Source organism: Canis lupus, chromosome 22, assembly GCF_048164855.1.
Source record: "Canis lupus baileyi chromosome 22, mCanLup2.hap1, whole genome shotgun sequence".
Taxonomy (NCBI): domain Eukaryota; kingdom Metazoa; phylum Chordata; class Mammalia; order Carnivora; family Canidae; genus Canis; species Canis lupus.
Window position 1 is genome coordinate 29217966 of NC_132859.1, and position 116532 is coordinate 29334497.

Genomic DNA, 116532 nt, shown 5'->3' on the forward strand with positions numbered 1-116532 from the left:
CAAAAAGTGTACAAATTATTACATGCAAACTGAACTCTCAAACAGGTAATTTAAAATATCTATGTTAAAAAAATAAATAAATAAAAATAAAATATCTATGTTTAGGGGTATCTGGGTGGCTCAGTCAGTTAAGTGTGCGACTCTTGATTTTGGCTCAGGTCATGATCTCAGGGTCCTGGGATTCAGCACACACATACACCCCACCATCACTGCCATGCTCAGCAAGGAGTATGCTTGAGATTCTCTCTCTCCCTCTTCCTTTTCCCCTTCCCCTGCTCCCCCATGAGCCCTCTCTTTCTCTCAAATAAACATTTTAAAATAAAGTATCCATGATTTAATATGTTAAGGGCTATGAAGAATAGACAACATGCAAGAACAGCTGGATAATATAAACAGAGAGATGAAAAAAAAAGAATCAAAAGGAAATGATAGAAATCAAAAACACTGAAACAGAAATGAAGACTGCCTTGGATGGTCTCATCAGTAGATTTGACATGACTGAGAAAAGAATCAGTTTGAAGCTTGAAGATAGGTCAATTGAAATTTCCCAAACTAAAAGGCAAAGAGGAAAGAAAAAGAACAAAACATCCAAGAGCTGAAGGACAATTTTATTTTCAAAAGGCCTAATATGTGTGTAAGTTGAATACAGAAAGAAAAGAGAGAGAAAGGGAGGGAGGAAGAACATCAATATAAGCTCATTTTTAGTTTAATGTAGATATAGATGTTTACACATAGAAACATTTGTAAATATATGTATATACACAGGATACTATACACATCTGTATTCACTTGCTGTATTAGCTGAGAACGCGTGGAAGCACTAGCACACTTAGTGCTCAGAACTTGGTTTCCAATGCCATTCTCTCCTAAAAGGGCTGGTTAGGATTCTTTGGAGTAATGGCTAATTCTACAACTAGAGCAGAAAATACACAAAAAGAGCCTAGAGCATTTCTGTAGTGCCAGAAAGTTAAAAAGCACTAAAACACAAACAAAACCACTGGAAAAATTTGAGCAACCAAAAAATTTGAGCAACCACATAAAGCAATGTTGAGTTATAACTCAACGTATAAAATAAATATCTATGCTATAAATAAACATAAATGGGGAGGAGTAGACAAATCTCCTACACAGAGGTATCGAAAATAAATTGCATTGCTACTCTGCTGTTAAAAAGATGGAACATAACTTCTCACTTCTTAAGTGTGGGCTGTGCACAGTGACTTCCTCCCATAAAGTATAGTACAGAAAAGGGGGTAAAGAGTAACTTGATAGCAGAAAAACTTGACAAGCTTTACCTCAGCTAGCTGGTCGATGTTAACATCAATAGTGATAAATGATGGTGATAGTGTGTTCCTTAGATATGATGTGATGAGAAGAGTACTTTACCTCTATGGTCTTCCCCCAAAACACAAAACCACAGTCTAATCACGAGAAAAAAAAATCAAACAATCTCAATTGAAGAGCATTCTACAAAATACTTGACCAGCAATCCTCAAAACTGCAGAGATTATCAGAAACAAGTAATGTCTGGGGAATCTGTCGGAGCCAAGAGGAACCTAAGGAGACATCACAACTAAATGTAATGTGGTATCCTGGATGAGATCCTGGACAGAAAGGGACATCAGGTAAAAGCTAAGGAAATCTGAATAAAACATGGACTTCAGTTAATAATAGTTTATCAGTATTGGTTCATTAATCATAACCAGTGCAGCGTTCACAGTAGAGGAAACTGGTGTTTCATAAATTTTCTATAAACCTAAAACTTAAAATTAAAAGTTTGTTTTTAAAATTAAAGTGAATGCTACCAAAAGAGAATGAACATGTGCACACATCAGCAGAGAATGGAAGGAATGTAAATAGTAAAACGTCCACATAAACCTGGGGGGTGAATTTTTGAGAATTGATCTACCTAAAACATAGTCACAGAATTGCCTGAAGACTTAGATTTGTCAACCCAAGTACTTTCCCTAACCCTCAGCACTGTATCAACTAGAAACCTTAAAAATGCGGAGTCCCAGGCTGCAACCGGTCGTGGGGGGACCTACCGAATAAGAACCTGCATTTTTTTTTTGTAAGAACCTGCATTTTAACAAGATCTACAGATGATTTATATGCACATTAAACTTTAAAAGGCACTAGCTTAGTGGCTATCAAATATAAGTGGCCTATCCTCACCTCCCCCAGGAAAATTCTGCTACTAGGAAATCTCAAGAATTCAGTTTTTCTAATAAACACATTTGCTTACAAAAGTTGATGAACATGCCAAGGACACTAATTCTAAAAATGTTTCTAATAGGACAAACTATAGCCTGAATCCCTGGACAAAGAAATTCTTAATCTTACTCTAAATTCTGTCCTCATTAACCATCCCTCTAACAACTCCGAAAGTTGAGATGGGGAGTGCCTTTTTAAAAGACAAAGTTTGTATTGATTAAGGTATTGATTGATATACATGAGCTCACTCCAAAAGAGAAAGAAAAAGGCTTTTTCCTCTACCCGAGTAAAGGTGTATTCACCTCGATCTACAGAGTGGAAAATCAGCCTGAGTAATTACACGTGGAATAAGGACTATAAGCTCCAGATTACTCTCAGGAAACATTTCTGAGTCTAAATGCACTTTTTAATTAGCTCTTCCAATAGCATCATGCTAATTGGCTAATTTGGAAATGATATGAGACCCTGTGTGCTTTAAAGAAAATCTGTTTGTTGATATATTTATTTGCACCTGAGACTGTCTTATTGCTGGCAGGACAGATATTATTAAAACAGAATCACCTGCTTATTTTAACCAGATTTTTTTTAACGAACACACATGAATTGGATTATCCCTAGGGTTTCAGGAGGAAGTATTAGCATTTTGAGTGATGGGAAATTGCCACTTAGCTGGGAAATAAATGAGCTTTAAATAGATCCCATTATTTTTTACAAGGTTATTATTGTAAATGTTTCATAATAGAAGAAATGCCCTTCAAGTCTATCCTCATTGTTGGTTTATGATTGGGGTGTTAACCTCTAACTAGCCTGGCTCTTCACATCAAGCCACAGTGAGTTTTCATAGTTTTACTATATAAAATAAAACTACCTTTTATTGGTCCACATAATACTTCCAACAAGTTTCTCTATTTGCTAGCTATGTTGTGAAGAAAATGTACTAAGTTTATTTGTCTGGGCTGGAACAGTGGCTTTTTAAAATTGTTATGGGTTTAATATATTTTACCATTAACAAGACTATCTTGAACACTATAGAAACATGGATTTAGGTGAGGATATGGTGATATATTTGGATATTTATTTTTATCATACTTGAATATTTCACACCGCCTTACTTGTGTCACCGAGAGAGGACACTTTATAATCCAAATGAGCCTCCCCTGTAGCTAACTATTTAAAATGTTCCTTTCCAGTCTAATTACTGCAACAAAATAACAAAAGAAACCACATGGATCACCCTGAATTTTGGAAAATGCAGTCTTCCCCCTCCAGTTTAACATTCTCCCTTTTACTCAGAGTATTACTGAACCTCTGCAGCTATTGCACTGAGCTAAAGCTCTTCACTAAGTTTGGAAATGCTAGGGTGCCCCCTACCGTTGAAAGTGAGGAAGCACATTTCTTTGCAGCTCCATTCAGAGAATGGGATTTTTTGGGATTTGGGGAAAAGGATATTTAACCAAAGTTCAGATAAGGAATGGTTAGTCACATTGTGGGTGGGAGGGAAGGAAGGAAGGAAGGAAGGAAGGAAGGAAGGAAGGAAGGAAGGAAGGAAGGAAGGAAGGAAGGAAGGAAGGAAGGAAGGAAGGAAGGAAGGAAGGAAGGGAGGGAGGGAGGGAGGGAGGGAGGGAGGGAGGGAGGGAGGGAGGAAATAGGGACATAGGAAACCCACCTAAGGATAATTTTTTTCAATATTTGTCAATTAATTTTTTGTTTGATTTAAGTTAGTTAACACATTGAATTATTAATTTCAGGGTAGAATTTAATGATTCATTAGTTGCATATAACACCCAGTGCTCATTACATCCTGTGCTCTCCTTAATGTCCATCACCCAGTTACCCCATCCCCCTACTCTCCCCTCCTGGGAGAAGAGAGCGGTTTGTTTCCTATGATTAAGAGTCTTTGATAGTTTGTCTCCTTCTCTGTATTTATACTATTTTACTTTTCCTTCCTTTCCTTTTTTAAATTTTTTTCTATTTTTTTAATTTTTGAGGAACCGCCATACTGTTTTCTATAGTGGCTACACCAATTTGCATTCCCACCAACAGTGCACCCAAAAAGGTTCCTTTTTCTCCACATCCCCATCAACACTTGTTTGTGTGTGTGTGTGTGTTTTTTTTAATTTCAGCCATGTTCACTTGTGTATGATATCTCATTGTGGTTTTATTTGCATTTCCCTGATGATAGTGATGTTGACTATCTTTTCATGTGTCCGTGGACCATTAATGTCTTTAGGAAAATGTCTATTCAGGTCCTCCGCTCATGTTTTAATTGGATTAATTTTTATTGTATTTTTAAATTTATTAATTTTTTGATGTTAGGTTGTATAAGATCTTTATATATTTTGGATATTAGCCTATCTGATATATCATTTGCAAATATCTTCTCTCATTCAATAGGTTGCCTTTTTTGTTTTTATTGATGGTTTCCTTTGCTGTGCAAAAGCTTTTTACTTTGGTGTAATCCCAATAGTTTAATTTTCCTTTTGTTTCCCTTGCCAAAGGAGACATATCTAGAAAAAAACCTATGGCTAAAAACAAAGAAACTACTGCCTATGTTCTCTTCTTGGAATTACGTGGTTTCAGGAGTCATATTTAGGTCTTTGATCCATTTTGAGTTTGTTTTTGTGTATGATATAAGAAAGTGGTCCAGTTTCATTCTTTTCCACTATAGCTTTTCAGTGTTTTCAATATGATTTGTATTCTTCCCACTGTATATTGTTGCCTCCTTTGTCATAGAGTAACTGGCCATGAAAACATGGGTTTATTTCTGGACTCTTTATTCTTTTCTATTATCTATGTGTCCATTTTTATACCAATACCATAGTGTTTTGATTACGACAGCTTTGTTGTAAATCTTGAAATCTGGGATTGTGATACCTCCAGCTTCGTCCTTTTTTTTCCAGATTACTTTGGCTATCCAGGGTCTTTTCTGTTTCCTTGTACATTTTAGGATTATTTGTTCTAGTTCTGTGAAAAATGTTGGTATTTTGATAGGGACTGCTTTAAATATGTAGATTGGACTGGGTAGTACAGACGTTTTAACAATACTTATTCTTCAAATCTATGAGCAAAGAATATCTTTCCATTTGTCACTTCTTAAATTTCTTTCAGCAATCTTTTATAGTTTTCAAAGTACAGATATTTCACCTCTTTGGTTAAGTTTATTTTTTTTTAATTTTTTTGTTTTTATTTATTTATGATAGTCACAGAGAGAGAGAGAGAGGCAGAGACATAGGCAGAGGGAGAACCAGGCTCCATGCACCGGGAGCCCGACATGGGATTCGATCCCGGGTCTCCAGGATCACGCCCTGGGCCAAAGGCAGGCGCTAAACCGCTGCGCCACCCAGGGATCCCTTTGGTTAAGTTTATTCCTGGGTATTTTATTATTTTTGGTATAAGCAGGACTGTTTTCTTAAATTCTCTTTCCACTAATTCATTATTAGTGTATACAAGTGCAACAGATTTCTGTATAATTTTCTATCCTGTGACTTCATTGAATTCGTTTATCAGTTCTAGTAGTTTTTTGGTGGACTCTTCAGGGTTTTCTATATATAATATTATGTCCATCTGCAAATAGTGAAAGTTCTACTTCTTCCTCACCAATTTAGATATCTTTTATTTTATTTTCTTATCAGATTGCTATGGCTAGGACTTCTAGTACTATATTGAATAAAAATGGTTTGAGTGGATATCCTTGTCTTGTTCCTGATCTTAGAGGAAAAGTTCTCAATTTTTCACTAATAAGTATGATATTAGCTCTGGGTTTTTTATATATGGCCTTTATTACATTGATGTATACCTAACCTATTCTGTTGAGAGTTTTTATCATGAATTGATGTTGTACTTTGTCAAATGCTTTTTCTACATCTATTGAGATGATTTATATATTTCTCCTAGCTTGTCCAATTTGTTGACATATAATTTTTTATAATATTCTCTTATAATCCTCCGTATTTCTCTGGTGTCATTTGTTATTTCTCCTCTTTCTTTTCTGTTTTATTTGAGTCCTCTCTCCTCTATTTTGGTAAGTCGGGGTGAAAGTTAATCAATTTTATTGATCTTTTCAAAGAACTAGCTCCTGACTTCATTGACTTTTCTATGATTTAGTCTCCATTTCATTATTTCTGCTCTAATCTTTATTTCCTTCCCTCTACTAGCTTTAGGTTTTATTTGTTCTTTTTCTAGCTCCTTTCGGTGTAGGATTAGGTTGTCTATTTGAGATTTTTCTTGCTGCTTAAGATAGGCCTATCTTGCTATATACTTCCCTCTTAGAACTGCTTTTGCTGCATCCCAAAGATTTTGGAGTGTTGTGTTTTCATTTTCATTTGTCTCCATATATTTTTTTATTTCCTCTTTGATTTCTTGGTTGACTCATTCATTGTTCAGAAGCATGCTATTTAGCCTCTATGTATTTGTGTTCTTTCCAGGTTTTTTATTGTGATCAATTTCTGTTTTCATACCATTGTGTTTGGAAAAGATGTATGACACAATTTTAACATTTTTGCATTTGTTGAGATTTGTTTTGTGGCCTAACATGTGATCTATTCTAGAGAATGTTTCATATGCATTTGAAAAGCCTATGTATTCTGTTCTTTTGGGATGGAATGTTCTGTATATATATCTGTTAGGTCCATCTGGCCCAGTGTGTCATTCAAAGCCAATATTTCCTTGTTGACTTTCTGTCTGGATTATCTGTCCATTGATGTAAGTGAGGTATTAAAGAGCCCTACTATTACTGTATTATTATCAATTTCTTCCTTTGTGTCTGCTAATAGTTGCCTATGTACTTAGGTACTCCCATGTTGGGTATATACATTTTTACGATTGTTATATCCTTTCCTTGAATTGTTCCCTTTGTCATTATACAGTGTCCTCCTTTGTTTCTTCCTACAGGCTTTGGGTTTTTATTGTTGCTTTAAATTTTTATTTAAATTTCAGTTAGTTTACAGTGTGATTAGTTTCAGGTGTACAATTTAGTGATTCAGCACTTACAACATCCAGTGCTCATCACAAATGCACTCCTCAATCTTCATCACCCATTTAACCCATCCCTTTATCCACCTCCCCTCTGGGTAACCATCAGTTTGTTCTCTGTAGTTAAGAGTCTATTTCTTGGTTTGCCTCTCTTTTTTCCCTATGATCACTTGTTTTGCTTCTTAAACTCCATGTATGAGTGAAATCATATGGTTTTGCCTTTTTCTGACCTATTTCACCAAGCATAATACTCACTAGCTCCATCCATGTCACTGAAAATGAAAAGATTTCACTTTTTGTGGTTGAGTAATATTCCATCCATATATATATATTATATATATAACTTTTTCTTTATCCCATTCATCAGTAAGTGGACATATTGGCTCTTTCCATAATATATCTATTGTTGATAATGCTGCTATAAACATTGGGGTGCATGTATCCCTTCAAATTAGTATTTTTGTATTCTTTGGATAAATACCTAGTAGTACAATAGCTGAATTGTAGGGTAGTTCTATTTTTAACTTTTTGAGGAACCTTCTTACTGTTTGCCAGAGTGGCTGCACCAGTTTGCATTCCCACCAACAGTCTAAAAGGAACCCCTTTCTCCACATTCTCGCCAACACCTGTTTTCTTTAAATTTTCTGCCCCTTATTCTCTCTCTTCTCTTCTGATATCCTTATAATGTGAATGTTATTACATTTGATGGTGTTGCTGAGTTCCCTTGACCTATTCTCATTTTTTGTTATTACTTTTTCTTTTTGCTATTCAGTTTGATTGATTTCCATTATCCTGTCTTCCAGCTTGCTGGTCCATTCTCTACCTTCTCTAATCTGCTATGGATTCCCTCTAGTGTATTTTTAATTTCAGTTGTCGAGTTCTTCATCTCTGATTGATTCTTTTTTATATTTTCTCTTTGTCGAAGGTCTAAGATCCTCCACTCTTTTCTCAAGTCCGGTATCTCTATGACCATTGCTTTAAATCCTTTATGGGGTATATTGTTTATCTCCATCTCACTGAGTTTTTTTATTATGGCTTTCTTCTGTTCTTTCATTTGGGACATTTTCCTGTGTCTCATTTTGTCTAATTTTCTGTGTTTTTATATATTAGTAAAGTCAGTTATGTCCTCTGATCTTGAAAATAGTGGCTTTATGAGGAAGATGTCCTATGGTGCTCTGTAACACAGAAATGTTCCTGTTCACCAGAACCAGGTGCTTCAGGAGTGTGTCCTATATGGTTTGTATGTGCCCTACCATTTGGTTGAGCCACATTTGCCTTCAGTCCATCCAGCTTCAATAACCCGCTTTGACTGTTGGGGGCGAGATTCAGTCCCTGTGCTGTTAAGGGGCCAATGTGGGGCTGCCATGGGCTTATAGTTGGATGGTGTCAGCAGTCAAACCCAGATGTATTCCTTCAGCCTGTTTGCTGGGGCTATGGTCACAAAGAACTGCAGGACACTCATTTGGTTGTTCCCAGAGCAGCTTTCATTGGTGGACAGGGCATACAGATAAACCAGATGCCTGGCCCAAGTCCATCTTGGGCTGCAGTAGCACCAACCTGCAGCATGCTATTCCTGCCTGTCCTCTGAGAAGCCTTTGTTGGTGGGCAGTGTCAGCAGTCAGACTATATGCCTGCTCCCAGTCCATCTGCCTGGGCAGCAGTGAACCCAAACTGGAGCACAATGTCCCTGTGCTACCCCCTGAGATGTTTTTATAGATGCCTGAGGTTACAGTTAGATCATATGCCTGCCCCTAGACCATCTACCAGGGCTGCAGACATACTGATCAGCAGAGCACTCTCTCTGCACTTATAGTTGTAAGGTTCTCTCTGCACTGCTGTGGTTAGAGTTGAACTGGTGTGTATGGTTATCTTCCCCTTTCCCCAGGGCAGGAGTCACTTTGCAGTAGTGATGTGCTGGGGCTGCTTGCAGGATGAGATATGGCAGGAGACACTCTGGGGGGACTCCTGATAAGTAGGGCAGGTTGGATGGGGGTAGATCCACAGGAGAACACAGGGGTGCACAGTGTTACCAAGGTAGCTAGTGTTTGAGTTGGTTCTCACAGATATCCAACTATATAGGCTGGGGACTAGGAAGAAAAATAGCACTCACTAGCCATTTTCTTCTTGGAGAGGTCTCCTAAAGATCCCTGCCCCTCTAGCACAGATTCTGAGACTAGTATATAAGTTCTCCTCAAAACAATAACAACAACACAACAACAAAACACTCTTTACCTATACTCCAGGTATTCTTCAAACTGCTGCTTCTATTCTTATCTCATTGGGGTGAAGAGGTGTTTGTTTTGCCATCTCTTAAGAATGAGGACTGTTTCTTACTGCCCTCTGGCTCTCCCAGAGGCAAGCCTGATTTTTTTTAAGATTTTATTTATTTATTCACGAGATACACACAGAGAGAGGCAGAGACATAGGCAGAGGGAGAAGCAGGCTCCTCACAGGTAGCCTGATGCAGGACTGGATCCCTGATCCCAGGATCACGCCCTGAGCCAAAGGCAGATGCTCAACCACTGAGCCACCCGGGTGCCCCAAGCCTGCTGATTTTTAAAACACCTGGAGGCAAGACCCACTGGTTTTCAAAGCCAAATATTATGGGGATTAGTCTTCCCAGTGAAGGTCTCCCATGTCTGGGTTGCCTGTTGTACCTGCTGAGGGGTTGGCTTCTATCTCTTCTCTGTGCTTATTGTGCCCCTCATATTTGTGGTTAGTCTCCCAGGGAGTTTGGTTCCCAACTGTCTCTGCCCCTCCTACCCTGTTCAATATGGCCTCCTCTCTATGATTAACTGTGGAAGGTTTGTTCTGCCGCTCTTTGGGTCATTTTCTGAGTTGGTTGTACTGATGTGATTGTTACTAGGTGTTTCTGTGGGACTGAGATAAGGTAAGCCTGGGATCCTCCTACTCTGCCATCTTTCCAGAAGTCTTTAAAGGCTGCTTCTTGGGGCACCAGGGTGGCTTAGTTGGTTAAGTGTCCTACTCTTCATTTCAGCTCAGGTTATGATCTCAGGGTTGGGAAATGGAGTCTCACATTGTACTCTAACCATGAAGCCTGCTTAAGATTGTCTCTCTCTCTCTCTCTCTCTCCCTCTGCCCCTCCTCATGTGCAATCAATCAATCAATCAATAAGGGCTGCTGCTTTAGTGACAATACTGTGTAGAGAGTAAGCAGAGGAAATGTTAGCCTTCACAAAAGATTAACTGGAAAGTTTCTAACTACTCAGACATTAGGAAAAACAGCCTTTATAAAGCTACAAGAGGATCTTAGTGATAACACAAGCCATGGAGGTGTTCTCAGCCAGACATCTGGCAAGTTAACCCCAGCCAACAGGCCTATATAATAGGCAGAGGTGTCTCAGGGTACAGCCTGCTGCATCCTAACTACATTTCAGTTACAACACTAGGTGAACTTGTGAGTTGCTGTGGCCTCGGCTGATAACATTGCCAAGACCCAGTAAAAAAGCAAGGCAATCCTTGGCAAGGATTCAGTTCTAGAAAAGAGAGTCTTTCCATGTACATAAACCCTTTTGGACATTAGGTAATGAAACTTTTAATCTGTAAGTCAATTCAGATGCCTTTATGCCACAGAGCTTGATAGTGAGGCCCTAGCTTTTTTTTTTTTTTTTAAGTAGGCTCCACACACAATGCAAAGCCCAACCCAGGGCTTGAACTCATGACCCTGAAATCAGGACCTGAACTGAGATCAAGAGCCAGACACTTAGGTGCCTGGGTGGCTCTCAGTTGGTTAAGCATCTGCCTTCAACTCAGGTCATCAAGCTTCAGCCTGCATCGGGCTCCCTGCTCAATGGGAGTCTGCTTGTCCCTCTCCCCCATCCCCTCACCCCACCTGTGCTTGCTCTCTCTCTCTCCCTCTCTCTCTCTCTCTCAAATAAGTAAATAAAATCTTTAAAAAAAAAAAAATAGGCACTTCACTGACTGAGCAACCCAGGTACTTTATGAGGCTCTAGCTTTTAAATAAGGCTTACCCAGATAGGCATTGATAGGTCCATCACTCCAAAGTTATCTTGTATTCAAAGCAGGGAGCAAATTATCAATCAGCTTAACTTGGTTTCATGAGGCTCGAGGATCACTCCCACTACATGCCCCACTTTGACTCTGATTATTTAATTCAAGGGAAAAATAAATCTTCACAGAAAGTGGGTTTCTGAATCATAAGCAACTCCAACCCAAGAAGCAATGGAAACAGCCTTGGGCACAAGATTGCAGGAGCCCACTCTACAAGAGAATATTGACAATAGGCTGTGTTGTAGCACCAACATCACCTCTAGTCCCTAGAGGCTTGGATTACATCAAGAGTCATGAAGCTTAAAGAAAGAAGAATTATTTCAGATTAGTAGAAACTAAAGAGACATGACAACTAAATGCAGCATGTGATTATTGATTGGATCCAAGCTAGACCAAGAAAAAAAAAATTTCACTGTAAAAAAACATTAGCATTATAAAGAATATTGGGAGAAATTTGAATAAGTTCTGTATATTACATAATAATGCCATAGCAATGATAATTTCCTGATTTTGAAAATTATACTATAGCTGGGTAGTAGAATACCTTTATTTTCAGGAAATACATACTGAAGTATTTAGAAGTACAGTGTACATGTGCAGATGGGTGAGTAGGTGGATGGATGGATGAACAGAGTTGAAAATAGAGCTGGACAGTAGTTAAAGCAGGTAAAAGACAGGTTTTCTTTGGGAACTATCCCAACAGGAGAGACCTCAGTAGAGACCTGGGCTCAATACTGAATACAACAAGGAAAAGTGGAGATTTACAGCCAAGAAACAGGTTGGGGGAGGTCAATGCAGAGAAAATTATGGAGAACACATCAAGGGTGGGAGTAATTTTTGCTAAACTGACTTAAGAATTTTTGCTCAAGGCAAGCCAATGTTTTATGCATCAAAGATGGGGGATGAGGAATTTGATCAGATATCAAGGGTGGGAAGATTCCCTCTAGACTTAGCAGGATTCTTACTAAAACTGAGCAATGCAGGCTCAATAAGGACAGACACAGAAGGATGGATAGATAGATAAAGATAGATGTGTTTGTAAGTATTTAATAACTGGCTCTTCATAGGAGAAAAATCCATGTTTGATAGCATTTGTTTGTTTCCTTAGTGTAAATAAATACTCCCACTGTAGCTGGTTCCACACTATCAATGTGGAGTCACTGGATGCAGCAGTGGAAAGAAATGCTCATGATTGACTTAAGTGAACCATTAACATCAGATTCTAGCCCACAACTGTATAATGTTTTTGAACTATATTTTGCAAATCTTCTGTAAGTCTGAAATTACTTCAAAAGAAAAAGTTAAAATTTTTAACAAATATAAATTAGCTATATAACAAATGAACTATAAAATTACTTTTTCTAGAGATTGGGTAAAGCATTTCTTAAACTTCAGGTCTCTCTCTCTCTTTTAAAAGTAATGGTAGACTACATTATAACCACAATATCTAAGTTAAACAGTAATTTTTCAGACTAATAGACAACGAACAACAAAATTCAAGGTCTATCAGAGAAACATTGATAGAATACATGTTATTAATCATTCAATTCATCAAGTAGTGGCTTCACCCCATGCTAGTATTTCTGATGCAGTAGAAAGAACACACTCTGTTGAGGTCACACCCTCCTACCATCCCTACCTCCTCCAGGCCAGGGCATCAGAGGGCCAAGGCATAAGGGAGGGAATGATTCAGCACATTTGCTGCAAATCTCTAAAGCTACATGTAATGGTGGGTCAGCTATGTACTCTTCAGGTATTTAAAGGATAATGTGTTGGGGTGCCTGGGTTGAGCATCTGTCTTTGCCTCAGGGCATGATCCTGGGTTTGGGGATCCAGTCCTGCATCAGGCTCCCTGTGAGAAGCTTGCTTCTCCTTCTGCCTATGTCTCTGCCTCTCTCTCTCTCTGTGTGTGTCTCTCATGAATAAATAAATAAATCTTTTAAAAAAATAAAAGATAATATGCTTTTTTGGCCATAGGAAATATATTTTTTAAGTTTTATTTAAATTCCAGTTGGTTAACATACAGTGCATTCCTTAATGTCAGGTGTACAATTTAGTGATTCAACACTTCCATACAATACCTGGTGCTTACCACCACAAGTGCACTTCTTAATCCCCATCCCCTATTTAACCCATTCCCCCACTACCCATTTATCCTCTGGTAACCATCAGTTTGTTCTCAAAAGTTAAGTGTCTGTTTCTTGGTTTGCCTCTCTTTTTCTCCCTATGCTTGTTTTGTTTCTTAAATTCTACATATGAGTAAAATTCTATGGTATTTGTCTTTCACTGACTTATTTCACTTAGCATACTACTTTCTAGCTCTGTCACATTGTTGCAAATGGGAAGATTTTACTCTTTCCTAAAATGGCTGAGTGATATCCCATTGTATATATACACCACTTCTTTTTTATCCATTCATCAGTCGATGAACACTTGGGCTATTTCCATAGTTTAACTATTGTTGATAAATGGCCAGAAGGTATTAAACCTAATGGCTGTTACATCATTATTGGAACTCTAGCTTTTGTTCTCTAAATCCTGTTCCCTGTGTTTGTTTTCCTCAGATGCGAACAGAGACCAAAGCCTCGCTAAACTTATGTTCTGCTATTGTGACACCTAAAGATGAAAATAACAAAAGGTTGAAGGCAAAATATTGTCAACCTGATATCACAAACTAGACTTGAATTTCAGTCAACCGACTAAAAGGCATAGACTTCCTAAGCATAATAAACATTACAAACATCTCCTAGGTAAAACGTTAACTCTAAGTGCTTGTCAAGTTCTTTGGTGTTTTACAGAAAACAATAAAATAAACCTTAAAATCCCAAATCAAATTTATTAGCAACACATAAGCATAGGAGTCCTACTACAGCAGTTGCTGAATTCTAACATAAGATCTAAAACCAGAATGGACTAAACATTTTTCATGAACACATATTTAGTAATTCTTTTGTTTAAATGAATGAACTCCAAAATATCACATGCTTGTTTTACACTTGATTCTGTCTGCATGTTGTAGCTCATCCAGAACATTTCTGATGGTTTCAACACAAACTTCTCCTCTGTGGTGTTTTTTTGATGCAAGATTCCATACATTTTCAAATTCTTCATCAGAAAGCTTAACACCAATGTTACATAATATCTCTGCAATCTAGGGGGGAAAATATTGAAAATCAGACAAAAATTTGTGTTTTTAAATTTGTATTTTAAAAATATCTTTGGGGTGCCTCAGTGGCTCAGTTCGTTAAGCATCTGCCTTTGGCTCAGGTCACAATCCAGGGTCCCTGGGACTGAGTATAATCAAATACACTTGAAATTCAGAAGAGCAGAGCTTCCAGCAACTGTGGTTGTACAGCAAAAACACTTCAGTGCCCCAGTGCAGAGTTGTGATTCTCCTCCAACCAGTGGCTGGTGAAGGCTGTCCCCACAGAGTGAATTCTGAAAGTGGCCCGAATCAGTCTTGAGCATCCAAGACCTGCTCCTCCATTTCCTTTCCCATTCCTCAAGAGGCATCCCTCCCCTAGTTCTCCATTCCATCACAATACACTGATTAGTTAATATCATCCAGAAACCCATCCATTCTCACATTAGCATTATTTCTCCAACCACTCATTTGGGTTCTTTCTTTTTTTTTTTTCTAGATGTGTAAAATAAAAGATGACTTTCCTCCTTAAAAGAACTTTAGCCATCATGCAACAAGCAGGCAATTTTTGTTTCTTTTGGCAACTCTGCACTTCTATTTCATAAGGCCTTTAGAGTAATTAAGAGAAGTGAAACAATCTGGGGGCGTCCCTTCTCTGATCCCCTGGGGTGGACCCTGAGTTCCTTCTTTGGGAGCAGCCAGCAGGGCATCTCCTCTGAGTTTCTTCTCCCTTCCTCTGTCCCCTACTTCAGTGGGAATTAATTGTTGGAATGAATTTATCATCATTAATTTATCATCATTACCATTAGTAGTTGGTAAGTTATCAAGTCATCACCCCTTCATCTGAGGTCCCAAAAGGTATCATATGTAGGTATCATATGTCTATTTACATCTGCTCATATCATTCCTAGTTCTGGATATGAAAGTTCTGAAGAAGCAGTTGCACCCTAGATTATACTCTGCTTTCTAGAGTGCAGATTAAGACAGACTGACCAAGCTTGCTATTAATCCTTGGCCCTTAGAATCCTAGTGGCTATTTGGACCTAGCTAGTTGCTCCTGTTTATAACCCACCTAGGAAGAAAACCACCTAGAATATGAGGACCATGTTTTCTAACAAACAAACAAAAACAAGATACATGGGCTGACAAATGGTATGGCAACAGGACAGAATATTTTAAATAAGTGCTCTCACCGATAATCTAAACCATAAAATAGTAGCAGTACCTAAGAAGGGTAGCAGAGTGGCCCTTCTCGTACTTACTCTTTGGTTTTGAAGCTACAAAACCATGAGATACTTACACAAGGAAGGGATTGGTCCCTTTTGCTTTTTCTCAACTAAGAATAGTGTTGAGTACCTTAGGGAAATATTTTTCTTTTTATACATAGGTCATAGTGGATATATGATGTGAATATAATGTTTCCTGTCATAGAAGAACATCTGCTCGAAGAATAGTACCAAAACATCACAATCAAACTGAACGTTATCCTCGAGAATCCTATTTGGGGATCTTGATGACTTCTATAATATCAAAGCTCAAGTTTTAAACAGTCTAAATAGTTGTTGATAAATAGACATTTTCATCTTTGTGTGTTTATGTGAAGTTGACATTTCTTTCAAGTCTTTTTTGAATAATATGCTGTACCTCTTTTTTTGATCTGGTCTTGAAGAAGTCTCTTTCAAACACTCCTTTCTGGCCAAAGACAGTAGGATGTAGTAGTGAATAGGCATTGCCCTCTTCACCATAATTAGTTCTATCACTGATGCGACGAATTCGGGGGGCAGGAATATCAGACCGAATGGTTGGAACACCATAGATGGGATAACCTAGGAACCGATGAGAAAGGAAAACAGACATTCTAAAACTGAGCTCTACAATACAGCAGCCACTAGCCACACATGACAATTGAGTACATAACTTGAAATGGGGCTAGTCCAAACTGAGATGTGATATAAGTATAAAATACATGCTAAATTTCAAAGGTTTAGTACCCAAAAAAAGTGGAATATCTTATCATTTTATATTGATTAATTGTTGAAAAATATTTGGGAGATCTATATATTATATATAAAGCATATATACTATTAAAATTAGTTTCACTTTTTTTCTTAATGTGTCTACTAAAAATTTTTGAATACATATAACTCCAGTTCTATTTCTATTGGATAGCACTATTCTAAAGGAAGTAGCAAGATCTCATTAAACCAGAATATACAGCATGTCTGTAAAATCTAGTTAAGAAAAATACATGCATCCTTAGTCATGTCCTTAGTCTAAGGAAGTGATCTTGACCAACATAAAATAGTCTCTTGGGATTGTAAATTAAAGCCCCATGTTGGATGTAGAGATTACTTAAAAATAAAAAATCTTAAGAGAGCTATTACATTTGTAATTAATTAAATTAAGATAAAATCACTGGAATAAGATGGGCCACTAATCCAATGTGACTGGAGTCCTTATAAAACAGGCCATTTGGACACAGACTCTCACATAGGAGGAAGCCATGTGAATGTGAAGGCAGAAATCAGGGTGATGCAGCAAGAGCAAAGGGACACCAAGGATTGCCAGCAACACACCAGAATCTAGGAGAGGGGCCTGGAAGAGATCCTCTCTCACAGTCCCAGAAAGAACCAACCCTGCCAATACCTTGGCCTCAGACTTTCAGCCTCCAGAACCGTAAGACGATAAATTTCTTTTGTTTAAGCCATCCAATGTGTTACACTTGTTATGGCAGCCCTAGCAAACTAACAGATGGAGAATGAAGATATACAGAATAGTTTTGCAAAAGCTCTTCAAATATTTGAAGGCAAATCTGTTTGTAGCTAAGAATCACATGGCTTATGCGTCTTCTAACACTGTGTAACGTTCAATGTTACATTGTGTAACATTCAAGGTTCTAATCATCATAAATCAATTTCATTAATATTGAGGGAATCCTTTGACTTGCGTCATCACTAACAATAGTTCAGTTCAGCCTACATTTATTGAGACCCTTAGATGCTTCAAATACAGAACTGAATGAAAGTCCTAGCTTGGAGAAACAACTAAATGAAGACAGAAGCTGGGGACAATAAAAGGACAAAGGACACTTCTTTGCTGACCCTTTTAAAACTCAGCAAATAATGTGACATACTCACAAGTAGAAGGAATAGCTCCTACAACCGCACTGATCTCAGAAGAAGTTGTCTTATAGTAATTAGAAACTTTATCACTTGGCCTCAGAAGCGTCCGGAGAGTCTTTTCTGAGCTCCCTGGTTCTTTTAAGACTATATCTTCTGGTTTTATTAGGAGAGTTGGTTCAGATTCTTCCACATTAGCCTCAGTACGGTTTGTACAATCTGGTTTTCTACCTTTAAGCAAAAAGGGAGCGGGAAGGGTAGGAAGTATAGGAAAGAATCACTACTTTGTGCTTGCTGTTCTGCAACGAAATCAGTTTTCCTGGTTAGTCTCTCTCCTTGCTGGTATAGACTGAGACTGGGCTGGTGAAAGCCCTCCACCGATGCCAGCACCCCACTGTGGAAGAGCAAAGGCAAGCCAATGTCATGTACCAGGAAATCTGAACATGGCCTGTTCTCGCCACTCTATCCACTTTAGAATAAAGCTTTTAAATCTGAGAAACCAATGAAAATTGGTTTTTTTCCCTTAAAAAAAAATTAGAGTTTATTTTTACATTTAACTTAAACTACAGGATTACCAGTTATTTCCAAAGTTGTGCCCCAAAGAGGGACAGGAGAAAACACATTTGGAGTTGTAAATTCCACACATACCTGATGGTGGTGCATGGCAGGAACCGATTATATAAATGACTCTCTTCATATCAGTGTATAAAAGAAAGCCCTGAGGTAAAACTCAAATTTCAAGACTATGCTTTTGAAGATTTGCTTTGCTGAGTCATTCTGAAATTTAGGAGTAAATTCCTGTCACCTTGTCCACACCGCTGGTGGCTACACAGCTAGCACTAGAGGGCGCTGTGGCCTTTCAGTCTCTGGAAGAACTCTCAGGGCTCCAAGCAAGGGTTGCAAAGGCAGACGGTGCCCCAGTATCAGGTTGGGGTGGGAACCGTAACAAACTAGAAAAGACATGCCTATCTAAAGCCTGCAGCCCCTATTCAGCTCCTGCCAATCACCGTCCTGAACACATTCAGGCCTTGTGTTCCAAAACCTCTAATCCCCTCGCTGTGCCCCTCAAAAAAGCAGAAATACAGACAAGTATGAGAAACAGTTTCTCAAAGAACTGTTTTAAAGCCACTGCCTTAGAATACTTCACCCTTTCCTCTAGAAGTCAACAGTAAGTAGAATTGGATATAAGAAAATTCCTGGCAAAACATTCCTGAGCCCTTTCTGACTGAACCACTGGCCAGTATCTCAGAAGATGGAAAACCTCAAGGACTTCATTGAAGGTAGCTGATGAAATCAGAACCTCAAAACCAGGAACAATTTGAAAAACTATCCGGTTTAAAAACAGGCTTCTGCTTTCCCCCACTACTTCATGAATTGTGCCAAGAAGAAAAAAACTATCACCTCTTTGTATTTTCTGAAAGGACTAGGGTAGAATTGTTTTCTAAAATATCTTCTTTAGGTAAAGAAGAGCCTCCTGCTTTCCTAGCAGCTAGAATAGAAAGGCCATCTCAGAAACTTATTAAGGGCTCACATCATCAATAAGGCCCCAAATCTGGTTTGGCCTTGCAGAAAAGGCATGACAGAATAAAAGTAAAAACAGTAATAATTTAACTTTTTGGAGGAAGAATATTCCAGAGGAGATAGAAGTGTAAACAACCTTTTTAAAAAGTAAATCCTCTCTAATAATCAAAATTTGAACATTAAAGTGAACAAAGTATCATGGTAACAACTAAATTACAAGAATGTTTGAAATGTTTGAAATAATACTCAATGGTAGCAAAGTTAGAGTATAACCTCACAGATTTGGCTGATAAAATTGCAAATTGGTACAATCATTTAGAAAAACAAAATGAAAATATAGTTAACTTCTGTGACAATAATAACATTCATAGGAAATGAAATATAATTAGAAAAAAAAGATTTTTGAGAGATGATAATCACTGTAGCATTACCGATATTACTTTTAAAATATCTGGAAATAACCTAAATTTCAAAGAGTGAGGAAATGGCTTAGTAACTCATCATACATCAACATGAGGGAACTGAAAATGAAATTTATAAAAAAGTTTACCATAAAGCTATTTCTTAATTCCATAGAAGTTTGAAAGCTAAATTTTAAAAAGCCAAATAAAAATGATACATTCACTGTGATTTTACATATACATAATTATGCATATTAGTGATGCAAGAAGTCAATGTGGAAACATGAAAGCATTTGAATAAAGGTAAAAATTGTTTTTCTTTCTCTTACAAAATGGAAAAGAATAAATTTTATGTCAAATTCTGTTTTACTATTGACTTTTCCTGGAGAAAGGGAGCTAATTACTCTAAGACAATGGTTTTCAAACAACCTTCTGAGGAACTTTCATATTTTGGACTTTAGTGTAAACTATTTTGCTTTTAATTTTTTTTCTTTTGAATGGACAATACATGGTTCCAAATTCAAAAGACATAAACACATAGATTAAAATGTGAGTCTTATTGCCACCCTGTCCCTTAGCTACCGGTTCCCCTTAAATGTCATCAAATTCTTTCCTGTCCCTCCACAGATATTCTATGCATAAACAAGCAAATAACATATATATGTGCATATTTTTAAATATATAATATTAAGGTTGACAAGTCAAGCTCCTAGAAAACTGAAAATTAAAAAGTCCATTTAAGAATTCAGCAAACCTTCAAAAATTAAATACCTTTAATTATGACCCTCTCTTCATACTCTTTAAGAGGCATTTTATCCTTCCAGTTAAGAAAATTTGCAAATTCTAGGTAGTTAATCAGCCCATCATTATCCACATCACAGTAGTCAAATAGCTGGTCCAGGAGCTTCTCATCTAAGTGCAAGCTGACCTGTTCACAAGCCTCCCGAAGCTCGGCTTTATCTATCACCCCATCTCCATTCTGTTAGACACAAAGTAGGAAAAGATGAAATGAGCATTGTCTTTAAGAGCAGAGTATGCAATATCTATTATTTCATTTAAGAAAAAGAAAGAGATCTATCATATAAATTCAAAGAATTTGTCTTATTTTTTATATAAGAGTAGTCAAATATTAAGCAAAATCTTCATTGTGCCAACTTGATATGTGCACAGTAATTTGAATCCTGGTTGGAGTGGGGTGTGGCTCAGGATTTTTTTTCATTCTACTTTAATATTTTTTTTCTTTAAATCATGCTGTTTACACTGTGGTAGGGCAGATATAACCATGATTTATGCATGACATTTAACCAACATTGTGTACTTTTGACAGCATTCTACAATTTCCCATGCTTTCAAAGTTTTTAACACCTCTGGTGTTCCAACTGAGCATTAAATGATCCTCCACTCCATTGTCTGGTAATGAGGAGAAATTGGGGAAGTAGTTGCAGGCCAAATACAGGGAGGCAGATTCAAAGACTGTTGCCTGCTTGTTAACACTCCTATGGGCAAGAGGGTCATGCTACTAATCTGGCCCTGTTGTAACAATTAACACTAAAATTCGTCCTGGTAGGCAGAGCAGAGGATGTTCCACCTTCTTCCAGACAACAGTTAAAGACAGGAGCATCTACACTGTGTGAGAAAGGAGGGAAATTTATGAAGGCTTTGGGCAGGAACTGCCCATTTGGGAGATAAAGGAGTTGTCTACAGCCGTACTACCCTGAATGCTCCCAATCTCTGTGATCTTGGAAACTAAGCAGGATGGGGCCTGGTTAGTACTTGGATGGGAGATAAAGGGACAGAACGCATAATGCTTGTTAAGGAAAAATGGCAAGAGCTGAGATGTCTTACCCCTAAGCCCCTCCTGGAGTCTATCAAACCATAAACCCATTTGGAGATGAAAGTAAAAGATTTGAATATTTTTGCAGTGGGTCCTGGCTGCTATTAAGGGAGCTTTGGCCCTCTCAGAGAAATTCCCCTGAGACAAACTCCCAAGAGAAAAGATAAATGATTCATGGACTAGTATTCAGGTCTCATGCTCCGGATGAGAAGGTGCAATGCTGATGAAGGTGATCCCTGGAGAATGAGGAACTGACCAAATGAACCCTAGATAAATTCCTGCAGACAGATCCATAGGCCTGACACTTATGTTGAGATAGAATAAAAATTTAAAACGTATTATCTTGACAAGGGGGTTGCAAATGCCCTGGACTAAAGTAGACTCCTTTATAAAAATCTCTGCTACAAGCCCCAGTCAACCAAAAATGCAAATTCCATCGCCCTTGATGAAAAGCCACCTAGGATATGGCAGTTGAATCAAGAGGTCCTCAAAACTGAAATAGATGACACCAAGAATGATGACTTCATTGCCCAATATACAGATTTGTGTGGGCTGAAAACATTGGTGGTTTGTTTCATTGTGCTGCAAAACTCAAAACTCAAAGTAAATGTTTCTTACTCTCCAGGTACTAAGTCACACCATCTGCACCCTGGATCATCCCTTCCTCCATGCTCCAACCTCAGCTGCCATAAGGAGAAAGATAACTAGATGTGGAACTAAGGTCTCCCTGTCCCCAAGGGAGATCAAATGCTACATTCATTTGTTCAAGTATACTGTAGAACTTCAGAGGGGCAAAGTCTCAAACTTGTATGGCTTCTTTGCCAAAGTCATCATCCTACTCAGTCTCTAGGGGGAGGAGATGTCTGGATTCAGATAGTGGGGTGTGAACAGGGTTTGTTCAAAGTGAAGAAGGAAAGCCAGCAATATATTATTATATAATAATATATATTATATATTATTATATAATAATATATATTATATATTATTATTATTATTTCTGTAGCTTTCATGGCTGAATGTATAACTGGTACTGACACTTGACATGCTCGTATTACTCATGAGCCACATGTAGACGATGCCAGTACCCACAACCCTAATGACCCCTTTGAGGTTCAAGTCTCTGTGACTAATGATTTTGACACTCAGAACCTCTGGGTTGGGTTTACTAACTTGAAACCCAGTGGTCTTCACTGGGCTGCTGTGGCTTTTAATGACAGTTATGATAAAAAATGCACATAGTCAATCTACTCAGTGGGCAGAACTCAAGGCTAGTTTCATGGCTCTGCCCAATACTCCCCTTGATGAACCTGTTATATTTTTACTGATTCTTGGACTGTTATCAATGGCCTGCCTGTTTGGTTGAAAAGCCACTAGATGATTAAAGACACTTTTCTGTGTCTGAGAACTATGGTAACAAATAGATGTTGATTGAACCATGTGGGTAAGCCACATAGATGCCAATGATAAGGGTCCATTCTTTGCCCATTCTCAGACTGATATCAAGCTTCTGAATGTGCCTGAATCAATCCATATTGCCACCACCGCTGCCTGGACCTACTGTTGTACCAGACATGGGGACACCCCAATCACTACAAGGTAAAGCACCTCTATATTTCTAAGGCAGAGGTTACCACTCCTGACAAAAGTTGGCCAATTTGAGAGGTAAGGGAGGACACATCACAGAGGACACATTGCCTCTATGCTCCTGGCATACTGACTACATGGAACCTTCATCCCCTTTCAAGCTATTGGTGGTGCCTCATACAGTTGAAACATTTTCAAGCTATGGGATTGATATTCTAGTTCAATCAGCCAGTTCCAAGCACAGAATTATGGCCCATGAAATGAATATGAGTCATGTGTTTTGCTTTCTGGACCATTTTCTGCATGGCGATGGTGTGTCTTATAGCAAAAGTGTTATTCAATAATGAGCTGTTAGTCAAGGTATTCAATGAACCTTTCCTACACCAAGCATCCACAGCCATCTGGTAAGACTGAGCTTTGGAATAACCTTCTCAAAAATTGTCTATCTTCCTCACCAGCTTCTAGCTTACACGAGTTTTATAACTGAATGCAGCTATCCCCAAAGAGGAATAATCTCATCTCAGCTAATTCCTGGATAATGATGAGAATAAAAGGAATTGGAATAATATAGACCTATTTTGAAAATTTGGGATGTTGCTGTGACCACTTCTGGACATGATGAGTCTTTTTATTTCACCTCTAGACTTTAAATTTCCTAAGTGGAAAGTCTACACATTATCTGGAATAATGTTTAATGTACAGTGAGTGTTCAATAAATAGAAGAATTAATCCTCTAAGCCAAGAAGATTCATTTATGAATCATGGTTTATTTGTTCTGTTTTGTGTTTTTCATTAAGGTAAATCTGGGCATGCAATAATAGAAGATTCAGATAATCAAAAATTATCCTACAGCTGTACTAGAAGACCCACATCTTATTACCCTCTCAGATAAAAAAGCTCCTCAAGGACAGTGAGCACTGCATTGTGGTATTAAAAGTTAACTATTTAAAAGGTATATCAACATTAAATAATTCTCAGTAATTTCCTCCCTGCTTAATTTAATTTTATCATAAGGAATGTGCCTGGTGGTTCACTAAGATAATCAACAGCTATTAAGATGATCATCTTGCCTATAATTACATTTAAAATGAAGAATTTTTGAAAAGCAGAGCACTCTGTATTGTGGTAGTTTCTCTCTTATTCATATTACTGCTATCTAAATTTACACTGCTATCATCTTTGTAAGATACTTGTATTTGACTAAAGTTTAAAATGTACTTATTTTAGCTTACATATTTTAATTCTGAAGATTCATTTTTAAATTACCTGTAAATAGCAATTGGTCTCTATTAAAAACCAGAGAAACAGTTGAATACTTACATTTTCTTTAAACACAACTTTGTGAGAAATGCAGTGGGTGACTGATTGGTGTTTGTCCCTACATAATTGGTACAAACTTAAATGAGATATTTAACCCACTTTTTATTCATCAGTACAACACAGGCACACAGGCCTCTAATCTAAAAACAAATAAAATGAATGGTTTAAACTGAATAAGCCAATGAGTAATCAAGATTTTTTTAAGATAAAAATCTGAAGCATAACTTTTCTAAAAATTGTGCTCAACATTGGAAGGAAGATACAAATATTATCTTTTCTCTTTGAGATAAAATTATTCTGCTTTTTTTCCTTCTCATATCAAGATTATGATGTACTACATCACCACAGGTTTATTTATGAGCTTTTATGGTTTCAATTAAACTCATTCTAAAATAGTTTGAGGCTGCCTAAAAAAATAAGTACTGTTAAACAGAGCCCAAAGAGTGAGGAAATCAGGGCAGAGAGAAAATAAAGATGAAATAAAATAAGAAGAGGGCAGCCCAGGTGGCTCAGACGTTTAGCACTGCCTTCAGCCCGGGGTGTGATCCTGGGGACCCAGGATTGAGTCCCATGTCTGGCTCCCTGCATGGAGACTGCTTCTCCCTCTGTCTGTGTCTTTGCCTCTCTCTGTGTTTCTCACGAATAAATAAATAAAATCTTAAAATAAATAAATAAAATAAGAAGAAATGTGGAACAAAAGAACACACAAAATGTATGCTGTAAGATCATGTTCACAAACTAGATGCATTTTGTTAAATTGGCTTTGAGCTTCCTGATGGCCAAGTCAAAAAGGTATTCACAATCAGTACAAAATTCATGCTCTTCATGAGGTAAAATCAAACCAGATACATAAATGAAGCACAATCATCTTTAGAAAGACTAGGTTTCTTTATAAAGAGGATGCATGTGACAAAAATAAATAACAGCCTCATGGGCATACCAACAAAATTGTGTGATTTTTCACAAAAGGTTTGTACAATAGAGCATCTTAGTGTAAGCTAAAGGCAGTGCAGCTTGGTGAAAGCAGTCCTGTGATGGCCTAAAATCACGTGAAGTAATTATCTAGCCCCAGACTGATCTGACTTTATGAAAGGACACAATTTAGAGTAGCTTGAAAATGGAATAATCTTACACTCTCAAAACTGAAACTCCCCATTGGGAGCCTGCTTCTCCTTCTGCCTATGTCTCTGCATCTCTCTGTATGTCTCTCATGAATAAATAAATTTTTAAAAGCTTAAAAAAGAGAGAGAGAGAGAGAAAACTGAAACCATACCTTGCTCCCCCGGGTAGAGGCATTCTAAGCTTGACTTGGACCTAGATTGACAGCACTATGTGTACATACTCAGCTTTAGGTATGATAGGTATGATGGCCTAGACCCAGGAATCTTCCCTGGGGATCTATGATGCCCCTTCCTACCCCACTCCTTCCTTCCACCACACTACAGTTTAATCTGCCACAGTGGTTCTCAAGTTTTATCAGAATTACCTGCAGAGCTTGTTATAACAACTTGCTAGGCCCCAACCTGGAGTTCACACTTCAGTAGCAGGCCTTAGATTGCACATTTCTAACAGGTTCCCAAGTAACCTTGGTAGTGGTAAAAGGATCACACTTTGGCAAACACTGATCTACTCCAGGGGTCGGCAAACTTCTACTGTCAGGGGCCAAAATGTAAGTATTTTAGATTTTGCAGGTCATTCAGTCTCTTGACACACTATTCTGCATTTGTAGTGCAAAAGTGGCCATAGAAAATACTTAAAAACTATTTACAAAAACAGATGGTGGGCTGGATTTGACCCACGGTCCATCATCTGCTGACCCCTGATCTACAGCAACCCACCAGGATCTATAAGTCCGTGCATAGTCCAAAAACCTCCATCAAATACTGGCCTTATCATAATGCCTGAAGGCTGCCAGCAAAGTGTCAAAGTTTTGGTAGTTAACTTTCTTCAAGTGATGTCGCACTGCTGCAATCAGGGCTCTCTGTCTATCCTTGCCTTGAAGATATTCACTTGGAAGTCTGTTATGGATGAGATCACCAGCTCCTATTAAAGAGTGAAGGAAAGGGGTAAAGTCTTTTATCTGAATTTAAAGTCTGTTAATATTTTTCCTATCCTAAAAAAGAGAGATCTACCAAAGTCTGTGAACAACAACAACAAAAAACCTCATGCCTAACTCTGAAACTATTATGTAGCATGACAGAAAAAGTATTTAAAAAGTACATAAAGTAATTGATAAAAACTTAATATTGCTGTTTTATGTGACTTCTCTGTTCAATAAAAAAGTTCTGACAAAATGAATTTTAGGGGGCAAGTATAAGCCCTACTTGGCTGTCTTTCCTAAGATGATAGTCCTTGCCTCTCTGCTTCTTTGTAGACATTTGTCTACAATACTGAGGATCTGAAAGCTAGGGCAGAGTCTATGTGGGGACCACTTTACATGCCTTGAAGTTGACTAAACCTCTGGGATCCCTTGTAAAAATTGAATTCAAATACCCTACTCTCTCCAAATATGACTTTTCAGTCTGCATATCAAGTTCCCATTTCTCTCAGCCACCTGCACAGGAAACCAAGCCTCATCCACAATTCCACTAATTGAGTCCTAATCCACAACCCCCTCAGTTATCTAGAAGTAATAAACTCTCCAATTTCCCTGCTATATGCCCCCAGACCTGGCCCTTGCTTCCATTTATCCTTCATGACTTAAAGGAACTTCCCCAGACAATGACACAAAGAAAGTACAACATACACACTGCCTATAAGCCCCATTTCTTATAAGCCCCATTTCTTGCCACTCCCTTTTGGAAAACATTCCTTGGATGTTAATGGTGACAGAGATTAGACTAGAGTTGCCCATGTTGCATCACCAGATGTGATGGCTTGGTGGATAAAGAAGAAATCTTTTACCTCAGTTCATTTTCTCCTGGCCTACACCCCTCCCTTCTTGCTTTCTTGGGGCAGGATCATGTTGGCTGTTGGCTATAATAAGCTAGATGGAATAATTTAAATCACTACATTTCTTGTAGTTCACAGCAACTAATATTTATAAGTACTTTGAAAAGGCCCTATTTTAGGCTCTGTCAAGGGTCTCTCTTGATAGGTATTCATTGCACCTCTAAGATTCTTTCTTATTACAAAAACAGGAGCTAAACTGACATATTCTGATGAAAGTCATGTTTTTAAGGGTAGATATGGGTCAGAACCCCACAACAAATGCTGGTTGTAGGAACTGGGCAAGTGCCTGAGGCCAAAGTCATCTGAAATGGAATCAGCTACCATCAGATTATCCTAAAGTGGTCAAAGCAGAAGTAAGGCTCTGTAAGAGGAAATCAAGAGAGTGAGAGTGATTTTTGACAAATGAGTATGGCTTCCTCTCCTCTTCCACATTCCTGCCCCTGATACAAATACTGTGGGTGGGTATTGTGTATAAGAGAGATCCTCCTTCTTCCACAAAATAGCTTTTGTTGAGTTTTTATCTTCAAAGGTCTTCCCTCTCTATTACTATCCAAAAATAACCATTTGAATGATTGGGTTTTTTTTCAACTACAAGTGTTTTCCCACCATAATCCCACTAGGTGTAACTCCTGTTGAGTAAGATGTATGCTGATATCTTCTGGCTTGCCCTGAAAAAATATTTATGAAGCTTATGTGAAATCACTTATAATTACACAAGAGTCATCTCTATAGAGTTGAAATCAGGAGCACAAGTACTGGCCCTGAGAGACCCATGACCTAGCTACCACACCATGGCTGTCAGAAAAATCCAGTAAGTGCTTTAATTGTACTCTCCCTGCACCAACTCTCATGATGCAGCACTGTCCACCAGTCTTGGATTTTCCTTTACCTTACCTATGCTCTGGTACATTCTAGGGGCTGCCCACAGCCCTTTGCACTCTTCCTAGAGGTGTCTTAACATAACCAATAACTCTAGGCCTTCAGGATGAGACATTCTTTGTACTGCTGCCTTTATTTCCATAAGTAAGTATAAAGGAGAAATCCAGGCCCAGTAAAGAAATCAATTTCTTCTTAGAAGCAGAAGCTTTCTGAGAACAAGTGCTATTAGTTGACCCCAATAATGGTCACAAAAGGTGAAAACCTAGAGCTAATCTGTGTCCATCCATAAACTCCAGGAAAAGTTCAAAGAGTCTCCTTTCACAGTTAAACTGAAGATATCAGTTACACTATGCAGCACCAATGCTGGTACAGATACTTACATATTTTTAAAGTTATTAATGTCGGTTTTCTTCCTTTTCATCTTGTAACAATATCTCATTCAATTTGTAGGGATAACTTCGATCAACTATTAGGAAATTTGTCAATGTTGTCAAATTGTCAAAATGATAAACTATGTGTTGGATTCACCAATTCGTGCTATAAATATTTGTGAAAAATGTACTGTTTGCTAGACCCCAAGGATCCAACAGACAGCAAGACAGAGCACCCATCATCATGAAGCCTGCCCTCAAGTAAGCAGAATTTACCATGATTATCTATTTATTTTTCAGGGCAATTGATGGATTCCCTAAATCATCTCTTAATCACTCTAACTGATAGGAAGAGCCTCTGTGATGGATAGGCATACGTTAAACATTTAACAGTTCATCTAAAAACAGAACCAACATATAATCTCCTAATTAATGCAATTAATGTTGTCCTAAAATACTGTTTCATAAGCTCAATAAATATATATTTTATTTGTCAATGAATGGGATTTAGCTAAAACATTTTCAGTAGCAGTTCTTAAACTTTAGTGTACATAAGAGCGTACTGGATCAGAATATCTGGGCACAGGCCCCAGGAACCTGCATATTTAATAAATTCCCTATGTGATTTTAGTGCAGGTAGACTACAGATTATATTTTGAAAACCACTCACAGCCCAATCCTGATAAGCTTTAGCATAGTCTTCCCTTTGGACATCTACTGTATAGGTTGCTTAGAAATAAAGAGAAAATTCTGAAAAGTTTCTTCTGCTACTTTATGGATTAATTGATTGATTGGCTGGTGGAAAGAGAACGGTTCTTAATTATGTAATTAAAGAGTACAGTGGTGCCTCAACTTGAATGTGCTTACAGTTAATGTGGGAATATCGTAAAATGCAGTTTCAGTTTTAGTAGGTCTGGTGTGGAGCATGAGATTTTGCATTGCTAAGAGATTTGCAAGGGACACCAACCCTGCCAGTCTGCAGGCTACATTCTGAGTAACAAGGACCCAGTACAATGCTTGAATTCATTAAAAAAGCTGCCTCAAATTACCTTGGCTTATTTAATACAGGCCATATTTATTTTCTAAATAAAGTTCTGAGCCTTGACTATACTTAAGGTATTCATTCACAAAGGCTTTAAACTGTGCCTATTTCAAAAAAAAAAAAAAGAAAAACCTTTTTTTTCTTTCTTGTGCTACAAATTGTTCATTAATGTTAATGTAACATTGTAAGCCTTTAAAATTAGAAGCTTTGAAGGAAGGAGATGGTGCATTTAACCACATAACTTTGTGAGCATGTTGTTTGTTTTTTAAGGAGAAAGTTTGTATATTTACCATACTCTTCAGCATGGAGACAAGCTCCAAATGTGTGGTCTGGGGGAATATTCATTGTTTCTGCAATGCTATCAAAGAAAACAAATCCTTTAGTTAAAACACTCACCGCATGGCATCTCTGGAATTTAAAATATGCTTGTCATATGTTTTTAGTTGCCTATATTTCTCCTATAACCAAACAGTTCCCCCACCAATCTTCTAATCTTTCACTTGCATAGGCAATGGATAAACTCTTCCCCTGGCTTTCAGTAGCCCAGATTTAAAAAGAAAATTAAGAACCTAACTCAAAGCAGAATATGGAAGTACAGATAGGCAGACAGAGACAGGAAGAGAGTGAAAAAATGTAACATGATAAATTAAGTTTCTAATATCCCAGAAATAAAGCTTTACACAAAATTTCCCCTCCCTTGTCTCTAAACGGCCTCTTCATCTCAGAGGACTCAGCACTTTCCTGGAACCTCAAGCAGTAGGGCAGCTAAGAGAGTTCCCTCATTCACACAAAAGGATGACTTTCTTACTTAATGGATAGAACCTAATAGAAAACAAACGAACAGAAAGAAAGAGAAAGAAAGAAAGAAAGAAAGAAAGAAAGAAAGAAAGAAAGAAAGAAAGAAAGAAAGAAAAGAAAAGAAAACAAACCAACATTTACAAGAGTGCTTTTTAAATTCCATCCAAAGATACTATCAATTCAAAGTTAATTATTAACTTACGGATCTAAAACTCTTCCAAGTTCTTGTTGAAACTTTTCTTTGAAATCATCAACTCTCTTGGATACAAACTTAGCTCCTCTTTTCCTATAAAATTAGAAAACTGTCAAGCTTCTCTATTACTTAAGTATCTTGGCTGCCAAATACACATACAATGAGGAATACTACACACAGTATCTTTTTTTTTTTTGAGAGACAGAGCGAATACCAGAAGGGAGGGAAGGAGAAGAGAGAGAGAGAGCAGGTTCCATGCCCAGCATAGAGTCTGACACAGGGCTTGATCTTAAGACCCTGAGATCATGATGTAAGCTGAAATCAAGAGTTGAACACTTAACCAACTGAGTCACCCAGGCACCCCTTGAAATACCAAGTATCATTTGGGCCATTAAAGCATACACACAATTTCAAAAAAGTTATATGCTAAAAAAAAAGCTGTATATATTCATTCTTCTATCATTTATATTCTATTATAAACTATATAAAGATGTGTTTATAATAGAATATAAAATTTTATCTAAAGAATAAAACAAAGAAGATTTAAAACTTTTTCAGTAAACAAAATCAAGGTGTTAACATCATTATCATAAACGTGACTCCTACAATTTCTAAAAGAAAATTACACACCAATAAATAAATAACCAAAGGGTATAAACAAATAATTCACATCTAGTAAGCAAATATATGGAGAAATTCTGATACTCTCCAGTAATAAATTTATAATAAACAACAACAAAGTGACTTTTGGAATATAGTGCATAAGCAAATAGAGACAGAAAGAGAGAATACCTAACATTGGCACAAAGTATGTTAAAACACTTAGTAGATTGCTAGTACAAATTGCTATAATCCTTTTGCAAATAATTTGGTAACATGATTCAAAAAGCATAAAAGTGGTCATTCCCATTTATCTGTGTCTGGGAACCAATCTTAAGAAGATAATAACACAATAATTTTAAATGTAGGATATATATATAACTATCCTACATTTTAAATTATTATATATATAAATGTTTTATATATATATAAATGTTTGTAGCCTCACTGGCTACAAAGGATGGCTACAAAGGAAAAAAAGAAGATAAATGTTTGATCATGGAGCGTGATTAAATTATGTCACATTAACAAGAATACGTTCTGCATGCATTTTAAGTGTTGGCTATTAAGAATACACTGCAATATAAAATTATTTTATGTTAAGTGAAAAAGCAGGATATAAAACAGGATTGCACTCTGATTAAAACTATGCAAACATTTACATAGGAATATACACTAGAAAGAAATACATTAAAAAGATAATAATGGTTGAATTTTGGTGACAGGATTATGGGGGATTTTAGTTTGCCAATTTTCTGGAACATAATTTCATTACTTCTATCACTGTGATTAAATGAACAAGATTTCTTCTGAGAACTGTAAAATTACAACACTACTATTTAATAACTAAAATTAATAAACTATTGTTTTGTTAGGACTAAAAACAATGAGCATTTAATTCTTAAACTCCATTTGCTTTTAAATCTATTTCCTGTGATATAGAAATACTGAGCTGAATAAATTTCTGGAGAAGAGTGACACTCTGTGGAGAAACAAAAGATGAAATATAAAGTAATCCATCTCTTCTGTCTTCATTTGCTTTACATTTGTTCAAAAAGGGGGAAAAGAATAATACAAGTAGAGTCAAAATAAGTCAATGGCAGTATCAGGGCCATAATTTGAACAAATAAAGTTGACATTCTAGAAATAGTTCCAAAGAACATAATTAGGAACATGTCCGGGATGAAGGTGGTAAGGATTATGAATCACAGAGCCTACTCCTTTTACCCTAAAAATGCCTGGATTATGTTTCTGGGAGAACTAGGAAGTATCTATAAGCAGTCATATATGTCGAAATATCCATAACTGCATCACTGCAGGCTCACAGCATTTATTAAACAACTCAAAATAAAGGCCTTCATGTGAATTTTTTCATTCAGACACACACACTCACCTATTATATGAAGATTCTAACTGATTCTTCAGACAAAAGGTCATAAACAAAATATAGATAGAGTTAGCTTTACAGAGTTTCCTTAAAAGTCGAACATAAACCAAGTTCACATTAAAATATAAAATTGAGACACCTTAAAGTATAAACATGCTTAACTCCAAAATTATCATAGAAATCACACTGAAGAATGAAACAATGAGTTCTCTTTTTTTTTTAGATTTTATTTATTTATTTATTTATTTGAGAGACGGGTGTGGGGGCAGAAGGAGAGGGAGAGAAAGAGTCTCAAGCAGGCTTCACACTGAACATGGTGCTCAAACCCATTTCACGGTTTGATCCCATGACCCTGAGATCATGAGCTGATCCTACAACCCAGAGATTATGACCTGAGCTAAAACCAAGAGTTGGACACTGAATTCATTGAACCACTGAGGTGCCCCAGTGAGTTCTTTTTAAAATCCAACAAACGAAAATAATGAAGAATCTCTCCATTGCTTTAGCAATAATTTTTGAAATATAAGAAGTATGATCAAATAAAGCATTGTTCTATAAACAATGTTTCCTTGGGGGTATTAACAAGTTGGACAAAAACAAACCCTGAATATTACCTGCTTTTACAAATTCAGCATATTTTTTAATTGAGATATAATTGGCATATAACATTTTGCTAGTGTTGGGTCTACTCAGTGCATTTTTCTATGACCATCTCACCAAATAATTGATAAATATGTCTTTGTCAACCTAAAGTTTCCCCTCTTAGGATGTTCTTAAGGAACACATTGTTGTTAATGTGTTTATTTTAGATATTTCATAAATTGTATCATATTTCTGAGCTTTCAAAAATGGATAAACCATATTTTGTTATCTCCCTTTATTAACTTCTATATTATATTTAATTATATATATATCTATAATCCTTATATATTTAAATCATTTCTTCATGTTTTCCTTTATATGTGGTTTAATTGCTTTAATATTAATCAGTTATCAAATATTGATATATGGACTCTTCTGTACTCCAAAGGAAACTATCTCATATGAGTTTAGTATAATATTACAAAAACTTATTTGCTGTTTGTATTTTATCATTATATTTTTTAATAATTCAAGTATCAGAAACTCATATAATAAAAAAGTAGAAGAGGAATGGAAATCAATATTTCAGGCCTGTGATCATAGAATCCACAGCCTGTATACCTGATATAGGTTAGGGGCAGCCTCTGAAGCCACAGTGCCTGGGTTTTATTCCTACCCCTAGTACTTCTTAACTGCATAATATTGGGTAAATGATTTAACTTCTGGGTACCTCAGTTTCTTCATCTGTAAAATGGAAAGGATAAAAATTATAGGGCAGCCCGGGTGGCTCAGCGGTTTAGCGTTGCCTTCACCCAGGCCGTGATCCTGCAGACCTGAGATCAAGTCCCATGTCGGGCTCCCTGCATGGAGCCTGCTTCTCCCTCTGCCTGTGTTTCTGCCTCTCTCTCTCTCCCCTCTGTTTCTCATGAATAAATAAAATATTTAAAAAAAAATTATAATGCACCTACCTCATGGAGTTATTGGTAGGAATAATTTAATAATATATAAAGTACTTAGCACTTTGCCTCTGTAACAGGGAGCTTCTATCATAGGGACCATACAGGAGAATGAGCAAGGCAGGTTGGGTATCTGTGGGATTGAAACCTTATGTGCACGCATGGAGACTGAGATGGCCAGTGTCTCCTGTAAAGAGGGCCCTCTGCCCTCTGCAAAACAAATCTACTCCTAGCAATGATGTATACAAGTGCAGACACAATGTATTAGGTGCCTGTGGTTGTTTGCAACAAATTCTCACACACTGGTGACTTTAAACAACAAAAACATTCTCCCACAGTTCTGGAGGCCTGATGTCAGAAGTCAAAGTGTCAGCAAGACTGTATTCTCTCCAAAGGCCCTAGGGGAAAATCTATTCATTGCCTCTTCCAACATTTGGAGGCTATTGGCATTCTTTGGCTTTTCTTGGCTTGAGGCCAAATCACCCCAATCTCCTCTGAGTTCATATCACCTCTTTTCTATGTGTCTTCTCTTCTGTCTCAAATTTCCCTCTGTTTTCCCTTACGACACTTATCATTGGATTTAGGGCCCATGCACATAATCCAAAATGACATCTTCATTTTAAGATTGTTAACTTAATTACACTTACAAAGACCCTTTTCTCACATAAGTTAACATTCATAGGTTCTAGAAATTACAACAAGGACATATCTTTTTAGGGGCCACCATTCAAGCCACTATATCAGTATTTCCAATCTTCTGATTTTTTAAGCATAGTAGGAAATATGAATTTTTATTGCTAATCTCCCAATGCTTAAGTGTTGGCTTATGTATAAAGTATAACACAGAAAATAAAAATTAAGGAGCTTTATTTTAATTTCTAGGCAAGTAGTCATATATAGAATTAAGGCATAAAAAGGTCACAGTTTGCAAAAGTTAAGCCAAATACTCAGGTGCCCAAATAACTCTTTAAAAAACTGAATAATAAATCACAGTTCAGTTATGCATGATAAGATTGTCTTACAGAGATCTGAAAGCCCATAGCTTCAGAAACATGAATAAGACTGGGTGGGTTATGCCCTGACTTTTGGTTTCAGCTCAGGTGGTGATCTCGGGGTCGTGATCTTTGAGTTGTGAAATCTAGCTCCACATCAAGCCCTGTGTGGAGCCCCATGTAGGGTTCTGTGCTCAGCGCAGTCTGCTTGGGTATTTTTCTATTAATTTTATATTTGAACCACATCAATGTATTACACCTCTTCAAAAAATGTATTAAACCAACCACTCTTCTTTAAGTTCACGTGCCATATATCTAATATCTGTTTCAGGACCCAATATAATTAAACTTACATTTGTAGGTCATGGAGCCAATATAAAGTTTTTGCCATGGCTCTTCCATCATTAAAATGTGGTGTTGGGACACCATACAAGTTAAACCTATGGAAACTTGATGGGTTATACTTTCGGTTCTTTGCTTCTCCTGTGAAAAAAAGAGGAAGCAACACAAATAACCTTATCTTGTCAGAAGCACATTATGCTCTCATTGACAATGAAAATGAGAGTGGAACTGAATGGAATTGTAACGGTGCCAGAATTGCACAGATTTGGCTACAGAGGACATTCTCCCATGTGAGCTGGGAGACTGGTGGGAAAAGAGTTCTTGTATTAATATTTAGTAAGTAAGTAGGGAAATGGTGTAGGAGAAAGACAAAATGATGAAAAATGCAGGCTCCATTAATGCTACAGAAATCCGGAAGATTAGGGGAAATACTGCAATGCTTTGGGAACCCAGCTGTCCTTCCCACTGTGCTAAGATTTGAGAGACTGGTATTTTGTACTTGCTCTCACTGAGATTTGGTGAGATCATCAGAACATTGCAACCTTCCCATCTCATTATAATCATTTATCTCATCTTAGAAACTGAAGCCTGAAAACCCAAAGGGAGGTCTTTATATTTAAGATCTAATACTGTACTTTTTTCAAGTTATGATGTGGTGTTAGTTTTCTATTTCTAGATAAGAAAAGTAAGACTAAAACTAGAAATCAACTAAAAGGTTAAGAAATGAGATTCAGCCTTACTAGTAACCCAAACAATGTAAATAAAAACAATACTGTGAAATCATAATTTGTCTCTAAGTAAAAATAAAGATTGGCAAAGCTCACTATTAAGGAGAATATGGAGAAATTGAAATTCTAATATACTGTGGGTGTGAGGGCAAATTGGGGCAGCTATTCAGGTGGATGATTTTTGGCTCTACGAGTAAATATTTGGGACATCTGGGTGGCTCAGCCATTGAGTGCATCTGCTTTTGGCTCAGGGTGTGATCCTGGAGTCCCAGGTTCGAGTCCCACATTGCGTTCCCTGCATGGAACCTGCTTCTCCTTCTGCCTGTGTCTCTCATGAATAAATAAATAAATAAAATATTAATAATAATAGTAAATAATTTGAATGCTCATAAATCTAGGAATGTATCCTTAAAAATATATCACATTCACAAAGATATATAGGCAATATATTTTGTAATATTGAAAAATACAATTTAGATACTGACATGAAAAGACAACTAAGTTATTTCATTAGTGGGGAAAAAAGCAAATAGAAAAAAGCATTTACAGTGGGGAACAAAACACACGTATATACTCATATATGAAAACACAGAGGGAAAACATCTATGAAAGTATCATCTGTGAAAGACAGGGAATTATGGGAGATTTTCTTTATATTTTATAAAATAAATATGTATTACTTGAGTAATGACTAAAATTAAGTATATTTAAAAGATGTTATAGATACATATTTACTGTTACTGAATGGTGCCCTTGACATATCATTTTATTTTATTTTTTTTGACATATCACTTTAAATAAAAAACATTTAATGTATATAGCAGTTACCCCTAAAGCATGGAGAATGTTATTCCATTTAACTAAAGATATATGACTTAGTGCATGCAGGTTAGAAAGATGTTCACTATATCAACTATAGTTACCTCTGGCTAATGGGATTTCAACATTATATTTACTTTTCTTCAGTTTTTTGAGATATTTATATATATATATGTATGTATGTGTATATTTGTTTCAATATTTATTTAAGTAACCTCTACCCCCAATGTAGGGCTCAAACTTACGACTCCAAAGTCAAGAGTCACATGCTCTTCCAACTGAACCAGCCAAGCACCCCCAAAGATTTTATTTTTTTTACCCACATTGGGTGTAGAAACTACTTAAACTTACATCCCTGAGATCAAGGGTTGCATGCTCTACCAACTGAGCCAGTCAGACACTCCTCATTTTACTGAGATATTTAAATTCTCTATAATTATTACATATTTTTATAAAAAAATAAAGCTACTTTCATTATGAAAAAGATAAGGACAATATTAAAAAGATTGGATGATTGGATTCAGTGCCTTTTCAAGGGGCCAGTGAGACTTCCATAAAAATCAGCAAGTGAAGGTAATGTCAGTCATTTTTTAGTCCATTAGAGCTCTTCTAAAAGAAAAAAAAAACTACACTCATTTTCCTCCAACTGCTAAATGCAAATAAGATATCTAATTATAGGTTGTCTCTATATATTTATATATATGTTTGAAAACAAAAGGCATTGGATTTTACTGTGCAGTACATGCTAAACTTTTTCAAAAAATGAATAAAATATTTTCACAAGAGAGGGAGAGAGGGAAGGAGGAATAAAGGAAGGAAGGACTGGAGGGAGGAGAGGAAGAAAGGGAGGGAGAGAGCCAGAGAGGTAGGCAGGGTACTGTGAGGGAGTAAGGGGAAGCAGTGGCAGTGTGAATGGGAGGACAGAGAGAATCTCAAGACTGGATGTGTTCAAGTGCAGGGGAACAGAAGAGATCAGCCATGGAAGAAGAGAATGACAGATTCCAGACACTGGAGCAATGACATAGGAAACAGGCCCAGCTATGAGCAGAATTAGGAGGAAGAGCACAGAGAAGAAGTATGGTATGAGAGGATGGAGAGGGAAGAGAAAAAGTAAAGAAATAAGAGAAAGCAAGGATGAGAAGGGCCTTCTGCTGCACAGTAAAGGGCAAGTCTTGCCTCTAGCTAATGAGGAGTGATTCCTTGAATCAATCATATACAATTCATTAGCTTTCTCAGGACATGTATGAGAATCTAATTCCCAGTCTTTTATTACATCAAGATTCCACTTAGCATCAACATGTCAACAATTAAGTTGTATTTCACAGCACTGTAAGCATCTAAAACCTTTTAGCTGTGTTCTAGAGTAGTTCTAGTAATATGCTACGTTAGACAAGATCACATAATCATCATCATCATCGTCATCATCATCATCATCATAGTAATTGAGCCCCTTCCATGTACCAAGCACTATGAGAGCATTTTACAGGCACTCACCTAATCCTCACAATATTATTGTCCCCTATAAGAGATTAGAATAGATGATGGTAAGATAAACGAAATATCCAAAGTTTAAAGACAGTAAATGGACAAGCAAGGATTTGAACATATTCTATCTGATTCAGAAAAATTGTTTACTGACCATTACCCAATCTAAGTACTTAGAATAATCCTGACATTTGAAAAATAACAGCATTTTTTAATAAATTTATTTTTTATTGTTGTTCAATTTGCCAACATATAGAATAACACCCAGTACTCATCCCGTCAAGTGCCAACCTCAGTGCCCATCACCCAGTCACCCCCACCCCCCGCCCACCTCCCCTTCCACCACCCCTAGTTCGTTTCCCAGAGTTAGGAGTCTTTCATGAATATATACATAACAGCATTTTTTAAGCCTAAAACTAACATGTAACCTTTCTAAGATGTTTTTCCTTTCAATAATACATATATCTGTCATTTTACATACAAAAGGCCTTAGTATATGTGTTCCTAGCTATCAGGGTTTATGACCTTATGAATACTAAGTTACTATTTAATGATCACTTATTATATGCCAAGCATTTAATGCACATAATCTCCTTTATTCCTATTCATAAATCTGAGGGTCTTATATCCCAGGCCTCTTTTACATAGGAAGACACTTACCTGCATAATAATCATTGTGAGAAACAATATACAGATCATGTCCTTCTTTTCCTTCTTTAACTACTTCTTCATAGGGTTTTGGTGGATTCACTACATCTCTAGCAGATAATTCTAAAAGAAGAATTAATGAAATCAGTTTTAAGATAATTTTCATCTTTTTATAACATATTTAAATTGACTAGAACAAATGACAAATGAGGTATGCCAATGACATAAACTACATGAGCACTCTGAGAGAACACAAATAAAGATTTAGCAATTTCACCACCTAAGTGGTACTGTCCTGGGGACTCCCACTTGAACTGGCTCACTCCCAAGAATTCTGAAGAATATCAGAGCTCTGTATTGGTTAACTATTTAGGTTGTCCCAAGATGTATTCCAAGCCTGGTTAAATTTCTTATTCTGAGATGCTCAGGACAATTTTTCATTTTAGTTTGCTCCAGACTTCCCAAGATGTTCTAAGCAAATTTGAATCACAAATTAATTTCAGAAAACCTGATGCCCTATGAGGGTGGACTTGGTGACAGCTGTAGACTGAAGCATATACCCTAAGTCTGTTTTGATATGAATATCTATCTTCAAAGTAGCCAAAAGTGCCAGGGAAATCACTGCAATCAAGAAGAAATTCTTCCTACTGATCCCAAACCGAGAGCTAGAAGATGTTTGTTTAATGGCTGCTTTCCCATGATTGGTGGGCCCAGTTTTATATACAGTGAGTTATTTTGTTTTTATTATTTTATGTTGTGATTTTTAAATACAATGCTATTCAATAATTTCCTTCTTCTCTTTCAACCTGATGACATAGATTCAAATATTTTCTTTCTTTTGAACTTCTGCCAAGAATTGGGGTCTGTAAACAAATAGTTATTAAGAATACCAGAAAGAGGGTCAACTCAAAGTAATCCTTAAAGCAGTACTTTTTTTCTAATATATTAACTACTGTGCCTATGAGTAGACAAATACATGTTTTGGAACATTCTATTTTATATTTAAATGAAGTACACTTTGACACTATTTTCATATTAAATAGTCTAATCCTAGATAGCAGTTATGATATAATTAGTATACTGCTATAATGCCGTATCTACATAAATATAATTTTAAAATCCTATAAAGTAAAAATATATTTAAATCTGCTCTAAAATACATTTTTCGAGACACCTGGGTGGCTCAGCAGTTGAGCACCTGCTTTTGGCCTAGGGCATGATCCTGGAGACCCAGGATTGAGTCCTACATCGGGCTCCCTTGCATGAAGCCTGCTTCTCTCCCTGCCTATGTCTCTGCCTCTCTCTGTGTGTGTGTCTCTCATGAATAAATAAATGGAATCTTTAAAAATAAATAAAATATATTTTTCAAGTTTCACATAACTAATTATAACTTTAGATCTGATATGACCAAGTTGTAGACTTTGCAGATTTTGCATCCCAAGAGAGAGCCATAACTTATCTCCAGAGTGGGTATTACTACATTAAGGAAAATAATCTAATAGCCCTTTTGGTGAAAAAAAAAAAAAATGTTTCCTGATGCAGAGTTTTAATGGGTGCAGAAAAAGAAAGAGAACCAAATTTCTTTGCAAGATAAAGAAAAATGGAATTTGAGGTCTCCTGTGGTAAGACCCCAGTAGAGACAGGGTAAGAGACATGAAAAAATGAAGAGGAGGGATCCCTGGGTGGCGCAGCGGTTTGGCGCCTGCCTTTGGCCCAGGGCACAATCCTGGAGACCCGGGATCGAATCCCACATCGGGCTCCCGGTGCATGGAGCCTGCTTCTCCCTCTGCCTGTGTCTCTGCCTCTCTTTCTCTCTCTCTGTGACTATCATAAATAAATAAAAAATTAAAAAAATAATAAAACAGACAACTTAAAAAAAAAAAAAAAGAAAAAATGAAGAGGAGATAAATGTGAACAGGTGTAAGGAAAAGTGCCCAGCAGCAAGGCAGGAGGCTGGGGCTTCAGAAGAAGCAATGGCTTGTGGCCAATTCCATTATAAGTTGCTGTTTGTTGAAAGATGCACTCCACTCCCTATCAAAATGTGAGTGAAGTTCTGATCTACACAGTCTGTATTTGGTAATATGCAGGTAGATATTGTGGGTCTGCACGGATGGAGTGCAGTACGTAGCATTTGCCAAACTTATTTGTTCTATGGTCTGTTTCATAAAGAGTTAAGAGTTATGAACACATCAGAAGCATTGGTGGTAATAACACATACAAATGCATGTCCACGGAGAAGGGATTGAAGGCTTTCTATTCAACTTTGACACTCTCTCTCTCTCTCCTGTCTTTATAACATCTCTACTATACTCATTGAATCTGCCATCAAAACTTGAATTTTTACTGTCTTGGTACAGAAACTCTATGGATTCTGGGTCTGAGAGTCATTTTCTTGCTATGATCCCATCTTTCATTCTGAATCATCATTTACACCACCACCAAATGCCATGTCAACAAGATATTTAATCCCATTTTCTAAGAACACATTTCTTTTTCTTTTTAGAAGACATTTCACCACCCAACTCCCCATCATTTTGCTTACTACCTCTGATGACTGCTGTCCCAAATGTCATATTGAGGACATCCAGACCTTTAGGTAATCCTGGCGTTTGATCATGAGATTTCCCTAGTGGTGCTCGTTGATTACTAAAATATATTGATTCCTTTTTATCTTTAATTTTCTGTTGAAATGTCGTTACAGGCTGTGGGTTTATCAGTACCTTTGCCTAAAGAAATCATATAAAGCACAGATGAAACAACAACAAAATAAAAAAATCTGAAAACTGAAACTGATCTGAAAACTGAAACTGAGAATATGATTGTGGAAAAAACATTTCATTATCCTTGCCTTTGCTCATCTTCAAATGAACTGTCAGCACTGGAGCTATGAAGTTGAAACATGCCTACACCAGAACCTTCACGGAGGCTCTAAGGTTTATAAGAAGAGCTCCATAGTTACTTGACACAGATTCTAGAAAAGTGGGAATGACAAGTACAAGAACCCCGCAATTGCTACAAGCTCTCTCCAGATGTACAGATCAGGTTTTTGGAATCTAGACTGCCCAATCAATACAGGTAACCTTCAGCCTGCTCCCTCAGAATCTATGCAAGCACTCTGCCCTGCCTCCAGGTGATACCACCCAGCCTTCATCCTCTCTGTTCTCTAACAAAGCCTGACAGCATTTCTCTTTACTCTGAGAAAATGGAGTGGAACTTGGCTTTTATTATCTGAGGTGAGACTAAGTAGTTTGTGGCTCAGACCACTAATTTCTCTACTGCTTCTTGGCTGTTGCTGCTTGGATTTTTTTTCACTACTCAAGAATAAAAGTGGGAAGGAAATTGGAACTGACGATTTCATTAATACCTCATTTGTGCATTTTCACCTTAGTAAGTTAACAATGTACAGGGGCAAAAGGAAGAGTTGTTACCGGTATTGAAATTCTAGATCTTATTCCATGTGTCAAATAAGGAGCAATCTGAGGATCATTTGCTCTGCCATAAAATACTCTTTCGGCTCCAGCTGGTGGGTTTCTATAGTTGAAAAATTTTTTTGCCTCAGGTGGAGTAATTAGCTACAGTGAGACAAGAAAATAGAATTATTAAGTACAGTTTTTAAAATATTATCAGGATTAATCTACACCAATCGGTGAGCACCATTACATGAATGCAGTAAGTACATGGGGAACTACAGACCCAAATAATGAAACTCCCTAAAATGTGTTTTATAGAAATAAATGTCATATTTTAAAAGTTATATTTAGAAAACAACCAGGAAGTACCTAAGTTAAAAAGCTTACCATAAAAGCCTATTTTCTATAGAAATAAATGGTATCTCCAATAGTTTTTGTAGAGCTAGAAATTGTAAGCTTGGAGTGTTCACTTCCTTGGACAAAATCAATAGAAGGCCTCAAAATACAGTAAAGAATCAAAATTTACCACAATAAATTTATACAACTTTCTTAAGAAATGTCAAGAGTTGTCTATTTTATGTTCACAAAAATGCATATTGAAAATGCTCACCCTGGGAAGTTTTTCAGTCAAACAGGTTGCAACTCTGTATCCAATAGGAATAACTTTCCCTGCCTAAAGGGGGAAAAAACAACAACAAATAGTTGGTCATTGTCAGGATAGAGTTGGAGCATTTTGAAGAATGGCATTTATTTCAAAGTTGACGTATGCTTCTAATAGTTACTTTCAACTATTTAATACAATTAGAAAAATAAGTGGGATCCCTTGGTGGCGCAGCGGTTTGGCGCCTGCCTTTGGCCCAGGGCGCGATCCTGGAGACCCGGGATCGAATCCCACATCGGGCTCCCGGTGCATGGAGCCTGCTTCTCCCTCTGCCTATGTCTCTGCCTCTCTCTCTCTCTCTGTGACTAATAAATAAAAAAAGAAAAAAGAAAAATAAGTAAGAAATACAGCAAATCTAAAGTAATCCTGATTTATAATACAAACATTATATGCTAAATATATGCTAAGTATACCTTTTTCACAGTGCTAGCATTGTCAGTAATTGTATCCAGTTATGCTATCTCTGTGACATGCCGAGGGAGTCAACTTTCAGAAATAATGTTTTTTTTTTTGTTTTTTTGTTTTTTTGTTTTTGTTTGTTTGTTTTTAATTTATGATAGTCACACACAGAGAGAGAGGCAGAGACACAGGCAGAGGGAGAAGCAGGCTCCATGCACCGGGAGCCTGACGTGGGATTCGATCCCAGGTCTCCAGGATCACGCCCTGGGCCAAAGGGAGGCACTAAACTGCTGCGCCACCCAGGGATCCCAGAAATAATGTTTAATTATCAGTTGTACTACATCATCAGTAACGATGGAAGTATGGCTGCATTCAAGCTAAAGAGAAAGTGTTAAGTACTTCTGAGTGTGTGTGTGTGTGTGTGGTATGTTTACAAATGCGTGTATTTCCACCAACGCCCTAACTTTTCACATATGCAATCTGTCACTCCTTCAGTGAATGGTCCCAATGCACTTGCCTTCTTTCACTTAATTCTAACTTGGGTCTTATCTGTCCTTCCCTTGCCCAAGGCAAAGATTACAATTATTCCCAGTGATACACTTTTTATCTATTCTTCCTCCTTTGTCATTTCAAGGCAGCTGATAACTATTTCTGCAAAACATAAGTTTCCTTAAAAAAAAAAAAAAATCTTACACTGTTGGTAAGAATGCAAACTGGTGCAGCTACTGTAGAAAACAGTATGGAGGTTCTTCAGTGAGTTAAAAATAGGACTGCATTATAACCCAGTGATGAGAGATAATTGGAAAAAAGGTAGGCAAGGACAAGGGGACCTCACCCTAAGAGAAAACTTCCCTTTAAAAGGATTTTACAAGGAGCCCTCCGCCCTTTCCCGTGTGATAAACAGAAGACAAAAAACTGATTGGATGACAGCCTCATGAAGGATTAATCAGATTAAAAGAGCCCACCAACACCCCATAAAAACCCCTAGACTTACAAACTCCAGTGCAACCCTCTCAGGTCCTCTCCCTTTTTGGGAACTTTGTACTATCACTCAATAAACTTTGCTTTGCTGCCCACCACTCTTTCTCTGGTCTGCCTCATCATTCTTTGAAACAGAGTAACCAAGAACCAAGAACATCATTCTTTGAAACAGAGTAACCAAGAACAGATTTTCACTGAAGAAGAAAATCCTTCAATATCAGCAGTTGCACTACTAGGTAATTATCCAAAGGATACAAACAAAACATACTGATTCAAAAGGGCACCTGCACCCCAATATTTATAGCAGCAATGTCCACAATAGCCAAACTATGGAAAGAGCCCTGATGTCTGTCCATTGACACATGAATGGATAAAGAAGATATAAACACACGAACACAATGGAATATTACTCAGCCATCAAAAGGAATGAAATCTTGCCATTTGCAATGACTTGGATGGAACTAGAGGGTTTTACACTAAGTGATATGAGACAGAGAAGGACAAATACAGTATGATTCCACTCATGTGAAATTTAAGAAACAAATGAACATAGGGGAAGGGAAGGAAAAATAAGATGAAACTTGAGAGAAGTTAGTAGGGGGGAAGGGATAATTGGGTGAGGGGCATCAAGGAAGGCATTTGATACAATGAGCACTAAGTGTTATACGCAACTGATGAATCATTAAATTCTACCCTTGAAACCAATAATACAGTATATGTTAATGAAATTGATTTTAAATAAAGAATTAAAGGGGCACCTAGGTGATTCAGGTGGTTAAGTGTCTGCCTTCAGCTCAGGTCATGATCCCAGGATCCTGGGATCAAGCCCTGCATTGGGCTCATTGTTCAGCAGGGAATCTGCTTGTCTCACCATGTACCTTGCCACTCCTTGTGTTCTTTCGCTCTCTCTGACAAATAAAAAAATAAAATCTTTTTTTTTTTTTAAGAAATTTTTAAAATCTCTGAGAGACAGCTAAATAAAAAAATAAAAAATTGGGGATCTCTGGGTGGCTCAGGGGATCCCTGGGTGGCTCAGCTGTTTGGCGCCTGCCTTTGTTTGGCCCAGGGCATGATCCTGGGGTTCCAGGATCAAGTCCAGCATCAGGCTTCCCAGAGGGAGCCTGCTTCTCCCTCTGCCTGTGTCTCTGCCTCTCTCTGTGTCTCTCATGAATAAATAAATAAAATCTTTTTAAAAATAAAATGATATATATAAATAATTTTGAATAATATAAAAATGTTCATGACATAATGTGAATTATAATAAAGATGTAAATTTGCATCATACAAATAGACAGAATCCTATCTCTATACAAACATATAGACAAAAAGTTGCCAGTTGTGATTCTATTTGAGAAGTGAGATTACAAGTGACTTATTTTCTTCTTTGTACTATTCTCAATATTTTATAACTAAGTCTTGCTTTATAAAGCAAAAGAAAGCAATAAAAGGTTACCAAAAAGTCTATAAACAACATCAACTAGAATAAAAACATCAGCAAGAGCACTAGAAACTAAGAATGATAATCAAGTCTATCCAGACCCAAGACAGAATTGAGGAGCAGCTTTAATGGCCACTTTGAGTTCTACTTCCTGAACTCCTCTAAAAGGTAGCCTAGGGTGATCCTAATGACCTCCCTAACCTGAAAAGGAAAACAATGATCTTCCTGAAGACTTTCTGTTGCCTCAGCAGAGTATGATGATCTACCCCAAGAAATGTAAACAAACATTAAGTGTAACCGTAGCCCTCAACAAGCCATAAAACACACTCTCTAGTACTATAAACTCCTAGCAGGGACCCCATCTTGCACCACCAGGGATGGGTAGAACTTAGCAGTATATCCCAAACTTTAGTCCCACGAACACTTATAGTTAATGCATTTTTTTTTTAATTCTGCTGGTGGGGCACCTGGGCGGCTCAGTTGGTTAAGCAACTGCGTTTGACTTGGGTCATGATCCCGGGTCCTGGGACTGAGCCCCACATTAGGCTCCCTGCTGAGCAGGGAGTCTGCCTCTCCCTCTGTCTCTCCCCCAGCCCGTGCTCTCTCTAGGTCTCTCTTCCTGTCTCTCAAATAAAGAATAAAACCTTTAAAAATAATAATAATAAAATAAATTCTGCTGACAAAAACTTGGTAAATGTAGATAGATCTTGAATATACTAATGTACATTTTAAATCTCAAAGGGAAGTGAGTGATTTCCCATTAATCTGATCTTGGAGGTTTTATTTATTTTTGACACTGAACTAATCTTGCATGAAAACCCATATAGGAAACCAGCTCGAGTTTCATTTCTGTGTTCCTACTACTAACCTCATTTATCAAAATAAAAGTAAAAAAAAAAAAAAAAAAAAAAGTCATGTTTTCCAAGGTTGGCAATCAAAGAAAAGTCTCCATATAGGTAAAACAATGGGTTATCTTTTATAACATATATCTTGTCCTCTTTCTCTTAAAGATTTCTTTCCAATTATCTCTCAACCACAGATTGGTTTTAAAACAGGTGCTGCCCTCTTAATTCTTGGGTTCAAACTTACATTAGTTCCCCACAACATGACTAAGGCCAGCCTGGAATAAACACTTTAAGAATTCCTAGTAGATTTTTCTGAGGAAAGTGGAAAAGAAGACAAAGTCTCAAACCTGGAAAGAAAAATGAAAATAATCTATTTTGCAAGATATATTTATCTACATCTTTGTGGTTTCTGCAGCAAAGACTCCCCCTACCTGATTTACCACTCACCTTCACATAGTATTATTTTAGCACCTATCACCCAGAAGAACAAGCCATGTACCCCTAAGTTCAACATTTATACATGATACAGATGCAGCAAGGACGCCATTTTATCTGGTTCAAAAGTGTTAGAAGAATGAACACCTGTTATTTTCTTTTTTTTTTTTTTTTTTTACAAAATTAACTTTTGTCTAAGTAATACACGTTCTTTGTTCAAAAATCAAATTGTCGTAAGAAAAAAACAGCATTTCTCTGCCCCATTTGTACCCAGTCCTATTTTCTGGAGCCACCTGTCTTCTAAAGTTTAAGTCATTTCTTCTGATATTTATCTTCACATTCTTAACCCTTATACTGTTATATATTGATTAGTTTTAGACAATACTGGTACCCTTTCATGGTAGAGAAGGTTGTAGCTTTCTTACACCATCATGACTTCCCCTCTCTCATCCTCTCAATATGGTTACATCATACTTTTTGAAAAGCCAATGGTGTGTATATTATCATAATTGTTCACTGTTGAACCAAGTAGGTATTATATTATATATATCATGTTATATTATTTTTTCCTAATCATTGCCATTGCAATGATTTTTTGTTGTTTGTTTTTTAATGTGCCTATTTCTAAATCCTTCCAAGTGCTCCAACTGATCTGTCAAATTTCTAGGATGTTTTTGTTTTCTTTGTTGTTGTTTTGTCGTTTTTTGTTTTTTTTTTAAATAAACTCTCTCCTATAACTCTTCTTCCTCCTGCTTTATTTATTCATTTTTTTAAATTTATGATAAATTAAAACAGAGAGAGAGAGAGAGAGAGAGAGAGGCAGAGGGAGAAGCAGGCTCCATGCACCGGGAGCCCGATGTGGGATTCAATCCCGGGTCTCCAGGATCGCGCCCTGGGCCAAAGGCAGGCGCCAAACCGCTGCGCCACCCAGGGATCCCTTCCTCCTGCTTTAATCTCATCTGGTTGCTCTTAGGTCTGGTGCAGAGTTCTTGTCCTGGATATTTTTCCTTTGCCATTCTTCAGACTTAGATTACCCATTCCATAAATCCCATCTATGCCACCTTTTGGATTTATACTCCTATTTCACCAAGTAAATTCTTTAGTCATTTCCTAAGAAAGAAGACATATCTCATCTGGTTGCCCTTAGGTCTGGTGCAGAGCTCTTGTCCTGGATATTTTTCCTTTGCCATTCTTCAGACTTAGATTACCCATTCCATAAATCCCATCTATGCCACCTTTTGGATTTATACTCCCATTTCACCAAGTAAATTCTTTAGTCATTTCCTAAGAAAGAAGACATAAAAAGTCAACTTTTGATACCTTGCATCTCTTAAAAAACAACAACAAAAACAGGCTCAAAATGGAACCACTTGTGCTAAGCCCCATGTTAATGGACTAAGACTTGATCCATAACCTAATTGTAGTCTCAGCCTTTCCCAGGAGTGGAATTTTAAATCAATCAGTCTGGAATTTCCTGATCAACACTAGTGAGTCGTCTGCTCAATAGACTGCATCCTTTCCCAAAGAAAGGTGGCCTTGTCTGAAATAATCCTTTCTTTTTAATAATGACTTCATTGTCCCCACCCCCTTCTGCTTATAAAAGCCTTCCATTTTGTACAGCTCCTCAAAGCTCTTTTCCACTCACTAAAGGGAATGCTGCCTGATTCATGGATTATTGAAAATAAAGTCTCATTTAGATCTTCAAGTTTACTCAGTTGATTTTTTCTTTTTTTAACAGATTCATTTTTTGGTTAATAGTCTGGCTAGGTATAAAATACAAGGTAGCAAATAATTTTCTCTCAATTTTGAAGGCATTATGCCAACGTCTAAGAGGTGGTCTTGGGCACCTTGTTGGTTTAGTAGAGTATGTAACTCATGGTCTTGGGGTTGTGAGTTCAAGTCCCATGGTGAGTGAAGAGATTACTTTAAAAGTGGTGTTGCTGTTTAGAATTCTAATGCAGCTCTGTTTTTTGTTCCATCGTGTGTGGCTTTTTTCCCCTATGGAAGTATTTAGAATCATCTCTATATCCCTAGTTTTCAGAAATTTTGCAACAATGATCCATGATATGGGTCTTTTTTCCTTCATTTGGAATTAACTCCTTGCAATCTTGACTTGTACCCTAAATTCAAAGGTTTGCTGTATGTCTTTGATAATTTTCTCCACTTTATCCTCTCTTTCTGCACCATTAGTCAAGTGAATCTGAATATTTTAATCTTTGTTTTAATGTCTGGGAAATCTATTTGATGAAGACTTCCTGATTTCGTTGAATTTTTATTTAGACTGATTTCATTCTCAGAAGTTATTTTCTGTTCTTTTAGAAGTTGCAAACTTGTTTTATGGATTAAACATCTTTTATCTCTCAGGCAATCATTTTTTATTTACATTTTCCTGTTCCCTCTGTGTTTGTATGTTTCTTTTTAATTTGTTTTGGCTTTCACTTTTTTTTTTTTTAAGATTTTCTTTATTTATTCATGAGAGACACAGAGAGAGAGAGAGAGAGAGAGGCAGAGACAAAGGCAGAGGGAGAAGCAGGGAGCCCAATGTGGAACTCAATCCTGGAACTCCAGGATCAGGCTCTGAGCAGAAGGCAGACACCCAACCACTGAGCCACCCAGGTGTCCCATGGCCTTCACTTTCAAGCTGGAGTCTGATCATTATGTTAAAAAGGCACTAAAAAGATGATTAGTAGCTCTGTGTGTTTGCAGGACTCGTTGACTTGGTTTTCCAAAAAGAAACCTTTATTTTTTCCTATGAAGTGATCAGATGATGAGGCAGTTTTTATTTTGGTGGGATTCCCAGTATCATTTTCTTTCCTCTAGACTATTCAGAATTTCCAGAGAATAGTAATCATGGAAATAAGAGTTGACAATTATAAAGCACTTAGCAATGTGCTGGACACTGTTCTAAGTGTTTTATATGTATTAATTTATTTAGTACTCAATGACTTCCACAAAGTAGGTGCTTTTAACACCACCTCTATTATGAGCAAAATGAGGCAGAGAGGTTGAGTGGCAGAATTACACTGCTTAATAAACTGGCAGAGCCCTGACCCCAGGTAGGCTGCTTTTCAAATCTCTGCTCTTACTCATGATCCTCCACTGCATCTCTATGCACGGCCTACAGGAGAGAGGGCTGGCTTTCACCCTCACTGCTGGCCCTTCAGAGGGCCACTGGGAGAGGAAACTAGGCAAATTACATTACAGAAAGTACATTTTACTTATGTATGTCTCGTTTTCAGCATGGACCTACGTCCCTGCCTTATGTTGGCCTTTTATTGACTATAAAAACTGCTTTGGGAAAAATAAATCCACAGATTTGGTGGAAAGGAGTAGGAGCTAGTGCAGAGAGGTAGGGAGTCAGGGTAGCATAGGATAGAGAAGTGGAACTAGAATCCAACTGTGCTGAATATGAACTTACAACTGATCTTTTGATTTTCAGATCCAAGTTTTACTACCCTTTTTTCCAAGGGTTGAGCTTTTCAGGGATTATTCCAGGAAAACCAGATCATATCTGGTGGAAAAAACCACCTGATTTCCCTCAATTTCCTTTTCTCCTGTGTTGCAAAGTCAGTTGCTATATCTCCATTTCCTGTTTTCTAAAGTTTATTGAAATTTCTTAACTGTTCTCTCTTCTATATTTTACTTTTCCTTATGGTCTATTATCTTAAAAAAAACTATTATAGGCATCAAAAATCAGAAATTCAGCTTTGATATTAGCATCTAAGTACAAAATTCAAATATCACCAATTGCTGCAATATTGTCCTTTATAACAAAAGGAACAAACCCAAAATCACAGTGTCATTGGTCCCTCTGAACAGCAGATAACATGCTTAGACACATAAGAGATTTATTAGGGAAAACACCTGAGAAAAATAAGTGGGGGGAGTGGGACAGCTCAGGGTGAGATGGAGAATAGTGAGTAGGGAGAACTTTCAAGCCGTAACACTTCTAAAAAGAGAGAGAGAAGGAAATATTAAGAAGGAAGAGCTTGAAGGGTGCGTGGGTGGCTCAGATGGTTGAGCAAAGGACTCTTGATTTTAGCTCAGGTCATGGTCTCTGGGTCATAGGATTAAGTCCCAAGTCTGGCTCAGCAGAGTCAGCTTGGGATTCTCTCTCTGCCTCTGCCACTCCTCCAGCTCACACCCTCGTATGCGTGCACTCTCTCTCTCAAATAAATAAAATTAGAAAGAAAGAAAAAGAAAGAAAGAGAAAGAAGAAAGAAAGAAAGAAAGAAAGAAAGAAAGAAAGAGAAAGAAAGAAAGAGAGAGAGAGAGAAAGAAAGAAAGAAAGAAAGAAAGAAAGAAAGAGAAGAAAGAAAGAAAGAAAGAAAGAAAGAAAGAAAGAAAGAAAGAAAAAAGAAAGAAAGAAAGAGAAAAAGAAAGAAAGAAAGAAAGAAAGAAAGAAAGAAAGAAAGAAAGAAAGAAAGAAAGAAAGAAAGAAAGAAAAGTTGAGTTTCAGACTAACTTAAAGTGCTGAGAAAATTTTGGCCAGGCGAATGAGTGGTCTCTGAGACTTAGTTTCCCATTAAAGAAATCCCACTGGGTAAAAAGAGTCCAATCCTAGGAACCCTGCCATGTTCAATCACTGGGAGCATGGATGCTGCAACAGCTTCATGGGGGCAGCAGGAAGAGGCAGTCAGTTGGCTATGCTCCCCACAGCAGGTACTCTTGAAGGGACATATGAACCAGGCACCTCCAGAACCACCACTCATGCAGAGCATTTAGTTGTTCTGTCTCTTTGGTCCTGTCAGTTAGGAACAGTTCCTGATACTTCCTTGTCTTTCATGACCCTGCCATTTTCTGAGGACATGCCAGTTATTTTATAAAATGTCCCTCAGTTTAGGTTTGATTACTGTTTTCTTATGATTAAAGTCATACATTTTTGTTAGGGGTATCACAGAAACAGTGCTGTGTTCTGTCAGGGAGGACACATTGTTAATCTGTCCTATTACTGATAGTGTTAGATTTAGTCATTAAATGAAGGTATTATCTGCTAGGTTTCTCTTCTGTAAAGTTATTTTTCCTTTGTAATTAATAATTATTCTATGTAAATATCCAGTTCCTCACCAAACTTTCACCTACTGTTTAATATCCATTGGTGATTCATGCCTAAATCATCATTACTCTGATGACTGCCAAATGGTGACTTTCCAATTCCATCATTCCATCTACATTTATTAATTGGCAATAGACTACAAGGAAGCTTTCCTTTCTTTCTATTTATTCAATCATTCATGTACTTACATCAGTCTGGGCTCATGGATGTCTATTTTACTCAATGGCAATTTTATTCAGTGTCCCAAATATAACAGTTTGGTTCACTAAGAGTTTTGTCAAGCTTATTTCTGTGCCCCTTTGATATATCTGCATTATTCTTTGAGAATTTTCTTACTTTTTGGCCCTTAAAGGTATTCCAAGTTCATATTATAGTGTACCAACCCTAGAGTCAGCCATTCTTCCAGAATCCTGATTTCTTTTAATACAGATTTATACTCAAAAATCAAGATCTCGTTTTTGGTGTGCTCACTGCTACTAAACATTGCTGCTAGGTTCTCTTAGAGGATACGGTTAGAAATGTATGTATGTATACACTCCCCCACATACTAGTATCTATATCAATTTTATAATATTCCATTTTATTAAATATGTAGATATGGGTTTGGACATGGTATCTCATGAGTTTCCAACAATTACCTCCAATTACAATCCAGTACAACAGGATTCCTTCTATCATTCTCCTTCCCTTTTTCATATTGGTAACTTTTATCTCTATCAATGAGAAACCTGGCTCCTATTGTCCTCAATATATTCACTTACCTTCTCAAGCCCTCTGGATGTAACCAAATTCCCAACAGCACTGACCACCTCCTCACTCAGCCACCCCCTTTCTCAGCTTCTAATCACATCAGTCTGGCCCCATTTGGCCACCTCCTCAGCCAGTCCCCACTATCACAGCTTTCAGTGACCATCTCATGTAATTGGTTCTCAAGATTCAAGTCAACTCAGAAAGGTTGGTAACAAGACACTTTTAACTACCAAAGACCCACTGACCCATAATCATCACACCACCTTCCTCTCTCCAAACTCAGTATGGGGTAGCATAATGGTCCCATCTCTCTCATTGGGCCTTGGTCAAGAACATCCTGTTTTGCCCATAGATATCCTTATTTCTGGACATCTTGGAAAAAAAGTTAGGAGTGATAACATCAATTGCTTTCTGTTCAGAAAGCCCTGAACTCAATATGCAAATTAAATCACCCACTTCTCAGAATTCTGCAGACATTGGTTCTTTGCAAATTCTGACAAAATGAATCTTTTCCCCAAAAAGCTATGAGGTACTCTTAGTGATTGGGGAAAAAAATAAGGCACCCTCATTACATGACATTTATTGTATTATAAAAACAGTTGTCTATTGGTCTCAGGTCTATAGACTCTAAGTTCTTTAAAAGTAGGCATTTTGTAGCCTGATGCCTAATATACAATCTAGTCATTGTAGACTCTATAATTTTTTTAACCTTTATTTGGACCTCTTCTTCCTTCCCCTTTGTGCCTCAGGGCTCAATATTATTTACTAATGCACTTTGTAAGATTTAGTTGGCTTGTCTAAGAACTCAATGTTTCTGCCATAGTTGGTGTACTAGTGGTGATTAAGGGACAGTCTCAGGATGTCTTGGAGAAATAACCACTATGGAGATTTTGATCTCTACCAGAGTTTTAAGAGCCAAAAGCCCTCTTGTGGGAGAGGACCTCTTTTTTACCAGAATCTTTGTAATTCTTGAAGGACAGTCTAAAAATCTCTCGCCAGCCACTATTTCTTGGAAACTTTTCCTGAATACAGGTCCTTATGCTATACATCAATAACTGTTTTACTTGAAGGACTAGAAGGCTTAAGGGTGCCTCATAAATCCATCAGAGCAGACCCTCACATACAGCTCAACACCAACTTTGGACAGCAACTTCAAGCAACAAAAGGATAAGTGCCCTTACATTGAGATATATCTGCTCTCCTTCCCTCAACACCAGAAAGGCCTCTGATTGAGATAAGCTCCCCAATTCCCTAACTACACCATAATGCAAAGCAATTGTCTTCAAGGGTTGATTTTAGCGGGCTCTTCACAATAGGAATTTCCAACTGAACACTCCTCATAGTCATGTGCTTGAAACTGGGTTTTGAACTCCCCTAAATGCACTTCCTTCCTTTTCTTTCCTTTTTAAAAGATTTTATTTATTCATGAAAGACACAGAGGAGAGAGAGAGAGAGGCAGAGACACAGGCAGAGGAAGAAGCAGGCTCCATGCAGGGAACCCGACGTGGGACTTGATCCCCGGACTCCAGGATCACACCCTGGGCCAAATGCAGGAGCTAAACTGCTGAGCCACCCAGGAATTCCCCTTCCTTCCTTTCGTGAGACTGTATGGACTCAGGAGCATCGAATATACCTTGGTGAGGATGTTGAGGGATCACCCATCCTTCCCCTTTCAGCTGTGTGAATTCTACCAAGCCTACCAAAAAATAGGTAACATACATAACAGAAAAACAGTTATAAGCATAAAGACAATTGGAAACAGGGAAGGCTTCCCAATTCCTTTTATATCAGCATTACTCTCATACCAAACTAAAAGAAATATGGCACAAGAAGGAAAACTACTGTTCAATCTTACATGGGATCATAGATGCAAAAATGCTAGTAAAATACTAGCAAATCAAATCCCAGAATATGTCATAAAAATAGTATATCAAAACCATGTAGGGCTTAGCTCAAAAATATGATTTTTGAAAATTAACAATTCTAATTTGGAAAATATGTATTTCAGCAAATGTGAGGGAAAGCCTTTTAAGTTTCAAACTCTATTCCTAATTTTTTAAAAAGATTTTATTTATTTATTCATGAGAGACATACACACACACAGAGGCAGAGACATAGGCAGGGGAGAAGCAGGCTCCATGCAGGGAGACCCATGTGGGACTCGATCCTGGGACTTCAGGATCATGCCCTGAGCTGAAGACAGACGCTTAATTGCTGAGCCACCCAGGCATCCCTATTCCTAATTTTTAAACATTTTTAGCAAACTGAGAATGAAGACTGGCATCCTTAATTTGATATATCAGAAATCTCCGGCAAAAATACTTGATAGTGAAACATAAGAATCATTCGCATTAAAATTTGAAAAGAGACTTTACTTTCAACATTGTATTATTGATCATAAGCAATATAATGAGATGGGAAATAGAGATAGGAGATATATAAGCTGAAGAAGGAAAGACAAAGTATCAATATGGTTGCCTACCTAGAAAATACAAATAATTGTTAGCTAGGATACAATGGAAAGTTACCCAAATAAGAGGCCTGGAAACTATGAGCAGAAGGGAGAAGGGGAAGAAACAAAAGGAGGGAAGAAATGTGTTTTGTTTTGCAGAACCAATAGTTCCAGCCAAGGAGATGCCCAGCTAGGTGTTTCACCTGATACCACCTTGCTAGGTGTGTTTTGCCTGGTAACCCCTTACTTGAGTCCGTTTGAGTTGAATTGGAGCTGAGGACCTGCAAAGAACCCCCCCTGAATTGTCCTGTAGATACCTATGATTCATTATAATACTAAGTTCTCCTCCTATAAGCAGAGTCTTCTGTCATTTTTTTAACATACAATGTATGCACTAACATGTTAACACACTAGGCATGTACAATTAAACCAAAAGTGCATATGCAAGCTCCCTGCCCCCGCCCCCAATACACGGAATAAAAGTTTCCTATACTAACCTAATAGGGAGATGATGCTTTGAGAGATATTTCCTTGTCTTGTAACAATTAAAAATTCTTTGCTTTCAACATTTCCTTGGGTTGCTCAATATGAAGCACCCCAAGCAGCAAACCCCTTGAGTTCACTTACATAATGATAAGCAATTAAACCTAATAGGAGTCGACCAAGATGAACAGATATAAGAATAAGAACAATGGAAACAAACATATGGAACAATCTTCAATCCTTAATTTGATATATCAGAAATAAATGTGAATGTCAATCTCCAATAAATGTGAATTAAAACAATGCCTTACAAATCATCATTAATTTTTAAAATTTAGTGGTACAATCTTTTAGGAAGGGATTTGGCAACAGTAACTAGAGAAAGATGCATCCTTTGGCTTCTGCTGAAACTCTATCCTAAGGAAATATTCCAAGACATATAAAAAGATGCATACATAAAGATATTCACAGACTATTTTTATAGAAAAATCTGGGAAGAAATCTAATGTCCAACAAGAAAGAGGGTAAATTACCTAAAAAAAATCTTAGATTGGCTTAAAGAAATATTGTTTTTTTATCATAAAAACTTCTTTTAAGATTTCTGTAATAACACTGAAATTGTATTAAATCATAATTAGTGAAAAATCAAGAAAAACAATTTGTATGTTTGGTATAACAACTACATAAAAATGCATTTGGAGAAAAGTGTCACAAGAAATGTAGTATAGTCAAGAATTCACTCTTGGGTCTGAAGTTGTGACTTCAAATCCTGGAGCTACCAATTCCTAGCTATATGACCTTGGCCAAATTATCTAATTTGCCTCAGTTTCTCCCCTGTAATATGGAATTCAATAATAGTAGCTGTCTCATAGGGTGGTTATGACAGTAAATGAGTTTATACTTCAAAGCACCAGGTGTAGTGATGTTGATATAAGCTGCTAATAAACATTCATCTGAATGCAGCAGAGTATGGGAAGGCATTGCGTTAGGGTGATAAGATTCTGCGTGTTTTTGTTCCTGTTGTCTAAGTTTTCTATAATATTATTATTTTTGCTTTATAGTAAAAATGGATATTTTAATATTTAAAACATTATTCCTAGTCCACACTAATCTCTCCTCTCACCTATATCCTAATTCCACTCCCTCCTGTTTATCTAGGATCTGGTTCCACCCACTATCTCCTTTGTGTTATCTCAAACTCTTCTACTGATTCACTAAATAAATAAATAGACTCCTAAGTGAACCTTTACTCCCTTCTCTTCACTGTTGCACTTCTTAAGGAAAAACAAAATTCACAATAACTTTCTCCAATTTGAATTTCCCATTCACTCTTCAGCATATTAGAATCTGAATTCTCTTTCCATTATGCCATTCTAACAATGCTGCTAATTTCCTTAATGTCCAAAACTAATTAATCTGCATCCTCTTTACCCTATTACAGGTGTTTTAACACTGCCAGTCACTTTCTCTGTGAAACTCTCCTCCCTGTCCTATCACAATAAGAAAGGAGGATGTGACGGGAGGAAGAAGTACGGGTTTTTAATATTGCCTCTCTTGGAAACTAAAAGCTGGTATCTGTCTGTGTGTGAGATCAGGTCTGGAGCGGTAGACTACAGAACCAATCCAGAAAGAAGAAGTGGGAGTGGTCAAGGGAAAGAGTGTAGCTGGGGAAATCCAATAAGGGAACCAGAAAGCAAAGTGGGTCAAAGACAAAAGAACACCCTGAGTCCCAAGGGGGAACAAAAAGTCTGCAGACACAGAAAAAAATTCTGCAGAATCCCTGTGACCACTTTCAATAGAATTGTATTGTCAAATCTCAATGTGTGGACTCTTTTATTCTCAGAATATCTCAAGGATTTTTCTTTTATGTTCCTCAATACCACTCTCTCAGACTCACATCTTTCTTCTCTGACTGTTCTCCCATTTAATCATCCAGGCTTCCTTCATCATATATTTAAATGACCACTATATGCCAGGCATTGTGATATGCCACCCAGCTACACAGTAAATAAGGTAAAGGCCCTATCTTCAAAAGCTCACCTAATTGACATTTCACAAATGTGTTTCCCAAGGTTCTTGCCTAAACTTCTATTCTACCCATGGCTCCAACTGTTTCACATTACCAACCATCTCTCTGGCTTCTTCGTCTGATATCTTGTAGATATTTCAAACTCAGGATAGCCAACACCAGATATTCATTTGCCATCAAACTAGAAGAGATCATCATCAACCTAGAAACTCCTAAGTCATCCATCAGCTTTCCTTTCACCACATAGAAGAACAACTGGATGGCAATTCCTTTTTTTCTTTTTAAAGATTGTATTTGGGATCCCTGGGTGGCGCAGCAGTTTGGCGCCTGCCTTTGGCCCAGGGTGCGATCCTGGAGACCCGGGATCGAATCCCACATCGGGCTCCCAGTGCATGGAGCCTGCTTCTCCCTCTGCCTGTGTCTCTGCCTCTCTCTCTCTCTCTCTCTGTGACTATCATAAATAAATAAAAATTTAAAAAAAAGAATCTCTGCCTCGCCCTCCCCTTTAAAAAAAATAAATAAAGATTGTATTTATTTATTCATGAGAGACAGAGAGAGAGAGAGAGAGGCGGAAGGTGAAGCAGGCTCCATGCAGGGAGGCTGATGCAGAACTCGATCCCAGGACCAGGGGATCATGACCTGAGCTGAAGGCAGATGCTCAACTGCTGAGCCACCCAGGCATCCCGGCAATTCCTTTTTTTAAAAAAAACAACTCCCTTCCCTTCCCTTCCCTTTCTTTCCTTTCTTTCCTTTCTTTCCTTCTTTCCTTCTTTTTCTTCTTTTTTTTTTGTAGGCTCCACACCCAGCATGGAAGCCAACATGGGTGTTGAACTCACAACCCTGAGATCAAGACTTGAGCTGAGAACAAGAGTTGGATGCTTAGCCAACTGAGCCACCCAGATGTCCCTGGATGGCAATTTTTAACAATATCATCTCCTAAAAAGCTTACAAAATTGTACTCTCCTCTCTTTCTAACTCTACATTAAGTTCCATCCATAATTGCTTTGATTAAGCCTTCTAACTTTTTCCTGTCATTAAATATCTCCCCTTCTAATCCATTGTTACTACTGATATCAGAATTATCTTTCCGAAAGGCAAATTTTATCCATCATTACTTCTGTTTCCATATGTTTTACTCTTATATTTTGGATGTTTAGATTTCTTCTGTGTATTTTTCATTTGTATCAACACCATGCTGAATAAAAAGAATTGCTTATATTTCTTCTTAATTTTGGTTATGTTCTCTGCCTTTCTTTGCCAAAAACGCTCCAAACTTTTTTTTCATCTGACATATTAGTTCAAATGAGCCCAAATATTTCTAAATTAGCTCAAATATTTCTTCCTCTGCAAAGCCTTTTCCAATTCCTTCAAACAGAGCTGCCCAATCTTTCCACTGAGTTCTGTGCTTAGAGTACATTTCTATTAAGAAATTATCACATTTGTTTTCTATTCATTTGAACACCTATATAACAGTTTTTAGTTATCTGTCTCTAACATTGGAATGAGTGCCTCAACCTAGAGTATATGGATAATATATATATTTTTTTGTTTTATATTGTATCTAGCAAAACGGGCAACAGCACCACCACCACAAGTCTTTGCTGAAAGGAGTAACTCACAGAATAAATAATGAATGGGGAATTTTTTTCCTTTTTTTCTTCATTATATGACAATTAGGATGCAATATGTATCTTGGTGAGAGGGTTGAGAAAATGCAGATTAAGAAATAAAATGAAGGTCAAAGGAGAAAGGCAGGAGAAATCAAGAGGAACCACTGGTGTGCATAGAACACAAAGCTGAAATCTAGGAAGGGAGGCAAAGAATGAGATGAAATCAGACAAAGTGAAAGCTGGAAAGAATCCAATGGGACAAGGAATATCAGAAGCTCTGGGAAACTTTTGACTCCATGAATCCAAACTCATCAGTTTATCATTTTGATTAAGACATGGATATACATAGATCCTGGGAAAGTACTAGGAAAAAAAAAAAAAAAAAAAAAAAAACCACTTACACTTGGCCAGCAAGGCATCCGATCAAAAAATTTCCCAGAGTATACCGGTCTGATGCGATCTGGAGGCTCCACTCCTGGTTCAGTGTTTTCAGCCTCCTTTCTCTCCTCAGGTTGTTGGGCAAACTGGCTCTCAGTAGGTTCTATCACCAAACCTATTTGGGGCCCTGTTTCATCTGGCTCTTCTAGTTTGGGTAGACCAGTGTCCACCTCCACATCCACAGGAGGCTTCATCTCTGCACTGGGCTTCACCACCACACAAGTCTCTTTTTCCAGTTCCTGTCTAGGTTCCATATCCAAAGTAGGCTGCATCTCCAGTGAAGCCCTTAACCCTTCAGAGGAACCAGCCACAGAACCTTTCCTGCTCCTTAGAGTCTGTGGATTTTCACATACCATGCCCAAGTGAGGCTGTATTATCCTTCCAGAACATCCTGCCATAAGATACTCATTCTCTACACCCTTTCTTCCTGGCAACATACCTGGAGAAGATTTTGTTTCCTGGGAGGCTGAGACCCCATAGACTCCTAAATTACTCCTCTCCGGGAGGGTTCCAGAAAGATTCTGTCTTTTTAATTTCATTTCAAGCTCCATCCCCAATGGAAATTTTGTTTCTGGTGATGTTATCCTTTCTTCAAATTTGTTACCAACCAGGAGGCTCTCCCTGCATGAGGAATCTTCTTTTCCTAATCCCACTCTGAACCCTAACTCCCTTATGGGAGATCTTGCTCCCATAAGGACCCCCGTCTCTCCTAAGTCATCCTTTCCTTCGTGGGTGAGCCCAACCTCCATGCTCCGAGGAGATTTCCTCTCTGACACCCTCATTCCTTTAACGTCACTCATCTCTAAAGGAAAAGCTGTAACTGGCTCAAGGGAAGTTCCTAATATCTTGTGGTGCTTCAACCCTTTAGGGGACCCCAGTCTCACAAAAGAACACATCTCCACTCGGACTCCCTGCCCACAGCTTCCTGCCTACTAATTTACACCTAGCGGAGTTCACCGAGGAAAGCCGATGAAAGTCTGTTTACCCGGTTACCTAGGAAACGGGGGCGTGGCTTGGCGCGCAATTGTTTCTCCAGGCAGGTCCCCGCCCATTTCTCCCACTGGGGCTCGCTCCGTTTCTTTCCCTCTCCCTCTCCTTTCTCTCCCGCTCCTACTTTCTCTCCTTCCTTCCCTCTCTTGTGTTTTCTGCCAGCTTCCTTACTAGATCTGGAGGGCAAGAAAACTTAAAGGACGTGGTCTTGGGCACTACGCTCACCATCTTCTCTTTGGTTTAGCAAGCAACTCAATTCCCCTGGGATGAATTTAGCCATGGGCTTCCTCGGGGCCGTTGGCCTATTAATTGTACTGGCGATCAGGGAATAAGTAGTCATTTTTCTGGTGGTGACCATCAATTTTAGGTCCTTCTTTGTGCAAGTACATGCATACTGCATGTAGTTCTTTTAGCCTAAAGAACTACTTTAAATTCCGTGATTATATTTGGTACCTGTGGAACAGAAACAAAGTCTTTGAGAATATTTACATTTTAATAACTAGCCTTTAAAAAGTATTTAAATATATTAAAATTTGAATGTGTTACACAACACATACTGACTTTTTAAAATATTGTGGCAAACTCATTTTAAGCATGGGATTTTCTTTAAATTGGGGTTGCACCTTTGTTAGGTTTTAAGTTTATTTATTTAAGTATTCTCTTCACCCAGTGTAGGGCTTGAACTCACGACCCTGAAGTCAAGAGTTGCACGCTCTTCAGTCTGAGCCGGCCAAGCACCCTCTTTTTATAAGGTTTTAATGAAAGTGTATTTGGAGAGTACTTGCCATGTTCCACACATATAGGGGATACAAAACACTTAGCTTAGAATCTGAATAGAATTTACAGGATTCTAGTCTTTTAGAAACTCTATGAAAAACTTTAAAAAAAATGTTTAGGACATATTATTCACATTTGAAAAAAATTGTATATTGTCACTCTCAGATACTTAATATGAATATTCTTCTCCCCCTAAGCATTTTAAGTGACTGGATAGCATGTAAATGAAGGTATGTCTGTATGTATAAGCATTCAATTCTTTCATTTTACAAATAACTATTGAGTACCTACTTTGTGTCAGTGCTAGGAATATAATGAAATATAAGGTAATCCCTATTTCTTGGAACTTATACTCTAGTGGGGATAACCATCCACTAAACCAATAAATAAGATCGTTTCACAGTGACAAGTGTAATGGAGAAAGCAATACTTTGATATGAAGGGGCACTACTTTAGAATTGGTAGGCTTAGAAGTCCCTTAAGTAGGTAACTTTGGACTGAGGCTTGTATTAAGCTCTGCAAAGACACAAACTTTTTAAACATGACTAGCTCAAGGTCCTGTTGTCTTCTCATTGCCTTGCCACCATGCCTACAAATCCTTACATTAGAATTACCTTAGGTTTGTCTCAGATGGTCCCAGTTAAAAGAACACGTTACCAGTCATTACCATCTTTGATTCACTCTTCAACTATTTCCTGGAAGAGAAGGTAGAAGATATAGGGTAAGAGTCCTGGGGATGATAGACGCAAGGTGCTAGGGATTTCTGAGTGGTATTTAGAGATTTGAGAACAAGGGAAGCACTAAGGGCTTTGTTCAAGTCTGTAACTTTATGTAAGGCCTGTCCACTTTGTAGTTGCCTTAACAAATTCTGTCAATAGGATTCTGCATTTGACACTAAAATACATGCAATTATCAGTCCTCCTTAGTTACCTAGAGTTAGGGAAAAAAGCACAGCCATATTATGAGTGTCAGCACCAAGAGCAAAGCTTTACTGTGGCATATCAGTCTCTCCCAAATCGCCAGTGAAGCTTAGAGGTGCTAGCCACTAGAGCAGCATTCTTCAAGGCAACCATTATAACTAAACTATAAAATACTGTGGAATGTATTCATGAAGGAGGTGAATTAAAAGACTCAATTGGTAGAAAAAATAAATGAGGAAGCAATATCCTAGAACAATGAAATGGGGAATTCCTAATAATTTATAAATTTCACCATCCATGTGTTATTTGTAAAGTCTTAAGTCAAAAGTTTGTCATTCTAAATGTAATTAAGTTCACAAATTTTTTTAAGTGCCTATTATAGCAAAGATCCTTTACAAGGAATTGAAATGATGAATAAATTATTGTCTTGGTCCCTAAGAACTTTAAAATCCTTACAAGATTTTATTTATTTTATTATTTTATTTATGGGGCGGGGGGAGCAGAGAAAGAAGGAGAGAGAGAATCTTAAGCAGGCTCCATGCCCAGTGTGTCAGGAGTCCAATGCAGGGCCTGATTTCATGATCCTGAGGTCATGACCCGAACCAAAATCAAGAATTGGATACTTAACTGACTGAGGCACCCAGGTATCCTCCTCCCCCAAGAGATTTTAGATTTCCTAATGGGAATGAAAGCCTGAGAAAAAAAGTCTAGGCACTATAAAATAAGGCAGATAGATATTAGAACAATTATAGAGAGTAAAACAAAGTATTGTGAAACTACCGGAAAAAGATAACCAAATCCAGTAGGTTTGAACTCTGTGAGTTCATTTATATGTGGATTTTTTTCAATATACCGGAAAATTTTTTGGAGATTTGCAGAGTTTAGAAAAAAACTTGCAAATGATATAACCTAGAAATAGGAAAAAAATTAAGAGAAAGTTAGGCGTTAATTTAAGAATAGAACATGTAATACATTTAACATACAAAATACATTATTGGTAAAGTTTCTAGTCAACAGTAAGCTATTAGTACTTAAGATTTGGGGGAGTCAAACATTATATGCAGATGTTCAACTGCATGGAGGGTTGGTGCCCCTAACCCCTGCATGGTTCAAGGGTCAACTATATCCTCAGATGTGATCAAGAACATCTTGGCCAAAGTGAATCCTGCAGTGATGGGCAGCAACAGCGTTCTGGAAGTGAGAGAACAAAGTGATCAAATATGTCAACAGATGGGAACACACAAGCAACATTCTGGGAACACAGAGTAGACTGTTATGATTAGGGTGTAAAGCAAGAGTTTGGGCAAAGGGAGAAATAGGATGAACGAAATGTGGGTTGGGACTGGATAACTTTGGACTCTATTTTGCAAGTAAGATTATCATTGAACGTTTTTGAATGTAAAAATGATTGAAAAGATAGCAGGGGTGTGCATTAATTTCTGTTTATATGATATCACCATAGCCCAAATTTTGAGATTAGATCACAGATTTGGGGATTATAGAATTTTTGATATTAGAATGGACAATGGCTTATGAAGAAAAGTGGAAAGAGTGAGGATGATTTTGCCGTCAAGTCCAGGTGACTGGAAGCCAACGAAGCAGAAGCAGGTTTGGACTGGAATAGGGTTTGGTTTGGGACATACTGTTGACATGCCAAGACTGATGTGCCATATCCTATTTCCTGATTCTTCCTTGGATTGTCCAGGAGGTATTAACATGACTAACATATTGTATTGGAACAACCTCTTAGGGATAAAGTGCCACAGATACCATTTAGGTATGACACATTGTGCTCTTCTGGTTAGTAACTGGGGAGTTGATCTCCAAGACTGGCTGTTCAGGGGTTCAAATCATCTTCGTTGACAGAGAATCCATGGGCTACTTTGCCCCAAGTGCACATCCTAGACAATCAATGTTTATAGTCTCAAAACAGGGCTACACACGGTAAACTGCAAACTGAAAAAGTAGCCCTTATCCTGAAGAAAAGTGAATTTAACATTCTACCAAACTACAAAATGAATTCTTTTGTTTTGTTTCAGATGCCTGGCCAGAAACTATTGTATGGAATTTAACCAAAGAAGGGTGTGTTATGTAGTTCTGCAGTAGAGGGTGACGAATGTTTTGAGTTGCCTTTTACTGGAATCCTGCTTAAGAACTCAGGTTCTAGAGCCAGCATGCAGGTTTCAATACAATTTCATTACCAGCTCAGTGGTGTTTCTGGGTAAGTTCCCCCATCTTTGCTTCAAATTCTTTACCTTTAAAACAGGCACGCCTCATTCATTAATTCCACAGCCAGGAACTGTGCTAGATAGACAGCGTTGAGGACCACTTGGGGGAGTTAGTATTTCTAAAATAGGAAGGCAATTAGTTTCAGATATTCGTTCGAGTGAAACCTTGGTAGTGTTAAGAGTGAAATGGAACAGCTCCTGTAAAGCACTTACAACAATAACTCGGAAAGGAAAACCCTGAGTAAAAGTGGGCTATTAAGATTCGCTCCCCCCCCCCCCACACACACACCAAAAATAGGTAACATGTGAATAAAAAGCAAGTTATTAGTTTTAAGATTTCCTCTGTTACGCAGAGTCTAATCCTCTTCCCAGGAGTAAATACCACACCTGCACTACCCAAGCTTCCCCTTAGGGCATGTTGGGGGGGAAGGGGGCTCTCGTACTAAAAATGCCTTCCCCAAAAAGCCCCTGAGCCGAATTGCCAGGGTTGGGGTGTTGCAGAGTAGGGTAACTGGCACGGTGAGCTAATATCCACAGAGGGAACCTCGCCGCCCCACAAGGGCGGGGAGCAACAAAGCCGAGCTCTTTCGCGCTTCTCCAAAAGCAAGGCAGTAAGAGTTGCACCGCTCGCGGCCGCGGGGAGCCCAAGACCGCCACCCAGACAACAATGGCGCCGGCAAGGGCGGGGCCGCGCTCGCCGGGGATGTGGGAGGAAGAAGCAGGCTGACTCCGACCCCTGGAGGAGCCAGGGGTCACGTGACAACCCCCCCTCCGGCCCTCCCGGCCCCCCGGCCCGGCACACCAGCCCCAGCCGAGAGCTTGGCGAAGGGGCGGGGGAGTGGGTGGGGAGGTGGGACGGGCCACGGCGGAAGTGACGAAGGGGCGCAGTTCGCTACGTGCAGCGACGTGGCGGCGAGGCCGGCGCCGGGCGGCGGAAGTGGCTCCCGCGCTGGGACTAGAGTGTTTGTGTTTTGGTTCGCGACGGAGCCCGCGGCTGGCCTGAGGGGAGGAGGCAGAGGAGGGAGGAGGAGGAGGAAGAATTAGTCGGAACTCGAGCGCCGGCGGCGGCGAAGGAGGAGAAAGGAAAGAGGAAGGCGGAGCGGAGAGAGGCGGAGACGGAGTCGGACGGGGGCGGCACCACGGCGCGATCCCCGCACGGTCCAGTCTGAGGGGAGCGGCCTGAGGAGGAGACGCGCCGCCGCCGCCGCCGCCGCCGCCGTCGCCGTCTAAGCCACCGCCACGGCCTCAGCCCCTTCTCGGGCTGCGCCTGGGACCTGCTGCTGGGAGGCTTGCTTCAGCCCCGCGGCTCCTCGTGCTGCGGCCTCAGGTAACCAAACCGTCTCTTCCCTGCCTAGAGCCAGTCGGGACCCCAGGTTATACGCTGCCCTCAGTCTGCCTGCGGCCCTGCCGTCACGGAGTCCCCCGCCCATTCTTCCTTATCCGGCGCCAGGGCCCTGGACCAGAGCTGTCGAGCCCGGCGTCTCGTCCTGCGGGCCCTGGTGATTCATTCCTCAAAGAGCTCTGGCGACCGGGATTTGCGGAGTGGCTGAGGGAGCGACGGGTGTCACCCTCTTCCCTTCTCAAGATGGCGGCCTGAAAGAGTGCCGGAGGCCGCGGTTCCGTCTGGCCCCTGTCCTGGCAGTCCTGGAGGGGGTGGTCCCGGCCGAAGCCAGGCTAGGTTCAGGGAAGCAGCATGGGAAAGGTGGCCAAGGGGCCTGCATGGGTCTTGCTTGTTCAGGCCATCCGGAGTTTGGTATCAGTTACTCAGGTAGTCTCCAAGGAGGAACTGGGGCCTATGGCAGGTGTGAATTTGGGGAGCTCCGCCTACCTTCGACTTCCAAACAGCGGTAATGGAGGGAGGAGGAGGCTCGTCAACATGGTCTGTTTAGGGACTGTCTCATCTGTGAGAAGGTGATGAACCGCAGCTTTAAGAAACTCAAGAGAGCTAGGCCGCTGAACACGCACCGTGGGTAGAGAGAGAGACACCTTATTAAACCTGTTCTGCCGTTCTCTTCCCTTGGAAGCTGATTACCCCCCCACCCCCACCCCACCCCAGACTTTCAGAGTGTAAGCTCCGAATGTCATAATTCACATATTTTGGTTTTTGTTAGTGTCAAATCAGTTCCCTGGTTTGGGGGGGGGGAGGACGTATACAACACTATGGTAATTCAGGAGAGCTCAGGAACTATTTTTAACGTAAAATTGGGATAATATGAATTCATAGGGGTGCTGTAAGCAAAATTCATCAAATAGTGGTTGGCACGTACTATCTGGTTAGCTGCTGTTATTAATACTATTTTCAGTAAAGAGCACCAAGAGACTTTTAGACTGCCACTTAATTCTCAAAAAAAAATCAAAAGATTTAAAAAGCATCTTATGCAAAATTTTCGTCTTGCCAAACAAAAGTTTCAGTAGTGAATACAAATGAATGCACATGATTTTTAATCTTACTCTCATGATAACTGTATCTTTATAACGAGATTTATTTTCTGCTAGAGAGCGTTGGAGGGGGTCATATTCCAACAGTTTTAACCCTCTAAAGGCAAAGCTAAAATCGTAATTTTTTATTGAGAATCTCATGTTTTCCCTGAAATTTTGGACTATGGAAATTCAGAGTATGTTGTCCTTGACAAGTATTTTAGTTTGCTGTTTTGTAGGTAATGAGACAATTGAGAAGCGTTTCAGTTGGTATTGAAATATCTGAAGGTGTGTTGGTACACGTTCAGTGTGCATCTGTTGATACTTGGTCATTTCATCAAAGGGCCACTTTAATTTCCAATTTTCAATCCCTATTATGTATTGGTCCCTGTATTAGAGATTTCTTTCTTAACATATATTCTCTCATCTAATTCTCCAGCAGGTATTTGAGTTAGGTACTTTGGAAATGGAGACTTTGGTATAGCCCATCAGGATTAGATCCCCAAATCTCATATGTTTTTTTAGCTTTGGGGGTGGGGAGGTGGTCAGTGTAGGGATTGGAGCACTTTTTTTTGATACAGAAAATAATTTAAATATATAGAGTAGGGAGAATAGTAAAATGAATCCATCACCTGCTTTAAATTATCTATGGCCAGTCGTGTTTTATTTACATCCTTACTGTTTGGAAGCAATTCAGACAGATCATTTCATGTGTAAGTAGTTCAGTATGTATTACTCAGGATTCTGCAAAGCTGCTGTTTAGATAAGTCAGCGGTGATTTTATTGTCTCGAATGTAAGGTCTCATGGATATTAATTCATTGTCCAAAGAGACTCTTATATAAACTAATTTTATAAGGAAGGCAAATTTCTTATGAGGTACCTAAGTGAGATATAACAGGGAACCATCAGGTTTAATGAGCACATAATCAGATTTTAGCTAAAGATGGGAGAAAACTGTGATTTGTGAGTAGATTGGAAAAGAGTCCTTTAATGTTCCCTTATTCCTTTGAGATTGAAAATTAGTATTAGATAATAGAAAAATATAGAAGTTGCCATTTAGGCTAGGTTTTTCTAGATGTGTTAAACGGACAGTAGTGACATATTTAATAAGTAGGCCCAAAACTATGGGAAAGTTTAAGTAAATAAGACACTACTAAGCTCACCACATTAAAGAACCACTGTTAACACTTTCATGAGTAATGTACTTGAGCACATAAGGAAACAATTTTAAGTCTTTGAGCCACTAGACACACAAACCTGAGAGCTTTAAAATACTTGTTGCTTTAGAATTAACATTAGTTAAGCAAAAAGTGTACAATTTAACAGAGACCTTCACATAATAACAGCCAACATTTATTGAGCTTTAATGTGTTCTAGGATCTGTTGTAAGAACTTTCTATTTATGAACTTCGTTTTCCCTGAAACTTTTAATCCAACTAGTCTGGCTCCAGAACCTGAACTCGAGTCACCTCTCAGGTTGAGTGGGTTTAAAACTCAGCTCTTTTGTGGCTCTGTCACAGCTCTGTCACAGTAACTGCGTGACCTCAATCAAGTTACTTAACCTCTCTGTGCCTGTTTCCTCATTTTTAAGGATTGTAGTAGTCTTACAAGATTGTTAATGACTGTGTTAGTTAACTACCTGGCACAGTTAAGTCTTTAATAAAGATTAGCTTTAAATTTTTAAAAAGCTTTGAAAATTACAACAGGATTTTAGGCTTAGTTAAATCTCATATATATTATTTCATTACAAAGATAGTGAATTTAACTAAATTGTGTTAAATGTCCTGTGGATGTTAAAATTATGTGATAATATGTTATAGACAAAATTTACTGAAGTGATTGTTGGATTTGTTTACTGATTTGTGTATTTAATTACTTAATATTTGTTTTTGTGCAGGTTTCTGTATATCCAGAAAGAAAAAATTTGACACCTTGCATCCTGGAAGTTCATTTAAGAGACTGAAATTAGGGACTTCTTTCAAATTTGGACATGGCTAATCGAGGAGCAACAAGACCCAACGGGCCAAATACTGGAAATAAAATATGCCAGTTCAAACTAGTACTTCTGGGAGAGTCTGCTGTTGGCAAATCAAGCCTAGTGCTTCGTTTTGTGAAGGGCCAATTTCATGAATTTCAAGAGAGTACCATAGGGGGTGAGATTTTCTTTTTCCCTTCATTTAATTGAATTATACATTGGCAAAAATTTTGCATTTCCAGTTGCATGATGATGAATACCTAAAATAGGTCACACAGTGAAGAAAACTGTTCAGCAGACTTCAAGATTTAAAAATTATCTGGATTTTTGTGTAGGTAGCATCTTCCTACATTTTGATTTCCTGGTTACCCCCAAGATGGTTGTGTAAAAGCTGGAATACATATGCAAGCATGAACAGAGTCAATGTCCCAAGTAATTGAATTTGATCTGATACCTGTTCCTTGATAATGATTAGAGACTTCTTCAAATTAATATGCATTTGTGCTAAATTATATTGGCTTTAGAATGAGTAGTGAAAATAGTAAAAGTTAACCTTAAAATTCTAATTCTATATAGTTGGACTATTTATGAATTATACTGATTAGTAAAATTAATTAACTTGTATTAAACTTGCATAAGAATGCTCCTAGATTGAAGGAAGAGAAAAAGTCAATGATCAATGAAGAGGGACATGAAAGGGAAATGGGACCTGTCGGGAAAGATGAAGGAGGGGATAAGAGTGTAGAGTAAGCACTGAATACAATAATTGTGTTAGAGCTGAGATGAGGGGAAGGTAAGAGGCAGGACAGAGACAACTAATAGTGCAGTGTTGTGGGTAGAAGACAGGAAATTTGATAATTGAATTTAATCAAATTCACAACTATATAGCAGTGGGGCAGAAGAGCCTTTTCAGGGCCTTGGTTTCATCTATCATATGAAGCTTTTGAATTGGGTAGTATCAGGAAGCACAGCTTTAAGATCAGTATTTTGCAAGGGGCGTGTAATTAAACAGTACTATATTTTTAAAGGAATACATAAGTGTATTTTAATCTCATACATATAAAAAACTCAAACTTTTGACATGCATGAGACTAATGACATGTAACAACTTCAGATCTTTTAGAAGTATAACTCTATGTTGTGCATTTGGTGTTTGTCCTCAAGTACACTTGGGAATTTTATACATAGTTCAAATCCTTCCAGTAAAATAGTTTGTAAAACTATACTATCTCTTGGCTTTGCCTGCATACGAGAAATATACTACTTAACGTGGTATTTCCACGTAAATAGACTAATTTCCACTTTAATAGACTTAGAATGAGTGAGGATTATCAACCTCTTTTGTTTTTGTGTCTATCAAGTTACACAGTGTTGTGTTTTAGTGTTTTATAAGATTTATTTATTGAGAAAGAAAGCACCGGGTGGTAGGTGTGGGTAGGGGCAGTGGGAAGAGAGAATCCTCAAGCAGACTCCCCACTGTGTGTGGAGCCCCTCAGGGGGGCATGATCCCAGGATCCTGAGATCAAGACCTGAGCTGAAATCAAGGGTCAGCTCTAGCTGACTGAGCCACCCAGGCACCTGTAGTGTTTTATGTTTTTATAATGGGTGAGCATCAAAAATGTGGTCCATGATAAGGGGCTTTTGAGTTAGAAATCTAATGAACAATATATTATACATTCTTTGTGGTATCTTTGTTAATATATATGTATGTATACATACCCACAAACATATATATTTGGTTTAGTAATGAAATATTACCTCTCACGGTAATAACACTTCTCAAGTGGTTTTCAGGGGCAGCAATTCCCAAAGTACATATGCATTTGAGGCTATAATACCTGGGCCAGACAGGATTGGGCCTTGATATATGCCACCCTCCCTCTTTTCACAGTACATACTAAAATAACAAAAACACTGAAGTACTATGGTAAAGAATTGAATTTCTGGGAAACTACAGGAGCCTCAGCAGCCTAAGACTAGAATCTTCGTTTTTGTTTTGGATATTATGGTCATCCAAATTTATTTTTTCCTACTGACATTTCAAGGGAGGACATTTACAAGAAAAATTTAACCCTGTATCAATGAGTCATACATATCTTCTGATAAGTGTATATATGCATATATAAAAATCTCCATTTCCATTTAATACAAATTAGCTTGTTTACATTTCATCAGTTTTTCAAGTTTTTTGTTCCTACGTGTAAAGCTTCCTTAATATTCTACTTGTACAGATCAAATCTAGCTTTTAAAATCAACTTTAAAAGGAATTTATATACAAATTTCTGTGTCAGTGGATGTTGACCACATATTAATATCTTTAGGAGGTATGGTGCCATTATGATTACATCCATTATGATTACAGCTGTGATTACTAGTTTTTGGTTTTGTTTGGAGACATAATTGACATAAAACATTGTGTAAAGTTAAGATGTGAGGCATTGATTTGATGTTTTTACAGTGAGTGCTGTTCTTTTATGTTCTTTGCTTACAGCTCTTCCCTCTTAGGAACTTTGATAGTATTCTGTTTAAGCATTCAAGGATTTCAAGGTTTAAGCAATTTAATGATGACCACAACGGGTCCGTAACTTGTAATATGTATTTTTGTTTTGGCTGATGTGTGGTAAGATTTATCTAAATGAACTTGACCAAATGTTTTGCATTTTATCTGTGCTTGATTTTTTTTGATTGTTTGTATCTAGTAATAGTCGTTATGGTGTGAAGACTCACCTAAAATTTTCATCTGTGTTTTAATGTGGGAATCATATGCTATACTCTCGAATTTGTGTATTCTAGAACCTTACATTCATCAAGAATATCAGGGTAGTTTATGTGTTTCTTCTTAGACATGATAGCTTAATTTCAGAATCCATGTTGTCTCGCAGTGTCCTATACAATTTGCCCCTTGACCCTGTAGCACTCACAATGAGGTTAGGTAGTTAGGTTGTGGGTTAAGCATTTTGAGGAGTTCTAGCTTATCTGTAGGGCTTTAAAGTCTGCTTTGAAGTCTTAGTGTTTAAGACAAGCCCAGAAGGTTAGCAAGGAATATTAATGCTCAGGTGGTTGTCTCCTTCCTACTATCTCATCTGGAGGCTTAGTATTGCTTCAATAAATATCGAATAAATATTGGTGGGCCATCTTTCACTTAACATCTTAAGTAGCTAAAGACTTTAAAGATTTCAAGTGAGGTACTTTTGTCAAAAAAACTACTTGTTTTTAAACATAGTTAAATGCTATTTTTAAACAAGTTTGTTTAAAACAAATTTGTTTAAAAACAAATTTTTAAACAAAATGCTCTTCAGTGTAAGAGCAGGATTAGAATATGCAATGAAATAAGATGCAGGCATTCAATTTTTTTCTTTTGAAAGATAAATGTCTTATACTACAGTTTAATTTTGTATGCACTGATCATCAAAGAAAGGTCAGACGTATGGTTTAGGTTATAGAATTATATGTAAGAGCAGTGTTACAGTGTTCCTCTTGCAGGTACTGTATTTTTTGAGCTTTGTTTTAGAGCAGTGGTTCTCAGAATTTTACCAGGAGCATCTATATTACCTGGAAATTTGTTAAAAATGCAAATTCCTGTATCCTATATTGAATCAAAACACTGAAGTGGAACTAGTAATCTTATATTTTAACAAGTCTTCCAGGTGATTCTGATGCATGCTGAAGTGTGAGAACCACTGCTTTTTGTATACTGAGTAATCAATATTACATTTACACTGAGGTGGTTCTTAGAATAATTGCTTTTCTTTTTTTAAAAAAAATGTGTTATTTAAAATAGGGTAGGGTAGGGTTTTAAAAAATGTGTTATTCATCCCACTCCCCCAGTTTGAAGATTACAAGTATTTTGTCCTGTCAAATATTATTTATATCTCTTTGTATGGAAACCCCTTTCCACAAATCTGTTAACCTATTTAGGCCCTTTAAAGAGAGTATGGCTCTTTCTGTCCCATCTGGGTTGCTCTGCCTTCTCTCTACTAAGGTACTTTAAAATATCTGTAGTTTTTCAGTTATCTGTACCAGTGCTGTTCCCCCTTAGTGTCACAAGTAATCCAGGACTGATTATACCCTAAATTAATTAGAGTAACAAGTGCCTTTTTAAATTGTAGTTCCAGCACTTAGTACATACCAGCTGCATGATATTAGGAAACTCATACTTGGCTTTATTTTCCTCTTACATGAATGAAAATAATGATACCTAACTTGAAAAGTTTTTGGTAAGGATTAAATGAAAGTACATATAAATTTCCTGGCTTACAGTGCCTAGCACAGAGTAAAATGCTTATTTAAACTATTACCACTACCGTCACCACCAGTACTTTTTGCTGAGTCATTTTTGTCCCTGTTGTATTGTCACAACGTGGCATTATTTTGGAATCATGACTATTCCATCTAATGCATGGCATTTGATTTTAGGATTTGACAATGTTAAAAAAATTTTATGTTTAGATTTTCTTTTATTGGAAAATAAAGCTTCTCATTAAAAATTATAGGAACAAAGAGGATTTTAAAAACCTTATAAGCAAATACTTATTACTACATTTGAGCCTTCCTAAAAATGAAGTTTCTGCAGATTCATGTAAGTAGATAGTATGAGCATTCACAATTTCTTAAAATTCTGCATGGTAAATTCTTACTAATTTTCCCCTTCCATTTATTGGTTTTCATAAAGTGATTAGTCATGTACATTATGTTAAATGCATGCCACCCACGTGAACTAAGTTATTTGTGGAAGTTTTCTAAGAGAAATTATACTGTTAAATAGAATACTAAATGTATTCAGATATTAAATTTGCTTCCTAAACTGAAAAAGAAAAGCCAGCCAGAACATTTGAATCGGAATGTCATCTTCTTACTGTAGTAGTAAGCTTTCTGCTATTTGCCCTTCACTTGTTAGCCTTCAGAAACACTAGTCTGTATATAGATGACCTCCAGTTTCTGGTGGTTTTAGTTAAGCTTTTTCAACTTCATCATGGTGCAAAAGCAATACAGACAGTAAAAACTATACTTTGAATTTTGATTTTCTTCCAGGTTGGCAATATTCAGTACAGTACTCTTGTGATGCGTGGCTGTGGCAGCGTGTCCTAGCTCCCAGTCAGCCACATGATCACAAGGGTAAATAACCGATACACTCAGAGCCATTCTGTACCAGTAGCAACCATTCCATTTTTCATATTTAGTACAGTATTCAAAAAATTACATGATAAAAAAATAAAAATAATAAAATAAAAAATAATAAAAACATAAAAAATTACATGAGATATTCAATACTTTATAAGATTGTGTTAGATGATTTTGTCCAACTGTAGGTTAACATAAGTGTTCTGAGCACATTTAAGCTAAGGTAGGTTAGGTGTATTTTTTACTTTGACTATTTTCAACTTGATGATAGGTTTATTGGGAGTAACCCCTTCATGAATCAAGGAAGATCTGTAATTGTAACCTGTACATATATTGCTTTTATCTTTTCATCTACACATTGCTCTCAAATACTTTTTATTTTTAAAGAGAGCACAGGCAAGCGGGTGCAGGATGGGGAGAGGGAGAGAATCTTAATCTTAAGCATGGAGCTCCACGTCGGGCTCCATCTCACAACCCTGAAATCATGACCTGAGCGGAAATCAAGAGTTGGACATTTAACTGAGCCTCCAAGGTGCCCTTCAGTTAAAAATACTGTTCAGAAAGGATGGAATACCTAGCGTATTGTTTTTAATTGGTGAGAAAAATAGTGCTTGAAATTTTCATTGTTCTTTCTAATACAGTGAGGATTAAAATTTGTGGAAGTTAATCATTGGTTTCAAGTGGGAAAATATCTTTATGCATATAATACTGTTTTCCTTCTAGAAGGTATATATTCAGTCAGTATTTGAGACAGGTTATATTACTCTGAGAAGTTGGTAGAGATTTGCTTTTTTTTTTTCTTTTCTTTTCTTTTTTAAGATTTTATTTATTTATTCATGAGACAGAGAGAGAGAGAGGCAGAGGGAGAAGCAGGCTCTATGCAGGGAGCCAGATGTGGGACTCGATCCCGGGTCTCCAGGATCATGCCCTGGGCTGAAGGTGGCGCTAAACCGCTGAGCCACCTGGGCTGCCCGAGATTTGCTACTTTGTATTAGCTTGTACCAGTTATGCTCTAAAAAAATGATTTTTTAAACAGTCTAAACATCAATTCTCCAGTATCCTAACAGTTTTAACTGTTTAAACAGTTTAAATTGTTACCCGCAACTACTTAAACATTGCTATAGATTAGGAGTCTGTAAGCTTGTTTCTAATCCTGATACCCTTCTTTGAACACTTATGTGAGTCCTATTTGCACGTTTGTAAAATGAGAGGATTGAACTAAATAAGGATTCCTAAAGAGCAAAACTTTGTTTTTAGTGTGTACTCTCCTCCACATTATACAATCAATGCAATTTAATCTTTTTCTCTTAAAGTTTATTTCATAATTTGGGATTTTGAACATTCATTCATTCATTGCCCTCTGGTGCTGAAGTGTCCAGAGCTGTTTGGTACAATGATTTTTGACCGTTAGCTCTAACTAGTGAATAGCCTCTGTTGATTTACTAATTTGCTACTTTATTCTGTCATGTACTGGGAAGTAAGACTGTGAAACTTCTTTTAAAATTAATTTTCTCAATAAATTTACCAAGTGCCTAACATTGTGCTAAGTACTAGAAATCAAAGATGATCTTATGGTTTAGGATGGGAGTACATATAAGGTATGAAAAATGATATTACATACCACTATCTTTTTAATTTATTTTTTTAAAGATTTTATTTATTTATTCATGAGAGACAGAGAGATGGAGAGAGGCAGAGACACAGGCAGAGGGAGAAGCAGGCTCCATGCAGGGAGCCTGACGTGGGACTCAATCCCAGGTCTCCAGGATCACGCCCTGGGCTGAAGGCGGCGCTAAACCGCTGAGCCACCGGGGCTGCCCTACATACCACTATTTAAATTAGGCCTAAACTTCCAGTTGATCTTCCTGTTTTATTTATTTTTATATATATCCCCAAAGAGGACATATACGTATATATAAAAGAAGTATATTCTCAATTACATACTGAAAAAATCTAAGTTTTCATAAGCTTTGTGGCTTGGACTTTATGACATCAGTTTTGGTTACATTCAGTCTATTTTGCTACCTTTTCTGTTGTTGACTCTGTTCTGAGCATTTACGGTTTGTGGATGATTGACCTTTTATAGACATCAGAGGCCCATAAAAGATACTTGTTTTGGATGATTGGGTGTGGTGAGGTGGGAAGCTTTTACAGTTTGCTTTTAATAGAATAAGAATTCTGATTTGATAAAAATACAGGAAAACTTTGGTTTTGAAAACTGTTTTTTTTTTTTTAAGATTTTATTTATTTATTCATGAGAGACAGAGAGGGGCAGTGACATATGCAGAAGGAGAAGCAGGCTACCTGCTGGGAGCCTGATGGAGAACTTGATCCTGGACACCCCCCCCCCCCCCCGCCAGGATCACACCCTGAGCCAAAGGCAGACGCTCAACCACTGAGCCACCCAGGTGTCCCTTGAAAAATGTTTCTTTTCCCCTTTTGCATCTTACACCATAATCTGATATTACTTACATGCAATCTTATGGTATATACTGAATTTATCATAGGATAACATAATTTGGAGTCATCAATTGAGAACTGTTTATTACAGGTTTCTTGGTAGAGGAGAATAAGAATGTGTAAGAGTGAGAAAAGCAATAGGAGTAATTGCAGAGGTTTTGGGATTTTGATCATTGGCTATCTTGATGTAAGTATGAACTCCAAACAAATTATTAAATTCCTCAAGATAAGAGTGCTGTTGAAGTCAGACATTGGATTTTGGAAATAAGGAATGATCCTTCATATTTTACAAGTTTTGTAGAACAGAATTTTTGAAGTGTTGAACAGCATTTCACCCTCTTCAAGGTAATATAGATATGGAAGACTAAAAGCAGAGTAAAGAACCAATAATTCATGGTTTCCACTGTTGAAGATAGCAGGTACTTTTGGACTTACGAGGATAATCTGTTGATATTGGACTCAAGTCAATATATAATTATTGGCCACTGTTAGCATTTCTCAGCATTTTTACAAGTTTCATATGGACCTTACCATGGCTATAAGACATTACACTGAAAACTCTTCCTACTGTTTTCTATCCCATTCAGATATTTTCCCCAGAGACAATGTAACTTTGTTATCTATCCTTGGAAAGTTACTATTACTTTAAATCTATATACTCTCTACCCTGTGCAATTTGAAACATCAGGGCCACAATAATGTATCATATTTTTTACTTTATACTATTGCAGTTATTTATTGCTCAGAGACAGATGACCACAGATTTCATGATTTAGAGCAATACGATTTATCCTCTCATGGTTCTGGGAGTTGAGTGGGCTTTGTAGGTGGTTTTCTGATCTCATGGGTAGCTGTCAGTGCTGGGGCTAGAGAACCATCTCAACTGCTGCCTCAGCCACAACACCTACATGTGGTCTTTGCCACCTGACTTGGGTTTCCTCACAGCATGATGGCTAGGTTCAAGAATGAGTGTCCCAAAAAGTACCAGGTGAAGCTGGGCGACCTTTCATGACCTATCCCCAGAAGTCACAGAGATAGCATCAATTATGTACTAGTCACAGGCTCACACATTTAAAAGGAGTGTGCGGTATCATGTAAGAAGAATGTGGTGTAGGAAATGTTGAAGCCATCTTGGAAAACACAATCTGTCAAAGATCTATTCATATTACTTTAGGAAGAGCATCTTCATTTTTCTTGGCTGTAACAGTATTTCATTGCATGGATCATATTGATGTATATTTAAATTGGTTCTCTAGTTTTGAATTTGCACATTGTTTTATATTTTTGGCTGTTGACAGTAGTGCAGTAAACAATTCAGTCATTTCTCACATATTCCAAGTATTTCTATAGTGTAAATTTCTAGAAGTTGATTGCCTTTGTCACAGTTTACATATATTTGTAATTCTGATAAAATTTTCCAGACAGCCCTTCAACAACAGTGCACAGAATACTTGTTACTTTACTATCTCAAGGTACTTGGAGATTTTGCCATTTTGCTTTTTTTTTTTTTTTTGCATTTTTTACTGTACATTTTTCCCATTTTTAAAAAAATATTTTATTTATTCATGAGAGAGAGACAGAGACACAGGCAGAGGGAGAGGGAGAAGCAGGCTCCATGCAGGGAGCCCGAAATGGGACTCAATCCCGGGATTCCAGGATCACACCCTGGGCCGAAGGCAGGCGCTAAACTGCTGAGCTACCCAGGGATCCCCCCATTTTTCCCATATTATGAGTGAGATCAAGAATCTTATTTTTTAGAGCCCATTGTGTTTCCTTTTTCTGTTAACTGTAATTTCATGCTACTCTTCCGTGAATTCATTTGTAATAGGCATGCTATTCTGTTTCATTTATTAATGACAATTTCTCAATATCTCCGTGTTGTGTTCATATTTATTTCAGTAACTGGTAATCTTACATTCTTTAATTGTACTCTTACTGTTGGATATTTAATGTTTGCATTTTTGTTTGCTGTTTTAGGTAATCTTATTAATAGTGGGTATTTTTTTGGAACTTTTTTCCACCTTGGACTTAATTCAGTAAGATAAATTTCTAGATGTGGTTAGTGAACCAAAAGTAATTTTATCAAATGATGATGGGATCAAAAGGATTCCAGTCTTCTCATCACTTTTTTACTCCCTTGGAGATACTTCCAATTTCTTCATGTGTTATTTGGCTTAAATAATTGTGTTTAGGATTGCAGGTTTCCTGTAACTTACTCTGGGCATTAAAGTCTTCCTTGTCTCTTCTCCCTTCTTTAACTTGTCCTTTTTCATTCCTATGTTGTAAAATTCTCAGATATTAGCACTTAAGTTGACTTACTGGATAGGTTCATTGCTAAACATTAAAGAATCATTTTCAAGGCAAGTAATGCTGGAAAGTTCTCTCTGGGAAGCATTAAATACTAGGTTCATGAAGCCGATGGAGAAGGGGTGTCACTAAAGAGAAGGGGGAAAGAAGCTTTCTCTTTCTTGAATAAGCATTTTCATTTTCTTTAGGTAAATACCCACAGGTAGGATTAATGGATTGTGTGTTACTGTTTTTGATATTTTAAAATGTTTTTTTTAATGCTTTCTGTAGTGTTTGTTCTAGTTTACATTCCCACCAACAGTGCACTAGAGTTGCCATTGCCCCACTTCCTCACCAACACTTCTTGTTTCTTGTTTTTTAATTAGCCATTCTGACTAGTGTGAGATGACAGTACATTGTGATTTTGAATTGCATTTCCCTGATGATTAATGATGTCAAGCATCTTTTCATATGTCTGTTAGCCATCTGAATGTCTTTTTTTGGAAAAACCTTTAGGTCCTCTGTCCATTTTTTAATCAGATTGTTTTTTGGGGTGTTGAGTTGTATGAGTTCTTCATGTATTTTGGATATTAACCCCTCATTGGATATATCATTTGCAAATATTTTCTTCCATTCAGTAGGTTGCCTTTGCATTTTGTTGATGATTTCCTTTGCAGTACAAAAGCTTTCTAAAAAAAAAAAAAAAAAAAAAAAAAAAAAAGCTTTCTAGTTTGATGTAGCCTGAATTGTTTATTTTTGCTGCCTCTGGAGGTTTTTTTTTTTTTTTTTTTTTAGATTTTATTTATTCATGAGATACAGAGAGAGGAAGAGACATATAGGCTGAGGGAGAAGCAGGCTCCCCAGAGGGAGCCCGACGTGGGGACTCAATCCCAGGACCAGGATCAGGGCTTGAGCCAAAGGCAGACAGACGCTCAACCACTGAGCCACCCAAGTGTCCCACCTCTGGAGTTTTTAACTGACTTGGCCACACCTAATTTCCAGCAATTTGTCAGTTACAACTCCAGTTTTTCTACCTGAGCTGGTTTCCCCAGCCTTCTGCTCTGAGATGTGTCCTTACTGTATCCACCTTTCTGTCCAATTTTGGGAGCAGCAGATTGCCCTACGACACTTTTCTTACAGATACAAGAGTTGTCGGTTCATCTTTTTACATATTAGAGTTGAGTGGCAACTTCTAAGCTCCATACCTGCAGTATCAGAAACCGGAAGTCCTCTTTTCCTTGCATATATTGGAAATTTAATAAAGTACTATTTAAACTATTTAATAAAGTACCTGTTGTCCACAGATTAAATGTCCTTCATAGATACTTATCTCTTAAAACTAACTTAATTTCATTAATTTTTTTCTCTATTGCTATTCCTTGGAGAGCATTTGTCTGATACAATTTAATAACTTCTAACAACCTCTCCCCTTTCTGCCATCTCTTCACCTTTCCTCTTTGTAATGTGTTCATTCTGCTTCCAGTTTTTTATTCGATGCATCCTTGCTATATAAACCTAGTCTATTGAGTAAAGACTTTAAAAAGTTAGGACCTTTGGTGGGGCAAGCACAGGTTCTTAGCCTTGAAGTTTCAGATACTGGTTCTTATCAATTCATCCTAGGGTGTTCAGGTTTGAGGCACAAACTTGATACTAACTAAAATGAAACTCTTAAGAGTAATTTTAAAAGAATGTGCATTAGTTTAGTATCAGAAATACTAGTATTCTGTTCAGCAGGTGACATGTGACTAGCTCCCTATGTCCTGGTTAGTGGATTCCATTAGGATAGTTGGATGTAATAGTTTCCAGGATTACAGTTCATTTGGCAACAGTTACCTTTAGATGTTGCTAAATTATTTCTGTTGTAAAATAGCAAAATATAAAATTTACAGTTTAAACATTTTAAGTGTACAGTTCTGTGGCAGTAAGTACATTAATGTTGCAGCCATCAGCACTCATCTTCCCCCAACTGAAACTCTGCTTATTAAACAATAACTTAACCATTCTCCCCCACCCCTGCCCATAGCAAATACTATTCTGCTTTCTTTCTATGAATTTCACTGTTCTAGAAATTTCATATAAGGGAAATTGTACAATATTTTTGTATTTTTGTGACCGGCTTATTTCACTTAGCCTGTCAGCAAGATTGATTCATCCATATTCTAATATGTCACAATTTCCTTTCTAAAGCAGAGTAATGTTCCATCACGTTTAACACCACATTTTGCTTTATCTTTCATTGATCCTTCATTTTCGATTCTTAGGTTTTTTCCCACCTCCTGGCTATTGTGGGTAATGCTGCTCTGAACGTAGATAAGGCAATGTCTGTTCAAGTCCTTGTTTTCACATCTTTTGGATGTATACTCAGAAGTGGAATTGCTGGGTCGTCTGGTGATTCTGTTTAATATTTTTGCCATTGTCCATAGCAGTATACCATTTTATAGTCCCATCAGTGCACAAGGTTTCCAGTTTTTCCGTATCTTTGCCAACTCTTGATTTCTGTTGTTTTGTTACTAGCTCTCCTAATGAGTGTGAAGTGGCTTCTCATTGTGGTATTTTCTATTTTCCACTGAGTAGTGGATCCAGATATTAGTGGTGTTAAGCATCTTCTCACTCACTTGTATATCTTCTTTGGACAAATGTCTATTAAGTTTCTTTGCCCATTTTTTTAATTAGGTGGTTTGAGTTTTTCGTGTTGCTGAGTTCTAGGATATCTTTATTCTGGATATCAATCTCTTTAACAGATGCTCATTGATTTTTTTTTTTTTTTTAGAATGAATCCTATGCAATTAGTATTTATAGATCATCTCATAAGATGGATTTGCTTTTGGATTATTTTCTTTTTGTGCTTTGTCACTGTTTCCTCTCTGCCTAATCTTTTTTATCACCCTTCTTCCCACATTAATTGAAATGTAATTCTTTCATGAATACATGGTTTTTGCTGCCATAATCAACTGAGTATTCTTCACTATGCACATATGATGTTAATGGGGGAAAAATGGGCTCAGTTTTTTATTTTGCCTGCTGTCAGCTCTAGACTATCCATATTTTCTTCTATGTAAAATTTTATCAGAAGTCAGTGCTTATGTGAGAAAATTCACTATATTAGATTACTATTGTTGATACTCATTTCCTAGCAAGCCATTTTCTACCCTGATAATTTTGGTACCTGGTTCTTGCGGCTACTTGGTCAATCCCAGCCATCCTCCTCCCTGATTGGATATTCATCTTGAAGCTTGATCCAAACCCATTGAACTCAGTTATTAAATTCCTTGTCTCTTAAAACCTTTGCTTCTCCTTAAATCACTTCCAAACAGTCTCATTTGGATTTTTGATCTACTTCTGAGAACCTGAACCTTGCAAGGCCCTTCTCTTGTCTAGCAATTATATTCTTACCTTTCAGTAAGAGCCTTTTAAAAGGCCACAAATCCACTACTACTCAAAGTCATTGTTTCCAGGGAGAACTTTCAGTCATGATCCTACTATGAAGACACTATTGTTTTTTAGTTTCTTCTGTGCTTTTCTGGTCATGTTTTTACATAGATGTTACCATATCTACCAGGAAGAAAAAACTATATATATATATATATTTACTTTTTGGCATTTGAACAGGTCATTTTATAGCCGTTTATTTAATTGCTACTTGATACCTGCCAAGCCACCAGTACTTTTTCATTTATACATTTTAGGTTGTTTCTAACTGTTAAATACAAAAATTCTTCGAGCATCAAGGTTTGTTGTCCCTACTCTCCTGCTCCTCATACCATCTTTTGGAGATTCCATGAGATACTAGACTAATTAAGTATGAACATTTTCATGGCTTTGCTACATGTTGGCAAAATTATTTTCAAAACATTTACTTAGTGTCACCAGAGATGTGTGAGCTTGTGCCCTACTGTTTAAGTTTTTTCTTTTGGCTAAGTTAGGTAAAAGAGCCGTTTTTCTTTTCAACTTTTGCTGGAAGAATGATTTTGTTTTTTACTAGTGATGTTGACTTATTTTTTTAATGTTTATTCCTCTTGTGAATTTTCTTGACACATTTATCCTTAATGCTTTTGGAATTTTTCTCTAAAACTTAATCTCTTAATACTCTAGAAATTTTCTTAAAATGTCTTCACCCCTGTGTTTTGGGTGTATGATAACATGTTTGCAAATGAAATCTCAAATTTTTATGTAATCAAATTGATAATCTTTTTTTTTTTAAGATTTTTAAAAATTTATTTATTCATGAGAGACACACAGAGAGAGGCAGAGGGAGAAGCAGGCTCCATGCAGGGAGCCCGATGTGGGACTCAATCCTGGGTCTCTAGGATCAAGCCCTGGGCTGAAGGCGGTCCTAAACCGCTGAGCCACCTGGGCTGCCCTCAAATTGATAATCTTATAGAATTTTTGGTTAATTCTAATAAGGTAATTCTTTTTCATCAAATTTGATAAGTTGAGGGTTGGGATGGTTCCTTGGTTTTTCGCTTTTAGTCCCTTCTGTTTAATTCATGTAGAATCATTTTATTTGTTAAACTTTTTTTTCTGAGTTGTTAACTTTTGGTTAATGCTATTGATTTGGATATTTTTTTTTCCCTTGCCCAGTATATTGCAGTGGCTCTTCCTTGCTTACTATTTATGAAGGTCTTACCCATTGTAGGCCTTTGGTATTTGCAGATTTAACATTTATAGTTTCAGCTATTCTCAGCTGGACTGCAAGGTCTGTGATTCACTAATTTGTAGTTTTGCTGAGATTGAAATGTTGCTTGCTGCCAGGCTTACCAATAGGAACTGATCATGTAGCTCAAAGAGGGAGCCTATTAGACAGGCCAGCACCCGCATCTCAACGCAGCTTTGTTTTTCTCTACTTGTCGTCGCGTACACAGTAACTCTCGAAGTGATAAAAGCTGTTTCTTTGTGAAATATGGGCCCGAAAAGAAAACCAACTGCTAGTGCTGGTGATGAAGAAAAAATGAAGAGGTCTAAGAAAGTGATGGTTCTTAGCCAGAAAATAGACGTTTTGGATAAATTAAAGTGGTTGTACAGATTCAGGTAAGTTTGTGGTGGTTAATGTTGCTACAGTATTATGTAGTAGTTTATATTTTGAGTGTCAGAATTTAATTTATAACCTTATAAATGACTAACAATGTAATTTTAGAAGCATTAAGGATTTGAAGATGTCAGCCGTACTTCACTGAGTTTTATGGGGGGAAGTATTTGAAAACTTGAGAACTTTAAGGAATCATGATGGTCTTGCAGTATATAATGTTTATAATAATACTGAATTCTTCCATAACAAACAGTATTTCTGTCCTTGTGGCCCTACAGCACTTTTGTTTTCCCTGGCCTCGAAATACTGGTCCATTTCTCCTCCTCCAACATTATGCTCTGTGTATCATACTACATGAACAACAGTATGGTATTACCAAGTTAAAATTATCCTGATGATACTTTGTTTGAGATTGTGTTATATAATGACTTGAGTAGAGGCCTTTTGAAGTGTCCATTTTTTTCCCCATTTGGGAACTGTTTGTCTATTCAGATGTTATTTAAGATATCCCCAAAATAGTGCCACATATCTTTCATGAACTTCATGTAGCAAATGTTTCAAATATTTACATGACCGGAGATTTTTATTAGATGTTGGGTATGGAAAAGAATAGCTAACAGTAATTTCTCAAGAAAACTTCCAGTCTAAAGGAAAAAGATATAAATCAGTGATTATAAAAAGTGTGAAAATGTTCATTGCACAGAAGTGGGAGCTATAAAAAATGGGTGATGATGGATGGTTTCTAAGAGGAGTTGAGTGAATTGATCTTTTTTTTTTTTTTTTTTTTTTTGAATTGATTGTTCTTGTTCTTTGTTAATATGATTGGGATCCTTTCTCCTCCCAGCATAGCATTGAAAACCTGGTTATTGGCAGTGTGTCGGAAGGCTGTTGACTTTAACATGTTTTAGCCAGTTTAAAGAATTCATTTTTGTCTGGACTTTTTTAGCCTTTGAATTTTTTTTTCAGTCTTGCCTGTTACAAATAATATCTTTTCTTAAAAACCTATTTTTTTATAAGGATATTTGAAATAATAATGGTGATAGTGGATATTTTTGTTTGGTTTCTAAATTTAGAGACTGATTAAGAGCTTTACTATTAAAATGTTAATTTCAGGCTTACAGATAGAATGGACACTTGATAAACTTTAAGGAAGAATCCTACATGTGTATTAGGAATGGATATTGCCTCAACTGCCCTTTTGTAATTTATTTAAATATATGATTTTTCTTTTTTAGCCTGTTGGTCAGTGATAGCTTTGTGTTTATAAATCTACTTGGTCATGGCTGTTATTTTAATGTATTTGTTGAAATTTCTTTGCCTGTATTTTGTCATTTTTGTACATACATTTATAGAAAAGAGTAGTATCATTTTGTGATATCTTTTGTGTTCAAGAATCAGATTATATTTCCTTTAAGGCAGCATAACTGATAGATATATTTCTGAGCCTAGGGTTGATTTATGTCAGTATAAATGAATGTTTTTCCTACCGGTATATTTTGTGGTCATAGAAAAGAGAAAACAAAGTCTGAATGCAAATTGTAATCCAGATTTTTCTTTTTTAAGTTGCATCAAACTGTACTTGAGAAATGGCTTATATTTTGTGATCCCATTTTTATCTCCTTTTCATTTTATGGAAAAATACAGTTTTAGAGACTTAAAGTGTTTTGAAATATTTTTTTGATTTTGCAGGAGAACCTTTCATGACTGAAAAAGAGATATAGTACTTTTTTGGAATCCTTTACCATATATACAGGATTTAAGAAAATGGATATTTTTGCTAATTTTATATGTTAAAAAGGGTTGATGAATTAGAATATATTTTAATTATGACTAGCCACTTCTGAGAATTCACAAAACTATTAATTAGAAATTGCTTAAAATAAATTTCCAATTATGATGTTTGCAAAACTGAGGTTATGGTTGCTAGTATGAAGCCAGCAACCAGTTGACCTAATAGAAATACTGTGAAAAATAAATGTTATATTTAATGTAAAAATAAATGTATATCTAATTAGATTTAGCTTATTCAGCTCATTTGACATTACTAGATAAACTGCAATTTACAGAAGTGGATCATAACTCTCTTGAATGATAGGACAGAGTTCTAGACAATTTTATGACTTTAATTTCACGCCAGTTTAGGAGAAAGAGTTCAGTATCACACCTAGAGCTGAAAATAAAAGGTAGGGGCATACTAACATGAATGATAGAGCAACAGGGCCTTAACTACTGAAGCTAATGAAGGAAAAGAACTAACGTGTCAGCATGCTACTAAGAACGGCTATATGTAGGTCTTGTTCCCAAGTATCTTTGTTTTAGTGCAGTGGGCAACACTTTTTTAAAGTTCAAATCACTTGATTATAACCTGTTTTTTGGTAAATTGATGGCGTTTCATTTTTTGTGAATATCTATCTCCGTGTTTTTCTTGATGTTTATTCCTAAAACTAAGAGGATCATAATGGGCATTCTGTAAGATTGGACAGCAACTTCTTAGCTTTAAAAACAATAATATCACTCTAAAATACTTTCTTGGGGTGCCTGGCTGGCTCAGTTGGTAGAGCTTGTGACTTGCTCTTGGGCTTGTGAGTTCAAGCGCCCCATGTTTGGCATAGAGATTACTTTAAAAAAGTATACTTTCTTGTTAAAAATCTGAGAAAAGAACTGATAAAAAAAAAAAAAGCACATGCAAAATTTAAGGATTGAAACAGCTAGGAGTTAATATTGAGTGTATAGTTAATAAATTAAGTCCAGGTTGAGATCATAGCAGTTCTAAAAATTAAAGTGCTATGTTTTGAAGGGAAAATATCGTAACAAAAAAATTTAGTGATATAGGTCTGGAACTAATAAATCCCCAGATTATGCCAAAAAATATCAGGAGAATGGAGGAGGGGGCATTGTGTTGACAGTGTAGATGGTAGTTACAGGTATGCCAGTCCTTTCTCTTCCACCTACCTCCATGCAGTTTTTCAAGAATATCAGTATTTTTCTTAAATTGTTTTAAAGTTTTAAAATTTCAAATTTACAGTGTGTAAAGCAATTTAAGAAATGTGTATTAAACTTACTATTACAATAAACTTATTAAGAGTGTAGAAAAATCTTTGAATCTGTGATTTTAATCTAAAGGTCTTACATAAGCATATATGTGTATCAAGCTCTAAAGCACAGATCTTTGAAGTATCACAAGCCACTATTAACTGTGTATATGCAATATGTCATGTCATGTTTCCAGGTGTTTTCTGTATTATGAAAATATTAGGGGAGAACTGATCAGCTTATTACAGATATTTTCTTCTTTCAGCTGCTTTTCTAACCCAAACTGTGTGTCTTGATGATACAACAGTAAAGTTTGAAATATGGGATACAGCTGGTCAAGAACGATACCATAGCTTAGCACCAATGTACTACAGAGGAGCACAAGCAGCCATAGTTGTATATGATATCACAAATGAGGTAAGTAGAAATGTATTCTACATTGTAACTAGTTTGAATATACATTTTTGATACTCAATTTTGATTAAAGATTTTTTAAGACCCTTTTTTTTTGGTAGCCAAGTATGACATTTCTGCCAAAGTTTTTATGAGTTTAGAAGAGCTGATTAAAAAAAAGATTAAAGTGTCTCAAATAATACAATAGTCCTAAGATTTTCTTTCCAAGAGTCACATTGAAGAGTCTTTAAAGCCTTGTCTTACAAAGACACTTCCTAACCATTTTTTGAGCCTGTGCCAAATAGCTGTTTCTTTGTTTCCCAAGGAGTCCTTTGCCAGAGCCAAAAACTGGGTTAAAGAACTTCAGAGGCAAGCCAGTCCTAACATTGTAATAGCTTTATCAGGAAACAAGGCTGATCTTGCAAATAAAAGAGCTGTCGATTTCCAGGTATGTTTGAAGGCACATATGTATGGTAAATTTTTCTTCTGTATCTACACTTGAATTAGTTACAATTTTAAAGCCATGTGAAAGAATAGAAAACAAATTTTTGTGCAAATGTGGATCTACTATATGTAATATGTTTCTTATGATAAATCTGAATTTTTAAATGTCTTTACATAATTGTGTATATAAATTGATTCAAAGATTTTGTTGAGCGGGGTGCCTGGGCAGCTCAGTCAGTTAAGCATCTGACTCTTGGTTTTGGCTCAGGTCATGATCTCAGACGCAGAGACTGCTTGATACTCTTTCTCTCCCTCCCTCCTACCCACCTCTCTTAAAAAAAAAAAAAAAAAAAAAAAAAAAAGATTTTGTTGACCTAAATAATTATAAAAGAAGTAATTGTTGACAAATAGTGCAGAAATATATAAAGCAAAAGGTGATTGCCTCCTACCCTAATCCCTCCACCCCATACATATTTTAGTATCCCTTTTTATTTATCTGCCAGTATTTATATCAGCACATATATACATAACCACATATACATATACAGCTTACACATATGTGGTTCTTAAATAGGCCTTCAAAAATAAAGGCTCAAAAAACCCACTTTATATGTTATTTAATATAGCTAACCAAGAATGTTCCCTGCTACAAAATAAAGTACAATTACTTAAAAACAAATGTCTCTAATTTAAACTTTCCCTTTTCTCTTCCTCTTCAACCTCTCAGAGAAGTTTGTTGTGGCATATATATATATATATATATATATATACACACACACACACACACATATATATATACGTACACACACACACATATATAATGAATGATAGGGTAATTCTCTTTGATGATGGCTATGATGGAATACATAGACTGAGAAAGGGAACTAATATTTCTTGCACCTTTAGGTAGTAAGTTGAGCAAGTTGCACCTGTGATTTTATTTAATTCTAGTTATTGTCATGTGGGGTATAATATCTATTCTCTAAGATGGTTATCTCCCCAGCATAGAGTGGGAAGTAAGATTAAGTTATAAGTTACAGTCAAAAGTGGCCTTCTCACATAAGAGTTCAAAGGAACCTCATTTTTTTCATTAAATGGGAAAGATGATTGGTTGCTCTTCACACAACTGTGAGGATCAAAGGCAATAATACATGCAAACTGTAAATCATGACAAAAATGTAGACTAGTAATATAATTTTTAAAGGAATGATTTATGACATACTAAGAATTAAAATATAGCCATTAGATATTTGGATTCCCTTTGACTTCATTGAAAGTAATAAGCATAAATAAAATTTGCCATTGAGATCAAAGAGAATTTTATGTTTAGAATAGACAGTTTTCCAACCTCTGGCACTTACTATTTGAAATCAAATTTAGTGTGAGCCTAGGTGAATCAGAATGGGGATACTGCAGGAAGTTAAGGCAAAAGAACTGAAAAGGTATCCTACAAAAGATCTCTTACCTCTTTTACCTTAATTATTATATATTTGCTAATTCTAGGTAATCAAGTTGGAGTAGTAATGAGGAAGCCTCTTATTCTATAACAAAAATAAGTCAGCTATAGTATGTGCAAAGGATATATATCATATTTTTGTTTTATAAACAGGAAGCACAGTCCTATGCAGATGACAACAGTTTATTATTCATGGAGACATCAGCTAAAACATCGATGAATGTAAATGAAATATTCATGGCAATAGGTAAGTTTTTTAATGTTTTTCCAAGCAGTAGATATAGGCAATAATACTTACACTGTAGCATATTTGGTTTGACTGTCTTCTTTTTAAAAATTCTTACTCTGGGCAACCCCGGTGGCCCAGCAGCTTGGCGCCACCTTTGGCCCAGGCTGTGATCCTGGGGACCTGGGATCAAGACCCACGTCGGGCTCCCTGCATGGAGCCTGCTTCTCCCTCTGCCTGTATCTCTGCCTCTCTCTCTGTGTCTTTCATGAATAAATAAATAAAATCTTTAAAAAAAATTCTTACTTTTTTGGTAAATAATTTTGAGAAGTATTTTTAAAAGTAATCATTTTTTTTTAATGATTCTACTACTATTCTAGATCCTTTCCACCAAGAATTACTTTGTTAGTAATGTTAAATTTGAAAGACTGTTTATTATCTATTAAGTTGTAATACTTTTCAGTTTAAGTCTCTTCTAGGTAAATTGAAAGCCTGGACTTTGAGCTAATAGTTCAAGCAGATGGATTTTCTAAATATTTCAATGAGAAATTTGGATAAATAAGTTTTTGTATTAGATTATCTTTTTTACGTGAAAGGAAGATAAGCTCAGAACAATATTTATCAGCATAACATAAAGACATAAAGAGATTACTTTCTCACTGATCAGTAACTATTTTCATCTCTATTTTGCCATGAATAAACACTATTTTTGTTTCTCACATTAGTTTTAAATCACTGATTATTGACAAATATAATGCAAATATTGTAACAAAATTTCAAATTATTGAGGCACAGAAAGACGGAAAATAAAATAACATGCTTCATATTACCTCTGATCATTTAACCTATGCAGTGCTCTTACCTTTTCCCTAAGGTAATTTTATGTGTTAAGATTGTGATTCCACGTTTGTTGATTGTAAGTAATGAAATTGGAACACTAATAAGGAAGCTTCCTATTTTCTGTAACAAAAATAAAAGTATTTCTCTTGATCCTAACCTCCTTTCAACAATCTTAAGGTGAGGATTCTGTGAGAATTGGCTACTTGGGTGGCTTTTGCATTTTACTGTGTCTGCACTATTTATGCACCAAGCACTCTTCTCATTCCAAAATATGTTTATTATATGGCAATGATTATTAACTAGGGTGCCCACAAACTTATCCCCAAATAAGAAATAGTCCTTTTATTGAAGTCATACAAATTAACCAATTAACAGCTGATTCAGAGGCTAAAGAAAATATAGTAAATGCTACAAGTACTGTTAAAATATCTTTCACTAGATGAGAGAGTTTTAATGGTAGCTCATTTAGGCTCATTAGGAAAAAAAATTGCCTGTTGTGTAAAATATTTTACTGAAAAACTCAGGCTTAAAGTTTATTAGGGAAATACTTGTGGAGGATTATATGACAATGTGCTCTTTTTATAAATAGAACACAAAATTACATTCAGAACCACATCTGAAAAGCCAGTAACAGAAATCAAGGGAATAATAGCCTCAAATCAGGCTGAATGAACTTTAAACTTTTCTGATAGTACTAAGATACCACCAGATGGGCTTGCTTGCTTATTATTTTTTTAAGTAATCTGCATCTAATGTGGTGCTTGAATATATGACACGGAGATCAAGAGTCACACTGTACTGATTGAGCCAGCCAGGCACCCTCATATGGACTTTATCCTTTTATTTAGATGTGCTGGTAATATATTTTTCCAATCAGAAGATAGCCTACATATTAGAACTTTCAGTTATTTTTCTGAAATTACAATGTTTCTTTCCTTGAAAGAAATACCAAGCATTAAATTGAATTGTGGCCTTTCTAGTTGTTTACCAGATAGGTAACTTAGATCACACAGTACAGTACACTCATTATTTTTACTCTTGATGATTTCCTGTAGAGAATATAGTCATTTAGTAGGAGAAAGTCTACAATAATTTTATAATCTGCTTTCAATTTGATAAGATTTTGCTTACATGACTTCTTTCATTGCACATCTTCATTAACTTCATTTGGATTTTTAGCCTCTTAAGATCCTAATTCAGGGGCAGATGGTAAGCTCCAATTGCCCATATACCAAACAAGTAGTACTAGCTTTACTTTGGTAATATTAAATAAGATATGAGATAGAGATAGAGGGCTGCTTCTGAGACTTCTAAGCTGTATTTTAGTTTATTTTCACACAGTATAAGTTTACCAAATAGAAGCTTAAAAGTTCCTTATTCTAGTTTATTTCCTTCAACCTCGTAATTTCACTCAGATCTAATTACAGAAGACCCATTGAAAAGAGAAATGATCTCTTAGTCCAAAATATAAATTATAATAAAGTTTATAAATGTTAGCCTATTCTTTGTCCCTACAAACCTTTGTTTGAAAATGTATTTGACTGGAAATTTGCTACTTCATTACCATTTACCCTTCCATCCTTAGTGCCATTTCCAGAGAAGTAGTGGAAGGTGAAGGCTTTTCTTCCCAAACTTCCATTGCCTAGCCCAGCATCTAGGATTCTAAAGATGATTAATGTTCGTGTGGAATATTACAAAAGATCCAAAGTGCAACTAGACATTTAGATATTGAAGGTGGAGCATGTCCAACTTTTGTGTAACCTGAGCCAATAGTAAGGTAAAGCTAGAATTCACCCATAATAGTCTTCTCCCCAAGGTTGATATAGTGTATCTAGTACACTTACAGTCAGTATTCTCAGAGATAGTTAATATTTAGTGAATCCAGCACATGAAGGATTTTTAAGATTCAAAGCAGACTGTATCTAACAGGTATGTTTTTAAATCAGTGGAATCCAGGCTCCAGCACTCTGTATTAGCTATATAAAGCTTAGTAGAACTAAAACCGTAACTGCTAGTTGAGGGCTTTGTCCAAATGTGACAAGCCAAGATCATCCAGCTCAGGACTGGAAATCATTTTTTGAAGTAGAGACTTCAGAATCAAGTCTTCCTTAGACGAGGCAGAGCTACTAGTGAATCGGATTAGGGTTTTTAATCATCCATAAATGAGGAGCATGGTAGATGTTTGAAGAGTTAAGTATGTGTAAGCCAGAAGAAAATAGATGTGATCTGTCAGAATTTGGGGTGATAATTAGGTAGCATGATAGAGGACCAGTACTGCTGGGGTGACAGTGATGGCATTTGTTGTTTATATCCTGACTTGTTCCAGAAAGTATATGTGGCAGTCCGGAGATCATTGATACAAGCTAAGATTCTTTATAAATAATTGGCTGGCCATCATCTTTATTAACTTAGATTTTCTTTTTCTTTTTTTTTTTATTAACTTAGATTTTCTTTAAACAATAGAAGTATTAAAGATTATGAAATAAAGTACTACTATTCTGGTATTGCTAACTGAATATATGTAAAAAATTAAATATAGTCAACTTAAGTTTTAATTATATATAACTGTTCCCTATCTTACCCTTCCCTTATCCCACTAACCTCACTGAGGACTGACGAATGAAGAATATTTGGTATTATCTAGTAGATATTTAGTAAGCAATTGGAAAAGAATGAACATACAGCTGTGTGATAGTTTGGGTCAACCTAGCTGGAAAAAAAAAGATTAAGCAGATGAAAGTAATTCTAATATGAATCCACTAATTGTGTTTATTTTGATAATTTATCTCTCAGCTAAAAAGTTGCCAAAGAACGAACCACAGAATCCAGGAGCAAATTCTGCCAGAGGAAGAGGAGTAGACCTTACTGAACCCACGCAGCCAACCAGGAGTCAGTGTTGTAGTAACTAAACCTCCAGTTTGAACTTCCTGGAATATTCTTCTGCTTCCTAAATGTTAATGACAGTGGAATTGGAGCATTTAACCAGCCCAGTATGACTTCCAAAAAGAAGAGACTTACGATAGAGTCAAGTTTCTAATACAGAATTATTTTAAGTGTTTTGAACTTAATTTTTAATAACATGCATGTGACCCTCTGACTAATATTTCAGAAGTAGAAGGGGGGAATGAGAGCTGTGTGTGTACGCTTGTTTCCTTGGACGGTTAGGGGAATCATTTCTCATCACCAGGGATAGAGACAAATGATGTAAACCCACAGTTAACCAGCCACTTCTATGTAAAAGATTTGGAACTTATTAATTTGGGCTTTTCAAAAGCATTCTTTTTTTAGAAGGAAGTTCTAAAGATATTTATGCTTAGCTACAGTATTCAGGAAACTGGTAATTTCTCTTAGTATGCATATTTAAAATGTACATTCCACATTTTAACAGATTAGCCACAAGAAAACAGTCCCACATCTTCAGGGAGAAAAACACAAACATTAGTGGCATCTAAATTATAGCCAGTCTTGGTATTTTTAGTGGGTTAAAAAAGGTCAAACGTAACCTCATCTTGTTTTAGGAATATGAAAATTGAATGCATCTTGATAGTGTTCCCTTCAAACATGTGAGCTCTTCAACAGAAATGAAACAAACCAGGTGTCTGTGATTTCTGTTTAATCACTGCTGGCCATTACATAGGTTTTGTTGTTTGGGGGCAGGGAGGGGGCCTTTGTTCCCTTTGGACATAATATAGTCAATGCACTAACAATTATGTACATTCAAACTTGATTATTTTAAATTCAATTTTCAGCTGTACTGTAAATAGAGTACTGCACTGTAGTCTCCATATATGTTTATTACTTTCCTGTAATATTTAAGAGTTGCTTAAAAGTATACAAAATGTACAGTTACTAAAACAGCTAATTTTTCCTTTTCTCTCCCTTTGAAAGGAAGGGGCTTCAGTTGTTCCTACATGGCTAGAACCATAATAAACAATGTACCAGTAATTTGTAACATAACTATTGCAGTATGTTAGTAACAGTCTTGCAGCCTTGTTTTCCAGAGTTCATTTTATTTTGATCAGTTCAGTATATTGCACTAATTGTTTTAGGTATTTTCATTATATGAAATCTACCATGTGTCAGAGATGATTTAATCTATTTAAGTGTTGAACTGCTAGCAGAACTTGTACATTTACCGTAATTCAGAATTAGTAAGGAAAACAGTTCACCAGTGTTTAGTTTTATATTGAGGTGCTCAGGTTGGAATAAAGTGGTATAAAAAGCAAGTACTGGTTTTTCTCTTTCTTGGCATGGAACAGTGAACATATATATATAAATAGTATCATGTAACCTAAAATAATGCTTTTATAGTTTCCTTAATATGTTCTTTAAAATTTGTGTGGTATTGATGTATTATCCTAATATCTGGTTCTTTGAAGAACTGTCTTTACATTTTTGTACTCTTAGATAATCAGAAATTTATCTTTTTATGTCAGAAACTGATACTCACTTCCCTTGAGAAGTATTACCATGACTGTAATGTTGTCTCTGGATCCAGCCACTAAAGCCGCACTTACAAGTTCATGGCTAATATACTTGGCTGCACCTTCATAGAAATTTTTAATGCATGATTCTTTTTCACTTGAATTTTTTGACACATCTACACTGGTTGGTCCATTTCTTTCTTTCTCACTGTATAGATGATGATTAGTCATTTCTGATGGAAATGTTTCTGCATTTTTAGGGTTAGAATATTTTGAATCAAACAAATTTTCTTTTGTATTTATAGTTGGCACACATTCTGTAGATTCAGATTTATACTGAAACAATATATGGATATTACTTTCTGATTTAGTATTGCTTAGTTCATTGATTAGGAAAGGCTCTTTGGATGGTAAAGATTGATTTTGTGTGATACAATAGTAGGTGTCTTTATATACTTGAAACATTGTCATTGCCAGTGCAGTGACTTCCTTTGTATCCAAAACTTCCCAGAGTCCGTTAGTAGCTAAGATAAGGAATTGGCATAAGTCATCGATAGGGACAGAGATAGTTTGAGGTGCTGGGATAATGGATTTTTTCAGTTTGAGATTTCCATGAAATCCAAGTCCTCGTGTGGTTTTTATTTGCCCTTCTAGGAGCCCATATGGTTCATTTGAACTAATTATTGCTCCATTCTTAAGTAATCTTCTTCTTTCAGTTATGTTTCTCGTAGTGTGTTCTTTGGTTATGCAAAAGCCTTTTCCATTTCTGCATAAGACTGCTTGTACATTACCTAGAAGATTATTAGAAAAAATTGATCTTAGAGATTTAGTGACCAATTGTATCAAAGTACGCTTTTAACTTTATTCTGTTTCAGTGCATAAATAGGCCATTTTAAAATATTTTTTACATATGTGAAATATTAATATTGGGCGATTTATGGTCATTAAGATTTGACTGAGAGGTGAGTTTGTCCCTCATTTTTAAGTAACTTAGTGTTCAAAATACTGCACTTAATATTAAAATAACTTAAAACTACAAATAATAAAAAATAACCATCAATTTTTTATGAAACAGCTGAATATTTATACATCCAAGAGTTGAACTTTTTTATGACCAACATATATTCCATAGGGCAGACATTTTTTAAATGTTTAAATAAATGCCTTTTTAATTAAAAACAAGCATTGATTTTTTTTTTTTTAAGTGGAGTTTGATAGTTTTGTAACTGGTAAAAGTTAAAACCTGAACATATATATAGGTGTGGGTGATGAAAAAAATTAGAATGCCACTGTTAATGTCAGTCTTAATAGTTTCATGTTGTGTGGTTAAAAAGAAATTAAATCGATTAGCCATGTAAAGAAAAATCCATATGTATTATTAATGTGTTAAATGGATAATAGCTAGCCAATATTAAATTAAACCCTTTGATTGAAAACTGAAATCTTAAAAGTTGATTGTAATTTGTTCATGGTTCATATGAACCTGTGATGTGTGCTTCGTTGAAATCTTAAGAAAATCTAAACAGTATTCTGAACAGATTGAGGGATAGTTGTAATACCAAAACTTTCTTTGGTTTATTAAAAAACGATTCACAGAATTTTTTAGTTTATAAGCAATAAGTTTTTCTTGATATGGAGTCATTTATCATTTATAAAAGGGTATATAAATTATTCTGAGATGAGGTTAAAGATGTTTGAATATTACAGTGCCTTTGAGAATTAAAATTCCTTGGATCATGCAGAATTTACATTAGAATACTCTGGTTTCAATCATAATACCATACCTGGAATCTGAGTTTTGTTGCTACAGAGGTTCAATTCTATCCCCAGTTTTTGAGGTAAAGAAATTGAGATTTTAGAAGGCTATAGTCTATGCAATTAGTATGGTTGGACCGAAAGAGCTTAAATTAATGAAGAATTAGTTCAGACATAGACTGAGCCTGTTGGCTCATTTATATAATGGGAATTATAAAAATAATGTGGAAAATGTTTTTAAAACCAGAGACTTGTGTGATAGTCCTGAAAACTACATGACCTCTTTCACTTCTCTGTGGTTTGGTTATTAATATTTTGTATTAGCTTGTCTTTTTTGCTGGCCTTTCTACTTAAACTCTACAGAAAGAAAAAGTAAAATTCTTGACTTTTGCTGAGTTATAAATTATTACTATTCCAGCAAAGCAGCATGGATTGATACTGAACATGCCACCTGGGTAAATCGAATTGTTTTATTAGGAGGACATGTGATTCAATATCTCTTTTAAATTATAAATTTCCTATTAATGTATGTACATACACAAAAAAATAATGTAACCATTGCTTTGAAAACGCAGGAGACATTTGGCTCAGAAGAGTCGAATCCACTGACTTCATAAATGTTTTATTTGCATGTGGCAAGTCAAAGTCCATTCAGCAAAAAGAAAAAGTATTATTCCTCTATTGTGTGATTTGAAAATAATTGTTGTTACAGTGGAATGGTGGTAAACTGGTATTTTTTAGTTGCGTCTACAGAGATTGGTAAGTATATTCTTATGCACTAGGTGCCCTTCCCCGCCCGTCTCCCCCCCCCACCCCCCCAATTGCTGTGCTGGACAGGAAATGCCATTTTGGCTTATTTTACTATTGTGAACATCCCTTGGGCTTAGTACAGAACTTTCTTGAAGGGATATTATATCCTGGTTGCACTTTTCACTCTACCATTTACTTGCTGTAAATACTTCTGGTTGACAAAGTTTATCCTGATGAAAAGGGAAATAGTGCTTCCTGAATAATTCACATTCTTTCCTACGAGAATGGTGCATGAAGGAAAAAGTAAAGAAGTACCCGCTATAATCTCAACTATTCATGCATAGCCCAGGAAGTGTAGAGGATACGTAAGATTCAGGCCTTGGAGAGTACTGTTGGAACAAATGAAGAAAGATTGTGCAGAGTTAATAATTGTATTTCCTGGGCCTCAGTGGCATATGCTGTCAGCTGCAAATTGGGTTGTTGAAAGCAGTTGACTACATTAAGCTGAGAGCTAGGAAAGAATAATGAAAAGTCCCAAGGAAAATGGGAAATTGGAGGAAGATTTAAATAACACTGTAAGTTCAAGTGTTTGGAGAATTGAAAGGGGAGAGTAACCTGTCATGACAATTTAAAGATTGTCTTGGGATCCCTGAGTGGCACAGCGGTTTGGCGCCTGCCTTTGGCCCAGGGCACGATCCTGGAGACCCGGGATCGAGTCCCACGTTGGGTTCCCGGTGCATGGAGCCTGCTTCTCCCACTGCCTGTGTCTCTGCCTCTCTCTCTCTCTCTCTCTCTCTCTCTCTCTCTCTCTGTGACTATCATAAATAAAAATTAAAAAAAATAAAATTAAAAAAATAAAGATTGTCTTTAAAGAAAGGTTCCTGTAACATCTGTGAAGGGAATGAGAATAGGCAGTGAGCTGAAGACCCTTAAAAAAGTTTATGTGAATGTGGGCATAAATATTTCAAATTTCTAGACTAAGGTACCAGCTTCAGTTCGGAGAGACTGTGCTCTTCAGCAAACACTATCAGAACAAAGGTGGAACAGGGTTACTGCAAGAGGGTTACAGGGGGATTAGAGAAACTGCTTTGAGATGATACTCAAGCCTTTTCAAGATGGCATGTGTAGTCAGGCAAAAGTGTTCCTTAGGCAGAGAGCAATTATGCAACTGCCTCCTTGCAATTGCTGGGTTACCTTCAATTTAGGAAAATGAAGGGTACTCCTATAAACTTCAAAGTGACCTTAGAATCACAAACAGAATTCTAGATCTGAATGGGCGAAATCATGATTTTTTTCCAGCTATAGCCACTCACTATTGAAAATAATAGGAAATTTTTAAAAAAGAACTGAAGGAAAAGAAGAAAAATTATATGTGGTAGAAGGAAAAGGAAACATACCTAGGATGTAGGAGTGTCCAGAAGTAAAAATGTAGCGCCCAGGAATAAAAAATTACTTTGGAAGAAATAACTTGGGGAAGTGGAAACACTTGGGCTTTAATTCCAATTTTATGTGACCTTCATTTAGTCACTTTATTTCCCTCAATTACAGTTTTCCACCTGCAATGTTATTTTTTGTCAAGGTTATTGTGAAGATTTAAGAAGGTAATTTAATAAGTAGAAATTTGATGAAGGGTTTTTTTTCTACCCCCCTTTGGGTTCCATGAAGGGGAAACCAGAAGAGGCAATCCAAAAAAGAGATGAAGCTATAAATGTTTGATTTCAGACACACTAAAAAAAAAAAAAAAAAAATTTTTTTAAAAGATTTTATTTATTTATTCATGAGAGACATAGAAAAGCAGAGACATTGGCAGAGGGAGAAGCAGGCTCCACGCAGGGAGCCTGATGTGGGACTTGATCCCGGATCCAGGGATCACACCCTGAGTCAAAGGCAGGTGCTCAACTGCTGAGCTACCCAGGCATCCCAAAACTTGTAATTCTTATGTGGTAGATTTATAGGCTTAAAGAAGTAAGGAGCAATAACTTAGATTTTGGGAAATGAAATCGTTATTGGGGAAGGAAAAAGCAACTGAAAAGGAGCATGAACAAATAGAAATTCAAACATGAATGAGATCTACCTAAATTGGAAGCATACAGACCTGTATATAAATTAGGTCAGGGAAACAACCTATATCCAGTTTGTCTGCAGGACTCATTTTGGCAGAAAAGGCTGAATTTGTTTGTATGCATGGACACCAGGTTTATGACTTCCTACTGATGATCGGCATGAGAGCCTTGCTGATGGGAGCTAGTTTTCATTGAGTATTCAAAAGATACCTTTGTTCGTTTTGTAGGCTATATGAGCATGAAACTCAAATTCACCGTTGTACATCTGGAGCCTAACAATACTTTACATATCAGTAACAACTGTCTATCAAGTATTTGTTGAATGTGTTTTCAGAATCAGATTTGTATATATGAGTTCACCAACATACCCCAAAGAAAGGAGAAAGGGAAGGTAAAGCATGTAAAAGGTGTTATTTAAGAATATGTTTTTTGTTATTTTTTACATAAAATAAGGTGATTCTGGAATTGAATTAGGTTTTAAAGAAAAAGGATGGGGCTGGAAGTAATTATCAGAAACTTGTTTTAGTGACCTAGTTTTGTGTCCCATGAGCTCCTTCTACATCCGGAGACCAGTGATAGCTTTACCCAATGCTTTTCTACTATTCACAGTTCCTCAGTTGTTGCCCACATCAAGCCCCTGTCCTCTTCTCATGGTTACCAGGTGATTCCTTTATCTAATCCTTACAACCTCGAGGTAAGGATACCCACATTTTAATACACAAGAAGAATGAAGCTCACCAATTTTATAAGGTATCACTAGTACAAAAGTAGTTTCTGGGGCCTCATTAAAAGGAATTATTAAGAACAAATATGTACTGGAGCACCTGGGTGGCTCAGACTCTTGGTTTCGGCTCAGGTCATGATCTCAGGGTCTAGAGATCAAGCCCCACATCAATCTGCACTCAGCACAGTCTGCTTGAGATTCTCCCTTGATCTTGTCCTCTTTTGTCCTTTCCCCCTACTCCCTACTCTTTCGTGTGTTCTCTCTCATTCTCTAAAACCTAAAAAAAAAAAAAAAAAAAAAATTTGTACAATCTAGACCTAAAGATAGTGGGATAGATACACTAAATTGCTCACTTAAAAATGCCTGTTTACCATTCCAGAAATCCTAGGGGCCTTGAGAATGATCTTAAGAAATCTACTCTGTCTTTGCTCTATGAATGGAGCAAGAAAGCCTGGATGACAGTGCATCTCTTTACAGTTTATTGAATATTTTAAGCCCACTATTGAGACCTACTGCTCAGGGGAAAGATTGAAAATATTACTGGTCATTGACAATGCAATGGTCACCCAAGAGCTCTGATGATGCACAGCAATATTGATGTTTTCATGCCAGCTAACACAGCATCCATCCTGCAGCCCAATGGATCAAGGAGTCATTTTGACTTTCAAGTCATTACTAAGAAATACTTTTATGAGGTTATAGCTACTATAGATAATTTTTCCTCTGATGGGTCTGGGCAGAGTAAGTTGAAACCTCCTGGAAAGGATTCACCATTCTAGATGCCATTAAGAACATTCATGATTCATGGGCAGAGGTCAAAATAACAACATTAACATGAGTTTGGAAGTTGATTCCAACCTTCATGGAGGGTTTCAAGACCAGTGTAGGAAGTAACTGCAAATGTGGAAATTCAAGAGAACTAGTGGAGACAAGCTATGACTGAATTGCTGCAATCATGATAAAACTAATGGGTGACAAGTTGCTTCTTACAGATGAGCAAAGAAAGTGGTCTCTTGAGATGGAATCTAGTCTTGGTGCAGATGCTGTCAAGATCATTGAAATGACGACAAAGGATTTAGATTATCATATAAACTCAGTTGATAAAGCAGTGTCAGGGTTTGAGAGGAATTACTCCCAATTTTGAAAGAAGTCCTACTGTGGGTAAAATATGATCATCACATGCTACAGAGAAATCATTCATGAAAGAAAAACCAAACGATGTAGCAAACTTTGTTGTCTTATTTTAAGAAATTACTATCGCTACCCCAAACCTCAGCAATTGTCACCCTGATGGGCCAGCAGCCATCAATGTCAAGGCAAGACCCTCCACCAGGATCCCTGGGTGGCGCAGCGGTTTAGCGCCTGCCTTTGGCCCAGGGCCCTGGAGACCAGAGATCAAATCCCACATCGGGCTCCCGGTGCATGGAGCCTGCTTCTCCCTCTGCCTATGTCTCTGCCTCAATCTCTCTCTCTCTCTCTCTCTCTCTCTGATGACTATCATAAATAAATAAATCAATTAATTAAAAAAAAAAGACCCTCCACCAGCAAAAAGGTAACAACTCACTATTGAGACCTCAGATGATTAGCATTTTTTAGCAGTAAAATATTTTTCATTAAGGCATGCTCATTGGCTTTTTAGACAATGTATTCTATACTTAGTAAACTATAGTGTGATCATAACTTACAGGCACTGGGAAACAAAAAAAAATTCATTTGACTTGCTTTATCACAATATTTGCTTTATTGTGGTGGTCTGGAACCAAACCCACAATGTCTCCTAGATATGACTATATATAAAGAGACAAGTTTTAAAAAGTCTTGTATAATAAACATATATATACACATATATATAAATACCACATATATAATATGAACCGAATAGTATAAAGTCTGGGAGAGAAGAAATAAAAGTGCTGTTGTAAGGATTTTATTCTGTATACAATATGGTATATCATTTGAAGATAAGCTGAGAAGTTAAAGATGTTTACTATAAACTTCTAAAATAATATAACAAAAAAAATAATATAACATAGCTAACAACCTAACAAATGAAATAGGAATAAAATCAATTCAAAAGAAGGTAGTAAAAGAGATGATAATATACAATTGTGTATCCACATAGAAAAGAATGAAGTTGGGCCCCTACCCCATGACACATACAAAATTAATTCAAAATGGATCATAGACCTGAATGTAAGAGAGAAAACTAAATCTCTTAGAGCAAAACACTGGTGTAAGTTTTTGTGGCCTTGGATTAGGCAATGGTCTCATCAATTGATACGAAAAGTGCAAGCATCACAACAACAGTTGCTAAATTGGATTTCATTAAAATTAAAGTATTTTTTGCTTCAAAAGATAACAAGAGAAAAAAAAAAAACCATGGAATTAAAATGTTTCCTAATCATCTGATAAGGGACTTGTATCCAGAATATAAAAAGAAATTTGCAACTCAATAGACAAGTAACTTAATGACAAAAGATTTGAGTAGACATTTCTCAAAGGAAGATATTCAAATGACTAATAAGCACTTGAGGTATTCAACATCATGAGTCAACAGAAAAATGCAAGTCAATACCACTTAATAGTGGCTATGAAGGTGGCTAAAGTCAGAAAGACAGCATCGGGAAAATGTGTAAAAATTAAAACCCTCATATATTACTGGCAGGATAGTGAAATGGTGAAGCCATTTTGGAAAATGGGGCAGTGCTTCTAATGGTTAAGTATAGAATTACCTTATGATCCAGCAATTCCACTCCTCGGTATATACCCAAGGTAGTGAAACATGTCCACACAAAAACTTATGCACCATGTCCATGCCTGCATTATTCATAATAGCCAAAAACTAGAAACAACTCAAATGTTTTTCAACGGAATAAATGGAAAAACAACATGTGGCATAACTATACAGTGAAATATTCAGCAATCGAAAGAAGTACTAATGCACGTTAAAATATGGATGAACCTTCAAAAACATATGAAGTGAAAGAAGACAGGCACAAAAGAACACAAGTATATTTATAGGAAGTGCCCAGAATAGGGAAATGTATAGAGACAAAATGTAGATTAGTGATTGCTTAGACCTGAAGAAATGGCAGGTTAGCGACCTGATTGCCAAAGGGTACTGGGTTTCCTTTTAAGAGGACAAAAATGTTCTAGAATTGACTGGTGATGCTTGCACATATCTGTGAATGTACTAAAAACCATGTACACTTTATGTGAGTGAATTGTGTGCTTTTGAATTATATCTCAATAAAGCTATTAAAAATAAAAGCAATGGGGAAAACAAAGGGATCAAATAAGAATCCCTTATATCTATGAAGAACTAGTGTGGTTGATTAGAAATGTAAAATTTGTGGTTTATTTGATGCTAGGGAAAAAGTATAATTACATATTCTGTATGAATACATTTGTTAATGTTTTAATTCTATGAGGATCAATTGAAGTAAAATAGGAGAGCACCAAGAGAAATTATAAAATGCAATATAAATGGGAAGCACTAAGAATAAAAAATCAAGAATGTCACTTTGGAAGTATTTTTTTCTACATGCACAGATTCAACATTTATTCAATGGCTTCATTATTGCACTCATGTTTCATTATAAAGTGAGGTTTTTGTTTTGTTTAATTCCCAAGTTGTGATGACACTGGTATTTCACAGATTTAAATATATTTGTACTGGAAATACAGGAAAAATATAGGTCTTGCTTTATAAAATACAACATGTGCTCTTGAAAAATTTCTGCAAAAAATTTACTCTTTGTAACCCATTTAAATCACTTTTTTTCAGGAGCACTAGTATCATCAATCATGATCTCCTTTTCACAAGTTGGAACTTTTCCCTACATATTTGTTTTTATTAAAATGAAGGATGCCTAAATGAAAACAATTTAACAGAATTATGTAAGCGTGGAAATTAGATCCAACAAATGTTTGACCTGGAGATTAGAACCAGCCAAACAGCAGTGATCCTGGAAGTAGTGAATCATGTAAATTAGACATTTAATGATAGCATCTAGTTATTCACTGTCTCATAATTTTTCCTTTAGTTCTACAGGAACCCTGATGTGTAATGACATTTTCTAGTGGAGGTCCCACGTCCAAGAATATGGGTTGGTTCCCAGAGTGGTATGAAATCTGAAACCTGTGCATGAAGTAGACCTGCTCTAGCCATCTGGAACCTCATTACAAAAAGAATTACAAAAATTCTGAGGAAAGTGGCATTGCACTTGGCTTCTTTATATTGCTTAATCTGGAGTACTCATCTTGAGCTCAGAACCAGAGCTAGATCAGAAACCCGCTGGCTTCAAGGGACCCTGACGTTATAGTGGTCTTTGTGGTTATCTGGTTTTCTCAAATACATGGTCCCACTTGCTGAGGGCCAGCCTCCTTAGGTTTTGGAAGCAATTCCCTTCAGATGCAGCATGATATAGTGGGCTTGAGTTCCAGCTCCAATTCCTATTATCTCTGAGACCTTGAACAAATTATCTCACCTCTCCCAGCTTCCATTTTCTCATCGGGAAAAGTGGGGTAACGACACTTAGATATAGGGGTGAGGGAATAGAACAAATGTGTAAAGAGCCAAACTTGGAGCAAGTAGTAAGTCCTAGAGATCTAATGCACAATATAGAGAATATAGAGAACAATACTGTATTATAATCATCAAGCTTGCCAAGACTAGAATTTAATTGTTTAAACCACTAAAAAAGAAATGATGAGGACACCTGGGTGGCTCAGCGGTTGAGCATCTGACTTCAGCTCAGGTGGTGAATAGAGTCCCACCTTGGGCTCCCTGCATGGAGCCTGCTTCTCCCTCTGCCTGTGTCTCTCTGTCTCTCTGTGTCTCTCATGAATAAATAAATTACAATCTTAAAAAAAAAAAAGAAATGATAATTATGTAACATTGATAGAGGTGCTAGTTATCACCTGAATGGCAATCATATTACAATATATAAATGTATCATGAACATATTTTATACTTTTTAAGATTTTAATATTAAATAAGTGGACACTATTATTAATAACTACACAGGGGCACCCTACTGGTTCAGTCAGTAGACCATGCAATTCTTGATCTCAGGATTGTGAGTTTGAGCCCCACATTAGGGGTAGACTTTACTTAATAATAACTATTCATGAAAGGGATAGTGGAAACCCAATTAAGCATCCCATGGAGCTCAGCTTAACTTTGCTAAGAATGTTTTACGTGTGGGCTTTCCATTTTGTCAAGCTCCTAGGCTAGAACTTTTGCACTAACTGAAAAAATTGCTTCTTGAAATACAATTTTAAAAATACAGCTATAGGGCAGCCCCAGTGGCTCAGTGGTTTAGCGCCGCCTTCAGCCCAGGTGGAAACCCAGGATCGAGTCCCATGTTGGGCTCCCTGCATGGAGCCTGCTTCTCCCTCTGCCTGATGATGTCTCTGCCTCTCTGTGTGCCTCTCATGAATAAATAAATAAATATCTTTTTAAAAATACAGCTATATTTTTGGAGAATAGAATATATGCTTATAAACTTGCACAAACTATTTTCTCTAAAAGTAAATGGATGCTACTTGGCCTGTGAGCCCAAGTGATCTATTGAAAATATGTTATTAGAATAGCTGACCAGCTTAAACAACCAGACTTGTAACAATCCTCAAAGAACTTTCCATTTTCCTGAAAAAGGGAAGTATGGGAAATGTTTTTTGTTTCATTAGATCTAAGCAATAAATGCTTTGCCTTTCTCCACAGCTGAACTGCTACCCCATTTAGAAAATAATGTTTTGGTCAAATTATATGTTCCTCCTTGTGAAAAAAAATTACAATTATTTTTGTGGTCTGCAATCTGCATTTAAACTGTGGTTGTTGATCATTTCTTAAATTAGTCAATGGAATTTTGAGGCATTACTAAGTCACTAAATCATAGGTCACTAAATAGTTCTGGAAGCAAGAGAAATTTTGCTGCAAGGAATAAAAAATAAATGTAAGGTGTAATGAGCACCACTCAATGTACATACCAGTGTTTGCAACATGAAGTACTCCAGAAATTATCTGTGGCATCACCTGGGAAGGGGAATTCTTTGGCAAGCCATCATCATTACTGATTCTCCAATTCTTCTTAGTATAGGGTGTTTTAATATTGCCTTCCAATATACAAGTAACTGCAGAACAGCCACTCCATCGAACCCTGGACACTTCATTTCTTCCAAGAAGTAAAAGCCTGTCCATTCTCCAAAATGCTTTTGCAAAGGCTTTGTGTATGTTCTCATACTCACATTTCCCTGTTTTTCTCCTTTTCTTTATGGAGGAAAAAAGTTCTTCTTTGGCTATGTATTCTTCCCTAAATACTGTGAGAAAGGAATTGATTACATTTTGCTCTTCAGAAGTCATATGGTAGGAAGGATCAAATCTGGAAAGCTGATGGAGAAATAAAATTGGGAGTTCCACTGATGTCAGGTTTGCCGCTGAGGCACCATGATGTCCATCAAATAAACCAAAAAAACACACATCAGGTTTTTTGCCAAAATTATCCACCACAGTGAATTTATCATTCATGTCAGCTTTCCATGCAGAATTTCCATCTTCACAAATGGCTACACCTTTAATCAATACATGAGAGATTGTTTGAGAATATATGGAACTCCTGTGAACGTTATCAATCATCTTATAGTATGCTGGTATTTGTTTCTGCCAAAGTAGCTCAAAAGCATAATTAATGCTCTCTAGGATTTTTTCAGTGAATAAAGAAGATGACAATAGTTTAGTGATTATAAACTGTCTCTGAATGGTAATTACTGGGAGCGCTGGTTTCTTTTCACCCATCCATTGAAACTCCAGGGTGGCCAGAGCCATATGTTGCTTTTTATGGAGGAAAGTTTCACGTAGGTCAATTTCATGCTTACATATGGAACAGGGAAATGTAATCATTTGATCACAGGACTGCGGCTTCTCATGGTCTTCAGAGTATTTTGAGTATCTTGATAATCTCGTTTTCTTCCTTCTAAAGTACCTCCTTCTCAGGGAAAGTGGGGTCTCCTGATCTGAATCATGTGTTGATTTTCTCACATTCCATTCCCTTGATTTCCAAAACACTCTGCAAACAGGATAAACGATATTTACATGCCAGGGGTGACACATTGAAAGTCTTTTTTTTTTTTTAATAGATAAATTATTATAGAAAGGAAGAGTGAACATCTGGAGGGAGGGGCAGAAGGAGGGAATCTTCAGGCAGACTCCCCACTGAATGCAGAGCCCAACTCAGGGCTTGATCTCAAGAACCGTGAGATCCTGACTTGAGCTGAAACAGAGTCTGGTGCCTAACTGACTGAGCCTCCCATGTGCCCCAATACATTGAAAGTCTTTTCAAGCAGGTCTTTACCTTTACAATTTGCTTTAGTTCCTCACAATTTAATGTGGGCCTACCATTGAATATTCTGATGCTGTCATTCCCCAAAAAAACACACAGGAAGTACTAAAAAAAAATGGTGATTGAATTGTGTATCCCTGAATAAAATTAGGCAGACTCTACAAAGTCAACCAGAAATCTAAGAATAAATACTCAAAGAAATCAGCACAAGATCGTATCCCAGGCATGTGAAAGTACATACATGCTTGAGACCTAGGTATTTGATTTAAAATTTGAGCATAATTATTTGTGTACTCCATTTTATCTTGGTGAAGGTACTTTTTTTTTCTACTTAAAAGGTTCACAGGAAAATGAATAGGGCACCTGGGTGGCTCAGTGAGTTAAGCATCCAACTCTTGGTTTTGGCTCCTGTCACGATCTCAGGCTGGTGGGATTGAGCCCTGCATGAGGCTCTGCACTCAGCGCAGAGTCTGGTTGAGATTCTCTCCCACTTCCTCCCCCTCAGCCCCTTCCCCTGCTCATGTGCCCTCTCTAAAATAAACTAATAAAATCTTTAAAAACTACTTTAAAACCTAAAAAATCAATTTAGTAGCTTTAAATGTTTATGACATGTGACAATGTTAACTTCAACTCAGCTTCATGTAAGTTCTATTTAACTTCAACTTAACTCATAGAAGTTGTATTTGATGTGAGTACATTTAATGTGTTAGATGGGCCTACAACAATAAGAATGCCTGAAGCCCATAGGGACTTAAACATTCCAAGCATAAAACAGGTATTCAGAATGCTGATACTTGTTAAAATAAGAAATGAGTCTATTTAGTACTAATGACAAAATAATAGTGATATCTCTGAGCATAAAAGTAATGCATTTCATTTTTAAGTTCAAGACAAAAAGATACAAGCTAGAAAATGTGTTCTTGTTTCCAAAGCCCCACCCTAACTCCCAAATTCCAGCCTTAGTTAATGGCTGTTATCTGTCTTTCCAAATATGTATATATAAGATATATTAGAATATATTAATAATATATTTATTATATGTCAATATATTATAATTATATACATTAAATATAAATATATTATAACCATACGATGACTATTATATTACCTACAGTAATATAATAATATATTAATAATATTAACATTGGTTACATAAACATATTTACATACATAATATATATGTCATCTTTTCTGAGATGTAAATGAGTCATATTTGCATACCATCCTAGAATCTGCCAGTTTTATTCAATACTAAGTCATGGCCTCATACTGAAAGTTTGTATATGGAGACAAAAAACAATATACTATGAACAATGTAGAGTTTGGATTTAAAAAAACTGTCTTCAAAAAAAAAGTCTGTCTTCACTTACAAATTAAGCTTCTCTGAGCATCTGCTTTCTTATCTGTAAGTAAGTAGGATTATTTATAGCATCAAATGAAGATAAATGGTGAAGCAATTGGCAACAGGGGCCACTTAAAAAGTGCCTGCTCTGGGATCCCTGGGTGGCGCAGCGGTTTAGCGCCTGCCTTTGGCCCAGGGCGCAATCCTGGAGACCCGGGATGGAATCCCACGTCAGGCTCCTGGTGCATGGAGCCTGCTTCTCCCTCTGCCTGTGTCTCTGCCTCTCTCTCTCTCTCTCTCTCTCTGTGTGACTATCATAAATAAATAAAAATTAAAAAAAAAAAGTGCCTGCTCCTTTTACCCTAAGCAAAAAGGATGCTGAGAACTGTACCAAATGGAAACATATCACATGTAGACATGAAATTATAACACTTATGGGAAAATATATTCTATATAAAACTAATTAAAGAAAAAAATCAGTAAATCAATGGGAAAGGTTTTTTTTTTTAGGTAATCTTTACACCCAATATGGGACTTGAATTTATAATCCTGAGATCAAGAATTGCATGCCAGCCAGGAGCTGGGAGAGGATTTTTTCCATAGCAGTATCTGAATCAGTGTTTCAGAATTGAGATATGTGTATTTATTAATATGTTGTGGTAAATTGTATATATCATTGCATCCCTACAATTGTTAGTATAACAAATAATAAAGTGGATATATAAAATCAGACACAATTTAGGAGTGCCTAGCTAAGTTGGAGGAGCATGGGACTCTTGATCTTGAAGTAATGAGTTCAAGCCCCATGCTGGATGTAGAGATTACTTAAATAAATAAGTAAGGACTTAAAAAAATGGAACACAATTATGAGTAACGCATGTAAATTAAAAATGAATGCATAAGTAAAGTAATACAATGGCTATAAAAATAGGCAAATATCTTTAAGATTTTTCCCAGTAGAATTTTCATCCTATATGCTATACTATTTCTAGGGAGGAAAATTTTCTGTGGTAAATGATGAATAAGATGGTGTACCATGTGATTGGCAAAAGGCTTTAGCAACCTTCGTATATGGTTTACACGTGGCAATACGATTAAAAATTAAGCAAAGCTCTGAAAAGTTTGACATGTTTGCTGCTTTCTTCATTTGTATTTAATTCCTTAAAGGGCATAACTGTAGTGAATATAGCTACCCATTCCTATTGTAAAATTTTATTTACAAATTTCCACTTCATAAATGCTTCTAAAACTATTAGCATATTGGTAGGCCTTCTTGGCTTTGCCTCAACAACAAATTTTTGTGTTTTTTTAAACAGAAAAACTTAAAAGTACACAAAAATAGAAGAGTATAATGAGCCCTCATATGCCCATCATCAGCTTCAACCATTATCAACATTTTTCCATTCTTGTTTCATCTTTGTCTTCAGCCATTTTATTTTTTTATTACATTCTATTTATTTTTACTGGAATATTTAAAATGAAATACCAAAATTATATCAATTTCACTGATAAATACTTCAGTCTCATCAACAAATTTAATCAGCATCCATTCACTTCTTCAATATCTACAAAAGGCTAACTACTGTGCATAATGCTGAAGCAGCACACACAGAGAAGGCTGGAGGCTTTGAGGGGAGGAGTTTGCAGAGCCTCATATGCTCATACAAAGAATTAAACAGGTCAGATGAGGCCCAGGACAGTGCCCACACAGGGACTTAACCCCTTATCTAGATAGGAGTGGCATCATGACACCTGAGAAGCCTACTTCAAAAACTCACAGTTGAAAGATCAAAAAAGAGGGTCCCAGGCAAATCCAAGGGAATGACTGGTTAGCAGGAAGAAAGAGGAAGAAGACCAGCAAAGGAAATGGAGGGGCAAGCAGAGAAGTAGGGGGAGAAATGAGTACTGGCAAAGCTATTAAGCTCTTCTTGCCAAAATGTTTAACAAATATTTTTATTTGCTATTATTTGATCATGTTCATGTAAAGGTTGCAGTTTTCCTGAGGCTTGATGAACTGCTGGGACAATATTTAAGGCACCCTGCTACTGTGATTCAACTTATAGTCGATCCTTTATACCAGAAGTTTATGTTTCTCTATATAGAGAACAGCCATAATACAGTTCTCTCTCACAGGGAGCCATTCTTAGAATGTAATGTGTTATTCATTCATTCAACAAATACTTGAGTCTCTGTAATATGCTAGGTACTGTTTAATTTGCTGGGAATACAGCAGTGACCAAAACAGGCATGGTCTGTGATGAAGTTTATATTCTGAAATGAAGGCAATAAATAAAAGAAACATGTAAACATATAATACCAGATGGAGTAAGTACTAAAATGAAAAATATAATGGAATAAGAGTATAGACAGGTGCCTGGGTGGCTCAGTCAGTTAAGTGTTCACCTTCAGCTCAGGTCATAATCCTGGAGTCCTGGGATCAAGCCCTGCATCAGGCTCCCTTCTCAGCAGGGAGCCTGCTTCTCCCTCTCTCTCCTCCTGCTGCTCCTGATGCTTGTGTGCATACACTCACTCTGTCAAATAAATAAATAAATACAATCTTTAAAAAAAAGAATAAGAGTATAGAGAAGGATTGAAGCCCTCCTTTGTACAGGGTAGTCAGAAGAATATATCATTTCCCCATGTACATAGTCTAACAGGAAGCCAAGATTTCAACTGATAACTAAGAAAGTGGAGGAAAAAGAATACTGCAGATAAAATTGTTCATTGACTTACAGATGGCAACAGACACATGAAAAAATGCTCATCAGGGAAATGCAAATCAAAACCACAATGAGATAGATATCACCTCACACCTGTCAGAATGGCTAAAAATCAAAAACACAAGAAACAAGCGTTGGCAAGGATGTGAAGAAATAGGAACACTTGTGCACTGTTGGTGGGAATGTGAACTGGTATAGCCTCTGTGGAAAACAGTATGGAGATTCCTCAAAAATTAAAAATATGGGGATCCCTGGGTGGCTCAGCAGTTTAGCACCTGCCTTTGTCCCGGGGCATGATCCTGGACCAGGGCATGAGTCCTGCGTTGGGCTCCTTGCATGGAGCCTGCTTCTTCCTCTGCTTGTATCTCTGCCTCTCTCTCTCTCTCTCTCTCTCTCTCTTTCTCTGTGACTATCATAAATAAATAAAAATTAAAAAAAAAGAAGAGGTGGTATATATACACATAGTGGAATATTATCCAGCCATAGAAAAGAATGAAATCTTGCTATTTGTATCAACATAGATGGATCTGGAGAGTATAATGGTAAGTGAAGTAAGTCAGAGAGAGCTGACATTTCACTTATATGTGGAATTTAAGATACAAAGCAAATGAAGAAAGGGGAAAGAAAGAGACAAACCAAAAAAACAGACTCTTAACTATAGAGAACAAATTGACGGTTACCAGAGTGGTGGTGGGTGGGAGGATGGGGGAAACAGGTGAAGCAGATTAAGAGCACATTTATCATGATGAGCTCTGAGTAATGCATAGAATTGTTTAATCACTGGGGCACCTGGGTGCAGTTGGTTAAGCATCTGACTCTTGATTTCAGCTTAGGTCACCATCTCGGGGTCATGAGATCAAGCCCTGTTTCAGGCTCTGTGCTCATTGCATTGTCTGCTGGAGATTCTCTCTCCCTCTCCCTCCCCCTCTCCTTCTGCCCCTCCCCCCATTCACTTTCTCTTTCTCTCTCAAATACATAAGTCTTTACCAAAAAAAAAAAAAAAGATTTGTTGAATCACTATATTGTACACCTGAAACGAATGTAACTCTGTATGTTAATTACACTGGAATTTTAAAAAAATGTTCTTTGTCATGCAATAGAAATAAGGAAAATTTACCTGAAAGCACTATTAATTTCTGTGCTCATTTGGAATCTTTACGTTCCTTTTTCCTCTCTTTACCACCTTTCCCCAGCCTTTGTTCCTCCAAGTTTGGATATTGATGGTGATGGATGTAATGGAGGTGGTTACGATGGTGGTGGTAGTGGTGGCGGCAGTGGTGGTGGTCCCACTGATGTAATGGTACACCCCTTTGTGTGGAATGTTTACTACATCACCTGGAACCTCAGTCAGAACTCTCTCTAGGATTCTGAAGGACTATGAAGCAGTAAGGGCACAAACTGTGGTAACAAATTGTGCTTGAAATTTCTGAAAGAAGAATCATTCGTTAAATATACTGTCTTGTGCCTGCATAATAGGATTACAAAATAAGAGGAGTGACTATCAAGTAAGGTTTTTTAATTATAAATCATGGTACTTTCAAAATACTGATTCCAGAAGGCTGGCCTTAATATACAGACCATACACTCAGAGGTAAAGTATCTCAGGCCATCTCTCGAGGATGCTTTCTCCCACCTGCCCCGTAGGGTCTGTCCATTCCATCTCACTGCCCCGGGTCACTGCCTGAGTTATAGATCTTGGTTGAACTGTCTGTTGTCTCTTGAGACTGGCTTGACTCCTGCCAATACTTTTAGTTCCTAGGTTCGTAATCCAAAGTTGCATTCCTCCCTCTCACCCCAGGATGGATTAGAACTAGAGTTCCAGAGCAATTTATTTGCACAGGACAACTGCTTACTGAACATTTCCACGGGGATGTATTATAGTCAACTCAAAGTTAACATGACCAAAATGGAACCCACTACATTTCCTCCAGAATCTCCCACCATTAACTTGGTTAATGGAAATTGTTTTGCAGAATCCCTTTCCTTGTGTGGTTCCAGGTTAGACTTGGCCAAGGAAGGAATTTTGTGGTACCATATCTGAATGCCCTCATGGTTCGGCATGACCTGTAGATGCAGAGGTGCCTGGCAGGTTCCAGCTTGTCATTGTTTTATTTTGCCTCCAGCTCTTCCTCTGGACTGTAGGCTCTGTTGACCAACAGCAGCCCCAGACCCATCAACAAATGCCTGCCCTTACACCCATAAAGGCAAATGCTTCTTCTAGACTTCATCAGTCTCTGAGTTCCTACTTCCATAGCTGGACATCCTTGGCTTTTCAGACTGACTGGTGGGAGCTTTAACTCCCTTACCCAGATGTTCAGTTGCTTCCACACACAGTTGCAAGGCCTAATTTCAACAACAATAAGTATATTCCATGTCTGAGGGTTCAGGGTCTACTGTTTGAACTCTAGATGATATAGATGCCTCACTACCACCACCTGTTCTCCTTTTCTGGATGTCCAAGATCTGTTAGACATCTCTCTTTAATATCCCTCAGCTCATCTACTTGATTCCGTTTCCACTGCTTTCACTGTTTTAGGGTGCAAAAATATTTTGCCTGGATTACTACACTGGCCACCTAGCTGCTCTCCCCATGTCTGGGCTGGTTGCTTCTCAATGCATTCTCCTTGGAGTAGCCAGAGGTGATCCAGCTTCCTAAGGCTTGATACGGGCTTGCCCTGGTTCCTGGGATAAACTCCCTTATGTATTTGACAAAGCTCTGCCTCCTTCAGTCTCTGTTAATTTGTCTAGCTTCACCTCTCATCATTGCCCCCTCACCCCATGCCAATATTGTGCAGAGCCATTAAAGAAACCTTCCCTAGTTCGGTAGGACATGACAGTTAATTGTTTTTATTTGAATTTCTTATTATTCAGCTGCTTTTTAATTCATACCACATATGCCAGTACTGCATATTCATTTCCATCGGCTGCATCATTCCCCTTGCCACAAATTGGGAAGGAGTGAAGCATGTTCTTTAAGCAAGTACTGAGTCTCCTTTAGGCTCTCACTTCCTGGGATGGGGTCCGGCAACTTGCAGGGTGGCTGTGGTATTCATATCTCACCTCCACATGCAGCCATCAAGCCCCGCAGGGATTAGAGTAGTAGGAAACGCTGCCTTACTGGTGACTTAACGGTATCTTTTTAGAGGGGTAAAAAGGGAGAAAATATACTCCTCAAATACTTCCCAAAGGAGAAGATGGGTCTATCCCTACATAGGTTCTCAGCAGATTGTTTTCTTCCAAAGTTCATTTGTGGTCTGTTAATTTTGTCTATCAGTTGATTATGTTACCTATTTCACTGACTCAAAAACATGTTGTATTTATATTTATTGATTGATAGATACCCAATTAATGCCTTCTCCTTTTTAAAATAGTCAAGCAATACAGAAGTATGTAAAGGAAGAGCAGAGGTCTCCCTTTCTAAAGGTAACCACTGCCAAAAAATCAGGTGTATATTGTTCCAGAGCGGTTCCTATGTATTTACATATATATACACGAATATATAGAAGCAACCTATTTTTTTTAAAGTAAACTTTGCCCACAATGTGAGGTAGATATAGCCTATTTTTAAACTTAGGCTTAATTTGCATACTGTCAATGGCACAAATTCTAAATGTATAACATGATGAACTATGGGAATACACTTGTTGATTGTATTAAATCGCTTTCCTAAAAAAAATAAAAATAAAAAAAAAATAAATCGCTTTCCTGTATTTTAAAAAATAGCTTGGTAACACAACCACAATATTATTCTGTAAATGCTTTCTGTCACTTAGTGGTCAGGGGTGAGGATTTTTCAAGTCAGGACCTATCAACTTACCCTATTCTCACCCCCGACCTCCGAGATTTTATTTATTTATTAGAGAGAGAGAGAGAGAAAGAGAGAGAGCATGAGCTGGGGGAGCGACAGGCAGAGGGAGAGGGAGAAACAGACCCCCTGAGCAAGGAGCCCGACTCAGGACTCAATCTCAGGACCTGAGGTGAAGGCAGATGCTTAACTGACTGAACCACTCGGGCACCCTCACTTTATTCTTTTTAACTGTTGTGTTATATTCTATAAAAAATATAAAGATATAGATTACCTATAATGATGGAATTTTTTTTTTGCTATAATAATCAAAGTCACAATGAATATGAACACACATATGCAGGCCGGGTGCACAAGCTGGTGCTTTTTGGATATCCAAACCACAGAAAATCTGGATGAATGAATAGGTAATGAATGCTAGGTAATGAATCCATTACTCTTCATAGAGTTGTTATCACTATTATATTTTATAAAGCGATCTAAAATGTGACTTTGTGGGATGCCTTGAGTGGCTCAGCAGTTGAGCATTTGCCTTAGGCTCAGGGTGTGATCCTGAAGTTCCCGGATTGAGTCCCTGGATGGAGTCCCACATCAGGCTCCCTGTGTGGAGCCTGCTTCTCCCTCTGCTTATGTCTCTGCCTCTCTCTCATGAAAAAATAAAATCTTTAAAAAAATTTTAAAAAGTGACTTTGTATCTATTCATTATTTTAAAGATAAATGAGGCAGCTTTATTTATAGTGCTTAAAAATAAGTAACTAGTTTACTAAGTGAGTTGTAAATATATTGGCATACTATAAGGCCTATAAAAACAAACTGACTTATTTAGAAAAAAATCCACTGAATATCTTTTGATAAAAAGCAGACTACAGGGATCCCTGGGTGGTGCAGCGGTTTAGCGCCTGCCTTTGGCCCAGGGCGCGATCCTGGAGACCCGGGATCGAATCCCACGTCGGGCTCCCGGTGCATGGAGCCTGCTTCTCCCTCTGCCTATGTCTCTGTCTCTCTCTCTCTCTCTGTGTGACTATCATAAATAAATAAAAATTAAAAAAAAAAAAAAGCAGACTAAACGGGATCCCTGGGTGGCGCAGCGGTTTGGCGCTTGCCCTTGGCCCAG

At 37.0% G+C, this 116532-nt stretch overlaps 3 protein-coding genes and 2 long non-coding RNA genes across 9 annotated transcripts; 2 read left to right on the top strand and 3 right to left on the bottom strand.

Moving 5' to 3' along the window:
• Positions 1–14032: 14032 nt before the first annotated feature.
• EFHB (EF-hand domain family member B) lies at positions 14033–61014 on the bottom strand. Of its 4 annotated transcripts, none has more exons than XM_072792923.1 (13): positions 59862–61005; positions 42932–42994; positions 42340–42483; positions 41457–41637; positions 38924–39034; positions 38273–38297; positions 30382–30465; positions 29672–29739; positions 26026–26180; positions 20171–20378; positions 17496–17708; positions 16003–16184; positions 14033–14367 (listed from the first exon to the last, which is right to left on the bottom strand). In XM_072792923.1, exons 1-13 carry the CDS (start codon positions 60792–60794, stop codon positions 14194–14196), a joined length of 2541 nt encoding a protein of 846 aa, XP_072649024.1. In that variant the 5' UTR covers positions 60795–61005; the 3' UTR covers positions 14033–14193. The 4 variants fall into 4 exon arrangements, with proteins under 4 accessions (XP_072649024.1, XP_072649023.1, XP_072649025.1 ...); XM_072792922.1 differs by lacking the exon at positions 38273–38297 and adding an exon at positions 35243–35372 and having other exon boundaries at positions 59862–61002; XM_072792924.1 differs by lacking the exons at positions 17496–17708; positions 38273–38297 and adding an exon at positions 35243–35372 and having other exon boundaries at positions 59862–61010.
• Positions 61015–63512: 2498 nt separating this feature from the next.
• On the bottom strand, positions 63513–65667 carry LOC140614101 (uncharacterized). Its single transcript, XR_012014994.1, has 3 exons — positions 65201–65667; positions 64841–64932; positions 63513–63776 (listed from the first exon to the last, which is right to left on the bottom strand). It is a non-coding gene; the product is annotated as an uncharacterized lncRNA (long non-coding RNA).
• Positions 65668–65713: 46 nt separating this feature from the next.
• On the top strand, positions 65714–94718 carry RAB5A (RAB5A, member RAS oncogene family). Its single transcript, XM_072792938.1, has 6 exons — positions 65714–66140; positions 69130–69385; positions 87399–87550; positions 87852–87974; positions 89580–89673; positions 93286–94718. Exons 2-6 carry the CDS (start codon positions 69223–69225, stop codon positions 93399–93401), a joined length of 648 nt encoding a protein of 215 aa, XP_072649039.1. The 5' UTR covers positions 65714–66140; positions 69130–69222; the 3' UTR covers positions 93402–94718.
• On the bottom strand, positions 93700–112939 carry PP2D1 (protein phosphatase 2C like domain containing 1). Of its 2 annotated transcripts, XM_072792934.1 has the most exons (4): positions 112731–112939; positions 111297–111424; positions 106203–107278; positions 93700–95707 (listed from the first exon to the last, which is right to left on the bottom strand). In XM_072792934.1, exons 3-4 carry the CDS (start codon positions 107110–107112, stop codon positions 94920–94922), a joined length of 1698 nt encoding a protein of 565 aa, XP_072649035.1. In that variant the 5' UTR covers positions 107113–107278; positions 111297–111424; positions 112731–112939; the 3' UTR covers positions 93700–94919. The 2 variants fall into 2 exon arrangements, with proteins under 2 accessions (XP_072649035.1, XP_072649034.1); XM_072792933.1 differs by lacking the exon at positions 111297–111424.
• Positions 99165–106482, top strand: LOC140614102 (uncharacterized). Its single transcript, XR_012014995.1, has 2 exons — positions 99165–99891; positions 104255–106482. It is a non-coding gene; the product is annotated as an uncharacterized lncRNA (long non-coding RNA).
• Positions 112940–116532: the final 3593 nt, after the last annotated feature.

Bases quoted from the DNA above. Each gene is read 5' to 3' on its own strand.
- PP2D1 (XM_072792933.1), bottom strand. From the start codon at position 112,759: ATGAGCACAGAAATTAATAGTGCTTTCAG. The intron at 107,279-112,730 runs GTAAATTTTCCT...TCCTGTTTGCAG, and splicing joins GAAATTAATAGTGCTTTCAG to AGTGTTTTGGAAATCAAGGG. The intron at 95,708-106,202 runs GTATGTACATTG...ATAATCTTCTAG, and splicing joins ACTTCATGTTGCAAACACTG to GTAATGTACAAGCAGTCTTA.
- RAB5A (XM_072792938.1), top strand. From the start codon at position 69,223: ATGGCTAATCGAGGAGCAACAAGACCCAACGGGCCAAATACTGGAAAT. The intron at 87,551-87,851 runs GTAAGTAGAAAT...TTGTTTCCCAAG, and splicing joins TATATGATATCACAAATGAG to GAGTCCTTTGCCAGAGCCAA. The intron at 89,674-93,285 runs GTAAGTTTTTTA...TTTATCTCTCAG, and splicing joins TGAAATATTCATGGCAATAG to CTAAAAAGTTGCCAAAGAAC.
- EFHB (XM_072792922.1), bottom strand. From the start codon at position 60,794: ATGTGTTCTTTTGTGAGACTGGGGTCCCCTAAAGGGTTGAAGCACCAC. The intron at 26,181-29,671 runs GTAAATATACAA...ACTCTTTAATAG, and splicing joins TCTCCATGCTGAAGAGTATG to GAGCTGGTGATCTCATCCAT. The intron at 17,709-20,170 runs GTATTTAATTTT...TTTTGCTTAAAG, and splicing joins AGAGAGGGTCATAATTAAAG to GTAGAAAACCAGATTGTACA.